We start from the raw sequence: 123,545 nt of genomic DNA, 5'->3' as shown, positions 1-123,545 counted from the left end.
GGGGCAGTCCCTGAGTTTTGTCCCCCCTCCGGTCTCTGCCTCCTAGAGAGCGGGACCCAGAGCAGGGGTCCTAAGGTGAATCTTTGCGGATCAGCTTGACTGTAGAGAAGGTATCTAAAGAGCTTGGGAACCAGTTAAGGCAGACGGAGACCCTTGCATCTGCACGCAGCAGCCAGCCTGGAGTTTTGAAAGAGGGCCCGCTGCCTGGCCCGGGGTCCACGGCAGCCTGGTCCAGCTGGCAGAGGCTGCCCAGAGTCTGACCCAGACTGCCCCTGGGGTCCTCCTGAGACCGCAGTACAGCTCCCAGAAAACAGAACCAGAGGCCTAAGTGCTCAAAGGCTGTCTCCTGGTCCCTCATTTGCCAATGAAAAGGATACCCTACCGCTTGGGTTGTTTTGTGGCAATATGAGGTGGGAGACAGGAACCTCATTTTGATAAATGTCCTATTTTGTCCTCAGTACACAGGCTGACCCTGTTTCAGGAGGCTGGTTTTCAGTTCTAAAGCTAGAACTCTGCTCTGCATCCTTGAAGTACACTCCCTTGAAGCACAACGACTCCCACGCAGGGGTCTCCAGGGCAGCCCTGCTTATCGTTCACTGATTGCAAGCAAACTAAGTGTCCACCAAGGGGTGGGGGAGGACTTCCCTGGCGCTTTCATTGCAGCGTGTGCAGGTTCAGACCCACTTGGGGGAACTAAGATCCCATATGCTGTGAGGTGTGGCCAAAAAGTTAAAAAAAAAAAAGGGGGGGGGTGTCACATAGAGCATGATGCTCTGCAACATACTGGGGGGCCCAGAGAGAAAGGGCCACCATGCAAGTACTGATGAGCACTTAGCTCCAGGAGATACTAAGTGAAGAAGTCAGGTACTAACAGCGAGAGAAATTCCCTCTGTGGGTTAGTCTGGACAGTATGTTATTCTGAAATCTGTCTGTCCTGAAAAGCTGGCCTTGATTCTTTGCTTAGACTACTGAGTACACAACGGGTTTCCAGGAGCAGAGGGGCAACACCTCAGGAGGTGGCCCTGTTGGGGGTGGATATGCAGTGGGCAGCACTTGGCACCATGGCGAAGAAGAGCCAGCCCAAGTCTCGGAGGCCCTCGAGGAGGCTGTGGAGCCCCTCTATCCTGGGCGTGGATCTTGCCAAGGCACATGAGTGGAGTCTGACTAGGGATCCCGCTTGCTGGGCACAGGAGTGGGATCCAAGGTTCAGTGGGAGAATCACCAGTCAGCTTTTGGGGTGACGGATCCAGGGTCTCTCATGGTTTGGAAACACAGTGTTGCACCATTAAAAGTTGCTTTCATCAATAACTGCAATAAGCCATTACAAAAATAATGAAGTAACACAAAATTGACTAATTCTCAGGAGTGCTGAAGCATCTTTGTACCTAAATTAGCAACTTGGCTTTGCCCTTCTGTGATTATAAAAGAATTAAGACATGTCACCACCCAGGTCTGTATCTCCAAGTGCAAATTAGAAAAAGGATGGTTGGGAGGTAAGATGCCTGCAGATTCTCTCATGTCTGATACAGAGTTGGCAGGAACATAGAGAACCTGGGGCCACAACTGAGAGGCTGAGCTGAGGGATTGCCCTGGAGGCAGGATTGGAGTTAGCAGACTGTTTTCATGCTGTATCTTCAAGGAATGTCCCAGCCTCAGGCCAAAAGAACAGCCCCCAAGGCCATCTGAAGCGGAAGCTGACAAAGGAGGTGGGGCTGCCCAGAAGACAATGTTCCACTGATCTGTTATCAACATTCATTCATTCACTCATCCAAGCCAGAACTGGTGGGTGCCAAGAGGGCCACAGAGAAGAGGGGGTCCCGTCCTCGCCCTAAGGAGCTGATGGCACACCGGGGGTGGGGTGGGCACAGGCCACGGAAGAGGCAAGGCAGCATAAATAGGCAAGGCAGCATAAATAGAGTGAGCGAGGGAGCCAAAGGAGGGTCATTTGACCGGTTCGCATCATCAGGAGCCCATAAGGCTTTGAAGAAGAGCATTTGACCTAGGTACCTGAAGGAAAGGGTACCTATCTACAAAGAGAACTTCAGGTAGAGGAAATAGCCAGGTAAAGGCTTGAGAACATGGATTCAGTGACCTCAACGGACAACCAAAAGTTGCCCTAGGCTTTCCGACCTGGAACACATTGAAGGAGGATCCACAAAGTCATGTCCTCCATCCTGAGCTCCACGTCAGGTGTCTATCTGCCCCTTGCTGCATTTCCTTCAGGCACTACAGTCAATGAATCAAAAATAGATCTCCTCTGCTCCCTCAAGCCCCACGTTTCCTCTCGTACCTCCTACTGTGATGGTGGTTTAGTCGCTAAGTCGTGTCCAACTCTTGCGATCCCATGGACTGCAGCCTGTCAGGCTCCTCTGTCCATGGGATTCTCCAGGCAAGAATACTGGAGTGGGTTGCCATTTCCTTCTCCAGGGGATCTTTCCGACCCAGAAATCGGACCCGGGTCTCCTGCATTGCAGGCAGATGATTTACCAACTGACCTATGAGGGAATCCCTCCTACTACTTTCCACCAAATGAAGAGCCTTGGAGTCATCCTCAAATCCTCTGGCCAATGAGCCCTATATGTGTGCCGGGCACTTAATGATTAACATTGGTTGAATGGATGAGTGAATGAATGAGGAGGAGGGACAGTTCAGTTCAGTCACTCAGTCGTGTCTGACTCTTTGCAACTCCATGAACCGCAGCACACCAGGCCTCCCTGTCCATCACCAACTCCTGGAGTCCACCCAAACCCAGATCCATCCAGTCGGTGATGTCATCCAACCATCTCATCCTCTGTCGTCCCCTTCTCCTCCTGCACTCAATCTTTCCCAGCATCAGGGTCTTTTCCAATGAGTCAGCTCTTCGCATCAGGTGGCCAAAATATTGGAGTTTCAACTTCAACATCAGTCCTTCCAATGAACACCCAGGACTGATCTCCTTTAGGATGGACTGGTTGGACCTCCTTGCAGTCCAAGGGACTCTCAAGAGTCTTCTCCAACACCACAGTTCAAAAGCATCAATTCTTCGGTGCTCAGCTTTCTTTATAGTCTAACTCTCACATCCATACATGACCACTGGAAAAACCATAGCCTTGACTAGACGAACCTTTGTTGGCAAAGTAATGTCTCTGCTTTTTAATATGCTGTGTAGGTTGGCCATAGCTTTCCTTCCAAGGAGTAAGCATCTTTTAATTTCATGGCTGCAGTCACCATTTGTAGTGATTTTGGAGCCCAGAAAAATAAAGTCAGCCACTGTTTCCCCATCTATTTGCCATGAAGTGATGGGATCAGATGCCAAGATCTTAGTTTTCTGAATGTTGAGCTTTAAGCCAACTTTTTCACTCTCCTCTTTCACTTTCATCAAGAGGCTCTTTAGTTCTTCTTCACTTTCTGCCTTAAGGGTGGTGTCATCTGCATATCTGAGGTGACTGATATTTCTCCCAGCAATCTCGATTGCAGCTTGTGCTTCTTCCAGCCCAGAGTTTCTCATAATGTACTCTGCATATAAGTTAAATAAGCAGGGTGACAATATACAGCCTTGACATACTCCTTTTCCTATTTGGAACCAGTCTGTTGAAGGGACAGGAGGGCGGCAAAAGATCCTGCTTGTAATGTGTCAAATGTGAATGACAATGAGGGTCAGGGCTGGCTATGGCAGTCACCCCAGAGCCCTTGTGCCTGGAGCCATCAGTTTACCCATTAATTCAACATCCATCTATGGGGTACCTCTGATGTGCCTGGAGCTGGACCAGATCTTGAAGAGCCTGCAGGGAAGTAGGATGCAGGTTTCCAGATGCTGAGACAGTGGCAGAGCGTGAATATAAGGAACATAAAGAAGCTGGCTATGGTACAAACCCCTGTGTTTTGGCAGGAGCTGGTGTTTAACAGGGCTTTCCAGGTGGTGCAAGTGGTATAGAATCCACCTGCCAATGCAGGAGACACAAGAGACGTGGCCTGTGAGGGAAGCTCTTCCCCCAGGATCCACCCTCTCTCCACCCCTGAAATTCACACAGTGACCCTCTGCCGTCCAAGCTAAGCCCTCCCCACAGATGGGCAAGTAAATCCCATGCCCTCTCCTGAGTCCTCCAGCTTAAACCGCCAAGAGGAGTATTGGAAAGAAATGAGGGAGCTGGGCAGAACCGGCTTCACATGGGATATAGGAAAACAGGAATTCCCAACACATCCACTCAATGGGGTCTCCAGCCTAATTGACAGGAGACCCAGGCCTTGCTTCCTGCCCCTGCTAGTGAGGTCACTGGCTTGGTACAGAGCCACTTGTTAAATATTGAGGGCTGTCATGGTGGGTTCCAAACCACTGGTAGCTTGGAATCAGTCATGGCGGGAATATTTATACCATGGAAATTAGCGAATTCTAGATGTCTGGTCATTTTTCCCTCCAAGAGAGCCAGTTGACAGCACACCTCTGCCTGTGCTGGTCATTATTTGGAGGAACGCAGTGCCCATTGTTGTAAAGGGTGTGTGTGGGGGGAGTGTCATCCTAGCAGGGAGAAGACAATAGTGCCTAGCAGTTAGATGGCACTTTCTCCTCCAAAGAGCACTGTCAGTCACCTTGTCTCCTGTGACTCTAACAGAAACTCTGAGTTAAGAAAGTCACTGTTCCTGCTCTAAAATGCGGGAAATTGAGGGTCGCCTGTGGTCACGCAGTGAGTGAAAGACGGAGACCAAATTGCTAACCCAGTGTCTCCTATTAGGCCTGCAGCCAGGCACACTTTCTACCACTCGGCCAGAACTTTCTGAGAGCTCCGGATGTGAGACCAGGGCCCAGGGATGGCCTCTGCCCTCGATCTCAGTGGTGGTATTGGACCCTCCTATGGACCATGAGTTTGGGTAGGCTCCAGGAGTTGGTGATGGACAGGGAAGCCTGGCGTGCTGCAGTCCATGGGGTCACAAAGAGTCAGACACAACTGAGCGACTGAACTGAACTGGGGACCAGGCACTGTCAGCCCCTTCACACATCAGCTGAGCTTCACCGAAGCACCGTGATTGCCTTATTGGTCTTCCTTCCAGACGTGGGGACTCTGGCAAAGCAGCTAGCTCGTCCACCATCCAGCTAGAAATCTGTCACTGATCCCTGCCCCCTGCCCCATGACCTCTTAATGGTTTGATTGTTCCTGTGCTGACCACCTTGAAGAGAGAGCAGAAAGTAAGCAAGAATGAGCAAGAGATGGATGGAGAGCTCCCAGCTTTCCGGCCAGTGCGATGACTGAGATTTCAGATCAGGTCTTGGCTCTGGGCCCTTTCACAGAGCCCAAGTTCCCTGGGAGCCTTTGGACGTGCCTGTGGGTGCTGGGGGGTCATCAGGAGGAGGAGGGAGCTCAGAAGGGCAGTGGGCAGGAAAACCGGGCCTCTGTTAACTAACACGTTGTGTTGCCAATTGTTGCCCAATTTACAAAGAACCCACAGAGACAAAGAGCTTCTATTTCTGTGCACAGACCTCTTCCTCCTCCTCCCTGCCCCTCGTCATAATCAGGACCCTTGGCCGGCATGGACCCTCTCCTCTCAGGGCCAAGCCCTCCCGGGGCAGACACCCCACAGACCTGCTGAACAACAGTCTCCCCAGCAGTCAAAGGGGCCGTGGAAACACCCCAGGTTTACCCAGCTGCAAAGTTTCAATTTTGGCACCCCACATTCCTGGCAACAATCGGATTCCATGAGCACTAACTGTGGTATCCCCCGAGGTGAGAATGTGCAGCATGCCAGGCCCAGGGAGAGTCCCCCAGGAAGGTGCCAGTCAAGGGCAGCCTGGAGGGAGCTGGGGGCTGGCCCCTGGCCAGCCACACAAATTTCTTCCCAGAAGGAATGAGCCCCTTGCCCAGGGACACCCCCAAGCAGGAAGCACCTGAGCCCTGGGGGCCCTTCTGCTGCCCCTCCCAGGGCCGCATTCGGGCAGGGAGGGGGCCTGCTCTCTGGCCTTGAGCAAGTCAGCTCAGGAGGCCTCTGTGTCTGCCACCTGCACCCCATGGAGAGAGGTTAGGATGGCCTTCACCGAGAAGAAGCTGGAGACGCACACTCAGAGCTCCTCCAGGCTGGGAGTGCCCAGCACCCAGACCGCTGCTCCACACAGGCTTCCCTTCCTCATCCCTCCATTCATTTCTTCCCTGGACAGACTGGCATGCTGGAGGGCACAGGGGAGATGCGGTTAGAAACTCAAGAGGTGGGCTTGGACGTGGGGTTCCCACCTGCTCCAGCCTAAACTGCCACCTGGTCCTGGGCCATCTCTCAACCTGCCTAAGCCTCAGTTTCCCCAGATGTAAAAAAAAAAAAAAGGACACAGATAATATCAGTTCCTGAAGTGGGCAGAGTTCAGACCTGATGTTTGAGATGTTTACAAAGGTTCAGTACAGGCGAGCTATTGTCCATATTTACAGACACTCAGCAGCCCCGGCCATGTGGGGCTTAGCTAAACAGAGGGTAACAAGGGAAGTAGAAATGGCCTCTGGGGGCACCGGGCCCGGTGGGAGGGGCTGTGTGTGCTGAGAGGTACACACACACAGGTATCACAGGGAGCCTTGACAGACATGGGAACAGCCCACCTAGGGTGCGCCCAGGTGCCCCATTTTCTAGAGTGTTCAGTCCTACCCTGCCCTGCTCTCTGGCCCCTTCTCCGTGTCTCTGTCTCTAACCCCTGCCTCCTCTCCTCCCCCTCTCACTTTCTGTCCCTCCTTGGCTTCTTTCTCCATGTCTAGCTCTGTCTCTCGCTCTTTCCCTCCTGAAACACACATCTTCATTTGTCCTGGATGCCCTGCTGCCTGGATCCTGCTGTGACCGTGGCTGAGCTTTCTTCTACCCCAGTCATCGCAATTACTAACTCATCTCTGGCACCCCTACCCCACGTCCCCGATGCTGAGCTCAGGGGGAAAGGGTCTGTGGCTGCAACCAGAAGTTGAACTAGCACAAACTCGGGGCCCTTTTGGAGCTGCTTGCCGGAGAACTGTGGCCTTTATCCTACAAGCGTGTCTTACTCCGGAAATGACGCTCTCCCAAGGTCGCTCCGCAGGCACCAGCCCAGGGCGGGTGGGGTGGGGGTGGGGGTAGCAAGATGCCTCCTCTTTGTCACCCACCCAAGACTGATCTTGATTGACCCTGAGCAAAATCTTCCTTCAGTGAGAATTAATTTCCAAAAAATGCATTTGAGAAAAGACTGTTAAAGTTCAGCCATCTGGTTGGCCCTCTTGAAAAGAGAGCCGACCCCCTGGAGCTATGGTGTTTGTGGGGGATTTGGAGGAATCTGAGGGGAGGGGGCTGGGGGCCAGGAGAGCAAGGGCCCTGAACCAGTAGCGGTGTTGCCCATCGTGGCCCCATTTGTAAAGGACACTCAGTGATCAAAGGGCTTCTCTGCTTGTCTTTCCTGCCCCTTCTCTATACACTCCCCTTCCCCATGGTCTTCTCTTCACTCCAGTCTGGCAGGGCTGGGCTCAGGTTCTCAGTCTCACGGGGTTAAAATACTCGTGTGTCTTTTGATTCCCCTTCTCCTTCACCCATAATGTGTGGTCTAGGGCCCAACGGCACCCGGTCTTTCTTCATCCTGCCCCTGTGCCCACACATTCCTTTCTATCCTATGGTCACAAGATGGCCCTGGGCTCCTGACCTCTCCCCTGCCTCTCGACTCCCCGCTACAGTCTGTGCCAGAAGGAATCAATCTTTCAGACGCACAGAGCTAATAGCGGTCCCAAGGCATCTCCGCTTGACCCCGTTTCCTGTCCCTGTACTCTGTCCCTGAAGAATCTCATCCTTCTTCCCCCTTGGGAGGTGCTGAAACCTCCCAGAACCATACTGCCCACCCAGGTCTCATCTCAGCCGTGACCCAGACAACTCTGTCTGAAGTCCCACCAGAACCCCAAAGCAGCATACCCAGCTTCCAGTGCTGGCCCACAATGGAGAAGACACATCTCTCCCTATCCCCCCTGCCAACCCTGCTAATACAGCTTAAACCCTGGAGATGATAGAAACGGTAGCTTAAACAGCACAAATGAATCATCTCATAGTTGTAAAAGCAGAGGCTGAAGTCAGACTCAGAGGCCACAGAACACCATGCTGTGCTCCTCCTGGAGGCCCCAGGGAGCCCGCTTCCTGGCTTTTCCCAGCTTCCTTGGCCCCGCCTCACTCCCCCTTCTGTTTGCATCATCATAGCCCAGTCTCTCACTCTGACTCTCCTGCCTCTGTCTTATAAAAACCCTTATGATGACATTGGGCCCACTAGGGTAAAAAACATCTCAGGATCTATAATTTAATCATACCTGCAAAGTCCCTTTGTCACATGAGGTAACATATTTACAGGTTCCAAGAATTAGGACGTGTATATCTTTGGGGTCCACACTCAACCTATCAGATCAGTATACAATGATAAACTGTGTGTATGAGATAATACCTAGAGCAACCACTAGGTTAACTATACAAAGAGATACACTTGAAAACACCACAGATAAATCAGGATGGGATTCTAAAAAATGTTTAGACAACCTACAAGATATTAGGTGAGAGAAAACAGTGAAAATGTGAAAACAGGGAAAATAAAAAGCAAAACTAAAATGACAGGCTTAACTCTAATATGTCAATAATTACATCAAATATAAATAATTTAACTATCCCAATTAAGAGGCTTCCCTGGTGGCTCAGATGGTAAAGAATCTGCCCGCAGTGCAGGAGACCAGGGTTCAATCCCTGGGTTAGGAAGATCTCCTGGAGGAGGAAATGGCAACCCACGGGGAAATCCTGGGTTTCCTGGGAAATCCTGGGAAATCCCATGGACAGAGGAGCCTGGTGGGCTACAGTCCACAGGGTTGTAAAGAGCTGAACATGACTGAGCAACTAACACACACACATCCCAATTAAAAGCCTGAGATTGGAGGAGTGCTTTGAAAAAATAATCTTGCATTGACTGCTTACAAGAAACTCACTAAACTATATAACAACATAGCTAGGTTGAAAGTAAAAGCATGGGAAAAATAAATATACCGTGTAAACAGTAATTAAAAAAAAAAAGAAAGTGTGGCTATATTAATATCAGATAAAGTCAAATCAGAGTAAAGAACATTATTACAGGCAGCAAGAAATATTACATAATGATGAGTCTACACATCAAGACATCACAACAGTCCTAAACATGTATGCACCAAAAAACAGAGCTCTAGAAATGAAAAGAGAGGGACTTCCCCCGTGGTCCAGTGGCTAAGACTCTGCACGCCCAATGCAGGGGGCCCAGGTTCAATCCCCGGTTGGGGAACTAGATCCCACGTGCTTCAACTAAAGATCCTGCATGTTGCAACAAAAACCCGGCACAGACACATACATGTTTTTTTTTAAAAGAAATGAAAAGAGAAACCGATAAATGTATAATTATAGTCAGAAGTATATCTTTCAACAACTGATAGAACAAGGAGATAGCAAATCCGCAATGTGTAAGGACCAACCCAATAGCACCATCAACCAAGATCTAATCAACATTTGTGGAACACTGCCCAACAGCAGAATACACATTCTCCTCAAGTACCCACAGAGCATTTAGCAAGACAGACTACATCCTGGAACGCAAACCAAACCTCAACCCTTTTAAAAGAATTTAAATTGTACAAAATGTGTTTGATCACAACTAAATCAAACTAGACGTCAAGAACAAAGAGATAGGAACACCTTCAAACACTTGGAAACCAAGTGTCATACTTCTAAATAATCAATGGGTCAAAGAGTCAAAAATGGGGAGCTTGAGTTCTTCCTGAACAACAATGAAGTCATGACTTTGAATAAGAACCCAGTTAGTTTTAAAGCAAGCAGCCAAGCCAAGTTTTTGAGTAACACAGGTGTGTACGTTCAGATATAGGGGGAAACACACACACACACAGAATGAGAACCCATTATTCCTTGGGGACCCCCATGAAATGAGATCACTTTCTCTGCCTCTCACCTCCCCCATGTCTCTCCCTTCCCCTCTCATACTGTCCTGGAAAGGGCTACCTTTGAATCACATGGCTCTTTTGATTTGGCTACAGTCAACTAACTTAAACTGTGGATCACTTACTCAAGCTGGCCGAGTACTCTTTTTTTTTAACTTAAAAAAAAAAAAATCTCTCTCATACAGGAAAGTGTAAAAACATAAATGTAGAGCTCAATAAATTATCCCAAAAAGAACACGTATGTAATCACCAGTCAGGTCTAAAAAGAAAACACTGCCAACATTCAGAAGTCCCCTTATACCCCACTCAAACCAACACCCTCTCTCTTATCCCCAAAGTTAAAGCTACTATCCTAATTTAACACTATAGTTTACTTTTGCCTGTGTTTGAACTTTATGTAAATCATATAGTATGTATTCTTTTGTTTCTGATTCCTTTCAGTCAACACTTATGTTAGCGAGATCATCCTTTTTTTTCAACTTTCTGAATCTTATTCATTTCCTAATAATTGCTAGTATTACAAATACAATCTGTTTTTGAACATTATCCTGATATCTGGCAACCTCATTGAATTCACTTATGAATTCTGTGGCTCACCTTGGCATCTCTAATCTGTCTCCTAGGCAGCTATTTCCTGACTCTCAGGCCCTACCTCTGCTCCGCATCTTCTCTCTGATGCCTCCAGAGTTCTCTGGGCTACAAAGGAGCTTTCCCAGGGTCCATGTGGCCACGTGGCCACTTGGCCAGGAGCAGAGGGTCACTACGTTAGTGACTAAGGACGGGTGATGTGCTTTGCAGGGGCCATGGAGAGACCAGGGACTGAGAGTGAGTCCAGGGCCAGCTCGTTCTGAACCGTCCTTCCCTGGTCATCCGGGAAGGGGCACCTTGATGAGAAAGCAGCAGCGGGATGCCACACGGATGCCAGAGGCCAAGATGAGGGCTTAAAGCTGGCAGATGACTCGTAGAATGAAGAACTGGTAGCAAAGCCTGGGGACCTGCTACACAAAGCAGAACTTGATGGCTATTTGGAAATGGAAGAAAGAGTCGGGGAAGTAAGCAATTTCCAGGATATTTGGCAATATTCTGGCACGCGGTTGCTCCTGTGAAATAACCTGACCAAAAAAAAAAAAAAAAAAAATCAGACATTCTCAGAGCTGAATGTTTCCTTTGATGCTATTTTACAAATGGAGTCTCTAACCCCAGAGCCCTGTTCCCACCCTGGTAGGTCTAGGTAGAATCTGGCTTCCTGACTCCTTGCACTAAGGGAAGAGGGGAGTCTCCTTCAGTTGAAGGAGCATTTATTGTGGTCCAGGTGCTTGTCAAGGTCTGGGGTCACAAGTGTCAATCAGACCTGGTCCCAGGCCCCGAAGACAGCAGACAAGTAAGTGAGCAGCAGTTACCATCAATAATCAGGGAAACAGATGAGACAGCTTCATCTGGGGTGCAGCAGCAGGGAAGCGGCAAGACAAGTTGAACTCTAGGTCTGATTTACAAGTGGACATGATGGGATTTGCTTACATCTCCAGAGGATATGGAATGTGAAGATCAGGAGTGGAAGATGACAATACCAAGGTGCCTGGCCTGAGAAGCTAAAGGATGAACTTGCATTAACTGAAATGAGGAAGACCATGGATGGAACAGACTGGGAGTAGGTGGACCAGAAGTTCCATCCTGGGCACCATCGTATTGACAGACCCTTGGACCTCCAGGTGGATTGTGAGAGAGGAAGCTCCCTGACTTGCAGCTGCCCAGAGTATGATGATCCGACAAGGGCCAAAGGCAGAGTGGTCTGGAGCTTTATTTAAAACTATTTTTTGGACCATGGATCCATCTTCTCCAAGATAATGCTGATGCCTAATTACCCAAAACAGTGTCCAGCATCAGGGGCTCATGAAACACTCGGTATCGTGTCGATGGCTCAGTCTTACATGTTGGGAGTCTGGGACAACTTCCCTAATGGCCGCCTTGAGCTCCCCCTGACCGTTCTGCCCCTGCACTGCCCTCGCCTGCAACAGTGGAGTGTAGACTGTCTCCCATTCAAGCCTTTGGCTCACCCGTGCTGTTCCATGCATGTGGGTGCCTTCCTTGCACAGGGACTCAGCGGGGTTGAAGTGTTTCTCCACACAGTCCACACCTAGCACAGAGCCTGCCTCTGGGAGATTCAGGACTAACCCTGCTTTGTAATGACTGTTGACCACATCATGGCCTCTCCCAGAGGGAGACAGTAGGAAATGTCCACCCTGGCTGCAGGGAGAACAATGGGCATATTCACAAGCCCCCGAAGGGTTTCTGTGCGTTTCTCAACAATGTTTACCCATCATTTTACAGGCTGCTCTGTGTTGCCCACAGACTTCAGGGCACTAAAGGATTTATTGAGATCAGATCTGGGCAGTGATCCATAAGATGTGAGAATTAAACCAATGAATTGAACTCAAGAAGCCTTGAAGAGGAGAGCACGGCTTCCTCACCCGGGGCTTCTGCCCCAGGGACAGCCTCGCTGGGGCTTCCTCCTGGGTGGGCCAGGTGGCCGATGCACACAGGAAAGGAGCCCCAGACAGTGGGGACACCATGGCCAGGGGAGCTGCCCCCGGCTCCACGCCCTCTGCCACGGTCTGTGGGAAGATGTTCCAGCTGGACTCTGCCCCGCAGTGCTCACAGGCTGCCCCTGCCCTGATGCCTGCAGCCTCCCTTCCCCACTCAGATTCTCGGAGCCAACCCAGAGGGGTGGGTTGGGGGGGTGGGAGGCAGGAGGGAGGTTCAAGAGAGAGATGTATTCCTATGACTGCTTCATGTTGGTGTATGGCAGAAACCAACACAATCTTGTAAAGCCATTATCCTCCAATTAAAAATAAACAAATATTAAATGGGGGAATTATAACTAAAAAAAATTAAAATTAAATAAAAAATTATCAGGGCCAGCCAACTGCAGCCCCCTCCAGGAAGCCGAGCAGCTGCACCTGCGTCGCCTCTTCCTTCCTACGGCCCACCACCCTTCCCAGACCCCACATCAGCAAGTGGCCCTAGGAAGTACCTTTTGCTTATGGAATCTACTGCGGGTCATTCTCAACCAGTCTGGGTCAGCTAGTTTGCTCAGTCATGGGCTTAGTTTTGGTCCTGAGATATGACTACAAAGTACAACTGAATTTTGTTTAAAACCCCACCAACGAACATATAAACAGGTACAACCCCCCTTGGAGACCCGTTGGGCAGTATGAGTTGAAGCACAGTACGCCCCATGACCAGGGCTGGGCTACAAAGTGCTTACTAACTGGCCCTGGGAGCATAGTTGTTTGATACATTTCTCTTATGTTAAAGAGCAAGATGAAAGAGAAATGACTAGACCCATGACAGAACTTCAATTATTTGTCAATGATGTGAGCAACATCTTTCCTGAATCAGATATATAAGCATTTTCCAGTGCTGGAAAAATATTTTCTCAATTTTTTGTGCTATTTACAATGCTATAACTGTAGAGATGACACATGCATTAGTTTAATCTGCATTATGGGGCTTTTCTCTGCCACTTTCTTAAGTCTAACTCTAAGACAGTCACTGAAAAACAACTGTCTATCAAGCCCTGATTTGTAGCATTTGCCAATTCCCAAGGTGACTGATTTCATATTATCAATGTGGATGGCCATCACTGAATTTGAAACAATCACAACATTGTTTGTTAATCGGCTATACTCCAAGACAAAATAAAAAGGTTAAAAAAGAAAAACAACTCCTTCCCTCAAATGGCAACCTGTGACAGTGGCTGAAGGGAGAAGGTGGAGAGAAGAACTTGATAAGACATTTGAGTCATGTCCAGCTCTTTGCGACCCCATGGACTGTAGCCCTTAAGGCTCCTCTGTCCATGGGATTCTCCAGGCAGGAATACTGGAGTGGGTTGTCCTTTCCTATTCCAGGGGATCTTCATGACTCAGGGATTGAACCTGCATCTCTTAAGTCTCCTGCATCGGCAACTGGGTTCTTTACCACCAGAGCCACCTGGGAAGCCCATAGGGGAGAGGAGAGTGAAGTGAAAGTGTTAGTTGCAGTCATGTCTGACTCTTTGTGACCACGTGGACTGTAGCTCACCAGGCTCCTCTGTCCATGGGATTCCCCCGGCAAGAATACTGGAGTGGGTAGTCATTTCCTCCTCCAGGGGATCTTCCTGATCCAGGGATCAAACCCACGTCTCCTGGGTCTTCTGCATTGCAGGCAGATTCTTTACCATCTGAGCCACTGGGAAAGTCCAGGGGAGAGGAAGGGGAAGAATATTTGCAAATGGACAAAAGTCACAGTGTGATGGAGTTGAGCTGGGAACAGGTTCTGGAGAAGAAGTGAAGGGAGAGCAGGATGCAGGAGAGGGAGAGAAAAAGAAACAAGCATGCTTGGCAGACCCTGCCCAACCCCCGAGCACAGTGTCGGGCACTGTGTGCACAACTCAGATCCTCAGCCATTCTTGCGAGGTGGGCCCCCTGTCATTCCGCCCATCTCACAGATGAGGACGCCGAGGCCTGGGATCAAGGTGACGCCAAAGCCCCTCTAGGCTGCCTCAGATCCCAGGGGCTGTGTGCTCTCTTCACCCCACCCCCACTCCACCCCCGCTCCTCTAGGAAACTGTGTCCCTGCTGGGAAGGCAGTGCCAAGACGGGCCTGAGTGTCCTGGCCGTCTCCACCTTCCTCCCACACTGGCACTGAGCCTCCACTCTGGAGGCCCCAGCACACTGCTGTTGATCACAATGAGCTGTGAACATCATATGAAGCAGGGACATCAAAGGGGTCCACAGGAGGAATAAGCAAACAACTGAATCATTGAGCGGAATGTTCCCAGTGAGGGCTGATACCTCCAGCTTCACAGTCTGTCTCACCTCCCGCCCCCACCCTGCCCACTTCAGAGTCCAGCAGGGCGAGAACCTGCCACTCTGGGGCAGAGAGGCCAACTGTTCCATGCCCTCGGGGGCTGCTGAGCAAGCTCCTGACTGGAAAGAGTCTCCATGACCCCCGGGCCTGGCCCACGGCCACACTTCCTCCCCGGCCAGACCCCTGGAAGCCAGCCTTCCTCCTTTCTTTCTGTGGATTAAATTCTTGATCGCCGACCTCAGTCCTGTGCTCAGCTGAAACAGGGATCCGGGAAGCTGGGAGCAGAGTTCAGGGCTGCAGGCTGGCTGAGTCAGAGGCAGGCAGCCTGGAGGGTGACGACCAGGTTTGCTGGCTGGGCTCCAGGCTTTGATCCCCTCGGTTCCGGCTGTGCTCTGGGCCCACCCAGACCAGCCACAAGGGCTGCAACACACTATCCACTGGGGAGGGAAGCAGAGCTCTCCAAGCAAGCATGAACAGGAATGGGGTGCAGGGCAAAGAAGGAAAACTGGTGGGAAGCAGGGAGCTGTGCCATGCAGCATGTCCCACAGCTCCCTCCTGTCCTTCCTGCTGCTGGCAGCAAGGGACCACCATGGGCTTAATGTCAATCACAAAGGGGTGCTAAGGTCAGGGCTGAGCCCAGTGGGGGTGCAGTGCAGCTCTGAGGACTCACGTGGCTCCTAAGGTGAGGAGGGGGCACCCTCAGAGGAGAGGACTACAGGAGGTACCTGTCCCCTAGGAAGCCAGCAAGCCACACCTTCCCTGTGTCCAGCCTCTTTACAGAACCCACTCATGCTGACTCGCACCTTTTCTCCCACGTATGTTGGCAGTCACACTTGTAAAATGGTTCTTCCTACATCATCTTCCTCAAAGTTTTGGGTCAGGGTTCACTGTTGTGATGCTGGCCACTTGCAGCGTGTTCAGTTCAGTTCAGTTCAGTCGCTCAGTCGTGTCCGACTCTTTGAGACCCCATGAATCACAGCACGCCAGGCCTCCCTGTCCATCACCAACTCCCAGAGTTCACTCAAACTCATGTCCATTGAGTCAGTGATGCCATCCAGCCATCTCATCCTCTGTCGTCCCCTTCTTCTCCTGCCCCCAATCCCTCCCAGCATCAGGGTCTTTTCCAATGAGTCAACTCTTCACATGAGGTGGCCAAAGTACTAGAGTTTCAGCTTTAGCATCAATCCTTCCAATGAACACCCAGGACTGATCTCCTTTAGAATGGACTGCTTGGACCTCCTTGCAGTCCAAGGGACTCTCAAGAGTCTTCTCCAACACCACAGTTCAAAAGCATCAGTTCTTCAGTGCTCAATCTTCTTCACAGTCCAACTCTCACACCCATACATGACCACTGGAAAAACCATAGCCTTGACTAGATGGACCTTTGTTGGCAAAGTAATGTCTCTGCTTTTCAATATGCTATCTAGGTTGGTCATAATTTTCCTTCCAAGGTGTAAGCATCTTTTAATTTCATGGCTGCAATCACCATCTGCAGTGATTTTGGAGCCCAAAAACATAAAGTCTGACACTGTTTCCACTGTTTCCCCATGTATTTCCCATGAAGTGATGGGACCAGATGCCATGATCTTCGTTTTCTGAATGTTGAGCTTTAAGCCAACTTTTTCACTCTCCTCTTTCACTTTTATCAAGAGGCTTTTTAGTTCCTCTTCACCTTCTGCCAAAAGGGTGGTGTCATCTGTATATCTGAGGTTATTGATATTTCTCCCAGCAATCTTGATTCCAGCTTGTGCTTCTTCCAGCCCAGCGTTTCTCATGATGTCCTCTGCATATAAGTTAAATAAGCAGGGTGACAATATACAGCCTTGATGTACTCCTTTTCCTATTTGGAACCAGTCTGTTGTTCCATGTCCAGTTCTAACTGTTGCTTCCTGACCTGCATACAGGTTTCTCAAGAGGCAGGTCAGGTTAGCTGTGGCTAACATTGACTGGTTGGGAACCAAGGCATCCTGGGCTCAGGGAGGTGGGGATGGGGGTTGGGGGGCTGAGGCAGTGGACTGAGTTGAAGCTGGGAGGCGTCAATGAGATACACACCACAGCTGCTGCCCTCCACGTAAAGGTCTTAGAAGAGAAACTGCCCTAGTGCACCTTCCTCAGAATCCTTTAAGGCTTGTCACAGCCAAGGAAGAGGAAGGACAAGGGGAGAAGGCTGGCAGGTCCTCTAGAAGCGAGGGGGAGGAGGGAGCACAGAGGTCTGGGTTCTGTGAAGAGCGGATGCTGCTTTGGGAAGCAGCTGCGCTCCACCTGGGGTCAGCTGCTCTGCAGGGAAAGCCCACCCCCCGGACGCCACACAGACAGGCGCCCCACCCCCACCCTCAGGCCAGGCAGGAACAAGGAAGCAGCCTGGTTTCCTGCTTCCTCACCCACAGCAGGGCCTTTTCAGGCTGTGGGGAGGGCGGCCCAAGGGAAAAATGATGTCACTGTTGGGAAGGGATGGTCTCAGATGGGCCAGTCACCTGGAACCTGGGGGCCACACCAACAAGCCATGAGACAAATGGCAGACTTCAGCTTCCAACAGTGCCCCTGGGCTACAGGAGAGGCGTTTTCGATTCACCTCTCTGGACCTCAGTTTTCTCGTGTCTAAAATGGGAGTAATAACCTCCCAAGGCTGTAGACAGGATTCGATATTTTTTTTTTTAAAAAAACTTGGCACAGTGTCTGGCCCTTTAGAGAAATGTTAGTCCCAGCTTTGGCCAGCTGGGATCTGTTTCAAGTTGGTTCCCACATCCTTTTGGCATGCCTGCATCCTTTTGTTTTTTGAGAACTTCCTTATTTTCTGGCACCACAAGACGCTACAGGCTGATCTTGTATGTTTTCAGCCCAAAGCCTACAATCAGCTATTTTACCAAGGAGTCTTCCTTCCTTTTACTGAACAATGAGAATCAGAAACCAAAGTCTTAACACTGGGTGTTCTTGTTGCTGCTGGCCCATCTCAACAGAGTGAGGCACAAAAGGTAAAGGTAACACGTGTAAATCACATGCACAGATGTACTCACGTTGTTTCTGTATCCACCAACTGAGTGCGTCCTGAGCTGCATACAATCTAAGCCGTCCTCAGGATTCACTCCAGCCTTCCTTCCTGGTATGTACCTTCCCTCTCCTGCGGTACAAACAACCTTCTATCAACCTTCTATCTCAGCACACCTGTGAGGCAATTTTGGAATTGCAGCCCTCTAGAAAACACGTTTACCAGTTACAATTAGAGTATGCTCGTTCTGTCATCTTTAGCCTTATAATTTCCAGGCCAAACACTGTTTGCTACAATGATTCAGATCAGCCCCTTTTCCCGTCAGCCGCTTCAACAGGGTCCTGTCACACATTTGTATACAGTTTGTGTCAGACATCAGCTTACTGCCTCCCAGCTCAGAATGCACCGGCAGCGGTCAGCGCATGCTCTGAGCTGGAATTCCTTTAGAGGGAGAGCGATGGTAAGCTTTCTCAGCAGGGGGAGCTGGAAGAACACAGCAGGAGAAAGGCGTCCTGCCATTTCCAGCGCTGGCGGTGGGGAGTCGGGGGGGGGGGGGGGGGGGGGGGGGGTGGGGGGGGGGGGCGGACAGGATGAGCCTGAGTGCAGGCGGTCTGGGCTGCCCATTCGTAGCCTAGGTCTGGTGATGACCTTTTCCAGAGCCCTCTCCACACAGATCCAGGAGTCCCACGCAGCCTGTGTGGCCTGCTCTGCGCTGGCACCCAGACTTCCTCTCCAAGCCCAGGCTCACACGCTGAGCTGCAGCCGCAGGGCAAGGCTCCAGGCTCTCAGAAGGCCTCCTGGCCTCGTGGCCCCTGGTGACCATCTCTGCTATCCCTGGACTGACCACACCTTCTCCAGGGAGACCCAGACCCCTTGCAAGACCCAGAACCCTACTACAGTACTATGTAGTTTCCTTATACCTTAGAATTATTCTTATGTTATTGATTATTTGTTTATTAACTCTTCTGCTGCCCTAGAAGGACTCCCTGGGGGAGAGATGGTTTGCCCTGGCTCCAGAGAAATGGGTCCTGATTTAATAAAGCTGCCCCATCACGACCCCTTGGGACCAAGGCCAGTGAGATGAGAAATGCAGACTCAGGCTGGTGGCCGTGCCCCTGGACTGGTGGTTGGACAATTCCAAGTGCTGGTGAGGATTAAAGCAATTGAAACACTCATAAACTTTCCAAAAAAAAAAAAAAAAAAATATTGGTGTATCTACCCAACTGGTGGGCTGCACCCCACAGGCCTACAAGGCCTGTGCTTGCCCTACCTCAATACCAAAGAAAGAGCCTGGAGTTGGGAACAGAGACACCACCAGTTTAATGGATGGGGGAGCTTACCTGTCTGAAGCAAGATCTGGGAGCAACACCCCACCGCGTGTGGTGGAAGGCAGGCAGAACGTGGTGACAGTCTTTGCTTCCAGGGGGAAGACTGATCATCAGGTGGGCTCACTAATTACCAGGGAAACCAATGGAGAGGTACACCCCTCACCATGCCTTTGATAAGAGCAACCAGCAGTTGGAGTGCAGACAACAATGTAGGAAGTTCAGTCACATCAGCAGGGCGCAGGTGAAGCAGGCACTGGTTGGGGAGAGGATGTACAGAGCAAGAGAACACCCTGACCACACACCAACAGAAAGGCATGAGAAAACATATCTTAAGAATACACACATTCCCATAATTTGTAATAAGCAAATATTGGTGTGGCCAAATGCACTGCAATTTTCATCCAATGGAATATGTAAGATTGAGAATCAAAAAATGATGGCGACATGGCATGACATGGATGAATCTCACGTGCATACTACTGGGGAAGAGACATGTTAAAAGATAAACTGAGGCACATTAACATTTTCAAGATTTTGAGCACATATCAGCTGGAATCAGGCAGCACTAAACTGAAGATGGCTGGGTGTGCTCCATGGACAGGGGCTGGGGGCTTTTATAGAGAAGACACAGAAGCTAAACAAGGAAATTATCTGATTGGCTATAGTTTGTGCGGTGAAGTCTATTTGGCTGCTTGTGACTGGTCGTTCTTAAGTTTCATTTTCTCGGATTCCAGTGTGTTACTTCTGGCTGAGGTTTCAGTTTGCTTTCTAAGGCTACCAGGGCAGCACGAACGACCACCTCGTTCTAATGGAATCCTTGTTTAATTTCTTTAGCACAGAGGGCTGTGTTCGACGTTTTAATGATAACATTTATTAAAAAATAATAGGGGACTTCCCTGGTGGTCCAGAGGCTAAGACTCCATGCTCCCAATGCAGGGGGCCTGTGTTCGATCCCTGGTCGGGGAATTGGATCCCACATGCCACAACTAAAAGACTATATGTGCCCCAACTGAGACCTAGTGCAGCCAAATAAATAAAAAATCATGGTTGTTTGCTTTTTCGCTTTTTTTTTTTTGCAATGTTAACAGAGTTATGGAAAAATAAAACTCAAAACACAAATAAAGATGCTCCAAGAGAGGACAAAGGGGCTTCCCTGGCGGCTCAGATAGTAAGGAATCCACCTGCAATGCAGGAGATCTGGATTCTATTCTTGGATCAGGAAGATCCCCTAGAGAAGGGAGTGGCAACCCACTCCAGTACTTTTGCCCACTTTGGGGATCTCCATATTCAAGCCAGAGCAGGTGGGGAGCTCTGTAGTCAGGTACCTTGGGTCTCAGAGGGCCCCAAGCCTCTCCTGAAGGAAGTAGGGGATGAAGCACCTCAGGGTGTGGCCATGCCCTCCCACCCACATGGGGACCTCGTAGCCTCATCTCCAGGGCACAGGAACTGCAAGAGCTTTTGTCTCCAGTGGGTGGAAGAGTAGGCTGGGACAGCTTAGTGTCTGTGAAACACTGTCCCACAGAGGCTTGGCACAAGCAAGGAAGTGAAGAACAAGAGCGAGGATGAAGAGGTACAGGCATTCGAAGGAGGGCCCTGGATGGCCGTGTCTTGCTTTGTGTCTCTCCTCCTGGATTCTGAGGACAGCAGCCCAGTTGATAAGGACTTTCAAATGTTAGAATGAGAAAGGGCAACTGAGCCTGTCTCCACCACTAATAGGGCTTTGGAGATAGAAAGGTGTGTTCCCAGTTAAAGGTGAGCAAACAGCAAAGTCAGGCTGAGACTCGCCCCTCCCAATGGAATCCAGGGCACTCCTTTGGTAATATTTCGCTGGATGAAGCCACACATTCTCCATCTTTTAAAATCCCCCATGGAACCACATCCTGTACTTGAAACTGAGCCAGAATCAACTGACCTTTGTCCCTGAGGCAAAGACCTGGTTCAGGAGCCCAGTCCAGGGACCTAAGGAGAGAGTGGATCTGAGCTCTTCTAAAGTACGAAACCTCATGTCGCACTCAAGATCCGTCAGAGCCGGGGAGACTGCCAGGGTCCAGCCCCGGTTGGGTCCAGGGATTCCCTCGGGAGGACGGTGTTGGCGAAAGGATAGATAAAGGGAGAAAGAGATAAGGAAAGAATTTTGCAGTTAAGAAAATAGAGGAGAGAAAAGAGGCTGATATTCCTTGGTTTACGCAGAAAGCCAATAAAGCCCCAGCACGGGACTTGCTCTGTTCACGTAGGCCGCAGGCACCCTCTCAAATAGCTGAAGGTGCCCCACCTTAGGCACCTTCTCGAGTGGATCTTAGAAGCCCAGGCAGGAAAGTGAATGCAGAGGGCCCCTGAGCTCCAGGGAATCAGCCTGAAAAGGAAAAGGAAAAAGAAATAAAATGGGGAGACCAAGCCTGATGAGCATGGTCCACACTTTATTTTCCAAAGTAGTTTTTATACCTTAAGTTGTGCATAGAGGATAATGGGAGGCGGGTTAGAGTCATGCAAGGTCAGCAGTCCTTGATCCTTATCGAAGCCAGGCTTTCTTTCTGCAAGCTTATCATATGCAAAAGCTTTAGGTGATTTACATCATCTTCTGGCCAGGAGGCCTGTTAACATTTTATGACCCCTTCTTCAGAAAACTTATTTTTCTCTAAAGGTGATTATTCTAAAGTCAAGCGCCACCCTCTGAAAGCATTAGATAAAGTTGCATTCCTATAGGGCAAAAGTGTGGTGGGCTATAACAAGAAAAGAATTAACTCAAGCGTCCAAGGTTACAAACATTAAAGCTACTACTTACATTTCTATATACCAACTATATTAATCAATACACTCCCAGGGACACAGTAGGTAAGGGATATGGAAACTTGGCAGCAAGCATTAGCTCAACAAAGAAATCCTCTACTAGTTCTATTCTAACAATTTTAACTCTCTGAGAAGCTCTGCATTGTTAGATTATCTTAAGCTTCCCGTGCCTCTTGAGTTTGGGAGGCTGTGAACAATCACATGCGTAGCTGCAGGAATCTGAACAAACCTGTCAGGCAAGCTAGAAAGTCATCAGAGGGGTTTGAATTGAAACACTCCTATAATGCCCAGGAGACTTATTAACTAGAATTTTAAGTTGATTTTCTTACAGAGAAAGGTGGTCGGGGATAGCCCCCTGTTAATGTCAGAAGAGTTAATGAAAGTTGTGAAATAGTAAAACAGACAGATTTTGGTTTTGGGGTAGATGCTTGGGCAGGTCCAGGGGGCCTCTCGAGCCCTGACTTGCCTTGCCCATCAGGGCTCTCCCACATGACCTTGTCATGGGTGGGAACTCCCATGCTGGCTCCCAGCAGGAGACACTGCCACACCCAGCTCACTGCAATGGCAGAGATGGCAGAGATGGATCTGGACATGAAGGTGTGGAAGCGAGTGTTCCAGGAATTAATTCAGGAGGTGAAGCCGTATCACACATGGCAACTCACACTTGACAAAGGCCTTCTTCCTAACATCCTGAAGCCAGGGTGGGCACAATACCAGCAGCAGACCTTTGCCCGGTGAGTAGGGAGTGCGATGGTAATATTCCAGAAAATTCTTGCTCATTTCTTCTTACTTCATACACTCATTACTTTTCTTCTGCTCGTGCTTGTAAATTGGAGATTACAGGAAGGTGCCCATCATCCAAGATGCTTTAGCTTCATTAAAATTTTTTTCCTTATTACACTGAACCGCAAAATGAAAGCAAGACTGAGCTAAAGCCCAGAGAGAGAAAAAACAAGCTGTGAGTGGTGAGAAGCAGTGAGGAAAAGAGAAGGGGAGGAAGGGAGGCTATTGCGCTCAACTGCACGAGAGCTTGATGAGCAAGGCTCAGGGCACATGTTCCCTGCTTTGGGGACACCTGGGATCCAACACGGAGTCTGTGGGGGAGAGGCCCTGTGTGCTAAGACCCCCTCAGAGAAGGGGCGGAGGGTGGTGAGGAGCTGAGCAACACACAGCAAACCTTGTCCCTCTCTACTCCGAGCTGATAGAGTCTTATTTTTATTTTTTAAAACTTAATTTTATCTATGTATTTATTTTTGCCTGCGCCGGGTCTTCACGGCTCTTGTACAGGCTTCTCACTGCAGTGGGTTCTCTTGTTGCAGAGCACAGGCTGTAGGCACGCGGGCTTCAGTACTTGCAGCACATGGACTCAGTAGTTGTGGCACACAGGCTTTAGATACTCTGAGGCATGTGGGATCTTCCCCAACCAGGGACTGAACCCATGACCCCTGCACTGGCAGGCAGATTCCTATCCACTGCAACACTGCAGAAGTCTGATGGAATCTTTTAAATATAGGACCTTCTGAGGCCATTCAAAGTCTAGCCCTCTCTTTTCCAGTTGGGAGAGTGGAACCTCAAGGGTCGGGGGTGGGGGCCTGGGACTCCATCCCAGAACTGGGCCCATGCTCAATCCCTTTTCCGGGAGAGGGTCCAGGCAGAGGAAGCAGAGCTCTTCTCTCCTGGTGGTGTATGTTTTCCTGGGCCAGGAGCATCAGAGCAGAGTCTCAGCTCACTGCTTACAGTCTGGAGGCTGGAAGTCCAAGATCAAGGTGCCAGCTGCTCTTCTGGGCCACACGCTTCTTGTTGTGTCCTTACGTGGCAGAAGGAGCTGAGTTGCTCTGCTGGCTTGCTTCCGTAGGAGCACTAATCTCAGTCCCCAGGGCTCTGCCCTCACATCCTAATCAACTCCTAAAGGCTCCACTTTCTAACACCATCACCTTGGGTGTTAGGATCCCAACGTGGAAATTTGGGGGGTACACAAACATTCAGACTGCAGCATTTATCCACATCCACTTGTATCTATTTGTGGATTTCAGTTCAGGGTTCTTGGGGCTCTTGTACGTATAGCCTCTGATCCACTTACATCTACATGTGAGGAAGCCTTGGTTTGGGGTCAAGAGACTGGAGCTCCAGTCCTGGCTCTTCCACCTGCTGGGTCTCCGGGCATGACACGTTTCCAGGGTGTGCCTCATCTCTAAAATGATTACACTGGACTTGGAATTTGCCCAAAGTCCCTTCCAGCTCCAAGGGTTTGTGATTTGCTGTTTTCATGGCAGACATACCCGTGGGTCACAGTGTGTGTCGGTGGCACAATGGAGATAGGAACATGGGGCTCGGGATTTCTTCCCCGCTAATCCACGACCCCTATCAAATCACGTCTCTGTGTGTCCTTCCCACACAGCCCACAACTTGGTCATATTGAGCCAAGTTGTGGGTCTTGTCTTTGGTCTCCACAGGTTCCAGTGTTCCTTGTGCTCTCGAAACTGGGCCTCCGCCCAAGTTCAGGTCCTTTTCCACATGCACTGGAGTGAGGGGGAATCCAGGGGGCAGGTGAAGATGAGAGTCTTTGCCCAGAGCTGTCAGAAGTGCTCCCAGCCTTCGTTTGAGGTTCCCGAGTTCACAGAAGAGAACATCTCAAGGATCCTGAACAACCTGGTGTTGCAAATTCTGAAGAAATGCTATAGAGAAGGAATTAAGTTCGTGAAGAGTCCTATGATTAAGGCCACTGCTCTCAAAGGGCCACATAACCGTGACAACTGCGAGGCATGTCTGCAGGGTGTTTGTGTCCAGAATGACATAGGTCTGGCCATGCAGTCACCAATAGCCCTGTCATTTCCCACAATAAGCTCGCCCACCCTTGGGATCACCGCTGAAATGCCTTCTCCCACGAGTGGAAGCACCAGAGGGGAAGCAGTGACGAAAAACAAGGTATTACCCAGATCGTGGTTTCCTGAGCCCACACCAGCTGAGAGCCTCCCTACTTCGTGGAGCCCAAGAACGAACACCAGCTTCCAGAGGGAGAGAAGAGACCAGGATTCCTCCTGCGATCAGAGCTTCTATTCCCACCCAGCCCAGCATCCCAGGAGCACAGGCATTGGTTGCTGCTGTTTCATCCTAACTTTAATTGTAATTATAATCATCATCGTAACTGTAATTGTGGTAGCAGTCATTATCAGAGCCTCGAAAGCTTGATCGGTGAGTTTATAAAATCAGACACACAGTCATCTACTGTATAATCCCACTGACGCAAAATATTCAGATTAGGTAAATCTAGAGACAGGAAGTAGATTTAGGGATGCCAATCAAAGCACAGGGAAAGGAAAAATGGTGGACAACTATATAATCTGTATGGTTTTTTGGGGGAGTGACAACACTGTGAATGCACCAAATGCCACTGCACTGTTCACTTAAAAATGGCTAATTTAACGTAAAGCTCACCTCAATGAAAAACAAACAAAAACACGGCAATTTCATTCATTCTCTGCAGAACTGAGACTGAGGCATTTATGGCTCATGGAACCATTTGGAAATCTCATGCAACCCAGGGGCCCTCTCACCAGAAAATTTTGCACAGACCTTCTGTTGTCAGTCTGTGGAGGTATTTGCTGTTCAAAGCATTTGCCTGAAAATCCAGATTCTAGGTCAGAGGTCTCCACTGAGGAGCTAACACACAGCTGAGGGGCGAGGCAGGAAGCTCCGCCAAGGTCGGCAGTTATCCTGCCAAGGTCCATTTAACTTATTCTTTGTACTTTACTATTTCTTGTCACATGTTTTGTAATGTATGTTATTAGCAGAATGGGATAGTGATGTGATAAATAAATACACACCCATGGGGTGTGTGTGTTCAGTTTCTCACTGACAGGGTTGCACAATCAAAATCATCAGGGTGGTTGGTGGTGGGGGAACCCTGCTCTGAAGGACCAAGGGTGGAAGCCTGAGCATGGATTCTCAGCTAGATTCTGAAATCCAGTTGCTTTTGTACAAGTTTGCTGTTCTGATTAATGAGAACTATTTTAAGACTCATTCTCACATCTCCTTTTAAATGTAGAAATAGGAATCCTCCCATTTACGTGGCTAAAATGAAAGCAAAAGTCATTTACAGCCAATGCTGCTTTCCCCTTACCCTCGTCCCCTTCTCCATCCGTCTGCCCCCTCATCAGTGTCAGTGGTTCCCGCCAGCGCAGGGTTGGTCTGGTCCAACCCAGCCTGCAGGCTGCTCCCTTTGGGGCAATCTCTACAACTACGTCACTTTGCCAAACTGAACCTTTGTAGCCATTAAGCAACAACTCCCCCTTTCCCCTTCCCCCAGGCCCTGCTAACCCACGTTCTTCTGTCCGTTTCTTTAAATTTGACTTTAGATATCTCATATATGTGGAATTATGTAGTGTTTGTCTTCTTGTAACTGGTTCATTTCACTTAGCATAATACCCTCAAGGTTCACCCATGTTGTAGTATGTGACAGGATTTCACTTCCTTTCTGGGGCTGAATAATATTCCAGTCTATGTATGTACCATATTTTCTTTATCCAGTCATCTGTTGATAGACACTTGGGTTGCTTCCATCTCTTGGATGCTGGAACTAGTGCTTCTGTGAACTTGGTGCACAAATATCTCTTGAGACTCTGCTTGCAACTCTTTTGGATATATACTCAGAAGTGGAACTGCAAGATCATACGATAATTCTATTTTAATTTTTTGAGAAACCTCCAAACTGTTCTGTAATTGCACCATGTTACAATCCCAGCATAAAGATTCCAATGTCTTCACATTCTAGCCAACATTTATTTCATTTATTTTCTGTTTTTTTTTTTAACATGTAATCACCATATCAATGGTGTAAGGTGATATAGTATTTTTGATTTGCATTTCTAGACAATGCATTTTTTTATGATGAAAGTTTAATCTTCCAAGGCAATATCAGAAATAATATTTGTAAGAACTCAGCACAGAGATAACTACTGGGAACACAACCCAAATGTGTGGGTAAATTTTTCACAGACTTGAGCACAGTCTACATACCTGTATTAGACAAGTTGCTATTAGACTTTAAATAAATAGCAGGACAAGACAGAGAAAACACATGCCTAAGAAACAAGCACGTAAGAGAAATGAGGGGGCCCCACAGCCCATAAACACCTGGAAGCTGGGTGACCAGTGAGGTGGGGAAGGCACGCTGGATCATTAACATAAAAAGGGGTTCAGGGCTTCCCTGATGGCTCAGTGGTAAAGAATCCACCTGCCAGTTCAGGACACACTGGTTCGATCCCTGGTCTGGGAAGATCCCATACGCCTCAGAGCAACTAAAACTCCTGTGCCACAACTATTGAGCCTGTGCCCAGGAGTCACAACTACTGCACCCACGTGCCATAGCTTCTGAAGCCTGCGTGCCCTAGAGCCCATGTTCTACAACAAGAGAAGCCCCCACAATGAGAAACCTGCACACCACACTAGAGAGTAGCCCCGGCTCACCGCAACTAGAGAAAAAGCCTGAGCAGCGACAAAGACCTAGCACAGCCAAAAACAAAAAACAAAATCAAAAATTTTTTAATTAAAATTGTTTTTAAAAAGGGGGTTCCTAGTGGAAAGCAAATCATTACATCTCAAAGTGGGGATCAGCCTTAAAGATTGTCTTCTCCACCTCTGTTTTTTGCAGGTGGGGAAAATGAGACTCCCCCAAAGTGAAGTGATTTTTCTCAGGACGGTACAGTGCATTTGTAAAAGAGCTGGCCTTGCAATCCCCGCTCCTTGAGTTCCAGTGTTGACTATCGGTCCCTTCAGGAGGTTACCAAATATATTCAGAAAGTCACAAGAATAAACGTGCTCTCAGTGAGAACCAGATCTATTTTGGACCAATTCATCACTAGTACCTGAGTTACAGGAGCTACCTGGGGTTGACCAGTTACAAGTGAAAATAGACTGTGGTGTAGCAGCTGATTAGTAAAGACTGAAATCCTAACCCCAGACAGTGTCCCTCCTCCCCTCAAAGCCACACTTCTACCGGTGCAGGCTCAGCCTTGGGTCCTCTCTGTCCCCCTGGTGAATTTCACAGTCAAGGCAAGTTCATCTGTGTACCATCGTATCTTCTTTGGTCCCAGCACCAGGGTTCTGCTGCTTTCCTTCCTAAGAATTATGAGTTAAGGCCTACTGAACTGTAATTTGCTTCTCCTGTAATTTATATTACACTGCAATAAAATGACAGAAGCATCTCAATTTTTCATTCTGATGACACAGCTGGAGACTCTAAGCAGAGATATTTGAGTTGCCTACGAACGCTGAAGTTTGGCACCATTTCAAATTTTAAAGCTCAGATGTAATTTCCTAATTTTTAGAAATAAAAACAATGTACATACCATAAAATAAGCATTTAAACCTATGTACACCACAGAACAATAACTAAGAAGACACACATATGGCCAAAAGCGCATGACAAAGTGTTCAACATCACTAATTATCAGAGAAATGCAAGTCAAAACTTCAATGAGGTATCACGTCACATGGGTCAGAAAGTGTGACATCATCAAAAAATCTACAAACAATAAATGCTGGAGAGTGTGTGGAGAAAAGGGAACCCTCCTACACTATTGATGGGAATGTAAATTGGCACAGCCACTGTGGAAAACAGTTTGTGTGTTTGGTCGCTCAGTCATGTTCGACCCTTTGTGACCCCATGGACTGTAGTCCGCCAGGCCCCTCTGTCTATGGGAGTTTCCCGGCAAGAGTACTGGAGTGGGTTGCCATTTCCTTCTCTAGGGGATCTTCCCAACCCTGGGACTGAACCCACGTCTCCTACATGGGCATGCATATTCTTTACCACTGAACCACCAGGAAAGCTGGATAACGGTATGGTGTTTCCTTAAAAAATTAAAAATAGAGCTACCATATGATCCAGCAATCCCATTCCTGGACATATATCTGACGTAAAACATACTTCTAAAAGATACATGCACCCCCAATGCTCACTGCAGCACCATTTACAATACCCAAGACATGGAAGCAGTCTAAATGTCCATTGACAGAGGACAGTATAAAGATGTGGTATGTGTATACTCAGCCATAAAAAAAGAATGAAATAATGCCATCTGCAGCAACATGGATGGACCTGGAGATGATCACACTAAGAGAACTAAGTCAAACAGAAAGACAAATATCACATACATTACTCATATGTGGAATCTAATTTTTAAAAATAATACAAATGCACTTCTTTATAAAACAGAAACAGACTCTACAGGTTTCAAAAACAAACTTTCAGTTACCAAAGGGGAAATGTGGGGGGAGGGATAAATTAGCAGCTTGGGGTTAACATACAGACATTATAAAATAGATAACCTACTGTAGAGCACAGGAACTCTACTTAATATTCTGTAATAAGCTATAAAGAATCTGAAAAAGAATAAATATATGTATAACTGAATTGCTTTGCTGTACACCTGTAACTAACACAATATCACACATCAACTACACTTCAATTTAAAAAAAAATCACTAAAGGTATCTAAGTTTTCTTTCCACTCAAAAGTAGGGAGATGCATCAAGGCAGGAAAGAATAGGAGGGAAAGACAGTAACTGATTTCCAGAGATTGCTCCTCACAGTCCTGAGTTACCCTAAATTGGTGTTTGGCAAGCATGTCAAATGGTCATTCTAGACAGCTAAAGACAAGACATCTAGTGTAGGTCTTGTTATTAATTAAAATGCACTACTCAATGATTTCACCAAAGTGTCTTTACCCCTTTACTTTCAACATATGAAAAATGGGTATCATAATAAGCTTTTGGAACCTGAACATTTTTCTCCTAAGAATTATATATTCTTTCATTCATATTGCTTTAATATTTATACCTATATTCTATGTAAATTACTTTTCCAAATTATGAATCAATCCATATGCATCATGTAAAATGTTCAGATCGCTTTTATTTCCACTAAGATGCTTAATCTACTTTAGAATCTTTCTGCATTTTTACATTTATATGCATAAAGAGTATTTCTACAAGCCTCATATTTAAGCTATATTTCTTTAATTATGTTATTAAACATAATAAACATTATGGGATGTTATATAATATGAAATAATTACATATCAATGTATTCAGTACTTTTTCAGTTATTTTTATGTAACATCGATATAAGGGGGTTTTTTTGCACAAAAGACTGGTTTTATTGAAATACATTTTACATGAGTTATGGACAGTCAATTTATGTGAAAGCCCTCATTCCCCCCCTTTTGAGGTACATTTTCCATTTGGCTGTTATGTAACATATGCTGTGGCATGAAATAAAATTCCAAAATCATTCACATAGTACAACTGATAAATTTGCATTATATTTGTAAAGTGCTATAAATAAAAACACAACTGTTTGAGGTTCAATTAAAGTGACTTCTCATTTAATTGAGAAAAGAGACCCTCCTACTCTTTTCATCTCTTAACCTACCTCTCAGAGTTTGCCTTTAAGTTGAAGCAGTGCTCTATGGAACCATTACTATGTGGCTTTAGACTGTTCTGCCTGTTTTATATCTGTTGAGGATAAAATGTTTAGAAGTATGATTAAACCTATGAAAACAAAATATTGAGTGTCAGTACTAACCCCTTTGGTTCTTCAGATAAAGAAATAAAAATTGCTCACTTCTAGTCCTGATTAACTTCTAAAAAACCCAACTGACTTGACTTGTGCTGTCCAACATGGTGTTACCTTTGGCTATTTAAATTTAAATGTAATTAAAAGTTTACCAGACATAGTTCAAGAGCTCAAGAAGCACATACATTTGTAGTTATGAAAGTAGACAGCACAGATGCAGAGCGCTTCCTTCACAGCAGAAAGTTCTACTGGACAGTGCTCGGCTAGACCACAAAGGAGTGGATTGATATTAACACATATGAATATATGCAATTTTTCCATCTTAGTCACAAAAGTTACTTGTTTAAACTTATCTTCAACATATTCACAATCTTGTTTATTTTAGCCCAAGATAATAGTATAAAAATAGATATTTGTATAATTTCTCCAAATCCTATAATGTGATACCAAAGTTCAAAGCCCCCTAATGAACTCCTTCTTTGCCCATGTAAACTCAGTCTCCTCTGCTCTCTCTGGACCGCAGTGGCTCACCTGTGAGCAAAGTCTTCCTGTGGCACCTCAGGGAAGCCTTGCGAGGGACTCCTCATCAGTGTGGACTAGTCATTCCTGCTACCTTATATGATGGGTACAGGAGGACGGGTCCCCGGAGGCAATGCCTCTGCTCTGTGCTCTGGCATGCATCCTTGGACCCCCAGGAGGCCCTCTCGTGGCAGGCTGACCATCCATGGGGGCCCCCCCAGGCTTCCCATGACCAGCCAGGCCTACACGTCCTCCTCTACAGCCACCAGAGCACCACCTGAGCCCAATGCCTGGACAGACAATCCAGCCTGTCTTTCTACCTTCAAGGCCCAGATTATACCTAAAGTCTTTCCTGAAAGCCTAAACTTGGTAAAATACAACTTAAAACATACGAAAATAGCAATCTGTATAAACCCAAGGAAAACCATCCTCAGTAAAAGAAATGATGCATTAAAACTCTTTCAAAATAACAAAATAAACTCTCATCTGACTAGTTCAATATAAATACTCTTTTCAACACCCCTTTATCCCTGGATCTCCAAAAACAATGCAGTCAACTTCAAAATTTGGTCTTTTAAGTGATAATTTTTAAAAATAACACATTTTTTAAAATATTAAATGTGTATTATTTGGAAACAAGTAAATGCAAATGAACCTTTAAATATCAATATATAAACCCATTTATCGATTCTCCAGTCCACAGAGAGAGGTATTCACATATTTGAAATTTGAAAATCATTTTTCCTAATAACTATGACAGTGGTTTCTAGACTTTGCCTTTAAGCCCAAGCCATTATTTCTCTATGACAACCCACAGCAGGAAGATTTACAGCTCCACAGGTCAGGAAAATTCTGTAGTCTTCTGATGGACGGCATCAAAGCTGAAGGCTGAAAGATACTTTGGTGGTATAGCTGGGAACAGATTCTGCAACAAAAAGAAAAATATATACTCAACCACTCCACATCTTATTATGAAGTGTAACTACAGCAAAATTCAAATTATTGCCATTTCATACTCCAAGTATAGAGATAAATGCATTTATTTATCACCATTAAGTCAATCACAACAAATGTGTAGTCATGCTTTAGAGATATTTAGACCTAAGATAGAAGAATGCATTATTTAAGATTGATTTTTAATTTTTAAATTTACATATATTTTTTCTTTTTTTTTTCCTGCACTGGGTGTTTGTTGCAGCATGCAAGTTTAGTTGCTGTGTGTCATACAGGATCTAGTTCCTCAACCAGATATCAAACCTGTATCCCCTGCCTTGGAAGGCGGATTCTTAACCACTGGACCATCAGGAAAGTCCTGAAGATTAACTTATTATTAATCCTCATTCTTTTGCAATCTTTCCAACCACCTTACACAAGCTACATCAACATACTGGAAACTGTATGAGCCTAAAATAATAAAAGGTTATAAAACAGAAATATACAGCCAAGAACTATAGATGCCAGGTAGAAGGGAATATGGTTTATAAGAGAAGTCTGGGCTATTCCTAAACCAATCACCATCTTATTAATAATCATTTTATCATTCTTGCTCTTCCCACTGATTGCTGCACACTCTTTCTCTCTTCACAGCCAAATTTTTTCAAAGGCTGGTCTACACCAATGGTTCTCAGACTCAAAGCATCAGTATCACCTGGGAACCTCTGAGAAATGCACATTCTCAGGCCCCACCCCAGACCTGATGACTCAAAAATTCTGAGTGGAGCCTGTAGCTGATTCTCATGTTCATTGAAGTGTGAGGACCAGGGAAGGGCCTCACTTCTTCAACATTCTTGAATCGTACAAAGTTGGACATCCACACAGACTCACTAAATCTACTTTTTAAAACAAATTTATTTATTTATTTATTGTGGCTGCACCCTGCAGCATGTGGGATCTTAGTTCCCTAACCAGGGATTGAACCCTCACCCCCTGCATAGGGAAGGCAGAGTTTTAACCACTGGGCTGCCAAGGAAGTCCCACTAAATCTATGTTCTTTTCCTTACAGTGATGAACTCTCTAACTCAGACATTAGTCTGAAAGGGAAGGAGAGAAAAGAGAAAAGAGCACAATGAAGAAGAAAGAAACTTAAAAAAATTCAAAGCATATGTCCAACCACATCTAGGTTGATCTATTATGAAATCACCATTTTTGTAGGTCAAACACAGCTGAATACTGGCAATATCATTTAGTTCAACCTAACATGAATATATGAAGGATGTGTGAGTGTGTGCATGCATGCTCAGTTGCTCATTCATGTCTCTTTGCGACCCTGTGGACTGCAGCCCACCAGCTCCTCTGTCCATGAGATATCCCAGGCAAGAATACTGGAGTGGGTTGCCAGTTCCTTCTCCAGGGGATCTTCCCTACCCAGGGATTCGAACCCACATCTTCTGCATCTCTTGCATTGCAGGCATATTCTTTTACCGCGAGCCACCAGGAAGCCCATAAGAAGGATAGAATTATGATAATTATTTAGAAATAAACAAATGGATTCAAAACCTATTATCACTAAAGTTAACTTTTAAAATCAAACCATTTTTATTGCTGGCCACATAGATGGAAAGATTAATACCTGTTTTCTCTAATCCATTCTTACATTTTTATAATAGCACTATAACAGAATTATGAACAAATGAATAAAATACAAGAAAGTTTTCTGCAAGAGGAAAATTATACAACCCAAAGATAAATTTTGACAAATAAATGGTTCTGGCATTTCAGTTTCATGTTTAATATAAATTTCTAATTTATTTCATAACATTTCAGGATTCAGGATTAAGGACGGACAAACACATGAGAGGTAACTGTATAGAAATTTTCTTATTTTAACTGGAAAAATTTTACTTTGCCAATAAATGGTATTTTTCATTAATGTCATGAGATACCTGAATATCTGAATGTGACTTATCATCTTCAGATACCCACTAACAAGGGAGCAATAAGCTCACATGTATGATACTTTCTGAGAGTGACTGAGGGAACCTGTCCCCAAGTGCTTGTCTTCAGAGTCACGGGGCCAGGGCTACATCCTCCCTAAATCCACATGCACGACATCTTTCATTCAGGTCTGTACCCAGCTTATCAAAAAAAAAGAGAACTGGAAAAAATAAGAGATAACTTGTGGGCACCCACGCTCAGAAAAGGAAAAAAAAGAAAAGAGGCAGCAAAAAAGAAGAACAAAGACTAATTGATGCCTTTCCTCGAGTCTATGTTTCTGACAGGAGGAAGGAGTTCTAAGGCTTCTGAACACTTTGGAAACAGCCACTGGGGAAAACATGTCCACCCTTTCCTGAGGCACTGTGACTGCCCTGTTCCTCTGTATGTATCACTTAGTTACGCGAAACCAAAACTAAATGCATCTACTTACTAATCTGCCCGCTGGCACTAGTGGTAGAGAACCAGCCTGCCAATGGAAATGTAAGGGATGTGGGTTCGATCCCTGGGTTAGGAAGATCCTCTGGAAGAGGGCATGGCAACCCACTCTAGAATTCTTGCCTGGAGAATCCCCATGGGCTGAGGAGCCTGGAGGGCTACAGTACGTAGGGTGATAAAGAACAGGACACGACTGAAGCAACTTACCATACACACACTAATCTGTCATTTTGTTTTTTCCTTTTGTGATATTTTACAGGTGTACTTTGATTTATGTAACAGATGACTTTTTTAGAAGTTAAATTTAAATGGATTTTGACATGGAAACTTCTGTTCTATTAATTAAAATACTATTCTATCAATATCATTTCATTACAATCCCACATAAAGTTAGTAATGCAACCTTCACATTTGCATATTTCCCAGCTTCTCTGTCACATGGTTGAGGATGTATTAAGCAGGCTAATACACTAGGAAATTTTGATTATTTAACGAAAGGAAATGTATCTCTCTCTTTTTCTTTTTTGGTAAATAGAAAATAATTTACAAAGTACCCTGCCCCTAACCAATCAAGTTTTCTTTAGTTTGGCTTACAGCAATAAATGTGTTGCATGAGTGACTGGAATTCTATACACTCATTTTAAATAATTTTACATATGAATAACCTACCTCTTTCTTTAAGATCTTCAATATAGGCTTTCATAAATTCTTTATCAAAATGTTGGCGATCTCGTTCACTCTCCATCATTTCATCACCATCTTGACACTGGGTATTCTCAAGAGGATTGTCCATAAGACTTACGAATCTATTCAAGAGAATATGGAAAATACCACCACTTTCACCTGTGCACTTGTAATTGTGCAAAAATCTCAGAAGTCAACCTCTGTGGCACTCAATCCCAATTTCTCACTTCTTCTTGGAAGTCACAGCTGACCACATAATAATAGCGTCACCGGTGGAATTTCACTGTCCAGAAATCCAATAGGATTACTGGATTCAGTTTATACCAGACTGTGCAGAGGCTTGTTGGGAAAATGAGAGGTACTTAGCCACAGACAGAGGACAGTGGGCATGAGGTGAACAATAACACTTAACCTCTCCATCAGATATGATGCCTTACTATGTTTGATACTACTCCAAATTAGTGGCAGCAAACTCTTAAAATGTTGTGGCTATGTTGAAAAGGGCTCAGATGAAATCCCCATCAAAGAAATATTTAAAATATGGACTACTGTGACAAAAAAAAAAAAGCTAAAGGAGACAAGCCAAAATGGCATTTGACCTAATTTCTTCACAATTTTGAAAGATCTTTTGATGTGAAAGATTCTACAAATATATCTATTCAAAATAGGAAATCTTTCAAACAGTCTTTGGTTGCAATTGTAGGCCCTACTAAGTCTTGGGGAATTTAATCTACTTGCTTTGGTTTGTAGAAGAGATGTTACATACCTATATTACGAATATACATATATGTGTATATATATGATATCAGCCACATAGCTGCTAGCTTTATATATATATATATATATATATATATCCCAGTTAATTTTCCTTTTAACTTTATTTAATAGCTAAATATGGGGAAAGCAAAAAGGCTTTACTTCTTATATACATAGATCCATTTAACTTTTCATTTGCAATTTCTTTCATTGAATTTTTATCACTTTTTTTAATCCAAAAATAAGACATATACCTATATTTTATCATCCTTCATTTTTTATCAAAGTAAACACTGTACATATCTTAAAATTTGAATAGCACAATGATACTTTTTATGTAAAGCAGCCCTACCCCTTCGCTCCTCTCCCATCTCAAAGAAATTTGTCATTGGTCCATCACTGTTTTTACTGAATCTATTTGAAATTATCTTTTACCATGGAAAAATACTTTAATGTTGTTCAATCAGGTGAAGGTATTCCTTCCCTTATCTTCAACTCCCTCTATTTCCCTAACCTTCCTCCCTCCCAATTTTTATCTATACTTTTATTTTTTCAACATTTTATTATGAAACTTTTTCAAACATTCAGCAAAGTTGGAAAATGTTACAATGAACACCCCTGTACCCACTCCTAGGTTCCACATTTAACACTTTACTGTACTTGCTTTATCACATACCCATCCACTGATCTACCCACTCCTCTAGCCACCCATCAAGCCACCTGATTTTTTGAAGCCTTTCAAAGCACATCACAGACATTGTGTAGTTTTACATTGTTAATGTCAATACCATCCACGTTCCAATCTGTAACCACATTTAACTTTTTTATCTTGTTTGCAGTTTGATTCTAGAATTGAAAACCAGTTTATAATATTTGTATGTTTGTGACAATTATCTGGGAGAAGGCAATGGCAACCCACTCCAGTACTCTTGGTATCTGGTAAGTCTTACAGATACCTTTGTATTTTGAAAATAAGACAGCAAAATGTTGTCTGGGCATCTTTATATGCAGACAGTGTCTGCCCAGTGGACAGCCCCGCTGTGGCTGACCACTCAGGGAGCAAATCAGTCCCCTGGGGAATCTCCAAACACAAAAGTCCAGGGTCATTCCCTCAGGGCCTCCCTAAAGCAAACCTCACACTTTTGATCAGTGGGCTAGACTCTTGGTGCTGAGTGATCTGCCCAATGAAATCAAGGAGGAGATCTGGAAGGCAGGGGTTCACCCGTTTGTACGAAGCTTTCCTTTTGCTCCTTCTGTTTTTAGCACCATGGCTCAGTCTACACCTTCCATACCTGAAATCCGACTACCATGCATCTTTGGAGTCCTCCAGGATATGGCTCATCTCTCTGTTTGCCCTCTGAGCTTCAGCCAATCTCATCCTATTTCCATCAGTCACCAGTGTGCCTCTGCTGAGTATCTCCCAGAAATGTGTTGGGACCTCTCATTCTGTGAGGGCCTTAGCTGCTTCTTTCATCGTTGTGGGTCTATACATTTTCTCCCCTCATTTTAATGGGGTCTCAAGATGGACAGGTGTTAAATACATCATGTATCTATCGTTGTTATCATCATCAACCTGGCAATTCTCATTCATTTTATAGCCTCCTTCCTATATTTAATTTGTGGCTTAATCCAGATTCCTTTTTATATGTTACTTATGATTTTATATGTATTTATCTATGTGTGTGTGTGTGTGTGTGTGTGTGTGTGTATTTGTGCCCTGGGCACATATCCCTCTGTGCCTTCAGCCAGCAGGTAGCATTTATCCAGAAATCCTTTGAGCTATACCTCCCCATGCCATTGGCCAAAAACTTCAAAATTCCATATGAAAGCGCCAGAATTTCTTGTTCTCCGAGTAGGAGAACCATTGAACATGGTTCCTGAGACGGAGGCCCAGGCTCCAGGGGCTCCTCGCTCTTACCTTGTGTCTGAATGGGTCTCTACTGGGCCGTCTACTCACTTTAAAGGGGTGGAGGAGTCACAGAGGGCTGTTGGGAGCTCCACCAAGTGGTCCCCGCTGACGACTAACAAGGTGAGCTTCTTAAGGTTAAGCAAGGCATAAGGAAGGTATGTGAGCTTGTTCTTGTACAGGAGAAAGGTCTGCAGTCCTTCTAGCCTAAGAAGACGTGAAAGAGATTAGAACTCAAGGACTTAGCCTCACAGCCAAGAAAAGTGAATTACAGATAAATTCTAGTAGGAAATCCCTACTTAGTTTATTTTTTATATATGACCCTTATAAGAATAAACTGGCTACACGATTTAAATAAAGTCATACCGGGTGACATGATTTGGGTTTTTTGTTTTTTAAGTTTTTACTGAATTAATTGGCAATGGAAGATACAGATATAGCAGCAGGATAAGCAAATTACACAATATACAGTAGGCCATGATGGAACTTATAAAATCAGTGTATCTGCCATTCTATCTAATATCTACTCTGTTCCCACAGGTAGATATGAGAAAGAAATCATATTAGAGCTGCAGTGAGGATAAACAAATTTTGGTAACATATTTCCTCTTGTGAGAACACAGTTACTATTCTCTCATCATGCTTTAACTTTAAAATATAAATAAACTGGCAGAGTGAGAAGGAAATGAGCAAAATATGGTCCAAATATGTTATTCTCTCTTTTCCACTGTCTTGTAGCTCAATGCCTGCCTCTCTAGCTTTTTATTTCACTCATCTGCAAAATTTTGACTGATCCCACAAAATATTTCACAAAGTTCCCCTTGTGTTTCAAACTAAAACAACTCCCACTTAGTCTCATAAACCAGGAAAGCATCCATATACATCACATGTCCCAGGAGTAGAGAAAGGTCATGAGATAGCATTCAGGACCAAGCCATTTTCAGTTCCTGTGTCCCAACAGCTTACTATTCTACTTTATGATGAACACTATGGAGTCCAAGAGGCCAGAAAGTTTGTTTCATTCACACTTGAACTCAGCCCACTTCCTGGGCCTGCCATACAGAAGCCTAGTAATATTGGCTGATTGAATAAATGAATGAATCTATCTTACATGACTCTGTATAATAGCTATTTTTTAAAAAATGAAATGTAGCTATTTGAAAGGAGAAAATTTAAAAACCTTACTAAGCATATCAATTTTGTTTGAAACATTATGTATAATAAAGCAATAAATGAAACTGATAAAAATTATCCTTATATCCTATATAGAATGATATGTTTCTATTCCATACATAATGAATTTACTTTTCTACTCCTGGGGAGTAAGGGAAAGCTAAACTTCCATTCTACTGAGGACTAAAGTAAAACAAAGATGTGTTCAAATTGTGTTACACACACACACATATACATATATATATGTGTGTGTATATATACATTGTGTTTAAACTGTACATATATATATATATATATATATATATATACACACAGTTGACCCTTGAACAACATAGGTCTGAACTGTGTGAGTCCACTCACATGCAGATATTTTTCAACAGTAAATATTACAGTATTGCATGGATCTGTGGTTGGTTGAATCTGCAGATGCAGAGGAATCCCTGGTACAGAGACCAACAAGAAATTATATGCAGATTAAGTCCCTCATTGTTCAAGGGTCAGCTGTACATGTATCTGTATGATGTAGACTGACAACTGTCTTATTCTATAAAGAACCAAACTAATTTCTCAGAACCAAGAAACTCTGGAAAATTAGTTGATCTTGGAAAACACTCATGTGTCGGGCATGTTTGAAATGTTAGTGACTAGTTCATGTACTGCACCTTCAGAATGCAAGTAGCTACCTGTCTATGTCTTGTGGCAGGTCACTCAGGTTATTGTTGCTGATATCCAACCACCGCAAATTAGACATCCGCAGGACGCAGATCGGGACGCTGGCAAACTTGTTTGCTGAGATATCTACGAATGAAACTTGCTTCAAATTACTTAACTAGGAAGGAATAACAAAATATTCTAATTACTTTTTAATTTTTTAATTTATTGGGGTAGCATTGATTTATTACAATGTTGTGTCTAATTAGTTTTTAACAGTGGGAATTAAGTTCAACTAATAATTTTTAGATTGACGTCTCTTTCCAAAGGCATTTATGTGAACATACACAAAACAGATAAATACAGAATATATTCTGAACACCTGTTGTGTGTTGTTCACTGTGCTACCTTCTAGGGGTGATAAGACGAATAGCTCACAGCGGCTGCCCTTGAGGTGTTTGTATTTTCATAAATGAGCAAGGCTAATTTATGTAGTAAGAACTAGTGTGAAGAAGTTTCCAATTTGCAACACTCAGTAACACAGAAAAAGGAGTGAGGTGAGAGTCAGGGGTCAGGAAAGAGTCACAGAGAATGGAGTGTTTGAATTGGGTCCTGAGGTTCCTTGACAGGTGGAAAGGTTGGGGAGGACACTCAGGAGGGGAACAGCATGTGCAAAGCCAGAGAAGACAGAAAGTGTAAGCCTCAAAGAGTAGTGTGACGTAGCGAAGCCTGTCTTAATGGGTTCTGGCAAGTCTTCAGGAGCCTCACACTTGAATTGGTAAAGAGACACGGCAAACGATCAGAAATCTCCACTGTTATTCGGAAGGGCATGCCCAACAGAACTTACTCATGGAGTGGACATGGGGCACGGGAGCAAGAGAGGTCAAAGGTGAGTTGGCTTGCTGCCAGCCTGCACATCTGGGAGAGGACTGGGCCTCTCTGTAAACATGGGAGCACTGGGGAACGAGAAGCTTGTGGGAAAACCTTGAGCCCTGGCTGTGCCCCCTCACCAGGACCATCCCTTGGCATGTCCTGGGTCACACAGGTGCTAAGCAGCCACTCCCTCTCACCCAGATGTTTCCAGGAAAGAAGAATACGCCTTCCAGGACTAGACAGAGTCAGTGGCCAGGGCCTTGTCAGAGCCTTACCAGCGACACTATTTTTAGCCTATTCATTAGCAGCAGGATTTGTGAGATCCTTATTGCTCTTCAAGCACAAGAAGCTTGTTGAGTTTTATTTAACAACAAAAACTGTTGACTTTCATCTGTTTCATTTTATCAGAAAATAATTTAAAATCATTTCCCCAATGAATACAGACAAAAAAGAAACAAATGGATATTTTTTAATTAATGGACTTCTCGAATCATATCTATGGGCTCTTTTACTTATCTGCATTTAAATTTTTTAAAATTTTATCCACCTTATTTATTTCCAATTTTTTTCTACATTATGGGTAAACAAGTTGGGATCTGCATTATGGACATCAGGCATCACATATTAAATAGACATTAGATAAAAATACCTTGCATGAAAATAGGATTTATTTTGCCTAGTTTTCTTTTGATAGCAGCTCTGAAATTAAATTTGGGTTGTAGCCAAGTGTAAGTACATTTCTAAAGACTTTATATTAGCTGGTTTAGGATGATTAAAATGTCATGAAAATGTGACTTAAGTAAAGATGGATTTTATCTTCTAAAACTTTTTCCCCATATTATAGACCATTCCATGTCACAAACCAAGTAAAAGTAAATCACCATGCAAAAATGTTTCTTTCTTACTTCAAAAGGGAGCTCGGTTAATTCTAGATTTCCAGAACAATCCAGTTTCTCTAGATTTTCACAGTCTCCCAGTTCTGGAGGAATGCTCTTCAGATGGTTGAAACTCACGTTGAGTTCCTTGAGGTTCTTCAAACAACCTGTTATCAGAAAAAATCAACAGGCATGGTGCAGGTTCATTAAGGTCTTTTAAGGACAAAAAACAAAACGAAGATGTAAAACATTTGTATAAATGATGGTGGCGAAGGCATGAAACATGATTTTGTGTTTGTTTTCTAAGCACTCTGATTAAATGTCTGCTCATCTTTTATCTTAAGCATTTTGGTCATAGATCAGAGCATTTTTTGCTTATTTTTTATCTGTTTAATCCTTTGTGAAACTATAGGCAAGGGGGATGTGGGGGATTTTTCCTCCACATAGACTGAGTCAGGGCCCAAAACCTGCAAACCTCTCTAAAATCGTATGATGAATGAAGTAACAGGCAATGGCTTTGAAGTGGTCCAGTTCCTAGGGGCAGACTCTGATGGGAGGCAAGCTAAGTACTGAAATACACACAAAGCTCAATGTACATGGTAAATGACTTCAACAAGGAGACTGTTCATAGGCTGCATGGAATTCATTTATTTTCACTTCATATTTGCATTTATTAATTATGACATATTGTGCTTCCTAAAGAATATGTGTGCTTTTAAAAAGCCTAAATCCCTTTCACAGGCAGGAAGTGAACACACTAAGAATATTAGGCAAGAACAGATTGATGGAGAAACACCACATCCCACTTCTGTCTTGATTGACTAAACGTATGACCAGTTTCAAATCAGAAACCAGTACAAGAGTAAATATATTTAATATTCCAAAAATCATGTCACGCATGATCTAAAGCATTACTTTAACATTCTTAATCTAAGTTTAAAAGTTAGAAAACCAAAAGTATTGTTTACTTTTGCAGAGCAGGCACTGAAAATACAAATTTTCTTGCCATTTTATAAATGAGAAAGGGAAACAAAGAAAGACAGTATATTGGTGGTAAAGCCACTTTGGAGTCAATTTTTGTGGTCTCACTGTTAAAAGATGATGATGATCTTGTGAACATCAGTGGCCCCTCTAACTTACCCACCTGGTATACACTGCACCTGCAACCTTACAGTCAGGTATTGGTGTCAAAATAGCAGGATGGATTCGGGGGCTAATATAAAATAACAAAAGATTGTTTCTCTTATGGGGAGGGCTGGGGAGCGTGTGATCAGACTAACGCTCTCCATAGGCCCAGCTTCTGTAAGACACAAACCTTCTTCAGTTTAAATAAGGAAAGTTAAGATTGGCACAGATAGTGTGAATGTTCTAAGCTGTCTAGTCTCCAGACTCAGGAGAGTAAATGTGTCTGTTAAAGAGTTACCTGATCTGGTTGGTGGAGGCCTTTGCTCCAGTACATTAAGGACACATTTATACCAACCGTACATGCATTTATCGCAAGGGGATGCAAAGAGAAGAAGAGGTAACTGGAGAGAAAACTGTATACAAGTTCCTTCTAGCTAGTGCAGAGAAAAGTAGTAGCTTTGGAAAGTCTACCTCAGATATAACATTTTAATAATTTACAGACATAAAGAAATTGTATGTGTTTGTATTCACATTGTTGTTCTCCTTGCCACATTTTCATGATATCTGACCTCATTATACAAACACTACTTTTCCTCTCTCAACAAATAAGAACTTGGCATTATTCATCTGAGATGAACTCAGTAGTCCCCATCAGAGATAGTTAACAGCATTGTCATCAAGCACCATGAGCCTGAAGATCCGGGAAAAAACAGTTTTTCAGTGTGACAAGGGTCCCAAGTCACAAAAACCAAAATAAAACCTTTAAGGCACTGCTATGGTCTGAAAATTCATATGTTGAAATCCTAATGCCCAAAAGTGATGTTATTATTAGTAGGTGGGGTCTTTGGGAGCTAATTATGGTTGGGTAGGATCATGAGGGTGGAGCTCCATGAGGGATCCATGGTCTTGTAGAAAAGATCCCACAGAGCTCCCTGGCCCCTTCGACCATGGGAGGATTCAGTAAGAAGTGTGCAACCCAGAAAAAGGCCCTCAGTCCACCATGCTGGCACTCCGATCTGACTCCAGAACTGTGAGCAAAAAAATTATTTTGTTTAAAAACCACCCAGTCTGTTTTTTTTATAGCAGTCTGAATGGACTAAGACAGGCATCATAGCTCCAGCATATTATATTTCTAAATAGCTAACGAGTCTATCCTTTCCTGCAATGTTCCAGGATCTTTTCCAACTGAAATGAAATCTCCCTACTTATGTAGCCCATTCTCCCAGGGCCCTCAGACCTAATTGCCAGTGAGCAAAATATAATCCAATTGAGGTACAATTTGTTGTCCAGAGGCTTCTAGCTTCTAGAGCCCAAAGAAAGCATTAAGGAATTTACATACTTTAAATTAGTTGAGTAAACAGTTTTAAACTACTTCAATAATTAGCTATTTTAAATCCATTTAATGATTATTCCTCAGAGTTAAGAGGACCGCTAACTGTCATGCTTAATTCCTTGATGTCAAATGTCAGAAATAATTGTCCTGATAACGAGAAACAGGATACCCCATTTGGTGACCACTTCCCCTCACCCACTCTGCTCAGCCAATGCTCAGTTATTCTCTAAAACAGCTCTGTAAGAGATCCAGTTCCACTTCCTTTACAAAAGAGAGCCATTCAACATAAAAGAGCTAAAAAAAAAAAAAAAAAAAAACACAGAAAAACACACAACTCTTCAGTCCTCTTTCTGGCCTATCACATTCTGTTGATTTTTTTTTTTTTTAATTTCTCTCTAGTGTGTAAGGAGTTATACCTACTCCACTAGGAAAAGATCATGTCTTGAATTAGTATATGTTTAGTTCTTTTCAGCACATTTGGAATGATTTGTCCTAAATGTCCACAATAGTTGTGCTTGAAAAGAAGATGTATTCCAAACACTCCAAGTTAATAACTCAACTAGCATCTAAGAAGCAAGCAAGCAACAGAAAATAACTCCCTAGAATAAAACAAGGGCTAGTTACATCGCCTAAAGACTCTCTTTTTATTATTTGACCCTTACTTTTCTTATGAATGCCCTATGTAACAATAAAAATTTTATACTTATCCATCACAAGAATCTTCAAACTAGGGATATGATATATTTCTCAGCCATGTGAGGAGAATTTTTGTGACTCTGCCGAAGTCACGGCTGTATTTGGCTGAATTATATTCAGTTGACTTGAAATAGACTCAAAGTTACAAGGTGGATAAGATATTTATGTATGACTTATATCCAGTATAGAATGTGTAAAGTTTCTGAGATTTCTTTCCCCTCCCCTCCCACAGTGTTTTTGACATGCAAAAACACTCAACTAGGGAGGGAATTTTAAAGGTGGCAAATATTATTAAAAAATCACCTAGTCTGACCCCTTATCCTACAAAGGAGGATAAAAGATGCAAAGAAATGAAAGTATTTGCCCAAGCTACCCAGACTAGAATTGTGCCTTCAGAATCTTAGATCTAGTATCCAATTACTTAGTTTAAATGTAAAATATTTAAAGAACAAGTTAAATAAAGCATACCCTAATCTTCACTCAGCCATTAGGGAGAATGAAGAAATTGATATTGATATTGAAAAATAACATTTATGTAAAGATAACAATGATGATGATGATGGGAGTGGTGAAGTGAAAGTCACCCAGTCAGTCATGTCTGACTCTTTGTGACCCCATGGACTATAGAGTTCACGGAATTCTCTAGGCCAGAATACTGGAGTGGGTAGCCGTTCCCTTCTCCAGGGGATCTTCCCAATCCAGGGATCAAACTTAGGTGTCCTGCATTGCAGGCGGATTCTTTACCAGCTGAGCCACCAGGGAAGCCCAATGATAGTGGCAGTGGCTAGCAATTGTTGAGGGCTGATCTGTTCTAAACGCTTTCTTTGTATTAACTATTTAATCCTTACAACAACCTTGTGAAGTAGATATTATTATTATTATCACCATTTTACAAATAGAGAAACTGAAAACCAGTGAGTGACCTGCCTAAGGTGACCTTTCAGTAAGTGAAAGACCCAATCAGCCTGACCCTAGAGTCCATCCCCATCTTCAAGGTATGATAAGGGAAAAGAAGGCTTAGGCTGGAGAACACGGTATAAGCTCTTCTATGGAAGTATGTTTAGTGTGCATATATGTTTACATAAGCATACATATAAATATATTTAATGGGCATATATTTTAACATATATTTATAAATATGGCTACAATGTAGAGCTCTAGAAGAACATTGGATATGTGTATAATTTTGATACCAGGAAATAATCTTTGTTGAGAGAGTTGACTCTACATTTTATGTCTTTCTAGAATGTTTAATTATTTTGCCCTGCTCATGACAGAGGTTTATGGGGATGATATGTCTCCAGAAAGACTTGAGTGTCTTAGAAGAATCATAACGACTATGTACCCAGAACAGCCATGTGCTTCACGCACGAGAGAAAGAAAAGCAGTGACGATCATTATCATGGACTTCACTTATGGTGAAGCGAGTGAACAACGGAATGATTGAAAATAAAGAATCTGGACCAAAATAAAACCATAAGCTAAACTAAACTCATCAGTGGACTCTTATGTGGCAATAATATATTATATTTATAATAAATACATTATTGCATGTTTGTATTTCTAAAGCTAAAATAAAAAAACCAAAAAGTTTCTAAACACAGCACTGCTCTCTCATGAGTCTTGCCATTTCTAAGGAAGTGGCAGATGTCAGCACTGCTGAGTTATGCAGGGAGATCCTGGCATCACTACCCAGAGGGGACACTGTGAACCAGCAGCTCTGGAGAGACATGAAACAGCCCCGAACAGCGACGTCCTGGGCCAGCAGGAGAAGGAAGAGTTCTCCGTGTCACCTACTTCCCAGACAAGGGGCCTGAAGGTTCCAGCTAAGGAACATACCAATTTCAGCTGGAAGACGGGAGATCTGGTTTTTTGGCAGATCCAGAATCCTCATGGCTTGAAACAGTTCAATATACTTAGGAATGATCTGAATCAGAGTATTGCTGATGTGCCATTCTTTCAGATGTGTCTGCTCCTTCAAAGAATCTGGGAACTCCTAGAATAGAAGGGAACCCGTTGGTCAGAACTAGCTCCTCCCTGTGTAGGAGTTCAGAGGCAGAACGCATGAAGCCAAGGAAAACATGCACTCGTTCCAAAACCCAGAGGAGAGGGAGCGTGGGTGAGAGCATTCGCCTAAACTGACTTAGCAAGCATGCACGCATGCCAGCTCTGCAGCCATTCCAAGGAGAAAGCAAGATGCTGTGGCTGGCAGTAACTCCACAGTAGCAGATGAGCCCAATTTCAAAAGGGCCATGAATTCATATTATTAAAATCAAATGCCGGGTGGACATTGACAACCAGGCTCCCACCGCAAGCCACATCCATATTATTTATTTACAACATATGGATTTAACATCGTTTAAAAGTAAAATCTGGCCACGACTTGGATTTTAAAATGTGTGCTCCATCTCCCTTCCTCTGTACTACTGATAGTTGCTCTTTAAAATATCTGATAAAGGCTTAATATTTGCTGTGCCAAATTTCTGAATTTTTTTATGAGTCTAACAGGATAAGAGCCGAGAAGGACAGTGGGGAGACCTGGATGCTGAGCCACATCTCAAGGGCACGCCTTTTCTGGCCCTCACTTCTGAAGTGACAGAGAGCAACTCAGATGTATCCAGGATCTTCCCTGCCTCAAGTGGTCTGGGATAAAATCGTAAAGGTGTTGAGAAATGCATTAGACCTTAGAGGGGCTATTTGGCCAGCTGGAGAATTTCAGTTCATGGGCTTACGAGCGCCTACTTCAACAAGGTGTGCTGAGCACTGCGGGACATGCATGTCCCCTGACCTCATAGAGCTGACCACAGCGCACCATCAGCAAAGTGGGGCCGGAATGTACAGGGGAGAGGTGGGGCGGGGGGGGAGGCAGCAATCAGAGCGTCCACAGTGACCCTTTGCTTGGTACCTGTACTTGGAATGGGCTTTAGGATAACTGCTCTTGGATATGTGGATTAAGCTTGTAACTTACAGAAGTCCTTTCATCTTTAACATGCTCTCAGATAACAGTACAAGATAGGCAAAGTGGGCATGATTCAGGCCCATTTTAAAGAAGAAAACTGAGGGCTTCCCTGGTAGCTCGGTGTTAAAGAATCTGTCTGCCAATACAAGAGACAAGGGGATCGATCCCTGGTCCAGGAAGATCCCACATGACGTGCAGCAACCAAGCCCACACACCACCACTATTGAGCCTGTGCTCTAGAGCCCGGAAGCCATAACGACTGAAGCCCGTGCAGCCCAGAGCCTGCACTCTGCAATGAGAGAAGCCGCTGCAATGAGAAGCCCAAGCACCGCAACTAGAGAGCAGCCCACGCACCGCAACTAGAGAGCAGCCCCTGCTCACTGTAACTAGAAAAAAGCCCGAGTAGCAGTGAAGACAGCACAGCCAAAAAATTAATTAATTATTAAAAATAAATAAAAGAGGAATGTTGAAATCCAAAGACATTTAAATGGGTTACTTAGGGTACGTTCCAGCTACGTAGTTTCAGGAACTAGGACAAAATGAAATTGCAGGCCCCTTCTAAAAATTATTAGGAATTTCAAGATGGAGATGGCAGAGCATTAAATCAAGCCCAGGGCCCCTCCCAGTATAGGGCCCTGCGTGACTGACCCCAGCACCCAGGCCTGGCAAATCCATCTCAACACCTCCTCATCCTGATCCGAATGCCACCCACACCAGACCAGACGGTTTCCTTCTGCAGCTCAGACAAGACAGGAGCTGGGGCATCAGGGAGCTGACCCCAGGTCATAATAACGCTCTCTTTCTTGAAGTTTCAATGGTCAAGTGCCTCATAAATAACTTCTCTCATATTGTTCTTCCAATAACAGCACGCTTGCAAAAGTTACAATGCCTTCTAAAATTATATCCATAACCATTTTTAATAACATGGGAAAAATCTTAAGATAGCACATTAAATAAAAATAAAAGGAACGGGGTGAAGATGGCAGGTTGAACACACACATATACTTTTGCTCCTCTCTATGAAAAAAGACAGTAAAAGAATTCCTTTTTGAAAGCATAAATCTTACAAGAGGGCAAAGAGAAAGAGAAGAGAGGCAGTAGCAACAAGGTCTTGGTAGCTAGAAAGCTGAAAGATGGTAACCCAGCGCCCCCTGACCTGCTCAGTCTTAGGCCAGCAGCAGGAACAATAAGACACAACCTGAACTTCTTAGGGACCTAACAGAAGCAGAAGATATTAAGAAGAGGTGGCAAGAATACACAGAGAACTGTACAGAAAAGATCTTCACGACCTGGATAATCACGATGGTGTGATCACTCACCTAGAGCCAGACATCCTGGAATGTGAAGTCAAGTGGGCCTTAGGAAGCATCACTACGAACAAAGCTAGTGGAGGTGATGGAATTTCAGTTGAACTATTTCAAATCCTGAAAGATGATGCTGTGAAAGTGTCACACTCAATATGCCAGCAAATTTGGAAAACTCAGCAGTGGCCACAGGATGGAAAAGGTCAGTTTTCATTCCAATCCCAAAGAAAGGCAATGCCAAAGAATGCTCAAACTACCGCACAATTGCCCTCATCTCACACGCTAGTAAAGTAATGCTCAAAATTCTCCAAGCCAGGCTTCAGCAATACGTGAACTGTGAACTTCCAGATGTTCAAGCTGGTTTTAGAAAAGGCAGAAGAACCAGAGATCAAATTGCCAACATCTGATGGATCACTGAAAAAGCAAGAGAGTTCCAGGAAAACATCTATTTCTGCTTTATTGACTATGCCAAAGCCTTTGACTGTGTGGATCACAATAAACTGTGGAAAATTTTGAAAGAGATGGGCATACCAGACCACCTGACCTGCCTCTTGAGAAACCTGTATGCAGGTCAGGAAGCAACAGTTAGAACTGGACATGGAACAACAGACTGGTTCCAAATAGGAAAAGGAGTACATCAAGGCTGTATATTGTCACCCTGCTTATTTAACTTCTATGCAGAGGACATCATGAGAAACGCTGGGCTGGAGGAAACACAGGCTGGAATCAAGATTGCCGGGAGAAATATCAATAACCTCAGATACGCAGATGACACCACCCTTATGGCAGAAAGTGACGAGGAACCCAAAAGCCTCTTGATGAAAGTGAAAGAGGAGCGTGAAAAAGTTGGCTTAAAGCTCAACATTCAGAAAACGAAGATCATGGCATCTGGTCCCATCACTTCATGGCAAATAGATGGGAAAACAGTGGAAACTGTGTCAGACTTTATTTTTCTGGGCTCCAAAATCACTGCAGATGGTGACTGCAGCCATGAAATTAAAAGACGCTTACTCCTTGGAAGGAAAGTTATGACCAACCTAGATAGCATATTGAAAAGCAGAGACATTACTTTGTCAACAGAGGTCCGTCTAGTCAAGGTTATGGTTTTTCCAGTGGTCATGTATGGATGTGAGAGTTGGACTATAAAGTAAGCTGAGCGCCAAAGAATTGATGCTTTTCAACTGTGGTGTTGGAGAAGACTCTTGAGAGTCCCTTGGACTGCAAGGAGATCCAACCAGTCCATTCTGAAGGAGATCAGCCCTGGGATTTCTTTGGAAGGAATGATGCTAAAGCTGAAACTCCAGTACTTTGGACACCTCATGTGAAGAGTTGACTCATTGGAAAAGACTCTGATGCTGGGAGGGATTGGGGGCAGGAGAAGGGGGCGACAGAGGATGAGATGGCTGGATGGCATCACTGACTCGATGGATGTGAGTCTGAGTGAACTCCAGAAGTTGGTGATGGACAGGGAGGCCTGGCGTGCTGCAGTTCACGGAGTCGCAAAGAGTCGGAGACGACTGAGCGACTGAACTGAACTGAACTGATCTTTTCACCAGATGCCCCAGAAAGTTAGAAAGTAGAAGAGCCAGGGATGTGCGGAGGTGAGGGAGGAAGGCAGGGCAGAAAGAAGGAGGTCAGGTTCAAAGTCTAGGACCAGATCTCTGCCCCTATCCACGTCACAGAGCTACTGTCCCTGTAGGAGACTGAGGCTTATCTACTGGAGGGGTTAACCGGAGTCCCTGGATTGGGGACCTTCGGGCACATTTCGGGGGGGAGGCAGAAACCATAGGATGAGTGATGGATACCAAGACTCAACCCCCAGCCCTCCTCTCTCCAGAGCACAGGCTGCCAGGCCTGTCCCTACCTGCAGGATGAGAGAGTACTCTCTCCGTGGGCTCTCACCAGCTGCAGACAAATCATAAATATGTACTTCTGAGGCGGGGGTGGAGGGGAGCACACTGGTGATATGGGGGCTCCCTCAAAAAACAAAGCCCCTACCTGAAACACACTTGGACCTTCTAATCAGCTTCTCAGTGCTCCCGACATCCAGTGTCTCCAGAGCTCCCAGGCAGCCCCAAGATGCCAGATGCAAACACCCTAACATGCAAACCCCCTAAAACATGCAAACCCCCTAAAAGAAAAAGGAGACCCTGAAAGATGGAAACTGCATCCAAAAAGCTATTGATAATCAAGATAGATAAGAAAGTCCCAAGAGGACTGCCCTGGTGGGGTAAAAGATAAGAATCCGCCTGCCAATGCAGCGGACTCGGGTTCAGTCCCTGGTCCAGGAGGATCCCACATGCCACAGAGCAGCTAAGCTGGTGTGCCACAACTACTGAGCCTGTGTTCTAGAGTCTGGGAGCCAAACTACTGAAGCCTGTATGCCTAGAGCCCACGTTACACAAGAGAAGCCACCACAATGAGAAGTCCGCACACCACAACTAAAGAGTAGCCCTCGCAGCAACAAAGATCCAGTGCAACCAAAATCAAATAAATTAAAAAAATTTTAAGCCCCATGAAAACAGGAAAAAAAAATTTTAAAGTTATCTTAAATTTTATAATATATATAAAAGTAGAAAATAAAGCCACATCACAGGATGCATGCATTCACAAAACAGAGAGTTCTTGGAAATTGAAAACTTGACAGACAGTAGAAGTGAAATCTTCTATTGAAGACATGTTGAATAAAGTTGGAGAAATCTTCCTGAAAGAACAGGGCCCAGGGCCTGGGTGCTTCCAGCTCACAAAGGATGACTAGCCCCCTAGTACCACCTCCAAATAGGTACCTTTAGTCACAGATCACAGCCCCACAGCCAGCTCTAAGGGACTCCAGGCGAGCCTCCCCACCCAGTCCTCAAAGCCCCAGAAGCTCCTCCGCCCTGTCCATTCCATGCTGGCCTCCTGCAGGGACCAGGCCTGCTGCCCGGAGTGATGCTAGAGGCCAGAACTCCCTCGCTGCCACAAGCACTCTAATACTCATGGCAAAAATCCCTTAATGGAGCTTTTCACTCCTTATGTAGAGGCAAGACTGAAACATAAATCTCTCTGGGGAGGGAAAACAGCAACTGAAATTCATACCGATGAATGCTGGAGGCCTCAGAGTCTCTCCCGGGGCGAGTACCAGTGAGAATAGGGTACCAGCTCAGGGAGCAGAGTGGAGGGGACGGGAAGACTGTAAGTAATGAAGACACTGTCCACAGGTTCACCCTGGAGTGTCCCGAGCCGCCTGGCTCTTAACCCTCTTCCTATCCCCTTACCACTCCAGGCACTCACTAAATGCTCTGTAAAGTGGTTTCCAAAGGTGCTGTGAGTCAAGAGGACTCAGCAGGTTCCCCAGGGGTCTGGGGTCAGGTCTGATGATGGTACATGAGAATGATTTATGAGTGATATTTACTTAGAAATCCAGACAGGCCCTCCTTCTTGCCCCAGAAAAGGCAGCACTAATCTCAGTGATGGGGATGCAGGAGAAAGGCCACTAAAGAGGTTTCAGTCATAGTCTCTCCCATTTTTATAGGGATGTGTCGCTAATGGGTCAGTGTCACAGAGTATCTGCTCATTTAACCCTCACAGGGGCCCTCAGAGGGGGTCAAGGCAAGCAGCAGCACCGTTTGACAGAGAAGGAGCTGCAATGCACACAAGTGGAGTAAACTGCCTCAGGTCATGGGGCCAATAAAGGATCACCCCCAAATACTCGGTTTCCGGTCCAGAGGCCTTTCGGCCACAAAACGGTGGCATACAGAGAGACGGGGGGCAGGTCCGGAGAAACCTGTCCCACTGAAGGGAAGAGAGCCTGAGTTCATTCCCCTACCCCATGCATACCCACCCCAGGTGCTGCCTCAACCAGGAACTGTCAGACCACCGGCAGCCTCTCCAAGCCAAGCGGCAACCTGGGCGGAGTGGGAGCAGGAAGGACCCAGGCACACTTGAGGAAAGAAACAGAAGACATTTCTGCCCTGGCCTCAGAATCTCAGAGAAAATCTGACTGCAAAATTCCTTTGCAGCCCTGCACTCTGTGACGAGTCAGCAAAGTCAGAGTTAGGCAGGTTACATGCTCAGGGTTTTTAAATAAAAAAAAAAAGGCAAACAGTTATTTTTTAATGTCAGTGGGGAAAGATGGCAGAATCAGGCATTTTACAGACTTGCGCCACCCTGGGGAGCCGCTGGGGTCCCAGTCCCTCACAGAGAGACCCAAGGGGATCCCGCTGCTCTTTTCAGGACTACACAGTCTTTCACCGCAGAAAAGATGCAGGAACTCAGCTTATAGCAGGCAAGGGATCCTCCGCATCCAGAGAAAAATCTCTCTAAAGACAAGAGCGCGCTGGACCAAGGTCAATGCCCTGAGCTCAGCCTAAGCAGCAGACGTCGGCCGCAGCGCGGCACCAGCCTCCACTTGCTGCGGGGACAGGAGCGCGTGGACTCACCTTCCAGTGATCGCCGGAAAGTTCAAACACAAACTCACTGCTCCGTTTGTCTCTTTCCTTGGAAAGCGCGCTCTGAGCGGCGAGAGAGCGCCTTTCGATCCGTTCCAGCAGCCTCACGCTGGTGTCTACGAAGCCGTTCTTGCAGTACTCGGCCTGGGGAATGCCTTTCCTCCTGCACTCGGCCACGAAGTTCCACTCCTCCTTTATCCTAAAACGGGGCGGCAGAGGTCGCGGTCACCTGCCTGGAGAAGTCGGGCAAGCCACCTGGGCGCATGCGCAGTCCTTCTCATCACCTGCAGTTTCCCAGTAGCCGGAGAAGAGCCCTCCCCTCCACTTCCATCCCCTCTCCCCGCCCCTCCTCTCCTGTTTCCTCTGCAGTGGGGGATCTGGGGGTGGGAAGTGGGTAGGAATCTTAAACCTTCAGAGTTGTGAATTTTTAGCAAATCTGACTTAAAAATACAGAAGTTACACAGCTGGAATTTTTACCAAAATTACCTATTCCTCTGATTAATTACAATATCTTTTGATATTATAAGGTGCTAACCCCAATTTTTTTTTAATGCAACTTTTAAAAATGCAGGAATTTGCTGATCTTCCAGGAGCCATCAACCCAGGTGGCGCTAGTGGTAAAGAACCTGCTTTAAGAGACCCTGGTTCGATCCTCGGGTTGGGAAGATCCCCTTGAGAAGGGCATGGCAACCCACTCCAGTATTCTTGCCTGGAGAATCCCACGGAGCCTGGAGGGCTGCAGTCCATAGGGTCGCACAGAGTCAGACATGATTCAAGCGACTTAGCACGCACACAGGAGCATATGGATAGAAATATACAGACAGCCCCAGTTTATAAAATATAACTTTAGAAGGTCTACCACCAGCCACCTTAGGAAACTTCACTCCTACAGATGAACCTGTTATTCATAAACCTCAGTTTCAGTCAGACACTGGAGCTGGCCCAGGACTCCTCAGCCTCCCCATTACTCCCAGTACCTTCTCGTTGCTACCTCCCTAAAGTGAAAGTCCCTCAGTTGTGTCCGACTCTTTACGACTCCATGGACTATACAGTCCATGGAATTCTCTAGGCCAGAATACTTCTCTAACCTATCACTTTATAATTTTCTTTGTCCTCCAGCTTGGTCATCAGCTCCATGACGATGGACTACATCTCACTGCCCTTCTGATGCCCACACGGTCATTAGAACAGTGTTGGGCACCTGGGGGATCTTTCTCCATTTAGAGATTTGATATCTGCTTGGAGCATTTAATAGGTTAACCTTCTGTGTGATACAAAACAAGGTTTGATGTGGCTGTCCTTCAAATCTATCACACAGAGACACTGTCTCAAAATAAGTAGCCTGCCTTGGATAGGAACTTGGTACAAAAAACATTCAGGAAGACATCTGGGCCCTTCTTAGCCCAACTCAGGGACTTGGTGGCAGGCGGGGTCCCGGGCTTAAAAAGGCGGCTGTTTCAGAAACAGGCTGCGAGTGCAGCCCCGGCGTCTACATGACCCAAGGCAACACAAATGCTGAGCGAACAAACAGACGAAAACCCTGGAGTAGAGGGTCAGTCTTAGCATGGAAACTCTCAAGCGGTACCTGAAGGAGAAATGCACTAAAATCACAGTCGGCTCTGGGGGCTCAGGCAAGCCCAGGAGCCAAGGGGTCAGGAGGAGCAGGAACAGAGCAAAGAGTCTGACGTGGGAACATCTCTGAGGCCAGGGCTTTTCCCTGACTACCAAACACTGTCAATTGTAAGAAAAAAAATGGAAGGCTCAAGAAAGCAAGAGACTGGTAGATATTTGGAATGCCAGAGCCCTGGTGGATTTTATCCAATCCTATAGGGATATGCACCATTGTCATTGACTAGACTAAGCTATTTTACAACCCTGCAGGGATTGAAGTTGTAGAAAATTGATAGCAATACAGATCATCCTTGTCTGCAGACATTCTAGTCTCTTGGCATTTAATACATCTATATGCTTACAAATAGCTGTGAAAAGAAGAGAAGCGAAAAGCAAAGGAGAAAAGGAAAGATATAAACATCTGAATGCAGAGTTCCAAAGAATAGCAAGAAGAGATAAGAAAGCCTTCTTCAGTGATCAATGTAAAGAAATAGAGGAAAACAACAGAATGGGAAAGACTAGAGATCTCTTCAAGAAAATCAGAGATACCAAAGGAACATTTCATGCAAAGATGGGCTCGATAAAGGACAGAAATGGTATGGACCTAACAGAAGCAGAAGATATTAAGAAGAGATGGCAAGAATACACAGAAGAATGGTACAAAAAAGATCTTCACGACCCAGATAATCACGATGGTGTGATCACTCACCTAGAGCCAGACATCCTGGAATGTGAAGTCAAGTGGGCCTTAGAAAGCATCACTATGAACAAAGCTAGTGGAGGTGATAGAATTCCAGTTGAGCTACTCCAAATCCTGAAAGATGATGCTGTGAAAGTGTCACACTCAATATGCCAGCAAATTTGGAAAACTCAGCAGTGGCCACAGGATGGAAAAGGTCAGTTTTCATTCCAATCCCAAAGAAAGGCAATGCCAAAGAATGCTCAAACTACCGCACAATTGCACTCATTTCACACGCTAGTAAAGTAATGCTCAAAATTCTCCAAGCCAGGCTTCAGCAATATGTGAACCGTGAACTTCCTGATGTTCAAGCTGGTTTTAGAAAAGGCAGAGGAACCAGAGATCAAATTGCCAACATCCGCTGGATCATGGAAAAAGCAAGAGAGTTCCAGAGAAGCATCTATTTCTGTTTTATTGACTATGCCAAAGCCTTTGACTGTGTGGATCACAATAAACTGTGGTAAATTCTGAAAGAGATGGGCATACCAGACCACCTGATCTGCCTCTTGAGAAATCTGTATGCAGGTCAGGAAGCAACAGTTAGAACTGGACATGGAACAATAGACTGGTTCCAAATAGGAAAAGGAGTACATCAAGGCTGTATATTGTCACCGTGCTTATTTAACTTCTATGCAGAGTACATCATGAGAAACACTGGACTGGAAGAAACACAAGCTGGAATCAAGATTGCCGGGAAAAATATCAATAACCTCAGATATGCAGATGACACCACCCTTATGGCAGAAAGTGAAGAGGAACTAAAAAGCCTCTTGATGAAAGTGAAAGTGGAGAGTGAAAAAGTTGGCTTAAAGCTCAACATTCAGAAAATGAAGATCATGGCATCCGGTCCCATCACTTCATGGGAAATAGATGGGGAAACAGTGTCAGACTTTATTTTTCTGGGCTCCAAAATCACTGCAGATGGTGATTGCAGCCATGAAATTAAAAGACGCTTACTCCTTGGAAGGAAAGTTATGACCAACCTAGATAGCATATTCAAAAGCAGAGACATTACTTTGCCAACAAAGGTCCATCTAGTCAAGGCTATGGTTTTTCCTGTAGTCATGTATGGATGTGAGAGTTGGACTGTGAAGAAGGCTGAGCGCCGAAGAATTGATGCTTTTGAATTGTGGTATTGGAGAAGACTCTTGAGAGTCCCTTGGACTGCAAGGAGATCCAACCAGTCCATTCTGAAGGAGATCAGCCCTGGGATTTCTTTGGAAGGAATGATGCTAAAGCTGAAACTCCAGTACTTTGGCCACCTCATGTGAAGAGTTGACTCATTGGAAAAGACTCTGATGCTGGGAGGGATTGGGGGCAAGAGGAGAAGGGGACGACAGAGGATGAGATGGCTGGATGGCGTCACTGACTCGATGGACGTGAGTCTGAGTGAACTCCAGGAGTTGGTGATGGACAGGGAGGCCTGGCGTGCTGCGATTCATGGGGTCGCAAAGAGTCGGACACGACTGAGTGACTGATCTGATCTGATCTGATGTGCTGACGAGGCCCAATTATATCATTCCAGCCAAGGCGTCCTCAGTGAATCCAGCCTCCTTGCCTCCCAACAGCTCCACCTGAATAAGTAAAAGGCATCCCAAAGTTGACAAGTTCCAACCCAAACTCCTATCTGCACCTGCTAAACTTGCTTCTTTCTCCATTTTAGTAAAAAGACTTCCCAGGTGCTCTGACCCCAAATCTCAGGGTCATCTTTGACTCTGTGCTTTCTTTCATATCTCACATCAAGCCCATCAGCAAATAGGGTCATTTTTACCAGAATCTGGCCACTCCTCACCATCTTAACTGCTCACATCCTGGTCCAAGTCACCAGCATCTTTGAGCAGGGAACACTCTTGCCTCCCGACAGTCTACATTCATCCAGAATTTTGAGTGGACCTGTGACAGTGTCAGTCACACCATGTCATGCCTCTGGCCGCATCTCTCACTGGTTTCTCGTTTCACCCAATAAAGCAATTGTCTCACTATGGCCTAAGGCCCTGCAGGTCTGTGCCCTCCCCTTGCCTGTCTGACCTCATCCACTTCTCTCCCTCCCTTACTTTTTCTGTAGCCTCCTGGCTTTTCCCTGAACCACCCAGGCAAACCCCTGCCTGAGGGTGTTTGCACTTGCTGTTATGGCGGCTTGGAGTTCTTGATCCCATATCTCTGCAGGGCTGGTTCCCCAGGACTATGTGCAAATGTTTCCCCCATAATCAGACTTTTTGCTCTTCAGAAACCACTTCAGGTATCAGTGGAGTTTCATGCTTTGTCATTAATCTAGGAGAACAGGAGCATTTGAGAAAACTATCTTGCTGATGGCATTGGCTAGCACACTACTACGAAGGTCTTAGTCACAGGGAGCTGAGCTGGAGAATAGCACTGGGTAATCAACTAGCCGGTGCTTTGGGATCTATACATGACGTCTATAAATAATGTCGTGCGTGCTCAGTCATCTCCAACTCTTTGTGACCCCATGGACTATAGCTTGCCAGACTCTTCTGTCCATGGAGTTTTCCAAGCAAGAATACTGGAGTGGGTTGCCATTTCTGACTCCAGAGGATCTTCCCAACCCAGAGATCAAACCCACATTCTTTACCACTGCACCAAACAATGTAATAAAACATACATTTAAAAATACCAGCACATGGAGAGATAGGAACTTAATACCAGAAGAAAATGCTGAAAAAAGTTAGAAGTGGACTCCTCTGGGAAATACTAGCAGGGGTTGGGGTGATTTGCTTTTCATTATTAGTTTTTCAGTATAATTTAAATATTTTAATACCATCTGATAAAAATGAACTTAAATATTTGCCTGTAGCTCTAGCTCTAATAGCATTTAGGGATTCAGGCCAGACCCTAGATACAAGATACTGGTTGAACTAACAGAAGAAGCCCTCCAGAAATTTCACAGCCAACAGCACAGCCACAGCGAGGCCTTCTATGCACTGAGCACTTTTCAGACTAATGTTTCTAATTTTTCCTTCTTCATTTCTTAGGCTGAACCTGAAAGTAGATTCTGGCAATGCAGTGAAAAGATACCCATTCAGTCCTACCCAATACATCTTTCCTATATCACAAATTACAAATTGATATGACTATTTCACGTATCTCGGTAGTCAACATAGAACAGAGAAAAAAAGGAAATCAGATATGCGACTTTAAAAATATTTAAATACTTAATCTTCTTTGGATTTCTTTTTCAAATGTTTATGTCTTAGTCCCTTTGAAACCTAATGAGAGGAAAGTCACAATGAGACTATAAACTACTTTTACAATGCCATTCTCTTCCTTGAGAGTAGCTAACATAAATAAAATGTCACTGTCTTTATACTCTATCACTCATGTAACTGAATAATCTCCCCCTTGAGTCAATCTTGGTAGAATTTCAAATACAATATAAACATACAAAATAATGTCATTAGGACTCTATTAATTAAATCAGTAAATGTGCAAATAAAAACTCTTTCCTTAGGCAATGAGCCCACAGTCTTAGCCTAGATGGCAATAGCCTCATTGGATGAAAAATTCCTCACTTAGAGCCTAACAATAACATCTCTAGCTCTCCCTGTAAATGACTGAGTTTCATTCATGTAGAATGATGTTCTGTATTTTATCTCTACTTATAACGTTGAAGTGTTGGGACAAACACAGTTACAAAATGAAACACCATGAAGTGAGGTAACAGAGCCCCTCACAGTGATGTTTACACGTAGCAGCTTCATTATCCAGCATGATCAGAATAGGTATTTGTTTGGTCAAAATAGTTCAGAGAAGTGGAGAACCAAGAATAAAGAGACATTCACATCCTTCACGTTTTGATTTTATCCTAAAGCATCAACATATGTCACCACTTGCCAACTTGATATGGCTGTCATGGACCGCCTTTGAGAATGGATCTGCAATCAGAATCCCACTCTGCCTTTGCTATATAAACCACACCCATAACACACCATCCAAGACTTCTAGTTTGAGTTTCTTCACAAGGAGTAAAAATTACAGATGTGCAAAGCCACCTGAATGTGCAAACTTTCTAGCTCACTGTACTTGTATCCGTCTTGTTAATTCAATTGTGTGATTCATACTGATCACATACATAGTTTTTCCAAAGCACTCAACTTAGTTTTCACATACACAATAACTCTCTTTTACTCATACTTCATAAGTGTGTGATAGCAGTCAAACCATATCATTGCAATCCAGGTAAAAAAGGCATCGACGCAATGAGCCTTATCTAGTGTTCAGCTCAACAGGGGAGAGCTGAGTGCAGGACAGACAGCAGCCCTCCCGTGGCCACACAGGGGGAGAGCATCAGACAGCCTGCTGAGGTGAGGTGAGCAGTCTTCTCAGGAGTCACTATGGAGACATTTATCGTGTCACTGCTGTCTTTCCATGGCTAGCATGGCCTGCAATGCGTGTGGGTCCTTATAGCTATGCGTGTTACTGTTATAGGAATCGAACGTTCATTGTGGGCAACAGATTCTGAAGTCCACTGAGCACATGTCACTGACAGGGAGAAATCTGAGGAGAGGCACCCCCTCCACAGCATAACTGCAGCCTCCCTATTCGCTGAAGACAGTGCAAGGCAAGTACAGAGAACACGTACTTTTCCAAAGCGCTTTTCTCAAGCCTTTCTGCCTCCTTCTTCTGCCAGGCTTTGTGCTTCTTGACACGAGTTTCCCACAAGGCTCTGACGACGGAAATGTCGAATACGACCACTTTATGTCCCATTTTGGAAGCATGAAATTACCTGTTTAAGAAACATATATGTCAGCTTCATACACACAGAGAAGAAAATAGTTTTAACTTGAACTTTAAAATATGAGTGAATCAATTTTATCACTAATGATGAAATGCCCTGTTGCTTCCAGAATGGCAGTTTCTAATGTCCTTAAGGTCTGAGAGGATTCTTGTCTGTAAGTCAAAATTCAGCACTCAACTGAGGTCATCTCCTCTAGAACGTCACACTTATCTCTTTACCCCTCAGCTGAAACATGGGTTCCCAAAGCCCCTTGGTATTCCTCAAGCTTCATGGTTCTACATTCTATTAAATTTATTGGAATCTGATCTTCCAAATACATTGTAACATGCTCAAAGATAAGTCTGATGAATTAATTAAAACACACATGCCAGTTATCTGAGGCTAAACACCAACCACCATTAAGTAACAAACCAAGCATTGTACCAAACCCCACTGAGCATTTTCCTGCCTAGGACTAGCCACACAGCCTGGGCATTTGTCCTATAGGTTTTTCCTATGACATGAACCCTCAAAAGCTGCTGATCTCTGTTTATGTGGTTTTCTAAATGCAAGAAAATTCAGACTCAGGTACATCTTGGTCATCACTACCTGGCACATAGTAGGCTCTCCATAAATATTTATTGAAAGAATAAGTGAGTAAATGAAAGAATGAAAGTGAATAAAATATTTGCACCCAGGTTGTCTCACTCTCAGCCCACTCAGTGACATTTCTCTCCTCTTTTTATTTTCCCACCTCATCTTTACTGTTTAAGTGATTATTTGCTCACTGCAAAAAAAAAAAAAAAAAAAAGATCAAGGTACATTTCAATATTCATTCCATTAAGGCATACTTTCTTCCTTATTGAAGTAACACAAGTTTCTAGATATTGTTTTAAACTTCCCTTACCTACAGCATTGAAATCTGGCTAAATCCATTTCCTGATCTGCAAAATAACAGAGCATCAGTTGGCAAATAGTATGGCTGTGAATATTCTCCGTTCCAATTCCAGACACTTTTTAAATAGCAGTCAGTGAGGATACGAAACCAAATATTTCCTCTTCTGCCTCAAGTGTGTGCTCTCCACAAATGGCTTGCCAACATGAGTGGGAAAATTGGCTTATGTTTATGCAGCTGAACATCTGAGGTCCATGAGTTTAGTCTGAAGAGCTGAAAATACTGACCTCAACTGATTCCCTTCTTTCCTTTCTGACATCTGGGACTGTCTTTTGTCTCCCTTTTACCTAAAGGAAATTTTTGACAAAGGTGCAAATGATGTAAGTTTTTGTGTGGACATGTTTTCAGTTCTCTTGGGTAAATACCCAGGAGTAGAACTGGAGAGTCCTATGTCAATTCTATGTTTAACTTTTTCAGGAACTGCCAGGCTATTTTCCAAAGCACTTGCACCATTTTACATTCCCATCTGCAGTGTCTAAGCATCCCAGTAGCTCCACATACTCGCTGACATGGTTAATATCTCCCTTGGTATTACAGCCATCGCAGTGGGTGTGAAGGGAGTCTTGTGGTTTGCATTTCCCTGACAGCTAATGATGCTGAACATCTTTTTATGTGCTTATTGGCCATTTGTATACCTTCTCAGGAGAAATGGCTATTCAGACTCCCTGCTCATTTTTTAAATTGGGCTGTTTGTCTTTTTACTGCTGAGTTGTGGCCATTCTTTACATATTCCAGATACTGGTTCTTTGCCAGATGTATGATTTGCAAAAAGCTTCCTCTCGTCTTGTAGGCCACCCACCACGAGAAAAGCAGGAAACCTCTTCCTTGGTGGCTCAGACGGTAAAGCAGCTGACTGCAATGCAGGAGACCCGGGTTCGATCCCTGGGTTGAAAAGATCCCCTGGAGCAGGAAATGGCAGCAGACTCCAGTATTCTTGCCTGGGAAATCCCGTGGACGGCAGAGCCTGGTAGGCTACTGTCCATGGGGTCGCAAAGAGTCGGACACGACTGAGCGACTTCACTTCACTCTTCCTACTACACGGTCCCTGCAGTGTCCTCTCCGGAGAAAGGTTAACATGATGTTCACTTCAGAGGACAAATACTTAGAGGAATTCCATCGTACACCACGGAATTCACACATTGAAGGATGCAGTCTGAGCTGAGAGGCAATAAGGTGATAGCTCACACAGCAGGTGATCAGTTCGGTTGGGTTCAGACCTCGAATTCCAACCTGTCCCCTGAGGTTGTGAGTCACACAACAGATCCCTCTTGACTCGGCAGCACTATTCAGCTGCTCCACGGGCGCCACCTGGTGGCCACCTGGGACGGTCTGCTGGTCCATCCTGGTGGTCAGTTCTAACAGACTTGGACATGCTGTTTAGGGTCAGATCCGAAGAGGTGCAGCTCGGGGATGAGCCCAGGAGTTCATAAGCAACCTTTCAGAATTGTTCTCCACAGCCCCTCCCTCTTTATGTCTCTCTGGTCCTTCCAGATTCCTGGGGCTCCCTTTTCAGTCCTCTGGTGGGAGACCTGAGACTTTAGCTACCCTGCTTCACTGTGCATGTCCTACAAGTGTACTGGTTCCAGCAGCAGGAGGACAGTGAGAGCGGAAACTCAATGAGCGCTCCCTCCACCCTCTGGGGACCACAGTTTCTCCGATCAGAAAGAAAGGATCCTCTCATAGTCTGGGTGACTGACATCCTCCACTACCCATCTTTCCCAACACCCTTCACAGCTCCTGCTACACAATCCTATGCGGGCTGAGGCATGAGAGAGAGGAGAAAAGAAAAAGGTAAAAGAGAGGGATTTACTCCCCAGTCTCTGAGCATTAGGAGCCCCATTCTCACTCCTGGAGCAAAATTAAGTACTTTGTCTTTAATTCTGGGTTTCAGGCTGCCTTGAGTCCAGGCTGGGGAATACTTGAGGGGGAAAAATGGGGAAGAGACCACAGGTTCTGTGCTACTTTGAATTCTGGTGTCCTTCCCTTCTTCTCTTGCAACTGTTTACTTTCCAGGGACTTCATATTGCTGTTCTGTGCAGTGTGTCCAGGTTTTAAAGCTGCATTTAGGGGGAGGGATGGGTTAAGTGTGCTTGCTCCATCTTGGGCTTCCCTGCTGACTCAGGCAGTTCCATCTTACTCCAAACCAGAAAACTCTGTATTTAATTTTCCTTTCACCACTTTCCTTACTCTGTTACCTGTAGCTCAGGATCACTTTTGTTTTTTTAGAGCCACACCTCGTGGCTTGTGGTATCTTAGTTCCCCAACCAGGGATTGAACCCACATCTTCTGCAGTGAAAGCACAGAATCCTAACCACTAGACCACTAGGGAATTCCCTTAAGCTGAAAAAGTCTTAAGGCTTTGACTTTTGACAAAAAAAAAAAAAGCTTTCATAAAGGAATGCCAAGCATCAGCCTGAAAACAAGAAATTAAAGACTATAGCCAGTAATGGAGAATACTTGTTAAAAGAGAAAGAATCAGGCAGCCTAGTTTCTTTGAGGAAATCTCTGTACACAATCCAAGTCTACAAATAAAAGCAAACCAGAAGGCCAAAGTAAAGTGAACTGCTTTTGAGTAGTGTAGACAGCCAGTCATCCAAGAATAACCAAAGCTGGAAGACTCGCCTGCTGTCCAGGGTGTGTGTTCTAGATCAGCCAGTCGTGGTTCTGATTCTTTTGTGGTATTTCTTTAATTTTCTTAGGTCAGTAAATCCACAAAAAGTAACCAGATCTGTACACTAATTTCTATGCATTTAGAGATATGTAATTAAAGTCCCTGAATTACAGAGATTGCCTCTTCTTGATGCCTTTGTGTTATATTTTTAAATAGTTATAACCCTAGTGGCTCGGACAGTAAAGAATCTGCCTGCGATGCGGGAGACCCAGATTCAGTCCCTAGGTTAGGAAGATTCCTTGGAGAAGAGAATGGCCAACCCACTCCATTATTCTTGTCTGGAGAAGTCCATGAACAGAGGAGCTTGGTGGGCTACAGTTCATGTGGTCACAAAGAGTTGGATACAACTGAGTGACTAACACTTTTCACTAAACCAACATTAGTCTCAGTATTTTGGTGGGAAAGTGTCTATCCTGATTGTCATCTAACCACGTTACTTATTTTCATTTTCTGCCAAGCAGAAAAAGAGGTACTATCCTTCAACTAAGGGGGTTCTGAATGTGCCAGGATTTAAGTCAAAGTTTTGCCTGTCAGATGTTCCGCTTACAAATGTGCATAATGAAAACTAGAAACTCTAAGAACAGTAAGTGGTGACTGTGTATGCTGGGGATCCACACTGTAAGAAGCAGAGATCCTGGGAAGCGGAGGAACACCAGCTCCTGAGTCCCAGGTCCAGCCCAGCTGCTGGCACCCTGTGCAGGACAGGCTGAAGTCCAGGGGCCCCTAGACAATTGGACAGGTTTGACCTTAACCCAGGAGGTCATAGCCCTATGGGTGGGGCTGAGACTGGGAAAGTGGTTTTAAGACAAGAGCCCATGAGTCATTCCATCCAGGGATAAAAAGCCATTTGGAGCCAGGGTAGGGATGGGGGAGCCAGAGTAGGGATGGGGGAGCCAGAGAGGAGGCAGATTAAAGGACGGACGCAGGAGCCTCTTGCTTAGCAGCCTGGGGGGGAATGAGAGTCCCCTGGCAAATTCACAAAGCTAATCTCTTCTTTGTACCATGACCTCCATTCAGTCCACTCTTTCAGGTAATTACATAAAATGCAATTTTCTAAGCATTAATTTTCTGTAGAGCTATAGAAATATCACCAAAGTATATTACACCAAAGGTTTCCTGGGTGGCTCAGTGGTAAAGAATCCACTATTCCTAGGTCGGGAATATCCCTGGAGAAGGAAATGGTAACCTACTCCAGTATTCTTGCCTGGAGAAACTCATGGACAGAGGAGCCTGGCGGGCTACAGTCCATGGGGTTGCAAAGAGTCGGACACTTCTGAGCGACTGAACAACAGCAATACTATACCATAGCAGCAGAGAAAAATTAACCTCTTCAGGGTCCAGTCGGCAAACCCTGAACACAAAGAAAACATTAACCTCTCAGAGAAAACACTACAACCAAGGAGACTCTCCTGAGGCAGCATAAGAATGCAGAGCTTTAGGCTGGGCCCACAGTGAACTTAACAGCAAGGATTCATGGTTCCAAGAGGACTCTCATGCTGGTTCTCTGCTGGAGATCTGGCTTCACAAGGTGAGCACAGACTCATGAGAACAAGTCTCCCTAGATTTAGCCATAGGGTCTACAACCACAGAGCACCTTCCAGAGAAGAAAATACTTGGGACTGTGAGAGGGGAGGGATCCACTGTGTCCCTCACTATGACAGAAAAGGACACAGGTACAAAGTGTGGTCAGGTTCCCCTCCAGTGTTTCAGGCCCTGAGTGACAAGGTCAACCTTCAGAGATGCTCAAAGGTTGGATTCACAGTGGAAACACATTTTTTTTCCCTTGGAAAAACCATTTGCTTTACTGCAAGATCAGCAAACTTTTAGTAAAAGGCAAGATAGTAAATATTTTATGAAAGTACTTATATAACAAAAGGGAAAATGCCTGGTCTTCCTGTTTGTCTGGCATGGGCCTGCCCAAGCAACGAGCTCGCATCTATGCTTCCGCCCAGTTGCTGCCCACTGGACACATTCTCAGGACCAGAGCGAGCAACAGACCCAAGAGGAAAAGGCTTGGCAGGCCATGAGCATGGGGCAGAGGAGGGGGCACCCGCTATAGTCAGCTTTGCTCTCTGCCCCAGTGATGCCTGTGTGTCCTCCCCTCCCACTCATCTCAAGCTGGACAGCAGGCTGAAGGTCAGTGACACGCTAACTCACCAACTCTCGAGCAGAGAGTCGACTGCTTGGGGCCTGGCAGTTGCCAGCAGCAGAGTCTCAAATATGTGAATGGCAACCAGTGTGGGCCCTGGGCAGCACTGAGATATGGCTGGCCAGGTAGACAGGTGCTGAGAGTCTAGGGGGAACGGGAACAAAAGGCGTTACTCCGGTTTGGTCTCCATGGCTCACGCTGCCCTGGCAGTGCCCCTATGCCCAGCCTGTGGGTGATCCTTTGCCAACCCCAGCTTTCGTGAACAATAAGAGAGAGCAGCTTTCATTCCCCCAGGCTGCTGACTGAGTGGCACCTGCTCCCCTGTTCCTAAATCAGCCTCCTCTCTGCTCCCTGAATGGCTTTGTTTTTCCTGGACACAAAGTTCTAGTGGATGTGAGAGCTCTAAATTACACGCACAAATGCGTCGACTTTCTTCTCTTTAAAAAGCTAGAGCTTAATTCCTCTCTCCTTGACCTTGGGCTGGACTTATGGACTCACTTCTAATGACTATAATGTGGTAAAAGTGATGGTGTGTGACTTCTGAGATGAGTTATCACCCTCTCTCTCAGTTCACTCACTCTGGGGAAAGCCAGCCACCATGTCCCGAGGGTGGTCAAGCAGCCGTATAGAGAAATTCCGTGTGAGAAATTTCGTGAGAGAAATTGAGGACTCCTGCCAACAGCCATGTGAGTGGAAGCTGTCTTAGCAGCAAATCCTCAAGCCTCCGTCAAGCCTTCAGATGACCGTAGCCCTGGCCAAAATCTAGACTTCATGAGAGACCCTGAGCCAGAATCATTCAGCTAAGGCACTCCTGGTTTTGGACCCTTCAAAAGTATGGGAAAACAAATGTTTATCCTTTTAAACGTTGGGATAATTTTTATGCAGCAATAAATAAATGGTAAAATAGTAAAAAGGAGGAACTTATAAAAATTAGTCTTAATTTATAGTGACATTTGGTGTCTATGCTTCCTTGACATACCCACTTCTCACACATATCTCAAAAGAAACATGATTCCGTCCAAACTTACTCATCTAGAATCTATCCATCCCTGGCTGCCTTAATTCCCCAGCTTGACAATGACTTCATATTTATCTGGAGGTCATTTCTTTACTCTGTTTCCTCACCCTGATCACCCACTATGAAGACGTACACACACACACAAACACACACACTCATTCACACATCCAATCTATCCTGTAGGTCTTAGAGGGTACGCGTTTCTCACCACCAATCCATGCCACATCTGGCCCCAGTTGTGCAAAAGCCTCACAGCTGGTCTCCTGACTTCCTACTTACCCGCGTCCAATCCATTTGCTATACAATGGTAGGCATCACCATCTGAGGAGAACCAGACCATGCTGCCACCTGGCCCAAGTCCTCCAGAGACTTCCCTTTGGGCTGAGAGGGAGATCCCAGCTCCTCACAGGGCCCAATAAGACCCTGGCGTGACCTTCCCTCAGCCATAACCCCCACTCGCCCCCTCTGCTCTCCTCTACAGAGCCTGTCCACCCCCTGCCTCGTCCACCCCCTGCCTCGTCCCCCCTCAGACGGCACACGCAGCTCCCTCTGCCTAGACGTTTCCCCCATCCAAACAACTCCCCCAACCCCTACACCCTTGGACTCAGCTTCTGCTGTTCTCTCATTAGCATGGCCTCTTTGTCTAAGGCAGAGCCCCCTGCTGTTCTGTCTCTCAGACTGTTCCTTACTTACTTCACAGCATATTATACAAGTTGAATCATTCGACCATTTGTTCAATTATACTTTATCTGCCTGTCGATGGACAGAAACATGGTTTACTGACAGGAGCTGCCACCGAGGGGCTCCAGACTGGGGCTCAGAGCCTGACCCTTCAAGTCAGCCCTTGACGTTAAGTCACAGACACAGTAACAGACACAGGAACTAGAGAGGGCTCCAGGCGTCAGGCTCCTGCTTCTGAATCTCGACACAGAAACCCCGGCTATGCAGCCTGTTTACTTGGTGTGTATTTCTGCTTGTTGATTCCCAGGAACCCTAAATAACTGACATTTAGGGACACTCATTAAATGCAGAAAGATGGACGTCTTTGCCTCTGAGCTCTCAATCTGGAGGGATGAACAGATGTTTAAAGGGATACATATCAGTGTGGCGTGTGGATTCGACAACAGAGACTGAAGGAGCTGCTGTGGGAGCCAGAAGGGGATGGATATCCTGAAGTACGTTGGGAGGAGGGCGGATAGTCCCACAGGGACTGTGAGAGAGCGGAAAGGACTATTCTTCTGGGTTTAGTTGAATGGTTTTCCGTGCTCCCTCCCCAAGTCAGGTATATCAGAACCACTTTACAGAATCGTCCGCTATCCGGAGCCAGAGGGTGATGGAAGAACATGTCCTTTGGCCCAGAACTCTAGTGTCCACTTAGAGTCACAGGACAGGGTTCCAGGTAGGAGGGGAGGCTTATGGGTCACCCAGTCTTCTCACTCTTGGTCAAATGACAGACTGGGCTGGAAGGCGGCAGGGCTTCATCTCAGAGAATTTAGAGTGGAGAGGATCTGGGGGAGTCTGGGAGGAGACTCAACTAACCCCACAATTCAGGTTCCAAGCCAGTCTTGATGCTGCCTCTGTGAGGCTGGGAGGGGGGACAGTAGCAAATAGGGGAGGAGGGAGAAGGTGTCAGGGGTCACCTGGACCAGACACAGGGAGAGAGGGCTGGCTTGCCTCCTCCCCACCTGCGCCTCAGAGCCTCCAGGGACCCTCATTCCCTTGGACTGACCGGCACCAGGCCTTCCATAGTGTTTTTCCAGGTGTATTCTCCGTGTGCAGAAAACACCTATCATCAGCCTTGCTGGATCCAAGGGAATGACTATAATCAACAGGAACTTCCCGAGACACCAAGGCACAGTGGGAGAATAACATGGCAGACGAGGGTCTTTAGTTCTTTCCCATCCTCACATAAGGCCTGGACCCCAGAGTTGGCACACAGAGTGAGTTTTCTGATAGAAACAGTGGGGGAAATAGTGGCTAAATCTTCAAGCGAGGTCAGTCGCAACAGTCACACTATTGCAGACAAATTCTAAATTAAGTCACATTTTATGTCCCTTGATCAGAGTTCCCCCCCAGGGGACACCCATTATTTTATGGTAATTTTTTTAGGCTAGAAAATCTGGCCATGGGAGGCAGAGGCTCCAGGCAGGATCGAGAGGACGGTCTCAGAGTCAGCCTGCAGGGCTGGAGTCCTGCATCCGAGGCGGTTCGCTAACCTCTCTGAACCCCGGTGTTCTCATGCGGACACGCTGTAACAGCAGCACTGAGCCTACAGGATTAGTGGGAGGATCACGAGTGATCATTTGTGTCAAGTGCTTAAGACAGTACCTGGCACCTAGTAAAGCTCAAAAAGCTGTCAGTTATTTAAAGAAAAGAAGAAATTAAGACACACATTGTTCCCAATTAAACATAAGATAAGCATAAGAGATAAAATACACGAGCATCTGGGGATTTTTCTCTATCGGCCATGAAGGTTCTTTGGGAGAACATCCAGCCTCTGAGTTAACAGAGAGGATCTGGTCATTAGAAGAGCCACCAGGACAGTGGAACTGCTTACAAAACTAGGCAATTCTCTGGGTTTCCAGTCACTTTCCCACCCTCATCCCCAGCCTCTCCTGCAGGACAGACTTCCCCGGCCACTTGATCATCCCCTCCCCGGCACTTAAGCAGCACAAACAAAGATGATTTATCTCCCCTGGACAGCACTTTGGATCAGCAGGCTTTGAGTTCACCCTTGGGTACAACGGTGACGCTGGGAGTAACTCACTAAGCAGGAACAGGAATGTGTGGAGCCGGTGCCAACAGACCCGCGCCTTGGACAGGCCCGCCCACAGGCTCTCCTTCAATTCCAGGCCCTGCCCTAAAACGCATATAGATGCGGAATCTTTTGCCTGCATCCACGTTCAAGCCTTGGCACAGCAGGAACAGACATAAACAAGGAGGCACTGCCCCCCACCTCCGCAGGTGCCACACACCCCCTCCCTCGCTTTCCGCACAGATCCCCCCAGGTTCAGGAGCTGCCGCGCACTGACCCCCCTACGCCCACCTACCCGTGACCACGCTGCGAACCTGAGCCCCTGCCGCGGCTCTCTGAGCGGAATCCGAGCCTGCCTGTTGACACCGCAGCAGCCGCACGCTGCGGCCGGAAACGCTCCGACCACGGGAGCCTGCCCGCCTGTGCGCTAACGGGCTATATTTGTAAGCTGATAATATGATCTGTAGGACATGTGCTGATAAACTATCTATCTATTCTATGTGACTCAGCCCGGCATGAGACAAAACAGACTTGGGAGGGGAGGGTTTGGCACAGGGCAGCCGAGGAGCCGGCCAATCTGAGCCCTACAACCCGGGATTATCTGCACCTCCCTGCAGGCGGCCGGGCCTTTTGACATTGGAAATCCTGAAGCATGTTCAACAAAACAGGCCAGAGAAGGCCAAGGGTGCCGTGTTCTTAGCCCGCCAAACTAGGAACCAAACAAAAAGCAAGATAAGAAAGCCATATGACCAAGGAAATGTAAGGGCTGGTTCCCCCTCTACCCCGCCCCAGTATTTGAAGCAACAGATGTCTAAAATCTTGGTTTCACGGTACATTTTTTTCTTAATTAAGAAATTAATTTCCTAAAACATATGTGATTTTAGGTTCTGTCTAGAGATTTTACTAATTTGGCAAAGTTTTCCTAATATCCAACATTGGGACCATGTGATAGTCACTTAATAAGCAGTAATCATGTCCAAGACAACCTCTCTCAGTGCCTCTTCATGGCACCAGTTCCTCATACACTTCACCCTAAAACAGCAAAACACCTTTGTCTAGTATATACATAAGAACTCTAATTAGAAAAGTTTTATTTCTGAGGGACTATTTTCTATATGGAACATTTTCTATTTATTGGCATTTTAATTAAGCTACCATTTAAATGGTATACTAAGTTGACATTGACATAGTCACTCAGTCCTGCCTGAGCTCAACGCCCTGGGTTCAGGAAGGCTGCACTAGTTACTGAATCCAAGTGATCTACTGATTATTAAGCCAGATTTTCAAAATTATTTTGTCCAACTTTCTAATTGTTTTCTGCAGATTTGATTTACCTTTTCTATCATTACCAAAAGTGGAAATTACAATCATAAAACTAACTGAAAGAAATCTCTCATACATACTTATTTTCTTCCACAGGGATTCATCTATTAATTTACCAAATATTTATTAAGTGCCTACTATATTCCTGGAAATATGTTTGGTATTAAGGATTTGGTAGTGAATTAAACAGGATCTTGCCCTTTGGAATGTCACAGTTTGTTGGAAGAGTGTCCTCTAAATAAGCATTTAAATATCCAATGGTAAACTGTGGTTAATGCAATGAATCAAAAAAACTGAGGGTTATGAAAAATAATAATGAAATAATCACTGATGATCTGACCTCTCATATCAGTCATATTTCTTAGTTTGTAAAATTTCTGGGAGACACAGCAAAAAGATGGCCATGTGCATACCAAGAAGAGAGGACTCAGAAGAAATCAAACCTCGTAATATCTTATCTTGGACTTCTAGTCCCCAGAACTGTGAGAAAATAAAGTTCTGTTGTTTAAGACCCTTGGTCTGTGGTATTTATTATGGCAGTGCTAGCTAATATAATAAGTAAATTTCTTAAGAGCATTGGATACAAGATCAATATAAAAATTAGTGCCACAAAAATGGAAGTAAAGGATACCATTCACTTTAACATTAAAAGAATAAATATTTAGGAATGATCCAACAAAACTCTATAATATCTCTATATAGAAATTGTTAATAAAAAACTTTTTAAAGAAATTAAACAGCACCTAAACAGATCTTCATAGACTGGAAGACTCAATATGACACAGATAGTAATTCTAAAGGATCAATGTGCTTTTATCAAAATCCTGGCAGAAATTTTTAGAAATTTATAAAATGTTCTAAAAATTAATTGGAAATGTAAAAGATCAAGAATAGTTGCTATAAGCTGAAGTATGGAAGGGAGATAACTTACTATGCTGAATATCAAGGACTTTTTAATTATAAAGTATAAAGCTACAGTATTAAAGACAGAACGATATTGGTATAAGAAGAGAGAATAAGGCATTAGAAAAGAAAAAAAACCACTTCACACAAACACATGAACAACTGATTGCTAATGAAATAACCTGATAGATCAGTATTATAGGAATGATCTTTTCAATTAGTGGTGCTGCAGTGGAATCAGTTCAGTTCAGTTCAGTTGCTCAGTCATGTCCGACTCTTTGTGACCCCGTGAATCGCAGCACGCCAGGCCTCCCTGTCCATCACCAACTCCCAGAGTTCACTCAGACTCACATCCATCGAGTCAGTGATGCCATCCAGCCATCTCATCCTCTGTCGCCCCCTTCTCCTCTTGCCCACAATCCTTCCCAGCATCAGAGTCTTTTCCAATGAGTCAACTCTTCTCATGAGGTGGCCAAAGTACTGGAGTTTCAGCTTTAGCATCATTCCTTCCAAAGAAATCCCAGGGCTGGTCTCCTTCAGAATGGACTGGTTGGATCTCCTTGCAGTCCAAGGGACTCTCAAGAGTCTTCTCCAACACCACAGTTCAAAAGCATCAGTTCTTCGGTGCTCAGCCTTCTTCACAGTCCAACTCTCACATCCATATGTGACCACTGGAAAAGCCATAGCCTTGACTAGACGGACCTTTGTTGGCAAAGTAATGTCTCTGCTTTTGAATATGCTATCTAGGTTGGTCATAACTTTCCTTCCAAGGAGTAAGCGTCTTTTAATTTCATGACTGCAGTCACCATCTGCAGTGATTTTGGAGCCCAGAAAAATAAAGTCTGACACTGTTTCCACTGTTTCCCCATCTATTTCCCATGAAGTGATGGGACCAGATGCCATGATCTTAGTTTTCTGAATGTTGAGTTTTAAGCCAACTTTTTCACTCTCCTCTTTCACCTTCATCAAGAGGCTTTTTAGTTCCTCTTCACTTTCTGCCATAAGGGTGGTGTCATCTGAATATTTGAGGTTATTGATATTTTTCCCGGCAATCTTGATTCCAGCTTGTGTTTCTTCCAGCCCAGCGTTTCTCATGATGTACTCTGCATATAAGTTAAATAACACTATACAGCAATTGAATATGAACAAGCTTCTACAAACAATATGGATTACTCTCACCAAGGAAGAGCAAAAAGAAGCAGATATACATGCATGCTGATGGTTATAAAAAGGTCAAAACCATGGAAACCCAACCTTTGGGATTAGAAATTTAAAAAGTAAAAGCTCTGAGGAAGAGGGAGTGAGTGGTGGTTGTGAAAAAGCAGGAAGTGGACTTTTGGAGTTCTAGTAATATTTTTCTTCTTGACCTGGGTTGTGGTTCCATGGTTCTGACTTTGGAATAATTCACTAACCTGTAACCCTAATTACTTGTAGACTTTTATTAGTGTAAAACATATTTCATTAAAAAATTCTTACCTATTCATCTTATATTGCTATATCAAATTCTCACAAATTCAGTGGCTTAGTAGAACATCATTTATTCACAGTTCCCGTACTTCAGATATCTATCCTGGATCAACTGTTTCCAGAGTGGGGAGCACCTCAAAGTGCCCAGGGTCATTTGCATACAGGAAATCTTCTCCCTGGAGCACTTTAACCCATCTCTGATACAGCCTGGGTTTTGCACTTTGGCCTCCCTCCGTCCCTCCACTTGCATTTCACCCATTTCAAAACCATTAAGAGCTGTGAAGCATGCCTGAATGCAATCTGATACAAAATCCACTTAAGAAGCACTTTAAAATGAGATCCTCCACATCTTGTGAAACCAAGTGGGACCCCAGCTCACCTTCCCAAGTCCCTTCAAAAAGTCTATCTGCCCATCTATCTGTCTGTCTGTCCGGGGCCACTGACCTTGACCTGGTCACGGGGCCATCAGGAAATGATGGCTCCTTCCCCATCAGCAGTTTTTTTGATAACACTAAAATGGTACTTGGAATACATTACTGGGCTCATCTTTTCTGGGGGAAGTGAGAAAGGAACAGGAGTCCAATCTAGGAGATCCTGTCTCCTCTAGTGTGCTGAGCAGAGTAACTATTTGACTAATTTGACTGAAAAGAGAAAAATTTTGGTGCGAATTCTAAACCATAGCCATGTTTAGAAGTCTAAATCAGAATTCCCCCTACCCTAACATGGTTTCTGGTAACTGCATCAAGACTATTTCGTCTTGTACATTGTGACCTCTCTTGAATAAGTTGCCTAGAATTCAGCACGGCTTAGAGTACTTAAGATTCACTTATTTTTTCCTTCACTGTTGTCTGCGGGGAGTATTTTTTGTTGTATTTCCTAGCTCAGGCTAGGGGGCGCAAGTTGTTTTCCTTTGGAGCTTCTCAAAGACCTAGTCCACACCCACCCCACCTTCTCATTTAGAAAGTAAGGCGGAAAGGTGATGTGTCAGCCACAGAGGCGGCAGACAACAAGATTCAGCCAAAAGGAAACCAGCACAGACAGACAGACACTGCTCTAGAGGTTTGCAGAGGTGAGATTTCCAGAAGACCAGGTTTCCAGATCTCCTGGTGTGGAGGATAAGGCATAAGGAGAGGGGCTGGTGAAAGACAAGAAAACTGGTCGTTAACAACAGGGTTGACAAAATGAGGGAAACTCCAGTTCAAATGCCCTCTCAGACCCACCTGCCAGTTCATAGGAAGAGACATACAAGCATTCAGTAAACATAACAATGCAAATCCAAACAACAACGGGATAGTATTTTCACAAACAGATTCAGCAAAAATTAAGATACTTGTTGTGGGATTTCCCTGGTGGTCCAGTGGTTAAGATGCTGTGCTTCTGCGGCAGGGGGTGTGGGTCTGACCCTCAGTCAGGAAGCAGATCCTGCCAGCCAGGTGGCGCTAGGAGTAAAGTACTCACCTGTCAATGCAGGACACGTAAGAGACCTGGGTTCAGTCCCTGGGTCAGGAAGATCCCCTGGAGGAGGGCATGGCAATCCACTCCAGTAGTCCTGCCTGGAGAATCCCATGGACAGAGGAGCCTGGCGGGCTATGGTCCATTGGGCCGCAAAGAGTCGGACACAACTGAAGTGACTCAGCACCCTCGCACAAGATGCTTGTTGCAGCCAGCTGTTAAGGACCTGGGGGACGTGTGGGGAAGGGAGGAAAAGGGAGGGAGAGGAAACCAGCGCAAACTTCTTGGAAAATAAATTTGGAAATGTTCTCCCTTTAACCAAACAATTCCAGTGCTAGAAGTTAACTGGCTAGATATATTCCCCAAAAGTCACCAGGATATACATTCAAGGGAGCTCACTGTAAATGTAGAAACACACTAAGTATTTCTTGATAAGATAGTTTATGTCTATATAGAAATTGATATGATATACCCTCCACCCCACGCACGTACACACACACACACACACACACACACACACACAAGGAGTCTCCTCCTAAGGCCTTCTCTGTCCTTCTTACCTAATTTCTATAACAGTATAGCATTAAATTGGCTCGTTTGAACAGTCTTCCCTTCTGAGACTGCAGAGTTTTGAGAGCAAGAATCTATTCTTCTAAACCCCACATAGAGGTCTCTGCAAATACAGAAGAGGTTTCCAGTGGCTATTTGCTAAGTTAACTGGTGAAAAGAGAAAGCCATTTACTTGTTGATGAACGGGTAAGGGCTCCACTTCTGCCAGAGTGTCACTTGGGTTTTATCAGAAGCCATTGGGTGCTGAGCTTGGTAGCATCTACATTCCTCAGCTGAAGTTCCCCAGCCTGGCTCATTGTTCTTCTGGCCTGAGGAGACAATGATAGAGGTACCACACAACTGTTCCTAGGAGTCCTAGGAAAAAAGTAGGCTTTGACTTTAAACCTCATCATCGTGCTGCAGAAATGGCTATTCTTTTTATTAACTATTTGAGCTTCCCTCGTGTCTCAGATGGTAAAGCCATCTGAGATGGCTTTAAAGATGGTGGCTCCTGCCTGCAATACAGGAGACCCGGATTCTATCCCTGGATTGGGAAGATCTCGGAAATGGCAACCCACTCCAGTATTCCTGCCTGGAGAATCCCAGGGACGGAGGAGCCTGGTAGGCTATAGTCCATGGCGTCGCAAAGAGTCAGACACAACTGAGCAACTTCACTTCAGTTGAGGTTTAACTCTAAATTGTCTCAACCACTGAAACGCTGAATTGACTTTTTAAAGTTAAAAACTTATCCTACCTCCAAAGGTGTTTTCTTCCTTGAAATTGAGACAGACACTGGAAATCTCTGTTGGGATTTTTTTTTTTTTTTTTTTTTGCTTTGACTATTCTTGGTTGGTTGATTGATTTTAAGTCAAATTCTTACTTGTATATTTTACACACACACACAATTCTCTTTTGCCCCAGTTTTTAATGCAAGACAACTCAGAGTGTTGTCGAACCCAAGTTCACGTGCCCAATACTCATTTAGGTTTGTTTGGCCTCCTTGTGCATGGCACAATGACTTGGGTTGGACGACAAGAGGGTGGTAGCGAACCATCCTGAGACCAAGACCATCTGTCAGTGCCCCCCGTAAGGGAGAATGTGGGCTGCCAGTGACTGGGAACCCCCCATTCCAGGGTCTCCTAACCCCAGACCCTCCATGGGTCTCTAACACAGTAATTACTGGCCACAGGCTGGGTGGCCTCTGTCAATTTCAGCAGTGACCGAGCAGAGGTGTCCAGTGACTGTCTCAGAGATGTCAATCAGAGATGTCAATCAACTCCTCACCCAGAGACAGCAACACAACTGCAATCATGACTGTCCTCTCTCCCCCACTGAGCGGTGGGGTCACCTCTCATCACTGTGTCCCCAGAGCGCACCCCTTGACCAGCAACACAGTAGCCTCATTAAATACTTGTTGAATGAACAGCCTGTGGGTCCCCAGCCCAATACCAAATATCTAGCCAAACACTTCAGCCCTCCCCTCCCCTTATCCTCTTCCTATCTTAAAACTTAGCCCAGATTCTGTCTACTGCATACACTAGACTTTATCTGCCCTCTGTCCCTGTGGGGAACACAGATCTTTTCAGTGAGCTCCTGTTTTGGGGTATGCAGAGACCCTGTGTGGGCTGCAGGCTGAACTCACACCAGTCATGCAAACGTCACCAGACTCAGGGTCTTGATTCTCTCCTGAAAATGAAGAGGTGATTTCCAGGGGTTCTATTCCAAGTTCCAAAAGTTCCACAAGAGCCCCTTTAAACAAGGAAGTGTCAGGGCAGGGGTGGTGTCCCTCTGCCAGTTCTGCCACAGACCTGCCCAGCCTCTGTGGAAAAGACCTGTAAGTCCACAGATGGGAGCCATTGTTTCATCCAAAAAATGAGACTAACGTTGCCAATGCTATTATCTGCTTAGCACATTGGATTGTTGAAGACCGTGAAGCACAAGCTGTGCTAAGAATGTACTGTTCTTTCTTTAGGCCTCCATGCAGTTCCTGAGTTAGATGATTAGCCTTCTCTTCTGCACTGCCCTCCCCCACATCCAGCTTCTAGAGCTTCAGGCCAAGTTCCTCATTCCCTCTGAATCTCAGAGTGACACATGAAGCTTTTTAACAAGTTGGACAGCCACACAGGGAGCTGAAGCACAGCAGGAATTAGTCAGTCACAGTGGAGTAACTACCAGCTTTAAGTAAATAGGCTGCATCCCATTCCACCTTTGCTCTGATGGGGACCTACCTTCCAATAAAAATCATTTAAAATTTAATTCCCCCAAGAATTAAACTGCTGGTGTAGAAGCAAATAACCACTCTTCTTTAGCACCTGTGGACTCGTCACACTCACACGGTAGACAGGGATGCTGAAATGGTCTCAGATGCTGTGATTTGTTCTGCCACGGGAAGGGGGCAGAGCACAGTCCTTAAAAATGACACAGCCGTTGAGAAAAACTGCAGACAACAGAAACTGGCTAGAGCTGACTAGGCCCAAGATGGTGGAAGATTTGACTTCCAGTAGCCTCATTATGAGCTCATTGAAATACATTAGCATATGCGAAATGACACATCCTGTGGCACCATGACTGTTCTGAGAGGGAAGGCCAAAAAGGGGGCAGTGGTCTAATTGCTCAAAATAAGTGAAATAATCCTCCTACTAACCACCCCAACAATTCGGTGCCGCTCTTGCCTTCTGAGATGGACCACATTCTGCCTGTGGAATATGTATTTCTGCTTTCACTTTCCTATGGCTCACTCTTGAATTCCTTCCTACTCAAAGCCAAGCACCTTCACTTGGTGGCCCATCCCAGGAACTCACCTGAGACCTGGGGCATAACCATCCTTTCGGGCTCCATTTTCCTGCAACTTCATTACAAAGTATATTAATAAATCTATACTTCTTACCTAACACTTTGCCTGTTACTGAATTCCTTCTGCACCAAGACGTAAAGAATCTGAGTTTCATTAAGTCCTCAGATGAGTTGGGCCATTTCAGCACTAGATAAAAGTTTCACATTTGTGTGCCTGGCAATATTAGGTAAATGCAGGGCTTTTACTTTAGAAATTAGGCATAGATGATTTTTAAAAACTACTCATGACTTTAGGGGCTTCCCTGGTGGCTCAGACAGTAAAGAATCTGCCTGCAATGCAGGGGACTCAGGTTTAATCCCTAGGTCAGGAAGATTTCCTGGAGAAGGGAATGGTTACCCACTCCAGCATTCTTGCCTGGGAAATTCCATGGACTGAGGAGCCTGGCAGGCTACAGTCTATGGGGTTGCAAAAAGTCAGACACAAATGGGTGAGTAACACTTTAACTTTCACTCATGACTTAGGATGTATTTAATAACAAATTAAATTATCTGGAGCACTCAGGTATTAAGTGAAAGTGTTACCAAACCCACTCTCAGCAGCTCTTTGCTCTAGAGTCCAATACTGAGAGACAAGTGTTAGGTAAAAGGAAAGATAACCTTATTAAGGAAGCCAGCAACCCTGGAGAGACAGAGACTCAGGTCACAATGAACCAAATCCCCAGGTTTGCTCAGGGATTACCCAGGGAAAAGAGGAAGGGGCTCTGTGCAGGGAAGGGGGCAGTCTTTTATATCCAGAGATGACTGTCCCCATCACAAGGTTCCAAGTAGCCATCAGGTCTTGCTTGCGGTTGGAACAAATCTTTGGTCAGCTAATCCTGGAGAGTAGGGAACAGAAGTGAGACCTATAGAAAAACTAATCTTCAATCTTGATATGCATCAACAGCTTTCTCTATCTGTAGCAAGCTAAGCCAAGCTAATCGTAGAAGTCAGGCATAGTAAACAATGCAGAAATAGATTTGGAAGAGTTCCCTGATGGTTCAGTGGTTAGAACTTCACACTTCTACTGTTGGGGCACAGTTTTGATCCCTGATCAGGAACTAAGGCCCCAAAGCTGCTCGGTGCAGCCAGAGAAAAGAAAGAAAGAAAAAGAAATAGACTTGGAATGCTGAGTTGCTGACAGTCCCTAGTTAGAGTCTTACTTCCTCAGTGACAACCCCCACTGTCAGATTCTCCTTCCATGTCTAGGGGAAAAGGGTGAAGAAGTCTTCTGTAATTTCAAGCTGAACATGGGCAACAAAGAACTGTTAGAGTGGAAGGATCTGACCTGGTATAAGAAATATTCTCTGCTTCCCTCACATGCCCACTGAGACGCCAAAAGATGCATCTCATTATTAACATTTTAAGTAATCATTTTGCAAAGACTCATCATGCCAATTATGATCCCCTTGACTAGAAGATAAAATTCCAATTTAAGGATTCCTTCAAGCATTGACCGACTCCCAGAGGAAATTCAAGAAAGTAGGTTAGTAAACCAATCTCATCCACCTTGAAATAGGGAAGTATTGTGGGCTAAGGTCAGTTGGAGCCAAGTAGCAGGTTGTGTCAGTGCCATCTTGATTGTTTCAAGCCCCGTTAATCTTCAACTCCAGGGTCAGTTTTTTTCCCCATTCTCTTGAGGCCAATTCTTGGAATTGTGCTGGCCAGACATAGGGCTTTCCTGGTAGCTCAGCTGGTAAAGAATCCACCTGCAATGTGGGTGACCTGGGTTCAATCCCTGGGTTGGGAAGATCCCCTGGAGAAGGGAACTGCTACTCACTCCAGTATTCTGGCCTGGAGAATACCATGGACTGTATAGGCTATGGGGTCACAAAGAGTCGGACACAACTGAGCCACTTTCACTTTCAGAGAATCAGTGCGGCTCAAGATGGAGCAACTTATGTCATGGCTATAGTCCAGTCGTCGTGCAGTTAGCCTTTTCCCTTCGGTGACAATTTTGGTATCTGCAATACAGCTCAGGAATGTGCATCAGACACTTATCTGCCTCCTTCAGGGAGGAACTAAAGATTCTGTGACTCTATTGTCCTAATCATTAACTGCTTGAGCCTGCTCCTGTGTGACTTACAGGAGACAAGGGACACGGAGGGATTTTTTATACCTGGGAGAGCCCCAAAGGGTCCTGTTCTGTTTCAAGAGGCCTCGGGGCTCAGGGACAGGCCTCTCCAGCAGCAGCGTCTGGAGCTTACTGAAATCACCAAATAAATACTTATAAATACTTTTAGGGTAATACAGGACACAGCTAAATCGGGTTAATTCCGGTGTCGTCGGGGGAGGGGGGGGACAGGGCAGACTAAGGGGATGGAAGAGACTGCACACGGAGCACTGGAAGACTGTTAAAATGCAATGAAACCTAGTGGCAAAGCTGAAATGGCCTCCCAGGCTAGACGGCCGTGTTTCTACATCCTTTTCCTGGAGCAGGCCTGACACCCGGTGCGCAGACCACTAGCGGCTGCGCCCCAGCCTGCTGTCCAGCAGGAAGGCGCAGGCCCCGCCGGCAGGACACTCCGCCTCTCTGCCCGCCTCCCCTAGCCCACCCACCCGCCTGGCGCCGGCTGCGCTTCCTTCCAGCCTCGCTTGCAATTCAGGTGCGCCTGGAATTTACACCCATTCACGCCAGCGGGGGCAGGAACCCCTTCCTGACCCTGAACTTCTGTCCTAACCCTAACTTTCCCTGAGTCCTCACCTTTCCCTCCCACCCGCGGAGACACACCCTTCTCGGAGCACGGGCTCAACACACCTTTCCTGGGAAAACCAAAAATGAAAGCAAATTTCGGGAAATAAAACTTATAAAACATCAACTCCTTGGGAGACCCAAACTTGGTGTTTCGGTTTTCCTGATTAAAGCAATACTTTTCCACCACCTCGATACAGTAATTGGTTTGGGCCCCCCCCCCCTTTTTTTTAAACACCAAATCTGATATTTTTAACCCGAAACTAATGATATAGACATTAGGGCTAATTAGCAACAGTTTTACAAGAATGGCCTTTTCCATTCTCTCTTTGTTTGGCCGCCTCGCAGCCTCTCACCTCCACCCCGGAGTGTTTAAGCATTGTAATGCGAACGGGCCGCCGCCTCCCCGCCCACCGGAGGGTTGTCCCCACAACCCCCGGGCTTGCGACTGAGGAAAGCGAATCTCCCTGAAGGTTATAGTCCAAGCGTTTGTTAGGACAGACCCGTGAGGAGTCCCCTAGTTTCGCCGGACCGCCCGACTTCTGCTTCTAAGAACTTTGGGGGAAAGCATATTTCTCATCTGGGATATTTTTCTTTTAAAATGCTCTTTTTCACGTCAAGAAATTAACATTTTCCTTTGGGTGTTTTGGCAATGACTGTGAATTAAAGCCGGGTTAATTTTTTTTTTCCTTCTAAATTGTTAGGGGCCACAGACCCGAGGAAGATGGAGCGCTTCTCTTACAGGTATGAACCGATCTTGAGTTGTGAACCTTTTATTACTAGAGTTTGCCAGCTTAGGAAACGTGTTCTGTACCTCTGTGTTGTTCTATTCATCTCATTCAAACCTTAAAGAGCTGCCAACAGTGCTGCAGTTTTTCCAAAAGACCTGGAACTTACAGTTGCATCTACCTGCGTTATTGGCTTTTAACATCTCCAGTCAGGTTACTGGCTCTGCCTATGACATGACTAGTGGTTTCCTCGTCTTTTGTAAGAACAGGTCAATATTACAACGAAATTTAAAATATACTTCTGAGAAGGTTGAAGTTATAGACAGGTTTTCAATATTTGGAAACCGTTAAGAATAATGGGAAATGTTTTTTAAGCTTGAACATCTTTTAAATGGTGTAAATGAAATAGTTTGTGAAATGTGATTTGTCAATGACATTGAATGTCATCCAGCCATTTAAAATTACTATGAAAACTAGGTGCAGGAGAAAAATATGTGACATAGAAGGCAGAATCCTCATATGCATACGAGGATACGTATTGGAAAGAGTTGGAAATTAGTTGGACTTTATTCTCATCATCTTTCTTTGGGTTGTTATATAAATTAATTATTTAAAAAGAAAGGAGGTGGGGAGGAAAGTGGTGCTCTAGGATTTCTCTCCCTAGCGGCCTGTGGTGTTAACTCAAAGGGATTTTATTTGCTTTGTTTTGCTAATGGAGGTCTGATTTCCTCTTCCTAGTGTGATTTTGATCATGGCCTTTTCCAGAGCACTTGAACTGGGATTAGTCGCTGGTAAGAGACTTTGTTCTTTTGATCACTGGCAATTTTCAAGTGGCCTGGAACATAGACTCAAGGAGTTAATTTTGTCATTCAGGATTGGGTGACCTTGAACTTGCCGGTCCATCACAGGGAGAGCTGGCCTTCAGAGATGATGGCCTTTGGTCCCAAGAGGAGCCTGCAATTCGTCACCAGCCTTCCCAGTTTGTAGCATCCATGGGAATCCAAAAGAGTAAGACGTACCCGCCTTAGATGTACAGTGTGATAATCTTTATCGTGGTCCTTTATGTGTTTTCTGAGCATCTTTTTGACACTTTCGCCTAAAAGAGAGAGCATCTGATTCTGGAGCTGGGTTTGATTCTGGGGACAATACAGGCACGCACTTCACACTGCCCTCCACCCCACCACAGAACACAGTTTCTCTCGCAGAACACAAGTTTCCCTCACCTGATCCCACTTCACGCTGGGGATTCCAGGTACCACCACTGGCTTGTGCATGAAAAAAGATTTCTCTGCTCAAAAGCACAGGTAGTCAAAGGAACACTAAAAAGCAGAGTCTTATTCAGTGAGATTTACAATGTTTAGACATCTGCAAACACTTTGGGGAGATTAAGTCCTTACCGCCATATTAACCTTTTAAGAGAACTCACTTTTCAGTCCCTCCACCCCTCTCAGCCACCTCTTCTTACATTTCAGGTAAGGAGCTGAACAGAACCTGCTGTTTGAATGGGGGAACCTGCATGCTGGGATCCTTTTGTGCCTGCCCTCCCTCTTTCTATGGACGCAACTGTGAGCATGACTCTCGCAAAGAGTAAGTCCTTAAAAGGGGCTGGGGGTGGAGAGGGGAGGAGAAGTGGGGATTTAAAATCTGCATGTCCATTCATCCTCAGGAACTGTGGGCCTGTGCCCCATGACACCTGGCTGCCCAGGAAGTGTTCCATGTGTAAATGCTGGCATGGCCAGCTTCGCTGCTTTCCTCAGTCATTCCTACCTGGTTGTGGTAAGCAGAGGGTCCCCTCTTTTGCCCTCTCAGGTTAGTTAGTGGCCTGTGGACACTTAGTTAATAGGGTCTTTCCTTTTACCACATGGCTTGCTGGAAACTGTCAGTCAAAGGTCTGCTTGTAAAAGCATCGAGGACTCAGATTGGATGTTCATCCTGGCACCCTTGATATCTACTTCCTCAGTATATGGCTAGTTGTGCCACCTTTCAGGTGGAGAGTTACTTTGAGTCTACCTGACACTTTATAGGATGTGAAACTCTGTAGAGGAAAATAAACAAGAAAAGCCTTGGCCTCTTAAATACCAAGAGATGCTCTCTGGTGTTCCTTTCTTTGGGCAGGGAGACCCAGACAGACTCCAGGGGGGCAGCTCAGTTAGTGCTCACCCCAGAGTGGGATTGCAAGTGAAGGCAGCCATTTGCTAATTAATTTGCAAGTGAAAGTCGCTCAGTCGTGTCCGACTCTTTGCAACCCCATGGACTATACAGTCCATGGAATTTTCCAGGCCAGAATACTGGAGTAGGTAGCCTTTCCCTTCTCCAGGGGATCTTCCCAACCCAGGGATCAAACCCAGGTCTTCTGCATTGCGGGCAGATTCTTTACCAGCTGAGCCACAAGGGAAGCCCAGAGTGGGAGTGGGAGAACCCAACTTCAAGTATTATACTTAAATTCCACGGGAGGATCTGAGCCCCCTTCTCCTTTCATAGGAGCTTCTTCATGGATCCTAAAAGGTCCCTGTACAGCACTCCCTGGTGATTGGTCTCAGAACCCTTTCACCTTATTGATTTTTACTGATTTGAGGAAAACAATGACAGGAAGGGCAAGGACATAAAGGAGAACAAGAGGAGAGGGTTTGCTCCCTACCCCAACCTGAGCCAGACTTCAGAGGCCTCTCCTAGTCCTGACCCTGCAGATGTTAGAAATGGAAAATATTCAACAAACTGAAAATGAAAACAAATGCTTCATTGAGCACAAGATGGGACACCGTTGCAGGCAGGGATTGTCTTTTCTATTTGCATTGGGTATCAGACCCAGGTGGGGTTTCCTGGTGGCTCACACAGTAAAGAATCCGCCTGCAATGCTGGAAATCTGGGTCTGATTCCTGGGTTGGGAAGATTTCCTGGAGAAGTCCATGGACAGAGGAGCCTGGCCGGCAACAGTCCATGGGATTGCAAAAAGCTGGACATGACTGAGTGACGAACACACACAAATACACATACACATCAGACCCAGGGTAGGTGATTAGAAGGTGTGGGTGGAATAGTTGGATAGGTAGGGACCATATTTTCTCCCCAGAACTTGGGACCCAAAATGTGCTGTCTCTTTATCATCAGACCCCAACCAAGTTCTGCCACACGCCAGCAATTATAGGCTTCACCGGCAGGCTTAGATTACCAGGTCTGAGAAAGACCAAGTTAACAGTGGGCCTGTGGCATCTTCTGTCAAAATATTTTTTCAGGGGAGTCTGACTGCACATAATTGGTAGGTACTGTTGATCCCATAAACACATTGTACTCAATCTTGGACCCTAACTGCTTTGGGGCTCATGTAGATGAGTCACCTGTGTGGGCAACAGGATAAAGTGCCAGAGGGATCTTCTTTAATGACCAAGTGTCTCTATCTTCCAGACGGCCATGTGACAGATGAGCACCTCACAGCTTCCAGGACTCCAGAATTAACACCATCTGCGTGTGCTCTTGTGCTACCTGGCATCTGCCTTGCTATACAAAGTTATTATTGACCCACATTTGTTTTCAACATTTGTCATGCAGATTTCATGACCTGTAAAGGCTGTCTCTCTAATGTCCCAACTGAGAGATGATAATTTGTTAGTTGCCTTGAAATAGTGAATAGATTTCCCTGTGGTCCCTAAAAAGATGTCCTTGAAGCACCAATTACTTTCCTCTGCCCTGCCCTCTCCAAAAACTAATTAAAAAAAAAAAACAGAGTAAGCCATATCTTGTGTCCAACTCCTGTGTTTCTGATACAGGTAAGTGCCAAGGGCTTACAAATAATTTCCTTTAAACAATTGAATTCTATATTTAGATTATTCAAGGTTACTCTCAATGTGGAACTGAGCATAAAGCTTTGAATGGAGTTGATTGACATCAGTTAAGATAGTATATTGGAAAGGAAGGACCTGTAAGAGGAGCAGAAGAGAAGGGAGGGGGCAGATAACCATAGTGAGAGACAGGGTGCTAGAGTAATGGAGGTGTGCGTGTATCCTGGGTGACTAGGTAGAAAAGTGGGAGCAAATGGGAGAGATTTGAGAAAATAAAATTAATGTTTTGGTTGATCCGGCGGCTACAGAGAAGCAAGTTAAAAGGCTAAGTTGAAGGGCAAGTTTCTGTCATCTATAGGAAGCTGTATGAGACAAGGGCACCTGTTTTCTGACGGATTTGTAAAAAGAATAAAGTCTCCTTTAAAAAAACTATCTAAATTCCCCTGATATATAAAGATTGATTAATACATTATGATTTCTCTATACTATGCAATTATTTCAATGGTGATAAAGAAAATGTTCACAGTATGTTTAGTTGTAAGCCAGTGATAAAACCATATATTGTAAAGCCAATTTTAAAAATATGTATCTGATCTGTCCAGTAAAAGTGGGAAGTATGTTGACCAATGTGTGAACTGTGGTTATTTCTAGGTGGTAGCATTTTTCCTCTCACTTCTCTGTTTTCCTCAGTGAGGGTGTATTATTTTTGTTTTCATATGGACCGTGATGACCACAACAGGCTTAAAGCCGAGGGAACTGGAAAGGCCAAGAGCGCAAGGTGGTGCCCAGTTTTGTTTGTGGCTTTGGTGTGTGTGCTCTGCTGTGAGGGACAAGATCTGTTTCCATTATTTACATACTGTTGGATCCATAATTCGTGGTTTTCCAAATGAATGCCCTACAGATGCAAAATTCCAGAAGAGTGGAATTTTCTTTTGTTTTTTGCAATGTCCAGTAAGAGAAGGTGAAATGGGATAAGCAAGGAAGCAGTGAGAGATCCCACCAAGAGAGCTCAGAGCTGGAGAGGGGGCTGCCCAGTGGGGAGGGCTGGTCTGGCCACTTACTGGAATGGGGCCCAGTTTCCTAGTCTGATGGTCACTACATCACTGGGTTAGAATTAAGTGAACCAACTAAAACTCTAGCACAAGTTCCTCAACAAATGTCACAGTTCTTCTCTACCTTCCTATTTACCACAAATTGCTTTAAAACAGTTTTAGTCCAGAAATGAAAAAATTAAAAAAGAACCTCAGAGTATTGAAATAAGGCTTTGTCTCATTTCATGAAACTGCTGTGATCCCTAACCATAATGTGAACACGGTTGGGACTGTGTTCTCCAAACTTGGACATTCACATTCCACCTTATTTGGGCCACATCACCTGTGCTTTAAATTGTAATTTATATTCACTCATTATCATTTCAACCATTTTTAAAGAGTAAAGTTCAGTGACATTAAGTACATTCACACTATTGGGCAACCATCACCACCATCCATTTCCACAATTTTTTCATCTTTTAAAACTGAAACTCAATAACAACTCATTTTTCCTCCCCACAGCCCCTGGCAGCCACTAGTCTATTTTGTGTCCATGAGTTTATTCTAGACACCTCACATAAGTAGTCATATACATCCTTTTGTGACTGGCATATTTCACTCAGTATACTGTCTTCAAGGTTCACCCATGTGTCAGAAGTTCATTTCTTTTAAAAGGCCAAATAAATATTCCATTATATGTATATACCACATTTGGTTATCCATCCATTAATGGCATTTGGTTTCTACCTTTTGGCTATTATGAATAATGTGATGTGAACATTGGTGTATAAGTACATCTTCCAGTCCCTGCTTTCAGTTCTTTGATGTATAGAGTCACAAGTGGAATTGCTGGATCATATCATAATTCTGTTTTAATTTTGTAAAGAACTACTGTACGTTTCCCACAACAGCTTCACCATTTTACATGCCCATCAGCAAGGCATAAATATTCCAATTTTCCTGCACCCTATTGCTTTCTGGGCACTGCTTTTATTTTTTTCATAATAGCTATCCTAATGGGTATGAAGTAGTATCTTATGTGGTTTTGATTTGCATTTCCCTAGTCATTGGTGATCTTGAGTATCTATCCACTTTTTTTCTAAGTGCTTTTTACTTGTCCAAAACAATAGCATTTGTGAAGCCTGAATAATTTATACCAGTCCCTAAATTTTAAAGAACAAAAATGAATAATAATAATGTTCACCTGTATGCTATCTAAAATCATGAACGAAAAGTATATTCTGAGAAATGGTGTTCAAGGGGATGCAAAAGACTCTAGATTCTACCCTCAAAAGCCTTACAGACTTCTTGACGTGTCCACATGGGAAACAATAAAGACACACCTGGGTCCACACTAGCTGGAAAGCATTTTGCCCTCTGGCCCTGTTACTCCAAGTGGGTGGACTTGCCCTGGTTCACTCAAAACACTGTTGCTGACCCAGAGGCCTGACATCAGAGAAGGGTTGCATAAGAACTTGCATAAGAACTCAACCTTAACCTTGGAATACGACCACCTTTAAAGTACCATCTTTAGAATATTTAATGACTTGAAATGTGTAAAACACAATGTCAGGTGAGAAAGCAGAGTATAGTGTAGCTTCAACTAGAGTTCATAAAAGGTAAGAAACATGAAAATATTGAAATGGTCATTTCCAAGTAGAGGGATTATGGGTAGATTTTCATCTTGTTTTCTAAGCTAATTACAATTGCACATAATTGATTTTATAACGGGAAGTTAAGATTTTGTAAAGAGTAAAGGCAAGAATTAGTTATAATGTTTATATTTGTGAGGTTACAGATTTGTGAGGTCCATGGAAGTGTTCATGGGAGAGCAAGGCAGTTAGCCAGGGACAACTATGAAATTACAGGGGGAAAAAAATCGACTTCAAGATGAGTGGTTAGATGGAGAAGGGTTGTCTCTATTTCAGTGAAAATTATGATAGATTTATGGGATGATAACGTCAATAAATAAAAGGAAGCTGGAGGAAACTACAGCACAGAGGAAAATGGTTATCTCTAGGATGAGTCCTGGTCAGGTTCCCATGAACCTGAGCTGTGGGTGTTCAGAAGGAGCTTCCTGGGAGGAGCTCCTGAAAACAACACTTTCAGGGAGCTGCCTTCTGGAAGAAGGTAACTGCACGGTTGCTGTGCAGCAGAGATGCTGTGTGTAACAGGCCTCAACGGATGCCGTGGGAGCTCCAGGGCTGGGATGGCCCTTCAGAGCTGTCTCCTGTTGAGGTAAGGGACCAGATCTTTGGACTCCTGAGTCAAAAAGTCACTAGGGAGGTTCCCCAAAAAGCTAAAAATAGAGTTGCCATATGATCCAGCAATCCCACTCCTGGGCCTATATTTGGACAAAATGTGAAAAGATACATGCACCTCTATGTTCATAGCAGCACTATTTACAATAGCCAAGACATGGAAGCAACCAAAATGCCCAACAGCTGAATAGATAAAGAAGATGTGGTACATATCTATATACTCATAAATACAATGGGATGTTAGCCATAAAAATGAAACAATACCATTTGCAGCAATATGGATGGACCCAGAGATGATCATACAAAGTGAAATAATTTGGAAAGAGACAAATACCATATCATATCTCCTATATAGGGAATTTAAAATATAACACAAATGAACTTATCTATAAAACAGGCTCACAGACATACAGAAGACTTGTATGATGCAAGTAGATGCATCTTCATACAGAAGATGCCAAGGGGGATGGGTAGGGGAGAGAAAGATTGAGAGTTGGAACTAGCAGATACAAACTATTATATATAGGATGGATAAACAATGAGGTCCTACTGTGTAGCACAAGGAACTATAGTCAATATCCTGTAATAAACCACAAATGGAAGAGAAAAAAATGCAATATCCACCTTGGCAGAGGTACAGCTGGGCCTGTATAATACAAGCATCTCACAAGGGTAGGGTGATAAATATGATCTGTGCCTCCACCCCTCCTTCCCCTTCTACTTTTCCTGTCTCTCCACCCCTACTCCAACTACTGTGGGGGAAGGACCACTCTGTGAGCTGAATCCCCCCACAGGTCTCTCATAGATCCCATAACACTCCAACACCCTGATTTGTTTTCCTGTCTGTCTCACTGGTCTGTCAGCATCCTCAACCCCTGGGTGCCAAACCTCCAGGGACCCTAGAGCTGCTCTGTAGCTACTGTAGATGGAAGAGGGAGGGAAGGAGGGAGGGAGGGAAGAAGAGGGGGAGGAAGGCAGGAAGGGGACTGGTTCCTTATCATCTCCTTTCTCATTAACAGCTGCATTAAAGACAATTAACACTTCTGGAGACCATCTCCTACATCCCCATTGGGAGGGAAGATGATAAAGACAGGAAGAACAGGCAGCATGCTGTGTGACAAAACTGATCTCAGTATGGTCTGTGGCTCCTTCAGAGAAGAAGGCCCTCCCCAGCTGTGGTCACTTCCAGGAGCCTCTGCAACTCCCAGGAGAATTGGCCCACCTCACCCACTAGGTCAACTCTGATTGGGGGGGGGTGGGCGGATAAATGAAGAAAAGAAAGCAGAAGAGGGAGGTCACAATTCTTCTCCTAAGTGATATAGCACTTCTAAGCCACACAATTATTTCTTATGTTGAATGCATGATGTAAATTAACCCATCACAGATTAACCCCAGTTGCACAGGGAGCCCTCATGCAGTAGGAATCAGAAGACAAGTGCGATATTATCTAATTCCAGATCACTCTGGTTTATTTTTATTCAGAAAAAAAAAAAAAAAAAAAAGCCAAGGACTACAGACTAGATAAATCAGCATGTAATCAATGTCAATCAGAAATGTCAGTCAGATTTTCCAGACTAGCCCATCAAAATAAAACCCGTGTGCTATGAGAAGAAAATCAAATTTTGTCTGGAATCATGAAAAGTAAGATGTTCATTTTTCTATGGTACTTGGAGATATTTGGATAAAAGGTGTTTCCCGCTCTGAAGGGTGTCCCAGTTATACAAACACATCCCAGTTACAAACAGAAATGTCAAATGCACCTTCCAACAAAACACAGCCTTGGTTAGATTCTTCGCCTAAGACCCTTCTCTCAAAGCTTTGGCTCTGTCTCCACTCAGAGTTGTTGATGGTCTTGGCTTCATCTCTGACAGCCTAGGCATATAGCCTAACCAAGGGTCAGAGTCACCCCAAGTCCAAGATTCCTTCCTCTCTCTCTGGGCAGGGGAAGGAGAGAAGTCCACAAAGGAAGATAAAACTAATTGCCTTGTAACTCCATGAGCTTCTAAAAGCCCCAAGATAGAAGCACCAGGTAATATAGCAATAGGTGATGTGCACTCCAGCCAGGTGAGAGAGTCAATTTCTAGGCTCTGCCCCCTTCTGATGCCTATGTCAGAAGCTTTCTTTATCTTTTTTATACTTTAATAAAACCTTATTACACAAAAGCTCTGAGCGATCAAGCCTCATCTCTGGCCCCAGATTGATTTCATCCCCTCTGGAGGCCAAGAATCCTGGCATCTTTCGTGGTTCAGCAACAACCTTTCACAGGAAAATATAGGAAGCTCATTGTTTTGTCTGCAAGAGTCACTCTGCACAGCTATCTGGAGCTAGTTCTGAGTTCAGCCTTGCCTCATCTCACTTCTTAGGAGAAGGAATAACAGCTGCCCGGTGCACACTAGTCTGCAGGGCCAGCGACCACATCTAGAGTGTGGAGTTGGGAAGACAGCACCTTCTCCCCGTATGGCCATGTTACTGGTCCCTAGCTTCCTTCCAACTTGAAACTGTTAGGTGGGCAGACCTGACTGATGTTCTTTGAAATGGATGTGGCCCTTCCCCTGGTGTTTATCAATCACTGAGGCATGTGCTCTCACTGGGAAGTGAGTTGTTACAACCGCCCATTGAAAAATGGCCAAAAGGAGGCTCAGAGCCATAGGTATTCAATAATACACATGCTCCTGGAGATCATGAAGTAGATCGGATAATTCTTATTGAAGAGCCACTTTTCCCTTTGGCCCTGGAAGAAGCCAAGCAAGCTCTTTCCTGCACACGGGGGAGAAAAGCCTCTTCCTTGGGTGGGGCCTCTGCTGGGAAGAGGTGGAGTGATGAGAAAGAAGGGGCTTTAAAGAGGATGGAGAAGAGCAGGAAACCTCAGACACACCTTTTCAGGCTGCCAAGCGCTGGCTGTCCAAAGCTTGGTCTTTTTCCCAGCACAGTGGATTTGGACTCCAACGGCCTAGGAGCAAGTCTCACCCCCTCCATTGCCAGCAAGTTGTCTCAAGGCCTGAGCCTCCATGTGCTGTGGGCAGAATGAGGGCCCGGGCAGGCTGCTCATCGTCGTCCCCACGGGCACCAGTGCCAGCATGTGAGTGGTGCTCAAGAAAGGTTTTGGAAGGGAGGCGGGGAGGTCCCACCACCACGCTTCCCAGGAATCAGCTCTCTTCCTGTAAGTCTCTTCCAAACAGTTTTCCCTCTGGCTGCCTCACTGCAGCGTGTGCTAAACACCCCTGGCCAAACATAAACAGAGCTGAGCACTTGGCCTGGTTCTAAAACAATGGCTTTAGAAAGTTGGTAGATGAGGTTCCCATTTTAATGGGATCATTAAGAGGAGTGTATCCCTTTCTTCTTTCTTTCCCTTTATTTATTCTTCTGCAAAAGGCAAAACATTTCAGAGTTCAACCCCCACACAGCAGTACTGAGTAACTTGAGTTCACACTTCAGGGCATTTCCTTCAGCTCCCAGCACCCTTCTGTTCCACTCCTGGGCAAGACACCTGGCATGACCAGAGGTGGCCAGACTCCCCTAAGCCTTTTTGTGCACAGCCTCCACCTTGGGAGACATTTGGACTAAAATCCAATAGATGATTTCCCTGAATATATCAGGAGTAGAGCATTTTTTTGTTGCTCTTGCCTGAAAACAATGTTTACACTTGCCCGAGGTGGCAGCCCCAGCAGGTAGAGGGGTCCATCCTTCCCCAAGGTGAGGGCAAAGACCAGGCCCATCTCCTGGCTCCCAGGCTGGAGGTGAAGGAACAGCAGCTGCCTGGGACTCAGCTCTCTGCCCTAGCTGGCCTCTTCATCATCTTCTCTTTTTTTCCATAGGGTTTTTTGGTTTTGGCTGAGCTGGGTCTTCATTGCTCCAGGCAGACTTCTCTCTAGTTATGGCAAGCAGGGGCTATTCTCTAGTTGTGGTACCGAGGCTTCTCATTGCAGTGGCTTCTTTTGTTGGAACCTGAAGAAGGGAGTGGCTACCCATCCCAGTATTCTTGCTTGGAGAATCCCATGGACAGAAGAGCCTGGCAGGCTACAGTCCAGGGGGTCACAAAGAGTCAGATATGACTAAGTACGCATACCCCACACTGTAGTGTAATTGAATAAATAGTACTCATTGTATTAATTGGGGCAATTCATTTAACCCTTTTGGTTCTTAATGTTTTCATAACAGTTTCCAATACTCATCCATCTATCGTGGACTTGCTTCGCCAGGAACTTTGCTAGAAAATGTGTACATGCTTGTGATCCCATTTGATGCTTTCAACAATAGTGTTGAGTAACTATCACTACCTCCATTTCACAGCAAAAGAAACTGAGACTCAGAGAGGGTGACTAACCTGCCCAAGGCCAAACAGCTGGTAGGTGAAGACAGATTCCAACACTGACTCCATATTCCAGGTCCTTAAGCCCCATCCTCCATCCCTAGCCCCATCTCATTCCCCAAATAGGGGTTTGAATCAAATTAAATCTACTGTTACTGATTTTCTTGAGCTAACAAACATTTAGTATGGGAAAAAATGCTTGCTGTATGCAAATTGTGAAAGGAGTATGACAAGGCTGAATATTGTCACCCTGCTTATTTAACTTATCTGCAGAGTACATCATGCAAAATGTCAGGCTGGATGAATCACAACCCCACAGACTGCCAGGAGAAATATCAACAACCTCAGGTATGTAGATGATACTACTCTAATGGCAGAAAGTGAAGAGGAACTAAAGAGCCTCTTGAAGAGGGTGAAAGAGGAAAGTGAAAGAGCTGGCTTAAAACTCAACATTCAAAAAACGAAGAGTCATGGCATCCAGTCCCATCACTTCACAGCAATAGAAGGGGAAAAGTGGAAGGAGGGACAGATTTTATTGTCTTGGGCTCTAAAATCACTGCAGATGGTGACTGCAGCCATGAAATTAAAAGACGCTTGCTCCTTGGAAGGAAAACTATGACAAACCTAGATAGTGTATTAAAAAGCAGAGACATCAGTTTGTTAACAAAGGTTCATATAGTCAAAGCTATGATTTTTCCAGTGGTCATGTATGGATGTGAGCGTTGGGCCAAAAAGAAGGCTGAGTGACAAAGAATTGATGCTTTCAAACTGTGGTGCTGACGAAGACTCTTGAGAGGCCCTTAGACAGCAAAGAGATCAAGCCAGTCAATCCTAAAGGAAATCAGTCCTGAATATTCACTGGGAAAGACTGATGCTGAAGCTGAAGCTCCAACACTTTGGCCCCCTGATACAAAGAGCCAACTCTTTGGGAAAGACCGCGATGCTGGGAAAGATTGAAGGCAGCAGAGGATAAGATGGTTAGATAGCATCACTGATGCAATGGACATGAATTTGAACAAACTCTGGGAGATAGTTAAGGACAGGGAAGCCTGATGTGCCACATTCCATGGGGTTGCAAAGAGTCAGACACAGCTTAGGAACTGAACAACAGCAACAAAGCATTGTCCTAGATGCCTGGGGCAAACACACCAGGACGCACAGGACATAACCCCACAGGCCATGGTGCCCATAGCCTGGGGTATAGAGAAACAACTACACAGAGGGGAAAAGTACAGAGCAGGTGGTGCTAAATATGGAGCAAATGGAAATACTCAGGTTCAGTGTTCAAATCTGAAACAACAGTATTATCACTCTGTGGGGAATAGATCCCCACTTTATGCACCAAGTCACGTCTCGTCACTGGAGTGAGCAGACCATCGTCAGGAAATCCTGGAGAGCACAGGGTCCTGACTGTGGGTGGAGGGAGGCCCTTGGGTCCAGCTGCTGGTATCGCCGCTGCGCAGAGGCGGCCCTGGCTGGGAGCTGGCTCACAGACCACCAGCTGCACTCCTGACAGAGGGCATCAGCATACCATCCTCTGCACACCTGTTTTCACCCACTCACATCCGGCGGGGAGTGGTGGAGGAGCTCCATCACAGGGGCACCGACCCAATCCCCCTTCATGCGGCCAGCCTCGGGGCTGGCCAGAGAGCGGCTGCTGTGAGGGCCGCCCCGCCTTCCCAAGCTGTACCCTTGAAACGTAAGGACGTGCTTGGCCAGACACGCCTGGACTCAGCAGCCTCATTTTTGGTGGCTGGAAAGAGTTCATAAAGTCCTTGCCCAGAATAATTTTCCCCACGGCACTGCTGGAAAATCTGCCTCCATTCTCATTTTTCTGTACAGAATGGCAGGGAAGACTGTGAAAATGCTGGTAGAATCCAGGCAGCTTACTCACTGGCACCCACTCCCCGCCAAGCAAGCACAGCTTATCTGAAGGTAATGGAATATGGATCAGACTCATAAAGGAGTAGAAAAGGTCAGGCCAAGAGAGACGCAGTCCCAGGCCCTGTCAACTTCACAACTCTTATCTTTGGCAAAGCACCATTCTAAATGAGGTTCTTAAGGATAAGCCACCAGGGCATAGATAAACGCATCACAAAATGGCCCTGTGGTCCTGACCACATGAAGGCATGTGAAGCGTCAGAGGGAAGCTTCTGTCAGAGTTCGCCGTAGCTGTCTCTTGGAGAAATTACAGTTCCTGGCTCTCTATCAGCTGGGGTCTGCAGTGGGCAAGGGTCTTGGGAAATGGGGCTTGTGGGTCAGTGATTCTGTCAAGTCCTGTCCTTACTCTGCCTGGTGCTCAGGGGCTGGCTCACCAACACAATCTTTCTTCATCAACCTCCACCCCATCTCCAGAGGATCAGCTTCATTCCCAGGCTCATCTTAACGCTTTTTGTCATCTTTACCTTACTTCTTACCACTTTTCCTAACCCTTGTTGATAACTCATTAGACAATGTGATTGAAAGCACTTTGTAAATTAAAAAATGTCCTACAAAATCAATATTAAATGTTCAGCTGTGCAGGATCACAGTCATATCTCAGGGCTCCCAGCCTCTTCATTAGGTCAGGCAGAGCCTGAAAGCGAATTAGCCCTGGAAAAAGAATTGCTGAGAGAAGAGGAAGGGAGATGAAAGATGGTAAGCTACTTCCTATTTAACCACCCCACGGGTCCCAGTGAAGGAGCGCAGGTTTAAGGCTAAAGTCATCCAGGGATGACAAAGTCAGGGACACAGTGCTGCTGTGGACTGCCAACACAGCTTCCAGACTTCTCTTGGGTTTGGCCCAGCCATCCAAAGACCTCTTGCTTGTGGTGACTATATTTCACGTTTCATGTATGTTTAGTCTCTAAGTCATGTCTGACTCTTTGCAACCCCATGGACTGCAGCCCGCCAGGCTCCTCTGTCCATGGAATTTTCCAGGCAAGAATACTGGAGTGCGTTGCCATTTTCTTCCCCAGGAGGATCTTCCCAACCCAGGGATTGAACCTACATCTCCTGCATTGGCAGGCAGATTCGTTACTGCTGAGCAACCGCAGAAAAAAGACAGATAATAATCTTTAAGTAGAGGCATCCTCAAGTGCGGATCAGGTTACACAATGTTAATCATGTTGTTACATGGATATTTACCATTGATATCCTATGTGCCTAATATACAGGCCAATTTCAACCAGGTACAAACATACCAGCTTCAACAGCACTTGCAGACTTTGAGATCAGACTGACATAGGCTTGAGCCTCAGCTCTGCCATTTCCAGCTGTGAGATCATAGGCTTGTTGTTCAGTCTTTCCCAGACTCAGTTTTCATGTCTATAAAATAGGGACAAGAACCTCATGTGAGGACAATCAGTAAAGAACTACAATACAGCATCAAATGCTTCACAATAGAACATACATAAATATTAGTTTCATCTTTCTCTGTCCCACTCATAGAAAATTAGCCTCCTCTCAGTTCAGTTCAGTCACTCAGTCACATCCGACTCTTTGCGACTCATGCTGCATGTACTGCAGCAGGCCAGGCCTCCCTGTCCATCACCAACTCCCAGAACTTACTCAAACTCATGTCCATTGAGTCGGTGATGCCGTCCAACCATCTCATCCTCTGTTGCCCCATTCCCATCCTGCTTTCAATCTTTCTCAGCACCAGGGTCTTTTCCAATGAGTCAGTTCTTCGCATCAGGTGGCCAAAGTATTGGAGCTTCAACTTCAGTATCAGTCCTTCCAATGAATATTCAGAGTTGATTTCCTTTAGGATTGACTGGTTTGATCTCCTTGACATCCAAGGGACTCTCAAGAGTCTTCTCCAACACCACAGTTCAAAAGCATCAATTCTTCAGCACTCAGCTTTCTTCATGGTCCAACTCTCACATCCACACATGACAACTGGAAAAACCATAGCTTTGACTAGACAGACCTTTGCAACAAAGTAATGTCTTTGTCGGCAAAGTAAAATCTCCTCTACTTAAATTTAAATATTTTATCATCTTACTAATTTTACATTCTTTGCAAGTATGAAACAATGGGATAACTAATATGTCGTGCGTAAAGCAGTGTGAATTTTTTAGGGAATGAAACTCACTTCATGGAGTATTAGAAAGAGGGACAACCATTTTCTTAACAGGAAAGTTCAGTGCTACCAGCCCTAGGAAGGCCTTTCCTGCTCCAGTGAGCTTATCCCAGAAAAGCAGCTGAATTAAGGGCCAGAAATATCATGCAACCCATATAAATACTTGCAGTGTTGCAAAACCCAGGTTAGTAAGAGGCTGTGTTGGCCTCCCCCGATTTCTGCCTTACTGACCTTGAACTTGCCTGAAAAAGGCCTAACATTGTTGAGGGGCAGTATTTGCATCTTGGTGCTGAATGAAAGTACTTTCCTCTAACGAGGGGCTTCTCAGAGCCCTATTGCAAAGGTCGGGGATGGCCTTTCCTGGGGACTCTTCCACTTCCTTGGTCTGGCCTGCAAGTATATTTCCTGCCAGCCCTCTTCTAACCAAAGATTCATAACTTTTTTGCTTCCACGAAGCCCCCAAGCTTAGTAAAGCAGCCCTGTTCCTTATAAAAAGGATCTCACAAAGTCCCATTTGTGAGCCTGCTGGCTAGACCAGGTCCCCACTGGCCTAGAGCTGAATGACTCTTAAAGATTAGGATACCTGGTATACAGGCTGGTCTTACTAATCGGTTTCCCTTGGCCCATTTGGAGGAGGGTTTTTAAACCTGGGTAGTTATCTTCTGTCGGAGAGTCCTATTTTCACGCTTTTATTTTGCTCTCTCTCTGCCCATCCCCACCACCATATCTGATAACTCAGCTCTCAGAGCTAAGAGTATATGCCATGTTGAGCACAACATCACCAAGTCCAGCTGGGCTCTGGCAACCCCTGGAATTCTCCTTCACCATTTTGAGACAAAAATTGAATCACCACAAATTCCTTGTTTTTAAGAAAGGAGAAAGGCAATGTACAATAACAACAAAATCAACAGCAGAAGCAACAACATCTCCATCTAGCAGGGTCTCCTCTGGGACAGGAGCTACGTGAGGAGCAAAGCAGCTGCATTTTCCAAATGCTCTGTCTGGTGGCTGTTTCAGGGGTCTTCTCCTCGGGCTGTGGCCCCGTCTTCTCTCCTGTATCCAAGGACTGCTTCAGCTGTATAGCTCTCGCAGCTGCCCTGCTAGGCCAAGCCAAGTTCACTAAGGGCATTGTTCCAACCCTCAACTCAGAAAACATCCCATTTCCAGTGTATAGGGCTGTCTTAGGAATGAATGCAACTAGAAACCAATCAAGCAGCATTAGGTTATGCAGCGTCCCCCTAACTCAACTTCAGAAAGCTCGAAACCCAGATGCTGAGAGGGTTTGGAAGCTGTGACCTCTCCAATGCAATAGGCACACCCAGCACCCTGGTCTTGCTGCATCAACACTTTTCTCAGTAAAAGGAGCCAGGGCTTCAAAGAGAAGTGGCTAATACCAGGGCTGGGGCAGGAAAGGTACAAGATAAGCCTGGAACGTCTTGTGCTAAAAAGTAAGGAAGGCCTCAAGAAGGATGTTGTTTTTGTTGTTAGTCACTCAGTCATGTCAGACTCTGCTATTCCATGGACTGTAGCCTGCCAGGCTCCTCTGTCCATGGGATTTTCCAGGCAAGAATACTAGAGTGGGTAGCCATTCCCTTCTTTGGGAGATCTTCCCAATCCAGGGATTGAACCCAGATCTCCTGCATCACAGGCAGATTCTTACTGTCTGAGCCACCAGGGAAGGATGGGGATGTGTCAAAAAACATAGAAGCTGGCTTGAAGAGGCTACCCCTCGCAAATCTGCAGTAGTCTGGGCATTGAAATAAAAAATGGTAATAAGAGATTATAATCCATTGAATAAAATAATAATCCATGAGTCCATACTGACAATATCTAGACTGACCAATAGACAGACAGACAGTTGAGAAGAGCAAACACTACTGTAGAATGCCAGCTAATACATGTAGAAGGAAAGATGGAATTAGATTTATAAAAATGTTTATTATTATAAAAAAATGTTGCAGGCAGGAGTCATCAGTGAATGCTAAACCTAGAGGCTAGAAGTTTGATGAGCACCAAGATATTTACACATTCTCATATTAGTTCCCCACAAAATACTTACTATAAAGGGAGAAATAATAGCTTTACAGTGGATAAAACTGGCAGATACTATGTTAACCAATGATCAACACTGACACCACCAACACTGGAACAAATGGCTATCTGTGCCTCCTGCTAGGGTGCCCTGAGCGGGAAACATCACTTCAGTGGCACTTAGGCCAAAAATCCATAATCTGATTCTAATGATGACAAGATATCACACAAAGCCGAGCTGAAGGATATTCTATAAAATACTGACCCTTGGTATTAAAAACTGCCACTGTCACAAAAGACCTAAATTAATTAGTTAATTAAATTAAAAGGATGAGCAATTTTTCCAGATTCATGGAGATCGCAATGTCTGTATGATCTTGGATTGGATTTCAGGGGGGAGAACTGCTATCAGTTGCATTGAGAAAAATCTGAAAAACATGTGTTTGAGATAATAATTGTTAAACTTCCTCATTTTGACCACTATATGGTGGTTATATAAGTGAATGTCCTTGTTTTTAGGAAATACAGACTGAAATATGAAGTATTTAGGAGGAAAATGACTCTTGAGAGTGCCTTGGACTATAAGGAGATCAAACCAATCAATCCTAAAGGAAATCAACCCTGAATAGTCATTGGAAGAACTGATGCTGAAGCTGAAGCTCTAGTACTTTGGCCATCTAATTCGAAGAACCTACTCATTGGAAAAGAACCTGATGCTGGGAAAGATTGAGGGCAAGAAGAGAAGTGGGCAACAGAGGATGAGATGGTTGGATGGCATCACCGACTCAATGGACATGAGTTTGAGCAAACTCTAGGAGATAGTGAAGGACAGGAAAGCCTAGTGTGGTAGAGTCCATGGGGCCACAAAGAGTCAGACATGACTTAGCGACTCAGCAACAACAAAGAGAAAAATGACATGATGTATGCAGCTCACTTTAAAACAGTTCAGAAATGAGATGATGGATGGATGGATGGATGGATAAATAGAGACAGAGAGATAGATAGGTAGAGAGAAAGAGAGAGAGAGAGATGTAGGAAATGCTATAGCAAATGTTGCAAAATTAACATTTGGTTAATCTTGGTGACGGTATGAAATTCTTTGTACTATTCTTTCCTAGCAAAATTTCTGTTGCGTGAAATTATTTTAAAAAGAATAGTTTTTAAAAACAAAGCAAAGTAGTTTCCCAGTTTCTTAAAAACCTAAACATGTATTAATACTTACCATGGACTGCCCTGTGCTTAGTCGCTTAGTCATGTCTGACTTTGTGCAATGCCATAGACTGTAGCCCACCAGGCTCCTCTGTCCATGGGGATTCTGCAGGCAAGAATACTAGAGTGGGTTGCCATGCCCTCATCCAGCGGACCTTCCCAACCTAGGGATCGAACCTAGGTCTCCTGCATTTCAGGTGGATTCTTTATCATATGAGCCACCGGGGAAGCCCAAGGATACTGGAGTGTATCCCTTCTCCAGGGGGTCTTCCAAACCCAAGAATTGAACCAGGGTCTCCTGCATGCAGGCAGATTCTTTACCAGGTGACCTACCAGGGAAGCCCAAATACTTACCATATGACCCAGCAATTGAGCTCTTGGGTATTTATTCCAGAGAAGGATTTTTGTCTATTCTCAAAAAGCCTGTACATGGATGTTCATAGAAGCTTTGGGTATAATATCCAAAAAACCAGAAACAATCAAAACATCCTTCAATAGGTAAATAATGAAAGAAGCTGATGCATTCACATCATGGGCTACTACTGAGCAATGCAGAGGAACAAACTGTTGATACACGCAACAGTTTAATTGGATCTCAAGGAAATCTGGCTGAGTGCAAAAAGTCAACCTCAAAAGTTCACACTGCATGGTTTCTGCAGTATATAGCATTACTGAAATGACAAAATTGCAGAGATGAAGGAAAAATTATTAGTTGGCAGAGGTTTGGGGTGGAAGGAAGGAGGGAAGTGGCCGTGAGTATAAAAGGAAAACACGGGGGATCCGTACCATGGAACAAGTCTGTATCTTGACTGTGATGGCGGACGTGCAAATCCGCACACATAAAACTACACAGAGCTACACACACACACACAAGTGCTTGTGAAACCAGGGAAACCTGAAGAAGCTCTGTGGATGGTACCAGGGTATTTCCTGGTTTTGCTCTTGCACTGTGGTTATACAAGGTGCTAACTCTGGCAGAAACTGGGTGGAGGGTGTGCAGCGCCACCCTGTCCATCTCTTTGTAATTCCCTGTGAATCTATAATTATTTCAAAATAAACAGTTCAAACAAAGAAAACAGCAAGACCCCGACAGAGCCTATATGGGCTGCCCTACTGGTACTGACATGACCTCGGTGCCCAAGAGATGTCCCTTGAGGGAGAAGGGTCTGGCCTGAGTGCTGTCCTCTCTTCTCACTTTATCTGGCAGCCCCACAGCTTTGCATGAAGTTTCAACCCCCATCCCCATGAAACTTATCACTGGGGAGCAGACGATGGAAGCACAGGGCAGAGACCCAGAGAAATCTGGGTGTGACCTTTAACAATGCTGGAGCTCACAATGGATTAAGGGCTTTGAAGTCACGCTGCTTGGGTTCAAACCCCAATCTGTCACTTACTGTCGATATGACCTCAGATAAGATGCTTACCCTTTTGTACCGCTGTCTTTTTATCTATGAAGTGGGAGTGACGATAGTCCCCAGTCTTAGGTGTACAATGTATAGCATACTGTGCTTGTACCTATAAAGCTTAGAACAGTACCAGACACCTAAAGAGGGTTAATAAATGTTAGCTTTTATTTATAATACTAATAAAACAATTGTTTACTGTTATTATATCTCTCTACAGGTTTAAAATATATATATATAAGCAGTATATATATATGTGTATATATATATATATTTGGCTGTGCCAGGTCTTAACTGTGGAATGTGGGATCTTTAGTCACGGTATGTGGGATCTAGTTTGACCAGGGATCAAACCCAGGCGCCCTGCATTAGGAGCTCAGAGTCTTAGCCACTGGACCCCCAGCAAAGTCCCTCTCTATAGGTTTTATCATTCCTCTTTTACAATGAAGAAGCTGAGACGTAACAAAACTACTTAACTAGTGTGAATCAACCAGTGACAGAGCTGAGATTCAAACCCAGAGACTCCAAGAGAAAATGAAAGTCACTCAGTCGTGTCCTCCTCTTGGCGACCCCATGGATACAGTCCATGGAATTCTCCAGGCCAGAATACTGGAGTGGGTAGCCATTCCTTTCTCCAGGGGATCTTCCTAACCCAGGGATCAAACCCAGGTCTCCCTCATTGCAGGTAGATTCTTTACCAGCTGAGCCACCAGGGAAGCCCAGAGCCTCCAAATGTATGCCTTTTCCCATGTGCGTGTCTGAGCCAGTGTGTATGGAAACCTTACCAGAAAGATGAGGAGAGGGAAAATTCAGAAAGAACAGGAAAGGAGAAAGAATAGATTATATTCTAGAGAAAAAGATGTGAAAGAACATCTCAACTGACTTAGGACTATGAAGGAAATTCATGTTCTCACTTATGATGGTTTCCTAAGTTGGAAGCCTCTAGGGCTGGTGAATTCAGTGGTTCAGCAACGTCATGGGTCACATGGGTCCGTCAATCTTTTGACTCTGTGTTGTCAATTCAAAATTCAGTCAAACTACAAAAATCAGAAATGTTTGTCCTTTGGAGTAAATGAATTATGGAGACTGTGAAATTCCATGCTAGGGCCTTAAGTAGGTTTTCAGATCACTTGTGAGCACCAAAGGAGCAGCAACTCTTCAGAAGCTCAGGTTGATACATTTTTTCTTAAAGGACTTGCTAATGGTTTGTCTAAGGTCTGAGGAATATATGTACATGGCATGTCAGTTAAAAAAAAAAACTTTCAAGACAATCTTTCACCTATTAAATGTCGTTCCATTGTGTATTTCTTTTAAAGAGGAAGACGGAGTTAAAAACTTACAGAATAAATATTTTAATAGCTTTTTTATCCTGTCCTCTCTGTTTGCATATAACATGTATCAGCAGAAAAACAGTAAAAGCAAAATGGGTATCTTTACCTTTACATACAGTCCAGTGATATCAGCGTTGCTGTTGCTACCATTTTGAATAGGTGATGCTTAGCTCCTTCTTTTCCCTGATGAGGAAACCTCCACTGCATGATCTGGTTCTGCTATTCCAACAGGCATTCACAGTAGGAGAGAAAAGATTTATTAAAATACCTCTACAGATTGAACATCAGCAATTCCACTTGCGTCACTGCGCTCGGATTTTACAGTGGAGGCTTGAGCTTTGACACTGGCACTCACATAACTAAGTTATAAGCACGCTTACTAGTAGCCCAGCAGGGCCTGAAGATGACCTGACTGTTCTCAGATAGGGACCATTTCAGATGTTTAACCCAAGAACACAACAAGCTCCTTGAAATTGCTTGAAGGCCCCTTTCAACTGAGAAGCCCTTCTCAGTTTAATGCCTTTGCTGGAAGATGGTCATCGGTGTCCAGTTCCTGCTCCTGCTGGGGGAGAACTAAGCAAACTGTGAAATGTCATCCCCAAGCTCCCTGAGTGGATTAGCGGCTCCAAAGGACAACACACAGCTCTAAGTCATCCTGTAAAGTGACCCCAAAGCGTGGCTTGTCACACCATCCTGGGCTCATTTACTCTCTGAAGGGCAGAGGGTGGCCTGATGCACAGCAGGTTCAAGTTCACGGATAATCCAGAGCATATTTTGCACAATAACTCTGGTTCTAGCCAAGTCATGGTCCCTGCAGGGCCTGCCAGAGCAGAAGCTTACCTGCCCTGGGGTGGGTAGGGGGAACAGGCGATGGGGGCTATTTTCCACCAGGAAGGAGGTCATTGTGTGCCTGGAATGATATCTCTGTGATTCTGCTACTAATTTGGTGCCTGCAACCTTGAAAGGCTGAGTTGTTTCTGAAACACCTCCCCTCCACATATAAAGGGTTGATGCCCTGAGGTTTCAGGACCAGACCGGGGCTGCTGCAAACCCTAGCTGCAATACTCACCCTCCTGACACTGTATCAAGACAGCAGCAGATTCATCACAAAGGTAAAGGATGTTGAACTTGAGTGTACATGGGATGGAAGTTCATCTTGCCCTTCTCAGGGTAGAGTGAACGGAGAGAGTTCTTGTAACCCTGTCTTTTTCAGCCACTGGGGTTCATCTTTCCCTCTGAATTCTCACCTTACACCTGTTTGGGAATGGTGGAATTCCACTGCTTAGAAATCTCAACAGGACTTTTCCATATCTAGTTTATATATTTAAGTAATGCATTCAAAACAGCTCTGTGAGAGAACCAGAAATCTGTTCCAGTGTTCATTTAACAAGGCTCTGATAAGATGATTTCCTGTAAACAAAAACAGTGCATATTGAGGGGGAGATGCTAAACCTCAGAGGAATCAACATCCTTTCAAATAGAGATGCTCAGCTACAGAGTGCTCCTCAGAAGACTGATGCTTAAGAAGATGTACTAAACTCTGGTCTTTGTAATTCTGAAGCTGAGCTTCTTAAACTTTCCTATGTGTGTGAATCATCTGGGGATCAGGTTAAAATGCAGATTTTGATTCGGATTTTGGTCTTGATAACCTCTGCCTTCATAACAACTCCTCGGTGATACCGGTGCAGCTGGTCCACGCAACAACTGAGAAGGTTCTGTGGTGTTTCAGGGATCGCAAATAATCTTTAGACTTTTCAATGACTGCATCTTATCAAATCAGTGAAAAATCAAAAACAGTTCTGTTCTATTTTTAAATTTTGATTTGTACATTAACATAGAGCAAAATGACTCTTCTGTGTGTGCTCAATTCTAAGAATTTATCACATACTCAGCTCTGTGGGACTACCGCCACAGTCGGGATACAGAACAATTCCATCACCTTCACCTCCAATTTCTTCAGCTCTGGCTTTGAAGTTATGCTCTCCCCCTATCTCTAACCGAAAGCAGTTATTATAGGCTTGTTTTTTAGAGAATGTCATATCAGTTAATTCGCTCAGTCGTGTCCGACTCTTTGCGACCTCATGAACCTCAGCACGCCAGGCCTCGCTGTCCGTCACCAACTCCCGGAGTCCACCCAAACCCATGTCCAGATGCCATCCAACCATCTCATCCTCTGTCGTCCCCTTCTCCTCCTGCCTTCAATATTTCCCAGCATCAGGGTTTTTTTTTCAATGAGTCAGCTCTTTGCATCAGGTGGCCAAAGTATTGGCGTTTCAGCTTCAACATCATTCCTTCCAGTGAACACCCAGGACTGATCTCCTTTAGGATGGACCGATTGGATCTCCTCGCAATCCAAGGGACTCTTAAGAGTCTTCTCCAACACCACAGTTCAAAAGCATCAATTCTTTGGTGCTCAGCTTTCTTTATAGTCCAACTCTCACATCCATTCATGACCACTGGAAAAACCATAGCCTTGACTAGATGGACCTTTGTTGGCAAAGTAATGTCTCTGCTTTTTAATATGCTGTCTAGGTTGGTCATAGCTTTCCTTCCAAGGAGTAAGTGTCTTTTAATTTCATGGCTGCAATCACCATCTGCAGTGATTTTGGAGCCAAGAAAAATAAAGTCTGACACTGTTTCCACTGTTTCCCCATCTATTTGCCATGAAGTGATGGGACTGGATGCCATGATTTTAGTTTTCTGAATGTTGAGCTTTGAGCCAATTTTTTCACTCTCCTCTTTCACTTTCATCAAGACACTCTTTAGTTCTTCTTCACTTTCTGCCATAAGGGTGGTGTCATCTGCATATCTGAGGTTATTGATATTTCTCCCGGCAATCTTGATTCCAGCTTGTGCTTCATCCAGCCCAGCATTTCTCATGATGTACTCTGAATATAAGTTAAATAAGCAGGGTGACAATATACAGCCTTGACGTATTCCTTTTCCTATCTGGAACCAGTCTGTTGTTCCATGTCCAGTTCTAACTGTTGTTTCCTGACCTGCATACAGGTTTCTCAGGAGGCAGGTCAGGTGGTCTGGCATTCCCATCTCTTTCAGAATTTTCTACAGTTTATTGTGATCCACACAGTCAAAGGCTTTGGCGTAGTCAATAAAGCAGAAATAGATGTTTTTCTGGAACTCTCTTGCTTTTTCAATGATCCAATGGATGCTGGAAATTTGATCTCTGGTTCTTCTGCCTTTTCTGAAACCAGCTTGAGCATCTGGAAGTTCACGGTTCATGTATTGCTGAAGCCTGGCTTGGAGAATTTTAAGCATTACTTCACTAGCGTATGAGATGAGTGTAATTGTACAGTAGTTTGAGCATTCTTTGGCATTGCCTTTCTTAGGGATTGGAATGAAAACTGACCTTTTCCAGTCCTGTGGTCACTGCTGAGTTTTCCAAATTTGCTGACATATTGAGTGCAGCACTTTCACAGCATCATCTTTCAGGATTTGAAATAGCTCAACTGGAATTCCATCACCTCGACTAGCTTTGTTTGTAGTGATGCTTCCTAAGGTCCACTTGACTTCACATTGCAGGATGTGTGGCTCTAGGTGACTGATCACGCCATTGTGATTATCTGGGTCATGAAGATCTTTTTTGTACAGTTCTTCTGTGTATTCTTGCCACTTCTTCTTAATATCTTCTGCTTCTGTTAGGTCCCTACATTTCTGTCCTTTATTGAGCCCATCTTTGCATAAAATGTTCCCTTGATATCTCTGATTTTCTTGAAGAGAGCTCTAGTCTTTCCCATTCTATTGTTTTCCTCTATCTCTTTGCATTGATCACTGAGGAAGGCTTTCTTATCTCTCCTTGCTATTCTTTGGAACTCTGCATTCATTTTTTTTTTTTTTTTTCCTCCTCTGTGCCTGGGATTCTCCAGGCAAGAACACTGGAGTGGGTTGCCATTTCCTTCTCCAAGGCATGAAAGTGAAAAGTGAAAGTGAAGTCGCTCAGTAGTGTCTGAGTCTTAGCGACCCCATGGACTATAGCCTACCGGGCTCCTCCATCCATGGGATTCTCCAGGCAAAAGTACTGGAGTGGGTTGCCATTGCCTTCTCCAGGTGGAACTCTGCATTCAAATGGGTATATCTTTCCTTTTTCCCTTTGTTTTTTGCTTCCCTTCTTTTCACAGCTATTTGTAAGGCCTCCTCGACAGCCATTTTGCTTTTTTGCATTTCTTTTTCTTGGGGATGGTCTTGATTCCTGTCTCCAGTACAATGTCATGAACCTCTGTCCATAGTTCATCAGGCACTCTGTCTATCAGATCTAGTCCCTTAAATCTATTTCTCACTTCTACTGTATAGTCATAAGGTATTTGATTTAGGTCAGTGGCTCAGACAGTAAAGCGGCTGTCTGCAATGCAGGAGACCCAGGTTCAGTCCCTGGGTTGGGAAGATCCCCTGGAGAAGGAAATGGCAGCCCACTCCAGTATTGCCTGGAAAATCCCATGGACCGTGGAGCCTGGTAGGTTACCGTCCATGGGGTCGCAAAGAGTCGGACACGACTGAGCGACTTCACTTTCACTTTCCTTTGAGTGGTCTAGTGGTTTTCTCTAGTTTCTTCAATTTCAGTCTGAATTTGGCAATAAGGAGTTCATGATCTGAGCCACAGTCAGCTCCCGGCCTTGTTTTTGCTGACTGTATAGAGCTTCTCCATCTTTGGCTGCAATGAATATAATCAATCTGATTTCAGTGTTGGCCATCTGGTGATGTCCATGTGTAGAGTCTTCTCTTGTGTTGTTGGAAGAAGGTGTTTGCTATGACCAATGCGTTCTCTTGGCAGAACTCTATTAGCCTTTGCCCTGCTTCATTCCGTACTCCAAGGCCAAATTTGCCTGTTACTCCAGGTGTTTCTTGACTTCCTACTTTTGCATTCCAGTCCCCTATAATGAAAAGGACATCTTTTTGGGGTGTTAGTTCTAAAAGGTCTTGTAGGTCTTCATAGAACTGTTCAACTTCAGCTTCTTCAGTGTTACTGGTCGGGGCATAGACTTGGATTACCGTGATATTGAATGGTTTGCCTTGGAAACAAACAGATCATTCTGTCGTTTTTGAGATTGCATCCAAGTACTGCATTTTGGACTCTTTTGTTGACCATGATGGCTACTCCATTTCTTCTCAGGGATTCCTGCCCAAAGTAGTAGATATAATGGTTGTCTGAGTTAAATTCACCCATTCCAGTACATCTTAGTTCGCTGATTCCTAGAATGTTGATGTTCACTCTTGTCATCTCCTGTTTGACCACTTCCAATTTGCCTTGATTCATGGACCTAACATTCCAGGTTCCTATGCAATATTGCTCTTTACAGCATCGGACCTTGCTTCTATCACCAGTCACATCCACAACTGGGTATTCTTTTTGCTTTGGCTCCATCCCTTCATTCTTTTGGAGTTATTTCTCCACTGATCTCCAGCAGCATATTGGACACCTACTGACCTGGGGAGTTCATCTTTCAGTGTTCTATCTTTTTGTCTTTTCATACTGTTCCTGGGGTTCTCAAGGCAAGAATACTGAAGTGGTTTGCCATTCCCTTCTCCAGTGGACCACATTCTGTCAGACCTCTCCACCATGACCCGCCCGTCTTGGGTGGCCCCACACGGCATGGCTTAGTTTCATTGAGTTAGACAAGGCTGTGGTCCGTGTGATCAGATTGGCTAGTTGTCCGTGATCGTCGTTTTTGTCTGTCTGTCCTCTGATGCCCTCTCTCAGTGCCGACCTCTTACTTGGTTTTCTCTTACCTTGGACGTGGGGTATCTCTTCACAGCTAGAATCATAAAGGGTATATAGTTTATTGAGACTGGCTTCTTCCACTCAACATGAATGCCTCTGAGGTTCATCCCAGTTATTGAAAATATCAACAGGATTCTTTTTTATTACTGCACAGTATTTCATCCTACAGATGTTCAACCATTATTCACACATTCAAAGACTGTTGGTTGTCTCCACTTTTTGGCATGAAAAATAGAACTGTGGTTAGGTGTACAGACTTTGCTAGAACATTAGTTTGCATTCATTGTTGTTGATTGGTGAGTTGCTAAGTTGTGTCTGACTTTTTTGCAACCCCATAGACCATAGCCAGCCAGGCTCCTCTGTCCATGGGATTTCCCAGGCAAGAATATCGAGTGGGTTGCCATTTCCTTCTCCAAGGCATGAAAGTGAAAAGTGAAAGTGAAGTCGCTCAGTCGTGTCCGACTCTTAGCGACCCCATGGACTGCAGCCCACCAGGCTCCTCCGTCCATGGGATTTTCCAGGCAAGAGTACTGGAGTGGGGTGCCATTGCCTTCTCCAAATATGCTGTCTAGGTTGGTCATAACTTTTCTTCCAAGGAGCAAGTGTCTTTTAATTTCATGATTGCAGTCACCATCTACAGTGATTTTTGGAGCCCCAAAAAATAAAGCCTGTTACTTTTTCCACTGTTTCCCCATCTATTTGCCATGAAGTGATGGGACTGGATGCCATGATCTTAGTTTTCTGAATGCTGAGTTTTAAGCCAACTTTTTCACTCTCCTCTTTCACTTTCATCAAGAGGCTCTTTAGTTCTTCTCTTTCTGCCATAAGAGTGGTGTCATCTGCATATCTAAGGTTGATATTTCTCCCGACAATCTTGATTCCAGCTTGTGCTTCCTCCAGCCCAGCATTTCTCATGATGTACTCTGCATATAAGTTAAATAAGCATGGTGACAATATACAGCCTTTATGTACACCTTTCCTGATTTGAAATCAGTCGGTTGTTCCACATCCAGTTCTAACTGTTGCTTCTTGACCTGCATACAGATTTCTCAGGAGGCAGGTCAGGTGGTCTGGTATTCCCATCTCTTTTAAGAATTTTCCACAGTTTGTTGTGATCCACACAGTCAAAGGCTTTGGCATAGTCAATAAAGCATGCTGAGAAGGCAGAGAGAAAAGTAGTGAGGGTCTACTCCACCCAGTGGGACCACAGCTCCTCCTATCAGAGCTGGTGGGTTTTGCATCTCTGCAGACCCTGCCGCTGGTCCATTCCATTGCTGCTGCCAAGCTCAGCAATGTGTTTGTATTGGAATTTCCTTGGTCAGCTGGGACACAGTGAACCACAACTAGCCGAGAGTCATAGGATTCTTATGAAGATCGCTCTCACACCCCTCAGTGTGAGTTGAATACTCTGAGTAACCAGAGACTTGGGAAGTTAAATGATTGGCACAGCAGTTAGCACTCACAGTGGGCAAATGTGCCTTGGTCTCAGCTGACTCACTAAGATCAATCGGCCCCCGGGGCAGCACTGATGCCTCATGGATGGTGAAAAACTCAACACACTTTGTTAACTGAATTCTATGAAGGTGTTACATGCTGCTGTTCTCTTTAAGCATGCATTAATTTTGTGAGGTAAAGTTTATCATTGTCATTGAAGTTATGGCTTTTCTGAGTTGGTGGTGATTGACTGGAAGGAATACTATTGAGTCTCTCAACAGGAATGCTTTGTGCTATCTGCTCAGTCGTTCAGTCATATCTGACTCTTTGCAACCCCACGAACTGTGGCCTGCCAGGCTCCTCTGTTAGTGGAATTTTTCAGGCAAGAATACTGGAATCAGATCAGATCACATCAGATCAGTCGCTCAGTCATGTCCGACTCTTTGCGACCCCGTGAATCGCAGCATGCCAGGCCTCCCTGTCCATCACCAACTCCCGGAGTTCACTCAGACTCACGTCCATTGAGTCAGTGATGCCATCCAGCCATCTCATCCTCTGTCGTCCCCTTCTCCTCCTGCCCCCAATCCCTCCCAGCATCAGAGTCTTTTCCAATGAGTCAACTCTTCGCATGAGGTGGCCAAAGTACTGGAGTTTCAGCTTTAGCATCATTCCTTCCAAAGAAATCCCAGGGCTGATCTCCTTCAGAATGGACTGGTTGGGTCTCCTTGCAGTCCAAGGGACTCTCAAGAGTCTTCTCCAACACCACAGTTCAAAAGCATCAATTCCTCGGCACTCAGCCTTCTTCATAGTCCAACTCTCACATCCATACATGACCACAGGAAAAACCATAGCCTTGACTAGACGGACCTTTGTTGGCAAAGTAATGTCTCTGCTTTTGAATATGCTATCTAGCTTGGTCATAACTTTCCTTCCAAGGAGTAAGCGTCTTTTAATTTCATGGCTGCAATCACCATCTGCAGTGATTCTGGAGCACAGAAAAATAAAGTCTGACACTGTTTCCACTGTTTCCCCATCTATTTCCCATGAAGTGGTGGGACCGGATGCCATGATCTTCATTTTCTGAATGTTAAGCTTTAAGCCAACTTTTTCACTCTCCACTTTCACTTTCATCAAGAGACTTTTGAGTTCCTCTTCACTTAATGGGTTGCCTTATTTCCTGCTCCAGGGGATCTTCCTGACCCAGGGATTGAACCTGTATCTCTTACATCTCCTGCATTGGCAGGGAGATTCTTACCACTGTGCCACCTGGGAATGCAGTCTGGTGGATGGCATTGTTGGCATTGTTGAACAGATACAGATGAATAGTCACTTAGTCATTGAGGACGATCTTCCACATTTTCAAAGGACTTTCTGACTATTGATATCTTCCGTGTCACCCTTCTGCAAGCTAGAGTAGTTGTCCTCATTTCAGAAGCCAGAAAACACAAATGTTCCTGGAAATGTGTATTATCTGTGAGGGAATGGGCTAAATCCTAACAATGAGATGCTGAATCTCCAAGGAGGTTAGAACTGGGGAACTTGGATGAATCTCTAGTCCAAAGATAGAAGATAGTTTTTCTCTATTTATTGAGACATAACTTAAGTATAATAAAATTCACCTGTTTTAGGTGTACAGTTTGATAAGTTTCAGCATTGTATACAGCTGTGTCACCATGATGAGAAAGAAGATATAAAACATTTCCACAACCCCAAAACATTACCAGGCCACCCACCCCATCTGCTTCTGTCCCTCTGTTTCTGCAGGGCTCTCACCCTAGGTCTCTGCAGAGTCCACTTCCCACACCCTGAGCACTCCTACCCACTCATCCTGCATGTCCCTACCCTTGGGAAGCACCCTGAGGCCCTCAGGCCAGGCCAGGTGACCTCAGGGTGCCCCTCACTGGCCCCACAGACTGGCCCTCAATGCCTGAAGCACTGCCACAGGGACCACTGCCCCTTCCTGGCCAGACCTTCAGGATAAAGATAACTTGGAGGTGGGAGGCATTTATTCAATTCAACAAATATTTATTGAGCACCAGTACACCCTTTAATATATTTAAATAAAACATAGGATAATCTTATTTCCTAAAAGCTCTGGGAGCTTTCTGCAAAGGCAGTTGGATCTCTGCTCTTTTGCCAGGAAAGTGTGAGATCACTGAGCATTTCCAAGAGATAAGAAAATCACTCTCCTCCTTCTTAGGGGACAATTGGGCAGGGGGTGGGGCCTGGGCCCTGAGTATGACAGCTGCCCCACTTACCAGCTATATGACCTTGAGAAGGTCAGACTGCTACTCAACTTCCTTACCTGCAAAATAGTGTCTACCCTGAAAGGCAGCTGTTGCTGAGACATACTTAGGCCCGACCTTCACTACCTTAGCCTCCCTGGAGCCAGCTCTGGACACAGACATGACCAACACACAAGAGGACAAGATCAAAGACTGAGTTCTCACCTTGACTTGCACGTTAGAATCACAGGAGGAAGTTTTAAAAATCCTGACACCCAGTACATTTTCAAGGCTGATGAAATTAGATTCCTTAAGGAGGACTCCCTGGCATCCATTTTTTGTAAAGCTCCCCAAGTGACTCCAAGTTCAGTGAAGGTCAACAGACACTGATTCAGAAAGAAAAGAGAAGTATAATTATTTCATGTCTATAAAAAGAAAGTTGGGGGGAGGTTGTGATGATTACTTACTGCTAATTATTGTCCTATATCCTGTACAATTTGAGGTTTTAGAATTACAAAAGGCTATGTATATTTAGATCAGAACTCATAAACTGCAAAACACTTTTACATTTATGATCAAATTTAATCTTCAGAGAAATTTTAAAGATGAGGAGACTGAGACCTGGAGAATTATTGGCAAACAGAAGGTGCATCAAGTTGATAGGTCTGGAGTAAATGTCTGGTTTCAAACCTGTCTCACTTCCATCCTGCCCTAGTGTCCTTGCCCGTCCCTCTGGGAGAGCTGTGGTCCAGAACTTCATGCTGATTCCAGACCGAGTATCCACACGCCCCTTCAGGAGTTCCCTTGGATGTTAGTGCCCAAACAACTCAAACTCTGTCCAGCATTGCTCAGGGTTGCTCTGCACAACCCTTTCTCTGGTTGCCTGTCTGCACAGGCGTGGCCTGGGCAGCTGCACTGACACCCCTCACTTTCGTTCACCACGTGGAGTTGACCTCTTCAGAATGCCTCCATCACCCTTGCCTCTGCCTCCCTGGACATTTCCAGTTGCCCATTAACTCCTTTCCCTGCACCCACTCTCACCCCTCAGCCCCTGTTTTGACCTGTCTGCTGGACCCACCGAGGTCTGGGAGTTGGGCAGTGGTCTCTTCATGTAAAAAGTGAGCATTATTGAGTATCTGACATGTATGATTCCACACATAAGTGTGCATATACACACATGTGCGTGTACACACATGCACGAGCTGCTTGCTCTGTTGTGTCAGATGCTGGGACTATTTTCTGTGACACATCTCTTTAGTAAAGAGCCTGAAAATGTTCAGAGGTGTGCAGCCTGCCTTCTGCCTGTTACAGCCATGAGACCTTGAGCAAATTTAATCACTCCTCAAATGTCTCTCCTAGAAAAGGAGGAAGGGGATGTTGACTCATGGAGATATGATAACTAAAAGGACCAATAGCATAAAATGCCTGGCTCATACTTCCTGCTGATAAAAAGCTGAGAAGTCATTCATTTGTGAGGGGGAAGGAAGGACAGAGGTATTTGTCAGATGCTGGAGAAGGGATAGGCTACCCACTCCAGTATTTGGGGGCTTCTCTTGTGGCTCAGCTGTTAAAGAATCCTCCTGCAATGTGGGAGACCTGGGTTTGATCCCTGGGTTGGGAAGATCCCCTAGAGAAGGGAAAGGCTACGCACTCCAGTATTCTGGCCTGGAGAATTCCATGGACTATAGTCTATGGGGTTGCAAGGAGTCGGACTGAGCGCCTTTCACTTCACTTGTGACATGCTGCAGCGGGGCTTCTGCAGTCACATCCCTCATCAATACACCAGTGTGTCCCTAGCACGAGGTTTTGTGCCTGATTGGGGTCTCCCTCGGGAGTTAAACAGCAAGGTCTGTACCTTCCAGAGTACAAGCGAGCATGTTCTGTGGGGGTTCAGTCGATATTTACTTTTTCAGGGGATGAACAATCAGTACGTCCGCCGGGAGGTCTTCTGCCGGAACACCTGTCACGAGCTCAAACGCTTCTGGGAAAGGGAAATTGGCAAACAGACTTACTATCGAGAATCAGAAGAACATCGCCTGGGAAGAAGTGCACTCAGAAAGTACGTGCCTTGTCTACTTTTTTATTATTAATTTTTAAAAATAAACTTTGATTTTTAGGGTGGTTTTAGGTTCACAGCAAAACTCCGCCACACAGCCTCTCCCACCAGCAACATGCCCCACCAGAGGGTACTCTGTTACAATTCATAAACCTACATAGATACATCATAATGACCTTCGCCTGTGTGTTTTTTGAAAGCAAAATTAATTTCCCCAGAAAAATGCCAGTCCTAGAGGATGCAATTATTTTAATTTTCCCTGCATGTGGTCCTGCCACCATCTGTGGTTATGGGCAGTAATTTAAGAAATTCTTCCAAGTTAACAAGTGTACACAGCTCTCATCTTTATAACCAGAAAAATCTCTCCTCTCTGTCACCATTTCTAGTGTGTGAGGGTTACACTAAATTTGTGGAGCGTGTCAACAGATGTATCCATGAATAACAATCAAACAAAGGAGACAATGACCAGTTAATGGTCAGTGCTCATTTGGATAATGACACAGGATGTCCTGCACGGTTCTGGGAGGCTCTTGGCCCTCTGGTATACAACCCTGTTCTAGCCAAGCAAGTCGAGTGGAGAGCAGTGACTCATACGAGCAGACCTGGGTTACTGTCTCTGGAAACAGTGGCACTTCACCACCCTCACACATACAGCCTCTTGATGACTGCAGGGAGTCACCTACAGGCCACAGGAAAGGACAGGCCAGCTTGTCTGTTCCCACAGAGGGAACAGTTCAGTTGCTGTCTGTGCACTAAGACCACAGCTACTGTGTAGCCAGGGGCTATGGGGCCTGTGTATGCTAGCCATTTTATCTCCTCTATTGGCTTTTTAGCTATATCTCTGTGTGTTATTCTAGTGGTTGCTTTAGGATTTATATACTTATCACAGTCTACCTTCAAGTGATATATCATTTCCTGTAGAGGGTAAGAACCTTGCAATCATATGAATACAATTATATCTCACCTCTGGTTTTTGAAAGATAGCTTTGCTGGGTAAACAATTCTAGATTGGCAGGGCTTCTCCCCCCTCTTAAACTTTAAAGATATTGTACTTTCAAAGGAAATTTTAGAAATTAAGACTAAAATAGTACTCAAATAGAAAGAAAGAAAGAAAGTGAAGTCACTCAGTCATGTCTGACTCTTTGCGACCCCATGGACTGTAGCCTACCAGGCTCCCCTGTGTGGGATTTTCCAGGCAAGAGTACTGGAGTGGGTTGCCATTTCCTTCTCCAGGGTATCTTCCCAACCCAGGGATTGAACCCGGGTCTCCCACATTGTAGGCAGACGCTTTACCATCTGAGCCACCAGGGCTCAAATAGAAATGAGATTTCAAATATGTATATATTTAAAATTGCAAGTCCTCTGCATACCTTTTAAAGCCCAAACACACACACGCACACACAAGCATACTTAAAACACCTACAGAATAAAAGGGACAGGAGCTTCCCTGAACCAAAAGTCATGGAGAGGAACGCTCCATTTGTGTATATTTTGTTTCTATTTTCAGGCTCAGGGAAGAATGGAAGCAGAAAGTGGAAACAAAGCTGAGACTACGCAACAATCCAGATGAGACAGAAAAGCAGGCTAACGTTGGCCAAGAGCTGCATTGACACCAGAGGATACAAAGCACTGAGGTTATTCTGCCAGGACAAGCCAGTGCAAATCCCTTAGTCCCTTTGCTACACCATACATATCCCATACTATTGTTTCCCCCACCTGTGAGGGGATTTACCTGTGGATCCTTCTCCAGGGCTGAGTGGGAATTATTAGCCAAGATAGTCCTCTCTTCATGGGAGCCAGAATATTATTCCCAGTACCTCTAAAAATGGAATTATCTAACATCAAAGCTCTATGCAGCTTACTTTGTTTCCGTATTATTATCTTCTAATTTTGAAATCCCGGTGGCGGAGGGGAGGGGGGTGATGATTTTTATAGTCATACTAGGTTGACCAAAAAGTTCACTCAGGCTTTTTGATAACATCTTATGGAAAAACTCAAATGAACTTTTGGCCAACTCAATACTTTAAACATTTGCACAGTACTGTTGCTCTACATTTCTCCTAAGAAACAGATCATGTAATCCTTTCTCTTGTTTTCTTTTAATAAGAGAAATGCACCTATCTGCAGCAATAAAAATATTGTAAATAGTCAATAGTATAAGGTTCATAAATTAATTGATCTAATACTATGTTTTCTTCACATTAATTTAATTGGCTTATTCAAAAACACGTTCACATCGAACCACTCAATAAGATTAGGATAATTTTAGTCTAACTTGGTTGCCATGCCATTGCTGGCATGTGTGCTCTTTGTTTTGGCCATTCAGGCATGCAGGATCTTAGTTCTCCTGACTAGGATCAAACCCGTGCCCTCCACAGTGAAAGCGAGAAGTCTTGATCGCAGGCCCACTAGGGAAGTCCCATGTGCTCTTCATTTCCTTGCTTTAAATCTCCACATGCTGGCAGCTCAGCTAAGGTGTATCTTGCCACCCGAACAAAGTGTCTGTCACAGAGATTCTGGACTTTGAAATATCATTGTCACTGCCCAGCTATCCCTCAGATCCCCTTACAGGGTTGCTGCTTCTTAAAGTGAAAATTATAACTAGGCCTGGTGTACTTCCCAAACAGGGCAAAGGAGCAGAGAGGTAGATGCATGTTGTAAAGTACTTCATGGTTGTAGGTAGCTAGCACCTGCAAAGTCTTACATATTCAAGCAGCAGTGCTACCAGGAGACACAGAGAACAAGGCAAGGCAATTCTGAACGGAGAAAGTGATGTGTTCCAGTCCTCTAAATGCCCTGATATACCACAAAGTGCTTCCATTAACATCCCCAGGGGGCCCAGATGGGAATCACCATCTCAATGGGAGGCAAGAAGAGTTAGGGGAGCACTTCCTCAGATTACACTTATATGATCCAGGAAACAGGGCTCAGAGCCCTTCTCCCTGCTATGGTCTCTCATTCAACCTGGGATTCAATTCAATGAATAAACCATGAATCTCAGTTGGGATCATTGAGAGCATTCTGATGAAAGAGGAATTTTTGTTGGATATAAGAGGGAAAGTGAAAGTGTTAGTCACTTAGTCGTGTCTCTTTGCGACTCCATGGACTGTAGCACGCCAGGCTCCTCTGTACATGGAATTCTCCAAGCAAGAATACTGGAGTGGCTACCATTCCCTTCTCCAGGAGATCTTCCTGACCCAGGGATTGAACCTTGGTCTCATGCATTGCAGGTACATTCTTTATTGTCTGAGCCATGAGGGAGGCCCCAAAGAGGGAAATAGAAGTTAAAAAGAAGGAGAATAAAAGACAGAACTTGCAGGCTCTGTCTGAGAGGCTCTTAGAAGCAAAGGCCTACCATCACAAACTGCAAAATGCTGCTGCTGGAATGTAAATGCAATCAAGGGAGGCAGAAAATGCAGGTGAAAATTTGTTGTGGATTTTCTGACTCATCACATGCCCAGCACTGTGCTATAAATACAGCAGAAAAAAAAAAAAAAAAAAAAAAACACAGAAGTGATGGCTCTGGAGGCTACAAGTCTAGGGAAGAAGATAGCAGAAAAGCCAAGGTAATAAGTGTGAAGAACTAAATAACACTGGGAGCCACAGCAGCAAAGGTGCCCACCTGATATGGGGACCCATTCTGGCCGAAAGAGGGCTTCTTAAGAACAGGCTAGTTAAGCCCAGCTGAGCATAATCCAGTGAAGGTGAAATTCAGGACTCAGGTCCTGTGTGTCTTGAGGGAATACATTTAGCTAAGCCAGAATGGGAGTGAGGCGAAAATGTAGCAAGAGCTGAATCTGAAGAAATCAGCATTCAGGGCCTTGCTGGCTGAGTACCTGAGCTTTTCCCAAGGGCCAGCCACTGAAGGGTGCCACTGAAGGGTGTTGGCCAGGGGAGTGCCACAACGGACATGGTTCAGGAGGATTACTTTGCACAGAAAGATGTCAGGACAAAGCTGGGAAGGAAAGCCAAGAGCTTCTGCAGATGCCTCTCAAGAGGCAAGAAGGACCCCACGAAGCCCTCAGTGCCCTGGCAGCAGCGACTGGGGGGAAAGAGATGGGCAAAGAAGCATGAGTGCCTTTTCTCACAGTACTAGAGGCTTGAAGTCCAAGATCAAAGTGGCAGCATGGTTAGTTTCTGATGACAGCTCTTTGCTCTATTATAGATGGCCACTTCTCACCATGTCCTCACATGGCATAAGGAGAGAGAAAGGGAGAGAGAGAGGGTGAGAGAGGGAGGGAGAGAACAAGCTCTCAGGTGTCTCTTCTTGCTGTTTAGTAGCTAAGTCGTGTCCAACTCTTTGTGACTCTGTGGACTGTGGCCTGCCAGGTTCATCTGTCCATGGGATTTCCCAGGCAAGAATACTAAGAGTGGGTTGCCATTTCCTTCTCCAGGAGATCTTCCTGACCCAAGGATAGAACCTGTGTCTCCTGCATTGGCAGGCAGGTTCTTTATCACTGAGCCACCAGGAAAGCCCGGTGTCTCTTCTTACAAGGACACTAATCCTACCATGAGGGCCCCACCTGCATGACTTTATCTAAACCTAATAACCCCCTAAAGGCCTCATTTCTAAATACCTGTCTTTATAAAGGGTTAGGGCTTCAGGATATGAATTTGGGAAGGGGTAGGATTTTGAGGATAGGGAGGACACTGCAGTCCATAGCAGAATGGGATGCTTTCAATCTGTGTATGAAGTCCTGGACATAGCCCATTTATCAAACTGATCAGGATCAAACAGCAAAAACTTTGATAACTGAACTACAGCATGGAATGGCATAGGTTTCAAATTGACCTCTGGGTAGCACACAAGCAACAGACCACAAAAGCACTGCAAAGGCTTGAAAAGTAATTGATATTTAAAACATAGCCCACAAAAGTGGGCCAGGACATGCATTCTTAACATAAATAGATTGACTGCCTATTAAAATAGTTATATGGAAAACAGAGTCTCCTAACCTTGTACTCAAAATGTCCAGGATACAGTCCAAAATTACTCATACCAAGAGCCAAGAAAATCTCAACTCAAATGTGAAAAGATAATCAACAGACACTTAGTACTGAGATGACATAGAGGTTGAAATTATCTGACAAGGATTTTAAAGCAGTTACATAAACACTTCAACAAGAAATTACAAGAACTCTTTAGGCAAATGGAAAAAGTAAAAAAATACCAGCAAAGGAACAATAGATATGTAGAAGAACCAAATGGAACTTTTAGAAATGAAAGCTTTCACAACCAAGGCAAACAAACAAACAACAAAAATAACATTGGATGAGCTCAAGGGTAGAAAGGAAAATACAGAGAAAAGGATCAGTGACGTTTCAGATAGTTGATAAAATTATTTAATTTGAATAAGAAAGAGAAAACAGTTTTATTATTATTATTATTGTTATTATTATTATTTGGCAGTGTCACATGGCTTGTGGGATCTTCTTTCCTCAACCAGGGATTGAACCCACTCCCCCTGGCTTAACCATTGGATTACCAGGGAAGTCCTGAATATAGTTTTCTCAAAAAAAAAAAAAAAGTGGCAGAGTCTCAGGACCTATGGGACAATAGCAAAAGATATAAAATTTGTGTCACTGGAGACCCAAGAGGAGAGGATGCCCACTTTCAGCACTTCTATTCAACATAATACTAGACATCTAGTGAAAGCAACTAGCCAAGAAAAAGAAAATAAAAGGTTTATCTTTGTTCTTATATGACATGATCTTATATCAAGATAACCCTAAAGATTATACACAAATACAAAACAGACTGTCAGAACTAATAATAAGTGAATTCAGAAAAGCTGAAGAATATAAAATATACTCAAAAATCAGTTATATTTCTAATATACCAAAAATGAACTATGTGAAAAAGATTATGAAAACAATTCCACTTGTTTTAATAGCATCAAAAAGAATAATATACTTAGGAATTAAATTAACTAAAGAGGCAAAAAGTTTTGTACACTTAAAAGTACAAAATATTGCTGAAAGAAATTTAAAGGATACAAATAAATGAAAAGACATCTCATGCTTATGGACTGGAAAAATTAATATAGTTAAGATGTCAGTATTATCCAAAGCAATCTATAGATTCAATGCAATCTCATCAAAATCTCAATGGTGATTTTTACAGTAATAGAAAAAATCTGCCGTAAAATTCAAAATTCAACGAACTCCAAATAACCAAAAACAATCCTGAAAAAGCAGAAAGTTGGAGGTCTCATACTTGCTGATTTCAAAACTTTCTACAAAGCTCAAGTAATCAAAACAATGTGGTACTGGCATAAAGACAGACACACAGGCCAATGTAATAACATAGAGAGCCAAAAAATAAACTCTTGCACATGTGGTCGGATGATTTTCAACAAGGGTGGCAAAACCATTCAATAGGGAAAGGATAGTCGTTTCAGCAAACGGTGCTGGGAAAACTGAATATCGACATGGAAAAGAATGAAGTTGGACACTTATTATACCATTTACAAAAATAAACTCAGAATGGATCAAAGACCTAAATATAAGGGCTAAAACTATAAAACTCTTAGAAGAAAGCATAGGGGTAACTTTATGACATTGAATTTGATAATAATTTCTGAGTTTGACTTGGATATGACAACAAAAGAAAAAATAGATCAATTGGACTACATCAAAATTAAAAATGTCTGTACATAAAAGGACACAATCAATAGAGTGAAAAGGCAACCCATGGAATGGGTGAAAATATATACAAATCATATATCTGATAAAGGTTTCATAGCCAGAACATATGAAGAACTAGAACTCAACAACAAAACACAAACTACCTAATTCAAAAATGGGGAATGTAGTTGAATAGCTATATTTAAGTGGAAATTCAACAGAAATCTCTGAAGAAAATATGCAAATGGTCAATGAGCCCATGAAAATATGCTCAACATCCTTAAATCATTAGGGAGACACAAATCAAAATTACAATGAGATACCACCTCACATCCATAAGACAGCTACTATCCAACAAACAGAAAATAAGTGTCGGGGAGGATGTGGAGAAATTGAAATCCTGTCTGTTAGTAAGAATGTAAAAATAGTACAATTGTGGAAAACAGTGTATCAGTTCCTCAAAAAATTAAATGAAGAATTATCACATGGGCCAGCAATTCTACTGCATATACACTCAAAAGAATTGAAAGCAGGATCTTAAGGTGGTGTTTATACACTTATGTCCATAGCAGCATTATCCACAGTAGCCAAAAGGTAGAAGCAACCCAAGTATCCATCAACGAATGAATGGATAAGCAAAATATGGCATAGCCATACAATGGAACACTATGGAGCTTTAAATAGGAAGGAAGGTCTGACACATGGTACAACGTGGATAAACCCTGAGGACACTGGGCTAAGTGGAATAAGCTAGTCACAAAGGAACAAATACTGTATCCCACCAGGCTTGCATGGAATGGGGAAGGAGCAACTTCCTCAAATAAAAAGCGGAAAGTGTACTGAGCAGAAAATAATTTGTCCCCATAAATCCAAGGGGACCATGACCAAATGGCAAACACCCACAGGACCTCAACAGATCTGTGGTCACATTCCCACTCTTAGCTGTTCTGAGCAGCATCTGCTCAGAGCTAAACTCAGAGAAGTTCCTTTCTGGCTTTCCTTTCCAAATCTGTGGTTCCCACAGCAGCCAGTCTTATACCGCAGAGCCCTGTCCTGACTTGGGTTCAGAAAAGAGCATGGTGCAGACCCAGCAGACATTTCCCCAGGGTGAGGTGGGGTGGATCAAGGAAGAATCCATTTCCTTCTGAGCATCTGAATGAATACCATGGAAATCTGAGAGCTCCAGGGGCCACCATGGCCTCAGACTGTAAAGAGAAGTCTAGCTGCTCAGAAGGAAGCAGATGCCTGGAGAAAAACATATGGGTGAAAAAAGTGTCCTCCAGGGTTCTCGGCGGCCTTCCATTCCCAGTTCTCATCCTTCCCAGGGTCTGACTGCTTACCCAACTTGGGCTCCATGAGCTACTGATGCATCCAAAGAATAAATTCCCTTTTCAAAGCTGCCTACACATTTCCCTTATTCACAAAGTTACAAACAATACGGATTAAAGGAGATTTCAGGACTTCCCTGGTGGCCCAGTGGTTAAGAATCCACCTGCCAACGCAGGGAACACAGTTTCTATCCCCAGTCTGGGCGGATACCACATGCCGCGGAGCAACTAATCCTTTGTGCCACAACTACTGGGCCTGTTCTAGAGCCCGTGCTCCGCAACAAGGGAAGCCACTGCAAGAAGCCTGAGCGCCACAACAAAGAGTAGCCGCCAGAGAAAGCCCAAGCCCGGCAGCAAAAACCCAGTGCAGTCAAAAATAAATAAGTAAATAAATAAATATATACACACATATATTTAAAGGAGATTTCAGAGTCTGGGTCAGGGAACGGGGCTGTTCTGTAGAGACCGGGCCTCCTACATCACCCGTGAAGTCTGCTGGGACCTGAGGCCCCGGATGTGCACAGTGCTCTAGAACGCCAAGTTACACCTCTATAGGGGAAAGAGTCAGTCTCAGAAGTTTGGTGCTAGGTTGCTTACTGGGAGAACACCCAGAGTCCACTCAACTCATGGACTAAATTCTGCAAACAAACCTCTCCCAGTTCTATCTCAAGGGCAGCCTAAATACTGTGGGTTCTCCAGAGCAGTCCCGATTTCGAATGTGTTGCCAATATCTGCTCCTGTGTCACCATTTTTGGTGAAGAAATGTGGTCACCATAAATATACTCCAACAGGATTCCAAGGATTTTTCAAAGACATCTCTCGTAGGTTCTCTTGGCTCAGCAAGTAAGTACTATGCGTACACTGGATACAGGAATTAGTGATCAGAAGCTACTGGACAGGGCAGCATGCATTCCACAGGGCCCAGGGAGCTGGTGCTGTTTGTTCTGAAGCCACAAAGCACCTGATCATTTGTGTGGGGCTAACTTTCTGTACAACATATTAAGCGTACAGAAAGAGAATTCTACTGTGCATAATTCTAGCTAGATGACCTTAGTTATTTATGAGCTTCA

At 44.7% G+C, this 123,545-nt stretch overlaps 4 protein-coding genes and 1 long non-coding RNA gene across 7 annotated transcripts; 3 read left to right on the top strand and 2 right to left on the bottom strand.

Moving 5' to 3' along the window:
- Window positions 1–22,436: 22,436 nt before the first annotated feature.
- On the top strand, window positions 22,437–24,875 carry RTP3 (receptor transporter protein 3; the record flags this gene model as incomplete). The annotated part of the gene is made up of 2 exons (XM_006071559.3): window positions 22,437–22,591; window positions 24,311–24,875. Coding segments are annotated over exons 1-2 (720 nt in total), but the record flags the coding sequence as incomplete, so codon positions are not given.
- A 4,873-nt stretch (window positions 24,876–29,748) lies between these two features.
- Window positions 29,749–70,173, bottom strand: LRRC2 (leucine rich repeat containing 2). Of its 2 annotated transcripts, none has more exons than XM_006071561.3 (9): window positions 70,029–70,173; window positions 60,032–60,175; window positions 53,076–53,283; window positions 46,231–46,387; window positions 41,268–41,404; window positions 39,522–39,667; window positions 37,717–37,872; window positions 34,989–35,125; window positions 29,749–31,875 (listed from the first exon to the last, which is right to left on the bottom strand). In XM_006071561.3, exons 2-9 carry the CDS (start codon window positions 60,154–60,156, stop codon window positions 31,826–31,828), a joined length of 1,116 nt encoding a protein of 371 aa, XP_006071623.1. In that variant the 5' UTR covers window positions 60,157–60,175; window positions 70,029–70,173; the 3' UTR covers window positions 29,749–31,825. The 2 variants fall into 2 exon arrangements, with proteins under 2 accessions (XP_006071623.1, XP_006071622.1); XM_006071560.3 differs by having other exon boundaries at window positions 70,010–70,167.
- A 2,771-nt stretch (window positions 70,174–72,944) lies between these two features.
- LOC102395913 lies at window positions 72,945–115,696 on the bottom strand. Its single transcript, XR_328716.3, has 6 exons — window positions 114,320–115,696; window positions 112,690–112,850; window positions 104,141–104,325; window positions 103,178–103,287; window positions 75,602–75,737; window positions 72,945–75,085 (listed from the first exon to the last, which is right to left on the bottom strand). It is a non-coding gene; the product is annotated as an uncharacterized LOC102395913 (long non-coding RNA).
- TDGF1 (teratocarcinoma-derived growth factor 1) lies at window positions 81,409–85,595 on the top strand. The gene is made up of 6 exons (XM_006071563.3): window positions 81,409–81,673; window positions 82,396–82,448; window positions 82,531–82,665; window positions 83,130–83,244; window positions 83,324–83,433; window positions 85,060–85,595. Exons 1-6 carry the CDS (start codon window positions 81,654–81,656, stop codon window positions 85,170–85,172), a joined length of 546 nt encoding a protein of 181 aa, XP_006071625.1. The 5' UTR covers window positions 81,409–81,653; the 3' UTR covers window positions 85,173–85,595.
- Window positions 104,084–116,167, top strand: FAM240A (family with sequence similarity 240 member A). Of its 2 annotated transcripts, XM_044934321.1 has the most exons (3): window positions 104,084–104,183; window positions 114,378–114,523; window positions 116,028–116,167. In XM_044934321.1, the coding sequence occupies exons 2-3, from the start codon at window positions 114,381–114,383 to the stop codon at window positions 116,128–116,130; spliced, it is 246 nt and encodes an 81-aa protein (XP_044790256.1). In that variant the 5' UTR covers window positions 104,084–104,183; window positions 114,378–114,380; the 3' UTR covers window positions 116,131–116,167. The 2 variants fall into 2 exon arrangements, with proteins under 2 accessions (XP_044790256.1, XP_025128379.1); XM_025272594.2 differs by lacking the exon at window positions 104,084–104,183 and having other exon boundaries at window positions 114,375–114,523.
- The last annotated feature ends 7,378 nt before the right edge of the window (window positions 116,168–123,545 follow it).

The sequence above is a fragment of the Bubalus bubalis genome, chromosome 21 (assembly GCF_019923935.1).
Source record: "Bubalus bubalis isolate 160015118507 breed Murrah chromosome 21, NDDB_SH_1, whole genome shotgun sequence".
Lineage (NCBI taxonomy): Eukaryota > Metazoa > Chordata > Mammalia > Artiodactyla > Bovidae > Bubalus > Bubalus bubalis.
This window is presented reverse-complemented; position numbering and strand designations above follow the sequence as displayed.

Excerpts from the sequence above, each read along its gene's own strand:
- LRRC2 (XM_006071561.3), bottom strand. The coding sequence starts at position 60,156 with ATGGGACATAAAGTGGTCGTATTCGACATTTCCGTCGTCAGAGCCTTG. Across the intron at positions 35,126-37,716 it reads GACTCCTCCACCCCTTTAAA|ATTCGTAAGTCTTATGGACA; the intron begins GTGAGTAGACGG and ends TCTCTTGAATAG. Across the intron at positions 31,876-34,988 it reads TGAAGATCTTAAAGAAAGAG|AATCTGTTCCCAGCTATACC; the intron begins GTAGGTTATTCA and ends TTTTTGTTGCAG.
- TDGF1 (XM_006071563.3), top strand. The coding sequence starts at position 81,654 with ATGGAGCGCTTCTCTTACAG. Across the intron at positions 81,674-82,395 it reads ATGGAGCGCTTCTCTTACAG|TGTGATTTTGATCATGGCCT; the intron begins GTATGAACCGAT and ends TCCTCTTCCTAG. Across the intron at positions 82,449-82,530 it reads TGAACTGGGATTAGTCGCTG|GATTGGGTGACCTTGAACTT; the intron begins GTAAGAGACTTT and ends TTTGTCATTCAG.
- FAM240A (XM_044934321.1), top strand. The coding sequence starts at position 114,381 with ATGAACAATCAGTACGTCCGCCGGGAGGTCTTCTGCCGGAACACCTGT. Across the intron at positions 114,524-116,027 it reads GGAAGAAGTGCACTCAGAAA|GCTCAGGGAAGAATGGAAGC; the intron begins GTACGTGCCTTG and ends TTCTATTTTCAG.